The sequence below is a fragment of the Falco rusticolus genome, chromosome 20 (genome assembly GCF_015220075.1).
Source record: "Falco rusticolus isolate bFalRus1 chromosome 20, bFalRus1.pri, whole genome shotgun sequence".
In the NCBI taxonomy this organism is placed as follows: Eukaryota; Metazoa; Chordata; class Aves; order Falconiformes; family Falconidae; genus Falco; species Falco rusticolus.
This window is the reverse complement of record NC_051206.1, coordinates 4290217-4427791: the sequence shown is the minus strand read 5'-3', so window position 1 is coordinate 4427791 and position 137575 is coordinate 4290217. Positions and strand designations below refer to the sequence as shown.

Here is a 137575-nt window from a genome sequence, read left to right as displayed (position 1 = left end):
CATTACACTGATATTGACATTCAAGCCAAGCCTGTATCCAAAGTGCTCTTATTGAAATAAAAATATTGTGATTTAACCAGAAAAAAAAAACACATTAAGTGGTTTTCCTCGTAAGAACTTTGAGGTGAACTTTCACTTTCAAGTGAACTAAAAACCAGCATAAAGGAAACTGCAGATAAAAAACATATAAATAGTAGTTACATTCAGGTCTTCTTTCACTTTAAGTATTTTGGGGTTCTTACTTCAGAGTTCCCCTCCCATTAAACCAGCAGATTCCCACAACGACAAAAGTCTTTCCCCAGCCAACTCTGCTGCAGATTTTGCTGCTTGAAATCACTTCTCCATAGGCTGAAATGGCAAAACCCAGCAATAATCAAACATTTCTTTTCTCCTTTCAAGAACTGCTATAGACAGTGGGTCAATTAGGACTAGAAAAACAAAAGAGACAGGTAAAAATCAAAGTAACAAAGTCAAGCTTGGAGCTATATTAAAGCATAAAATAAAACTCAGATGTGACATACTTTTTTGACTAAATAACCTGCTCATCTGAGAACTCTTCCACATCTTTAGCTTGATCTTTCCTGTTCATATAGAGTAGGCTGCAAAGGTCAGGAAATATCAGATAGAGAAATGAGCTCTTACAATCTTTATATTCCCAGGACACAGGGGAAAGTAAGCATCTTTCCGCAGTCTTTGGCACAACAAGCTTTTCAATAGTCAGCTTAGACATTTGAGTAACTCTAAATCCCTGTTGCCTAGCCTTTGAGTTGCATAACCTTTGTATTGACAGTAGATTTTCAAGGTTGTTCTGAGGAGTTTTATTCCCTCTCCCCTCCACGCAAGCCTCCTGCATAGCTTTATTGCTAAAAGGTTGCCAATAGTACTCAGTTTTAGAAATTGAGACAGCAAAGCCTACTGCTTTTTTTCAGAATAAGAGCAGGGAGGAATTATTCTTTTCCTCAGAAGGAAGAAAATAAGAATTTTGAACAAGCCTCATCACTCAAACAGAGCCCCCTTGGCCTCATTTAGTACCCTGAGAACTCCAGGATTAAACATGCCCTGGAGCCACACTACACAGTACCTCAGCCATAACACAGAACATTCATAATCTCTATTTTAACAGTATCTAGATGCTGTATTTTTTAAGCAGGAACCAATTTTTAAGCCAGCAGAGATCCCTCAGTTCCCAAAGCCATTATTTTTGTCACTACTAGAACCATCCAGAAGTTTGAGCAGGAACAGAGCCAAGTGTTTCCAAACCACACCAACGCCCTTCTCCACCCAGAAGCTGCTTCTTGACCCTCTGTTGACCAGGCAAACCTCCAGCAACTGGCACCTTTTAAGTTGCACTAGAAGTAGCAGCTTTTCTGCTTTAACACTTCCTTCCCAACGCTTGAATTACTCCCCCTTTTTCAGGGTGCAGCTCTGAAACAGCACTGGAGATACCTATGGAGTTATTTGTCAGGGGCTGCAGGCCCAGAGCAGACCCCAGGCTCGTTGCTCGCCAAAATGCCATTTCTGTACTGGACAAAAGCTGTTCCTGCACAGTCCCAACACTATAGTAGCACCGTGTACCAGATATATCACCTAATTAAAAAAAAAAAAACAAAACTCACTTTGGCAGGCACAAATCTCCTCACAGAAGCTGCCCTCAGCAGCCAGCTCGCCTCACAGAATCAGCCCACCACAGCTCCCCTCACGCCCACGATGCTGTTACTTACCTGAGAGGCAGCACCTCCTCAGGCAGCTAGAACCAACACCAGAGCAGCATGCCATACCCCACTACTCTCACACAAAACGGTATTTTTTATTAGGTTTTTTTTTGTCCTTTCCTGTTCAAAATACCCGCCTTCCTCCACAGATGGGGCTGGGGAGAGCAGCCCCTCCTGGCACTGCCCTCAGCTGAGCACCAGCAGCTGCAGCCCAACACAGCCCACCTGGGCCAACAGAGCCCACGCAGCACCGCTACAAAAACCCTCCCAGAAAGGCCTTGCTTCTTTTTGAGGTAACTGCTGTTTCCTTCTCCTCAAAATGGTTGCTGTTTCCTTCTTACCTTGGCTGTACACAGTACTGTCACGGTGTTCACTGTTCCTCCTCGGCTATAGGTACCTGTAGCCTTGCTCACCTGAACAGTGGGTTCACTGCACCCTTTGTTTCCTTCTTATCTGATGTGTTTGGCTTTAAGCAATGTTTATTTTTGTTGGGGGTCTGTAGCTAGGTCGTGCTTTGCGTGAGGGTTTGGTTAAGCTGTGTGGGCAGAGGATATGCCTGGGCCGGTTCCCCTGAGGGGGGTAAGCACAGACCTTGGGCCCTGGGGTAATGCACAGGAGCTTGAAGAAGACTCTGAATTTTTGCCCTTTGTCATACTTAAGCCTGGCAATATATAGTCTAGATCTGGTTTTTAGTCCTTAGCTGACCCTAGCTGCTCCCATGTAGCAGGAGGAATCTGGGTGAGGAACAAAACTTGACAGTTTAGGCTCATTTCAGGCTGTGCTCTCTGGCTTCCCTCAGGTGCCGAGAGGCCACAGAGAAGGGAGGGGGAAATCCCTCTGGCTTTGAAAAGTGTTGTTTTCTTGCCCTTTGAGCCCTTGTAATGTATCATTTTATCTGATTTGCTGTTTTTATCATGCTGTAACCTGGCATGCTTCTCAGCATCGAAGAACATTGCTTTATTGTGACATTTTCAAATGAAAACTACATGGCAGTAATAGTTTTCCAAAGAGCGTTCATTTAGCTTGGCAACGTTTACGTCTGGCAGGGAGAAGAAGAAGGGAGGGGGGGGAAAAACCCCAACTCTACATAAAACTGGTGCTTTGAGCAAAACTCTATGATGATTATTTAGCAAACAAGCTCCTCTATTAGAATGGCAGAGAGGAAGATTGCATATCCAGACTAAATTACACTTTACAGGGAGATGGCACAGAATGGCTTTCTGCTGAGGTTATGCTTAAATTATAGCTGTTGCTAAAGCAAACAGCTCACAGTTTATATGTGAATTTGAATTATGCATCCAGCAGGCAGTATGTTTATGAAAAAAAAATGAAGTCAAGTCAATAGATTGCTAAATTGCAAGCACATTTGTAAAGGACAAAAATAACCATGGTAGTAGGGCATCAAAAATGAACCACAAACATGCATTATTCACTGTTGTCCAGCACTCTTAAGAGGAACAGTTTAGCTCTTGAACACCGCAGGCATCATTGCCAGTGATAAAAATGTAAGGTAACTAGGTAAGTTTCTGACTTTTGTGAGTGTTTAATGTTTCATTTGGGACCTCCAAGGCCTTAAGTTGCCCAGTGCTTTGGAGAAATATGTTCAAAAATGTATAAATTTTTGTGGTGGTTGGTTTAGGATATCTTCTGGAGGTGTTACTGTAGTAAAAAGACTTGATCGTTTGAATCAAGTCGTGTAAGTAACCAGTGTTTGGAGGTAGATGTGAACTTGTTACCTGTATTGCGTACTCTGGAGACGGTGTTTTTCAGAATGGGTTGGCCAATTTGAAAACATGGGTCCATGGAGTGCTGTGGGGCACCTCAGGCTCCTAATGCACATCTTGCTCTGTTACTAAAATGCTCTTTAGATTTCCAGCACTGAGAGCACATGCTCATCAATGCTTCATTAGGTTTGTGATGCTTAAGTGTTACAGTGGACATAAATGTAAACCTCAACAGTGTTATCTCTTTTATTTGAAACTGTTTGATTGTTTGCCAGTACTGTTTTTCTTGCTGTCTTTTAAAAAGCTGAGCTATTTTTTTCCTGTTCCTGGAAAACTTTTTTTTTTCCCCATTGTTTTTAATGCAAGTAGAGCATATGAAGTCTCTAACAGAGAGCAAAGTAGTATTGTTCTAGTTGTTTTATCATTACAAAGGGAGAGGTGTAAAAGGTAAGACAGGCTTTCTCTGCCTGGAGTGAAATTGTGCTGAATGGAGTCCTAGAAGAGACCATGGGTGTTCGTGTACTGCATATTTACTATGCGCTGTCTGATTGCTTTTAAGTGGAAGTACAATCCTTAAATTTGTGATCCAATAACTGTAATGGTAGGATTGCCAGGGCATTCTTCTTCTCAGCCTTGTTATTGGAACTGAAGTAAAAAGATAATGCAAGATTTGGTCAAGCATTTTCTCTGTCACATTTCAAACTGTTACTTAAAATGTACAAACATTCCTGATCAAAGGAGACTTTTTTCCTACTCCAACCATTTTATTCTTTTGTGATAACTCCCCTAATAGTACCTTTGACAGCTGATCATGTTTTCTGACTTGTGATCAAAACTGCCAGAGAACTCAGTCAGTTCCTCCCCTTGTCTTGCCCTTCCCCTTTCTTGTGCAATGCTGGCCCTGTGAAAGTCAAATCTAATGCTCCCACTAGAAGACACTGGCTATCACATAATTACTTATTTATGCTTTCATTTAATTAATGCTTTATTACTGCAGGAATAACCTGGGGGGAAGAGTTATTGAAATGTATAGGAAAACTGTAACCTGCAAACCAAAATGTGAAGCAATGGGAATATAACTGGTGTAGAAAGGAAGCAGTGACACATACTGCAAGGCTGCAGAGCTTCTCAATAGTTAAAAATGTGAGAAGGTGCATCTTGATGCTTTAAAATGCTCACTTTAAAGCCAGACTGTTTTTAAAGGACTTTAGAATGGGACATTAAGAATGGTTAAATAGATCTTCAGTCTTGCACATGAAGCTTTCAGTGTTAAAGCCTTGCAAGTAAAGGGAAGAAATGGAAAGCGGAGGCTGTCATATATTTTCTTCTTCTGAACTGTAACAAGGTAACTTGGAAGTCTCAGGGAGGCGTGTTAATATGATGCACTAGGTATTTTTTCTTTTCTGTAAGGACCAGCTTCATATAAAGTGTATAAGAGAGTGGAATTGCAGCTGTTCAGCAAATACATATGGAAAATTGAGGCAAATGCTCACAAATGGAGAACCAAGAACCAGAGGCAGGAGAAAGAAAATGGAAAATTGAAAGTATATGTAAAATGTAAATGGTATAATGGTAGCAACTGAAATGCATTAGGTATCTCAAGCATGTAGATGTGTAAGATACTTCCAAAAATACTAGAGTACTCATCATTAAAAAGTGATGAAGAGAAGCTAAATAAAAAAAGAAAAAGGGGGATGAGGGGGTGTGGATGAGTAATAGCTAATGCTGCTGTACCTGAAGGAAGCCTTTTTCCCTCCAGCTTAGACAGACATTATTTACAACCTTATGAAGCCAGAAGGTCTTCCTGATTTGTTGCAGTATGAATCCAAATGATATAAATTAAAATCCATGTAGCATCTCCTGGTAGCTGTGACATCTTGTGTGCTGAGAGGATCTGTTACCTGCCTTTCTAAAGAAAGAGGTAGGAATAAGAGGAGCTTGTATTCAGCTTCACTAAGGCTCCTCCAAAGAACTGGAGTGTGAGAACATTTGCCCACAAGCTGTACCAGAGTGATGTTTCGTGAGCTCTTACATCTTAATTGGCTTAGGATATAACAACAGAGAATAGGTCAGAGGGACAGAGCTATTTGTCAGACTTATTACTAACACTGGGCAGGTTTAGTGTGTAGTCCTCTTGGGGAGGAAACATGTTCTGTATTGAGTGTGGGAGAGAGCAAATAGATGGAGTTGGGCAGTAAATCTAGAGATAAATGACTCATGAAGATGGAAGCAGCCCATAACTTGTCCATGCATAACGGAGAAAGGTTGAGATAAATAAGGGGATATTTTTTCCAGGAAAAGAAGTAGAAACTGAGAGAAATAGGTGGAGGTGTAGGATAGCATCTCAGCAGGCTGTGACAAAAGGGTAGTTAGTGCAACTAAGCATTAACAATGACTAGAAGTAAAAATTAAACCTCTGGCATTTGCTGGTGTGCTGAGCTATAGACAGCTAAATGAGATACAAGAGTCTGTGTTTGGAGGTAAGCTTACATTCATGGAATACTTAGTTTGTGGAAATGGATCTTGGGCTGATATTCAGGAGGACTGGGTGTAGTTCCTGGTTTTCCCACAGATCTGGGTCAGCTGGGGAGAAACACAGAAGCACTGTATCCCTGGTTTCCCTACCTGCAAACAGATTTCTGTCCTTAGGCAGGTTTCCTGAAAGAACAAAAATTCAGCAGTCACGCTGCATGTATGTCTGTCACGATGCCTTCAAGATTGGGACTGTTCCTTACCACGTTACAACAGAGCGTCTAGAGCAATGGGGTCTGACTTCTTGGGGAGATACTAGTTCTTCATGAAACACAAGAAAATAAAGGTGGATTGGTCTCAGTGGGGAATAGGGTATAAACAGTATCTTACAATGAAAAGCACTTGGGATTGTGGCAGTAGTGTTTGTGAAGAATTAAATTCTCAGCTCCTTAATTTTTTTTGTTTTAGTTAAGAACTTGCCTGTCATTGCATTACCAGTGAAGAATTAACTCTAAGGTGCTTATTGTATAAGCAAATATGATGTTTCAAGGTGCAGTTGTGTTATGATTCATAATCTCTTGGTCCCAGATGTTGTGGAATAACTGATAGACTGTCATGAAACAAATATGCAGAGTGTATCGTACTGAACAAGCCATAAGCAAATATAGTCATCTTTTTATGTATACATGAATTGAAGTGCTATTGGAAACTGCCAAAAAAGGTTGCATTAAGATACAAATTTTAAATATTTTTTTCCAGAAAGGTCTCCTAGAGAACTTCCTTCAAAATGTTAAAAAATTAGTTTAGAGTAGTAATCAATCAGTTTTGAGGTACAGCACCAAACACATGAAGGCAAAAAACCTCTTTGGCCTTTGTAGATTCTACTAGAGTACAAACAATAAAAACCAGTAATCTAATTAATTTCTTTCCTTTCCTTTTTGAGATATAAATATATCAACATGAAGGGGGGGATGGGGGTTAGGAAAGACCTGTAATTGTTTTACAGAAGCTATTAAAATGTGCTATTAAAATAAGCTTAATGAATATATATTAATAACTGGTTAGGGCTGCTCTGACCTCCTGTCTTACAGGTCCCATTTATGTCTTGTTTGATGAAAGTTCTCCAAGACTGCAAAGCAAAAGGGCAAACTGATTTATGAACAAGACTTATTGTTGCACTGGCAGATTTGTATAATGAGAAATATATTAAATCTAATGAAGGGAAAGCGTGCCTTTCCAAGGCAGTAACTTTCCACCATGATGAAGTGATTCAATATCCCTCAGTGGATTAATTTAGACAATGCAGTAAGCATGCAGCCACTGTTGCAGCCTCTTGCACTAATGACAAACATTAAGCAATGTTGAGTATTTGTTTTCTGTGTTAAGTTGTGGCGATAGCTAGAAGAGGTTCACTAAGTGATGAGTTAACAAGTCCCCCAGTGGCAGTGTCCCTGATGATTGTGTTGGAAGAAGATGCATCAGAGCCTCTGTCACTTTATAGAGGAGAATGTCACGGCTTATTCCATTTGACAAGAATTGACTGTAGGCTGTATTTTTTCAGCCACCAGCCTCTGCAGATTAAAACAGTGCCTTCAGCCTGTTAGTCATGTGTTCATAGTCCTTAGTGTTTAGGTTTAGGGTGGGAGGGCAGGGTGAGAGCTGTGGCTGGCAGTACATTATGGTAAGAAATGTGCAAGAAGCAACATTGTGAACAGAATTCAGAGCCAGTGTTCTCAGAGTGGATGTTTCCTTATGCTGGAACAACTCCCCTAAGGCTGGAGACGCGTCACTTTCTAAACAGGAGTGTGTACAACCTTATCTCTGCATGCTCTATAAATCAGTGTAGCTCCATTACCCTCAGTTTAAATCTAGTGGTACATTGGCTTGAGGTCTGTACTGCCTAAGCTTGCCTGACTTAATCCAGAAGTCTGTGCCTGAAAACATAGCGCATGTAAAGGACCTGCTGCTCTAAATTGAGAAGATAGGTGGAAAGGATGAAGGTGCCTTAATGTATATGGCCAGCATCAAAAGTGCCTGTCTTCATTAAAGGCTTGGACTTCTCAGTATTGATGTTCTGGGTTGGTCAAGTACCTGGGACTGTGCCTAAACTAATGTTAGCTGCCTTTGTGCTGTAAGAAACGGCTATGCTCATTGGAGGTATGCCCTTAGTATTAAAAGCTTGAACTTGAAACCTTGATTGCCACCTCACGATGAGAGGACGAGCACCATTTAGGCAGCAGAGGTTGCAAGTATATCCCTGACTTCCTCTGCTTTGAAATACTGAAGAACAGATTTGTCAAGAGAAAAAAATGACAAGCAGGATACAGGGGAAAAAATTTCCCCTCTCACTCCACTAAAAATACTGATTAAACAAAGAAAAGCCTGGGAAAGATGGTGGAAGACAAGGCCAAAGAAGCCAAACATTGATAAACTTAATTAAATTTCTAATGAAAACAGAGGCAGCCTGTGGTGATTACTCTGTGTAACTGAGACTAATACGCCAATTAGGCTAATTCATCCCCTGGTGTTCTAAACACAGTTATATACTTAATCCATACTACTTCTCGCATGTCAACAATTGATTTCTTTCGTTTTGGAATCTCCTGGTTTGGACATGGAAAGCAACAGATACTTGTTCACTAGGGAGATGCTCTACAGGAGCAGATAATGTCCCACTGGCTGTATGTTGTCCTCTAGGGATTCTCTTTTCTTTCTTAATCTTTCACAGAACCCTAATCTGCACTGAACACTTAATGAGAGTAATTCAAGATATTACTAATTAGTGAATTCAGCAGTTGAAAAACATTATCTATGCTGGAACAAATGCACAGTGGATGGAGAAATTCCTTATGTCTTTGGCATGAGTGAAACCTCCTGCACGAGGCAAAGCTCAAAACATTTCTGTTGGTCTTACATTTTTGGTCTTGATGTTGCAAACCTGACCAAAGCATCGGGATCATACAAAGTGATTTCCGCCAGAACTGGATTAGTTTCTTCCTAATGTATGATAGAAAACAATGGAGGACTGAAATGATCTGACTCCTGCTTTATTTATATAATGGCTTTGCATAGCAGTTACTGAACCCCAACTGCTTAAAAAGACGCAGAGGTTCAGAACCACAAAGAACATGTTTGTGTGTTTTTGGCTATGTCAGGGTGCAGGCCTGTGTACTGGATTAATCCCTTTTTGTGATCTTGCAGAAGTTGTGTCTAAGCTTTTGACATCTCTGTACCCAGATAAATTCTGTTGCATATGGGAATTAGACAGTAGAAAGGTTGGAGACTGCCTGATGCCTGTTCTGTGTATCCTGGAAACAAATCCTGAGCAAAATGGAAGGAAGAACAAACATTTAGCAACTTCGGCTCAGTTGCCTGTCAATAATCTAAACTTAGATTAGCTAGTTAGATACAGTGGCTGTGCCAAATAAATACTATCTCTGGCAATTAGCAATACTTAAATTTGAAAATGAGCTAATATAATCAATTATGTTTTTTAATTTGCCAGACAGTATTTTACAGGGTTTAATTTTCTGCTACTACACCTTTCAAATTATCTTCAGGTGCTGTTTTGAATGTCATCATTGATGCATATTCTAATATTGTTAGCCCTGAATGTGCCCCCCCACACACACACACATACAGCCTCCTCCAACCACCCACAAAATATGTTGGTGATCCATGGGATAGAAGATGTATTGGCCCATAATAGGATCCAACCTTTTTGTCATCAAAACTTTTTGGTTTCTAGATCAATGGGTGTGGATCTGTTCTGCTGCTCTACGAAGCACGTGTCTGGCATGTTTTATTTTATCTCAACCTGCTGAAGGATAACACTATTTCAGGAGGTTTTACATGAGTAGATTAGAATTATTACCAGCAGGAGGATATGCAGTATGCAGATTGTGAATGGCATAAAGAGTGTGTGTATGCATGTGTGTGTTTCCTTCCCTCTCTCTGAATCAGATAAGCTGTGTGGAGCTGCCTTGGGTTTGCACAGAATTTGGAATCAAAAGTTTGAAGAGAAAGCTCAAATTAAGAAGCTGCTTTTCAGATAGGAATTGCGTACTCGGATAAACTATTGACCTGCTAGTCTAATATTTTATTCATAGCTGTGGCTAGTAATAGATGGTAAATGCTAGTCATAGCTTTCTCTGTGTTCCCCCAAGCAAATGCAGCATTCCTGGTAATTCAGCAGAAGGGAGGGATGGAGAATGGCTGAGTTTTAATGGTGATCCAGCTGGGGAGAGGTGTTGTGCATCCAGGCTCTGCATTTTTGGTTGCAGCTGATGAATCTTAATGGAGTAGGGAAATTCCAAGCTTGTATAGTACTGCTGATGTGCTCAGGGTTTAAGTGATCACTTGCTAGCGGGTATGAATTCTCTGCTAAGTAAGATCCAGGGGGGTGAAGGGGGCAGTTGTTCTCCAGCATAGAGTACAGGCTGTTTCTTAGGATGATCCCTATTTTGTCATCTGATGAAATTCCCTGCTCTTGCAGAGACAAAGGGCTTCTGCGCTTGATTTCTTACTCTTTCTTGTCTCCAGTGCAGCCTTCCTGGCACATTGTCATGCTGTCTGGTGTTCTGCAGTAGGTGTGTTTAGAGACAGGCAGGACTTGGGGTATGCCACCTACTCTGCAAACATCTCTTGAGAATAGATTATCTTTGAATTTATTGGAAAAAGTTGTTAAAGTTATGTTTCTCAGTTAGTGGAAAGGTGGTAAAGAAGCTGCCTCCCTGTCTAGAGGGACAGACCATGGCTCAGTGGTCTTATATCTATCATACACAGTATCCAGTTCCTCTTCTGTGTATTTCCTTACTAAGTTGCTAGTTGTCATGTTTGACATGACAAAACCATGTCACTGTCATGAAACAGGACAGTCTTTTATTCATTCCTATCCAGTTTGGGCTTGAGAAATACATAGCACTGTCTTTGGTGGTTCTTCTCTCACCAGAAGGCTTTGTTCGTGCCAGGCTTAGGCAGAAAAAATGCATTTAAATCAAAGCAGTCATAGAATGGGTTGGGTTGGAAGGGACCTTAAACATTAACTAGTTCCAGCCCCACTGCCACAGGCAGGGACACCTTTCACCAGCCCAGGTTGCTCCCAGCCCTGTCCAGCCTGGCCCTGGGCACTGCCAGGGATGGGGCAGCCTGTGCCAGCGCTTGACCACCCTCACAGTGCAGTAGTGCGAATATACCACAAATATACAGAATGTGTTTCATTTGTTATTTGCATTGAGTGCTATGCTTGCAAAAAAGCCATGGTTCAATAAAGGGCCAGTAGGCATTGCCAGCATTTGATTTGCTCCTCTTGAAAGGAAAACATGCTTTAAAGCAATGTGGTCAAGTTATGGCCATATATGTGAAGTCATATCATTGAGGAGCTTCTCCATTTCCTCTTTCAATCGGCTGTGCTCAGCAGGAGACCCAAGCGTAAATCCAGAGTCAACAGCAAACTTGCTCTGTGTTTCTGAGCTGCTTGTATTGCGAAGTGGTAGCAGCCGTGCCGAGCAATCTGTAGTTACTCAGGTCTGTCTAGTAGCATGCAAACCTTTCTTCAGAAACTTTTAAAACATACATAAATCCACAGCTATTCAGGTAGTCCCATCCCAACTTTGAGCTACTTCACAAGCAACTGCCGAATTCAGAAGCCCAGATTTGAATGTAAGAATAATTTTTGTCAATTTACAGAAATAATGTGATTTCCTAAAATATAGGAACTGGCAAGCCAAGCACAGAGAATTAAAATTGCCCAGGGGCTCAGATGCTCTGAAAGAATTCAGTAAAACTCCATCTAAAGTTAGAAAAAACCAGAACATAGCATCTATTTTTATTATGACATCCTTAAGGTCAAACCAGCAATGGGGAGGGGAAGAAATTAAAAGGTAGTTTCTCTGAAGACACTATTTTACAACACTTTTTGCTTGTAGCTTGTTAATTTTCACAGCAGAGTTGCCTTGCGATGTGAATTAAAGAAACAGATGAAAAAAAGTCTTGTGCCTCTAACTGTACCAAAGGCCCTGTGCATACTCCTGTGCCTTTGATGAGAAACATTAAACATTTTTAATTTAGCACATCAATTTGAAAATCTAATTTTTTTAATGCTTTGTAGCAGCAGACGCTTTTCACGGTGCTGTCACTACCATAGAAGAATTATGAGAAACTTGAACCGCGAAAAGTAAATTAGAAAAATCTCATTTCAGTTACTCTAAAAAGAGGGGAAATTAGATTTTGATTAAAATCACTCACACATACAATTTTAGGTAAACTAATTTAGCAAGACTGACTATGTAGGTTTTTTTGCTTGCCTCTGCGTGCTTTTAATAGCAGCTGCAATGGCCTTGTACTGGCATCTTCTCTAATGGCCACTAGGACAGGAAGAGCAGTTAAGTGTGGTCTTTTCCTTGACCAGTTGTAAGGCTACAGGGAAGAGCTACTTGCTTAATTTGTCAATGAAAAGTCAATGATTAAAGTACTTAGAATTTGTCATTGAAATGTGCTATATTGGATATTTTATTTTTCGTATCAATTTGCTTAATTAACTATAAGAACAATCACAGTTAATTTGAGCTGCTCGAAATTCTGGTAGCATTGGAAGTTTAACATTTTGACTTTATGGGCAAGGAAGTGATTTCCAGAAGGCATTCGTTCTATCAGCTTTTTTTCTAGTTCATGTTGATTCACAAATTCTTGGTGAATAGAGTATGATTCTTCTGAAATATTTGTCAGGTTAAGCTATTGACTGTATAATGACAGCATCTAATTTTTGACCTAACATTTTTATGAAAGGTGCTTATTGAGAGCTGTATTTGATTTTAAGTGCATTCTGCGTTTTTAGTTTTGATATAGGATATCAATTGTATAGCCTCATTTTACCTTCCCTTGTGCTGATAGTCATTAAAAGACAGGTTTACAGTGCAACTATTCACAATGTTTGTAAAAAGCTTTTATATTGTTGTTTTATAGTTTTTGTTCTATTTGTACTGTTCCCACACTACTTGGTGGTTAATCTTCATAAGTACTTTATAAAATAGATAATTGACTTATAAAAGGATGTGAGAGTAGAGAAAGGTATTAAAGCTCTGAATCTGTACCACAGATCTCTGCAACAGAGGATGAGAACACTGGAATCCCAAACCCTGTGCCTTTTGTAACTCTTCTATCATGTGTTTAAGGAACTGCCTGTCTGCTATTGCGGTTTCACATGCAAGAAAAGTTGAGACATGAATCCATCATTGGCCTTAGGTGTACAGTGTTTATGGAACATCTTTTAGTAATTTCAGCTCCATTTTTTGAGGTTGCAGACAGCCTGATGTGATAGTGTGACTATGCACTTCTGCATTTCAGGCTGGTAGAAGCAATAAATGTTCAACTGAAAAAACAAGATTCAGTATTTTACACTTGGCAGTAGTTTGCATTTGACAACAATTTTGTGTGCTGTCAGTAGTTTCCTAAGGTATTATCTTTATCACCTGAACAGGTCTTAGTGGGAGCAAAGTGATATGTTACACTGGACTATTGCACAGGGATTAATTGCACCCATGTAGTCATGTAGAGCATTCTACTTTCAGTGTTCTGTTTCCCTTAATCAGTAACCCAGATGGAATGATACAATATGTACTTTTTCCCTGGATGAGTGGATCAGCTAAGGTCAGCTGACTTTATCTCTTTTGCTTTGATTTAATTTGAATACCTTTATAGCAGAAAGGCCATGATCAAAGATGAAATGCATAAAGTGCTAAATGAATTGTTTGGTCCTATATGTATGAGCTGTTTGTATGTTAACTTCAGACCTGAAATTTGCAAGAATATACAAATGACATTTTTTTTTAATTTATTTTAAGGTCCTGAGGAGAGACATGTCCCTGAGGGGAATTTGAGATGAAATATCATGCCTCAGTGTGTGGGGAGCTGAACTACATACACCACTGCAAAGAGAGTGAAGTTGGAACAACTCACAGCGGTAAGATTGCATGCCCTCTGCATTGGCATGCACAATTACACCAAATAAAGCAGTGTCAGGACCAAGCAATACCATAAGGCATCACAGGAGGGAGAAGTGATTGATATGCTGAACAAAAAAATCATAAAGATGATGCAGGACAAGCTTTTCTACAAAAACATAACCTTAAAGATGACAAGGCCAATTGACTCTGTATCCCAAGATAGTTTCTGTCATCATCCTAAGCTTCTGATCTGTGCAGAAATATGAGAAATGTTAGTCTGTCTTTTTTAATCACTTGTATTAAATTGTGCTTTGTTCACTTATGTCTGAGGGAGCAGCACATTCTCCCTGCGGGTAAATTTTCAGCTGGTTCAGCTCTGCTTAGCACCAGGATCTTCAACAGAAGTACGTAATTTGTACCCATGGTGAACCTGCCCCATAAGTGTGATGCCCAAGACTTTTTATTGCTCTAGCTTTTGAACTCTAGATTGCCGGTGTTGTTTTTCCCCTCCTTCACAATATGCTTCTTTTTTATTAGCTTGTTCTAGCCTTTTTAGTATATGATTAAACTATTTGGTAGTTTTATTGCCAGATCCATAAAATAAGTAATTTACTAAGAACTTTAAAATCAGTTTTATTTCAATAATAACTATTTCCAGTGTAATGGTTCTGGTATAATTGTGAGTCAAGTGAGAAAACTGACCTCTCTGTATCAAGAATACCCTTGATACTTGAGCCAATTTTTGCTATGGCTAAGTGAATGACCTGAGCACATTGACAATGGCTGAAATGTTGATAGTTAAATAATTTCTTCAAGTTGGCTACACGGATCTGATCTCTCATTCTATTTTTCTGTGAAGGAAGATATGAACACCTTCTCAGACATTTGTGTGGCAAAAATCAAGTGCTTAGCTTTAAGCTGGTGTTCTAGTTGACCACATACATCCAGAGTTTGAATCTGTAATTACTGACAAGTACCTGTTAATATATATTGTTAAATTAGGGCCAAAAGTAGGAAGAGGCTTACATATCTCTTAAGTATTGTCTAGGTCCTCAAGACAGAGAAGGATGAAATTTCAACTAGCATGTAAGGCTTTGTACAGGTCTTCTGTGCTAGGAAAAAGATCACCTATCTGTATTGCGCTCTCAGATTTAACTGATGTTGTGTTCCCAATTTCCAGCCGTAACTGGGCATGAGATTCACTTGGTTGCCGAAGGGACCAGGTGATAACTGCAGAGTGGGCTGTACTGATCAAAAGAAAAGACAGCAAAGGTAGCTGGTGTTTTGTCTCTAATGAAAGCTAACTGGTGGACTGCTGAGCTGAACACTGGAGTTTCTTCCTGCTGTTAGGAGTGGGCTGGTAGCCAGTGCACACCTGCCCTTGTGACACCAAGGGTCACTTTCATTACAGCAGGAGGTCCCTGGTGCAGCCATAGGGGAAGAACACATGTCAAAAAGTTTGCAGGAGGAAATAAAAGTTGGAAGGTGCCTGTGCGTAAGCCAACAAAAGAGGTACCATCTAGACTGATGGGTAAATGATTGCTCTGTGTGGCCTTAAAGCTGCAATAGCTACTTGCTGATGCTGGAAAGAGAAAGCTGTGATTTAGTGTTAAGGCCGAAGTCTGGAGATCTGGCATCCTTAGTTCAGTATATTGCTGTTGCTTTTCTATATGTTCCCAGGGAGAAATCACCAAGTTCTAGCAAATACTGTGCACTGGAGAAGGTCAGAAGAATTATAGTTGTAATGTGGGAAATAACTTAAAGGGAATAACTAGTTTTCTATTTTTCCTATGGGAATTTTCTCTGGAAGAAAAATATTATTTCTCTTTTATACCTTTCATTTGTTTTTCATCTTTTATTTTTATAAATGAAAAAAGGGAAAGGACAGTTGACTCAGTGGAAAATATGAAGCTTTCTTTTTCTATAGACACTCTTCTGTAGAGGAAAAAGTGGGTGTCAACAAGTTAAAATGGGAGGGGATATTATTAAAAAATGCTTTGTTTTCCCAGAAAAAGTACTCCTAGTAGGTTTGCCAGGTTTTTTTTCAGTGTTTTGGTGACTTTGCTGTCTAAGTATAAAGTATCTTAAGCAAGTCATGTTTTCATATGGAAAAAATCCTGTGGTCTCTTGCCTGATGCATTGTCTCCTCTAGGCATTGGAAAACACTGGACGAAATGTTGCTTTAATTTTTGTTTACATTAAAATGATTTCTTAAGCTTCCTACATCTATAAGAGTATTTTTTCCAGAGCATGACTCTTACACCAGTGGTAAAGTCATGCATTGTGCTGCAGGGTGGGTTTGGGGCACAGCCCCGCTGCATGCCTGGCTCTGGAACTGTTCCAGTGCTTAGTTTGAAGCAAAGGTTGTGACTGTTCCCTCACTGCAGTGGAGCAGGCGCTGGTTGGGCAGTACCTTCTGATTGTGTGATGCAGGACACTGATGAAAGATTCTCCATCAGTTTTTTACACTGTCTCAGTAGTTTTCTTTCACTGGCATGTCCTGAGGATATAAATGATAAATTAATCTGAATACCATACACAGTGAGTCTTTCTCCCTAAGCAAATGTTGGCAGTTGGAGACCATCAGTGTCCCATTATTACATGAGGATGATCTGAGCTATCCATGGGTTTGCCAGGGCTGATATTTATTTCCTTCCGTGTGTGTGTGCTTGGCTAGCAGTGCATAGAAGCCAGTGCCCTTTTCTTTCTGCCCTGCAACCATTTTCCAGAGCAGTGAATCACACTCACATGGGGGTGCAGCCAAGCACATGTCTAGAAGTCATGTGTTTGGCAGCTCCTTTTTATGGAGACAGGAGCTTATTAATGCCAGTTGAATCCATGGTGATAGGAAGTGAATGTGGCAATGCTACCCATGGAAGCAGCAGAGCTGCTTACTGTTGCTGCATCCTGCTCACAGGTGCTTGAGAGTTCACTGGAAATCTAAGGAGAGACTCTACCTGCCTCCCAGCATCGCATTTAAATGTAGGTCCTAAACATGGAATAAGAAATTTAAGTAATTAGTGAAAAGAAAATTAAACTGCCAGATGTCTTTATTATATAGCTGACTGATAGGAGGTAATAGGCTTTAATAGTAGTCATTTATCTTAGCTTTGCTCCCACGTACACCTTCCTAAATCTGGAGTAAGTCTGCTTCATTCAATGAGATCCAGAAAGCATTAAAAGGAATTGGAGCCAGCGGTCTGTTGCCCTCTCAAGGAATGACCAGCACACCACATCTTTTTGCTGCACAGGAACATAAATGCAGCTTCTTGACATTGTAACTGCAAGCAGACTGTCTGCTCTCAGGGGACCTGAGGAAGGTATCGGTTCTGCTGTGTCCCTGCAGAGGAACAGAGGAATATTTCAATGATATAGTTGGGGAGCAAGGCACCAACACAGTGAATAAATCTGTGCAGCCAGATTCTAGTCACCCCACAGGGATGGGTTAGGTGTTGAACACAGCAAGGATGCCTTATGTACATGCATTGCCCAGTCTAAGTGAAAAGGTGGATTATAGTTTGTGCTTCACTATTGGGCAGAGAGTAGAAGAGCAAAGGTTTATAAAGCTAGGTAATACTGTGTCCCTCTCACTTCTTCCTTTCCTACTTGCCCATTCTCTGTTTCTAGTTGGACAGACTCCAAGGTAAGGAGGAATGTGTGTGTCGCTTAACATCTTTTCATGAGGATGTCATCTAGGCCACCTTCTTTTTCGGGTGGGGTTGCTGAAATATAGGTACAAAATGCCTGTTTGGCCAATCACTATCCTGCAGAAGATCATTCTCCTCAGATCAGATTGTTTTGTTTGATTCAAAATCAGAGTGTTTAAATGCCCTATACATGATTTTATATATATCCACATAAGAGACAGATATATGTATACTTTAATATCTGAGCCAAACCAGTCCAAGCTGAAATTTTGGTCCTAATTTAAATCAATATCAAAAGTGCTAATCGGTGAGTCAGATTTTTATCTGTCATCTTTTCAGTCTTTGAATTAAAATCTCTCCGGACTCTGATCGTTCTCTCCACTGGTCTCTTAACACCTATTTCTCTATTGCATAGTGAGGTTCCATCTCTGATCTCAGCTTGAGATGCTCCAAACCTGGCCACAGGTTCACTGGCACACAGGACTGGAAATGTTCTCTACAAATTCATTTCCTCCATAGTCTTGGGTTTGAAACATAATCAGCAAAAATTAATTTGCAACAATTTATAGCAATAGGTCAGTGGCAACTTTTTACCAGGAATAGACTAGCAGGAATCTGGAAATGATTGTACAGGAATATCCAGACAGGCTGTTTGATACCAAAACAAATATTTGAAAATGTATTGGATTACTATTAGCTGAATAGCAATTAGTCATTTTAGATTTAAGGTTTTTCATGACAGCTACCCATACGGCTATCAGCACTGCTAATCTAGCTATGAAATCCTTCAATTGTTATCTGGAGTTATAAACCATTGGTCTGTTATGGTCAACACTGATTTGGGCAGGCTGTGACTGAATCTGTTTCTGGACTCTTGTGTTCTTCCTCAGAGATAATGTTTGAAGTGTAACACAAGGAGTGGCAGCTGGATTCAGACACAGATGTGGGGGGCAGTGAGTCGGTGAAACTGCTGTGATTAGTGTGATAAGCAGCAATCACAGCACACCAGCTGCCTTGTCACTTCCAAGGTTTTTGCAAGATGGTGTAGCTTCTGCAAAGTCTCAGGCTAGGAAGGTCCCCAACATCTGTGTGCAGAGCTCAGACTTCTCCAGCAGGACCACTTCACCTGTGTGGAGCATTAGTTGTTCTACAGTGAGCCCTACAGTTACTGTCTGCCAACCAGAGATACTTACAGCTTCCCTTCTGTGAAGTGAATGCAGTCCAGAGCTTTATTAGCACTGATGGCATCCTGAGACCCCTTCTCAGTCCCAGGTGATCCATTTCTCCGCTGCTCTTGAACTCTAGGCTGACCTGTATGCTGACGCATCATTTCAGTGTAGAGGCAGATGCCATTTTCCCCTCACTGCCAGATTCTTATAATGTTCTAATGTGACCTGATGAAAGCGTCAGCAGAATGTGTTAAATGTCCATGTAATTGCAGGCCAGGGAAGGATGGTGGTTGAGAGCCTCAAGTCTTTCAGCACACTTAAAGATCTCTTTCCTACTGCAGCAGCTGGGGCAAGCAAAAATGGTGTTTGCATATATTTGATGTTTAACCTGAGACCCCTCATGGCTGCCACTTAGCGGGTGTGTGTTCACTGAGGGTCAGAAGGCTGCAGAGCAAATCAACTTACAACTTCTCTCCTTAGAGCAGTTCCTTGCACTGGGGCTCCTCAATCTGCTGTGAATGCCAGCTGGATAGATATAAACACAGGAGGTTTTTTGTGTATGGGAAAATGTATCAGGAGAGGAAGGGGGATGTGCAATCTTCCCTACAGGGACTGGCATAAATTATCTGTTGAAGAGCTAGACTGTGGCCATCACCATTACCTGAATTATAGGTCTTTAGTCTGAATGGCTTCAAAGCAAGCTATGTTTTTGTATAATATCCCTTCATCCTTTTATATTTGGAAGATGAAAGGGATGATTTCAAGCACTGGCGAGGAACTTAAGCAGGAACAGAACTTTCTGTTACTGTATAGACGGAGGATATATCTTAATTACAGTAGAAACTATGAGCACAACTACATAGAAATACTCATTTCTAATGGCTTCTGGGATATGCTTGAGAATACAATTTACTTGTGTGTTCTGACCAATTCAGGCCAAAAGCAGGACACATTGAGAAGGCCTGGGGTCCTAAATTTTTCAGCTCAGTTCTTGATCTGTTGGGCAAGTCTCAAGTCAAAGCTACTGAAAGCCAGCTAAAAACAATGGGTGAATTTGGGTTTTAATTTGTAATTATTAATGAAATTATTACTCTTGATTTTGCAGAAGAAAATACTAGTAACAATAGCAACAGATCTCCATTTGGGGAGCTTTCTGGTAGACCAGAAAGCAGCTTTTGTGAGGCATAACAACTGTGTATGATGCCAAGGAGAAATGAGAGCTAATAAAATGCAGAATATACATCACCCATTTACATTTATTGCACATTAAACCTCGGCACACACACAGAAGATAATGACAGATGCAAATTGAGAGCACTCAAACAGTGTGTATGTCGATGGGGAATGGGCACAGAGCCAAAGACCCACATTTTCAACAACCACGTTTTGAGGGAGGGTCAGGGAGGAACCAAGCTGCAATACAGGGTCTATTAGACTGTGGATTAACCTCACCAGGGAGGTATGCTAGCACCTTTCCTTCTGTTTTGCATCCAGATTCACCGTAATCTGTTATTTATTTGCAGAGGTGGGACTGAAGCCAAAGCCAAAATACCACCTTCACAAGCTTAGAGTTCTGATCCAGACAGCCTATGTTGGGCTTGTCTGGCTGCTGGTTTGCATTAGGGCAGCAGCTAGGGACCCCATCTGAGGTCGTTGTCCTCTTGTCCAAATGTATAAAAGGCAGTCCCTAGCTGGAAGAATTTGATATAAATAGACAGTTCAGACAAAAGTTAGCACCCCTTTCGCTCAGGTGGGGTGATACTGAACTTTGACAGACACGCACAGGATTCCAGATGGAGTATATGGTAGAGCTGGAACAGCCTTCTGATGTGCTGTCCTTATGCCAGTGTATTAATTACAAGACAGACTTTTTAATCTGCTCTAGGAAGGAGCTGGCTAGTTTGTTCTTTTTTTATTATTCTTTGTATTAAAGCTGTTTACTCTTTTTATAGATTGCTTTTCTTTAGTCAATCACCACAAGAGTCTGCACCTCTAATGCAGACACTCCCCTTTTAGATGAGAACAGCAGAGCAAGATGCAAGTTTCTGCACAGCTGGAGCATAGCTATAGTACTAGAGAAACATCTGGCTAGAACACGAAGCACTTAATATTACAAGCAAGTTGACAAGTCTCTATCAAAAGTCACCTGGACAATTACCTAGAGATCTGATCTTTGTTCAAGTATTTTCAAGGAACAATGCTGGCACTGAAGACTGAATATGTTTGTCTTCAGCCTTTGTCTCTCCCCCTCCTCCTGTGAGTGAATTGCTACAAGAACATTTTGCTGCTTCCTTTGCTTCTGCTGTGCCAAAGATAAACAGCCCGTCAGCGCAATGCTGAAAAGGAACAGAGAAAGGGGGCTGGAAGTAGTTTAATTACCAAGAGTACTTGTTTTGTGTACGGTGTGATTGCTTCCTATGATACAGTAACTTCTCTTTCCCTATGCAAGCGTGGTGTTTCTATTTATCAGGATGAAAATGAAGCAGCAAATTACAGAGGGAGAAGGAGCAACTGTATTGCTCTATTTGTAAGCAAAACTGGCAGTGTGTGTGAAAAGCATCAGTTCCTGTTGGAAGCCTATTACGGATTTTTTCGTTGCAGAATTCCAGCTGCTTTGGCCCTTCCTTGCATTTCCTGTTCTTAATTCGATTTTAAGATTGCCCAAGTTCTTCCACATTTGAAAGAGTTGGATATTATTCCCATTTTACGGAGGGGAAAACTAAGACACAGAGCAACTTTTATCTCTGAACATCGGTAGCTACTATTTTTAATACGGAAAATGTGTGGAAGCTGAAAAATCAGATATAGTGGATAGCAAAGCTGGCTCTGCTGTGGCCTGACTCCTTGCTTGCAGGGAGCTGCCTCAGTTGGGCCCAGAGCTGTTCAGGCCTTGATGTCAAGGGCTGTGTACCAGGACACCTGACTCAGTGCAGCAATTGTAACAGACTGGAAAGATGCAGTCTAGCCAGTGGGTTCATCTGCAGATTCATGTGCGGCATCAGGGTCTCTGATGGCAGTGGAGGGAAGGGTTCTGTTTACATTAGGTAACATTTCTTTAATCACCTTTTCTGTTTAATTTTCTGTGCTTTGTGCTGCCTGCTAGGGATCGTTAAGCAATACTCTAGTTATCGCTGCATATCACTTAGTGTGCTTTGCTCTAATAAGCTTTTGTAAATAAAACCCGGAGAGATGAAAAGGCCAATGCCTGATTACGAGCTACCAATTTTGTCTCATTAAGTTCTTATAAGGGGAAAAAAGTAAATAGAATCTTTATCAGTTTCATACACTTAAAGCGTTGAAGAGAGCTTTCCACATTCATTAAAGAGGATGCTGAGACTAGAGATGTGTTTCCAGGCGGTTTTGGCTTATGAAGCTGTTAAGGGATGTTTTACTGATGATCAGCTTTTACTTCAATCAAAAGATGAGAAGGTAAAGACGGAACCAAAGGAATCATAAAATATTTATATGCAGAGATTAGAAGGGGCCAGTACACAATGGTATGCCATTTTCACTCTTCAAATGCATACATTGGCAGTGTTATGGATACTAAAAGAGAATAGCTCTCCTGCTGGAGCTTTCTGCATTTCCATGTTGGTACCAGTTTACATAGGATTATCAACAAATGTGGAAAAATATTATACAGGAATCATACATAATTAGGTTAACCTCTCTGCTGATCAAAAGGAACTTACCTGCCATTTTGTATTTCTCTTCTGCATCTACAATTTAAAAAAAAACAAACACAAACTTTAATGTCATTTATCTGTTTCCGTCTTTCATCATCCATACTTTGAGTCTGTTAGCCATAAGTTTAAAGACAAATTACTATTGTGGTCATTTGTGACTATTTCAGTAAAAACACCCACAAAATTCATTAAGCAAAACTTAAACCCTACTTCAGCTCTTACTAGATAGATACCTTTACATGGAAAGCCTTTGTGTTGCAGGTATTTCCCTAAAATTTAGGGTGTTACCCCAAGGTCTGCAATTGGAAAATGTTAGCAAACTACAAGCAGGCCCTGGAATTTTTTTTGGCAATTTGAAATTTGGATTCTTTTCAAGAGCAAGGCTAGTAGCCTGCATGTGTATGTTTGCTTTGTTAGTTTTGCATTGTTATAGTCTTTTAATACACTGAATACATAAAAGCCCTCATTCTTCTCCATTTTCCATTATATAGTCCCCTTTTATCTTCTTGCATTTTCATACTTCATTTCCACTGTCCTTGTTTTCTTCCTTCATGACGACAAGCAATTCATTCATCAGACAAATTCATGAAATAGATGAGTAGACAGCTTAGTCAGCTAATGTCTTGTGGGTGTCAAGCACAAGTAGATGATCTAAAAATTATAATAGCATTTTCTTTTGGAGGAGATAGTTTGGAATGTTTTTTTTCGCTTGTCATGTTTCTCAGGTTCTGTTTAGTCTTTTTACCTAGTCTTCACAGCTTTGACCTCTTATAATTTCTGATGATTCCTCCTTTCATCCTGTTCAGGAACAAGAGCAATCTTCCCTGTGGGGTACAATGGCAAGGAGCTTAACCTTTGCACCTTCCTTTAAATACTGAACAGGAATCATTTATTAACATTAGTGGAATGAAACCTGCACTCCCTAAAACTGCTTGGCATTATTATATTGACATTCCTGACCTCTGTTGATATTTGAAGCCTGGCCATTTTTCTGGGGTGCTGTTCTCTGAAAAACACTCTGACGCACTGCATATGAAGTGATCTTTAGTCCTAGGCTGCTCAGGAGATGCAGAAGTCAGAGAGGCATTAAGTAACCATCTGGTTTGAAAATTGGGCAATTTGCTTAGTTGTGGTGGTGGTTGGGTTGTGTTTCCTGCATTTGGCGATTATGGCATCACAGCCCAACTGTCTGCCTGCTTCTTGCAGTACATGCTTTCGTTTTAACTGCAGCCTCTTCTCACTGTACCCACTTTTCTCCTCTTTGGGCTGTGCGGTACTATTTTTGTTCTTTTCATAGGCTTGGATGGTGCCAAGATGCGGTCTCAGCCACTGCGGACCATCTCAAGCCGTAGTCTCCAATGCACGAAGCTGCTGCTGCAGGAGCCTGGAAAAGGGGTTTTGCGAACAAATGCAGCTGTAGGTTCTTCTGTGACAGGTGGCTACTCGGGGTCTGAGAGCGGGCCTGGAGGGCCTGTCCTTCCAGCATGATTTCTGTTAAAACATCCCCAAGACTGCTGAACCAGGGACGCCACACACCAAATACCTCTGGCTAAAAGCGAGCTCAGCAGCAGCAGGAATACAGATGCACCAGACGTGTTAATGGCGAAGTCATACATGCAGGTGTCAGACTTAAATATGGCTTGTGAAGTTAAACAATACACAGTTTTAATCTACAGGCGGCTTGATTTAACGTTTTCTTTAATGAAAAAAGTGTATTTGCCGAAGTATACTGCCCTTAACAGTAAATGCAACAGCACCACCTTTGGGTCCTGGAAGAAAACGCGCATAGAGCCGCAGCTACTTTCCCCGTTTTCTGTGTAGCTGACTTATCTGCTGCATTGATGAAGATTTAATATGAATAGTAAAACTGGGGAGGGGGGGAGGGACTGCTGCAGTACTGAAGTAGCCTATCACAGGGTAGAAGCAATGGCAGGTCCTTAGCTATCGTATACATGATGTCTTGATGCTGATAGTCAGATGGTAAGAACAGAATTCAGGGACAAACTCAAGACTTTGTACGCAATACTAGGACCCAGAGTCAAGCTAGAGTGGATTTTCCCACCTCTAGTTCTTATTTTTCATCTGGCAATAATTCATGCTAACATTATGCATTTGACCAGAAGCATTTTAATTAGAACGCTTAGCTCTGAATAGCAAGCCAGGTATTTTTTTCCTCTGGAATGAAGGTTTTGAACCTTTCACTCTTGCTTATAGAATGTGAATGTCTGCCTGAGACTGCATCAGATGGGTGCACGTGGCTGTGCAAATGGGCAAGCATGCTTACATGGTGGTTGTGCTGATAAGCACGGCTGAGCGCATGCACTGAGTTTCTGTATATGCCTGTGTGTCCATGGGCAGTCAAATATCTGCGTAAGCAAGTGGTTGTATGAACATACATTCATGTTGCTTTCATACTGGTGTCGTGTGTGTTTGTATGTTCCCATTGATAAGACATGTCTTCTTGTGTTCATACGAATATATCTATGGATGGTGCCTGTGTGTGCACAGAGTTATTACGCTTACTTAAGAGTCTAATCCCTACTTAACTTTTGAGTTTGTGTGCATGTGGGATTGTTTGAACAAATACCAGTGAAGTTAAATTCCAGTAGAAGTAATTGGATACATTTTTTATTGTCAGTGCATTCAGAAAGTGAGGTTCCTGACCAGAAAAACTTTTCCCTGCTAAGAAACAAAAAAGCCTCAAACAACCAAGTAAATGAAGTAAAAATGCTGTCACTTTTATATGTGGAAACCGAAGTCTAAACCTTGTTAGCCCTTGCTCTTTCACATGGTCTAAGAGACTGGAAACTTGCTAATCACAAGGAGATAAACCAGAGAAGTGTTGCTAACAAGCCTTCAAACTGACAGCAGGATTTGGCAGGGTTGCTGTACTGTTGTGTTGAAGGTCTTTAAACTTTAGGGGTTTTTATCCTCTGACCCTGGAAAAAACTCCACCAGATATCCACACACACTGGCTGCACAGTTCTCACTCCTAATTAGACATACAAGTGTGCTGAGGAGCATCTGACATGGCTTGATGGACGATCCGCATAGTTTTCACATGTCTCTACTTTGCGCCTTTACAGAGCAGGAGAACAGCTTGCACTGTCTGTCCAAGATGGTCATCAGCCTCGCACCAAACTGTGGATGCCAGTCAAAAAGCTCCCCTGGGCTCCAGGAGGCTTTCCGCCAGACCTGGCCAAATCCTCTGCTTGTGTAGGTATTTGTGTGAGTGTAAATATGACCCCAACCTTGATCCTCTGTACTTAATGTTCGTAGGACCTGCAGAGATTAGCAAACCCACAAAAACCTCTTTGCATTTCATGCTCACATCCAGTCCTATGAATTGGTCCCTTTACGTTCAGGCTTGACAATCCTGGGAGTGCAGTCCTTCAGCACTATTATCCTTCAGTCTACTTAGCTTTCAGCAAGGTCATTTCCTCAGCTTTCTTATGTCCTTTGTCATTCCTTCTTCCTATACTTGCTTTGATGCAATTGATTTCATTGCTGTTTCTCAACTCCCGAAAGGGTTTTTCTCAGATCCTGCCAAACACGCTGCAGTCATGCACCTCTTAGCCATTTCTAGCTAGGCTCTTGTTAAGAACCCTTAATTGAAAAGGCTCCTAAGATGTTGCGCTGTATGCACGTCATTTGAAGTATCTGTATTTTTCCTCATAGTTCACTTGCATATAATGTTCAAAGGAATGAAATTAGTGAAATGGGATTTGGCCTGTTCTACCTCCTGCTTCTCATTCCCCCTCCCATCTCTGAAGCCCTGGTAAGAAAAGTGAGAATCTGCCCATCCACAGCCACAAAAGATCCGCTCCCAGGGGTGGAAAGCATAAACCTCAGATTTGTATTGGTTCATCTTGTGCCACTGCTGCTCCGTTCGCTTCCCATGGGTCCCGACACTGGACGACTGAGCACAGCGCTGATTCCAAAAGAACTTGTCTGATCTGCACTGTGGTCTCATCCACATGTCGTCAGTCCCCTCTGAGTGTCTTTCTGAGGCCTACAGAGTGCTTTTAACCACATGCAGCTCTTCTTGGAACAAGCTGCAAATGCAGAGCAGTGTTTGAGATCAGCCCCCTGAGATCACTCACTGCGTGTATCTTGTTCTCCTCATGAAGGTCTCTGGGGCCACAGGCTCTTAGGGGTTGGGGTAAGCGATGTGTTTTTACAGATGAGCGCAAAGCACCATGCAGATTTATAGCACTGCACAGATGTTTTTAAGTCCCTGTGAAAAATAATTGATAGCAGCATTGACACACAACCTGATCCTGTCAGGTGCCATGGCTTCCCTGGGGAATGCGATGCTGCCAACTTTCTCTGACCTTGGTGCTTGAGGTAGTGTTGTGCCCTTGGGGAGCCATCCAGGTGAGCAGGCCCTTCATTAGCAGTACTTTCAGATCATATCCATTAGAACCAATTATTGGCTGAATTATCAATAAAGGGCAGCTTGGTGACAGCAATGGGTGACCACATGAACTTACAAGCAGGCGTATCTTGAGAGTTCCCTCATAGGAAGGGGAAGGAGGAAGGAGCAAGCAATGTTGCTGCTTCCACAACATTTCCTTAGGGGAGAAAAGAAAGCAAATGAAGTGGAATAAAAGCTGCAAAATAGAACACCCCTGACGGTTTGCTACTGAATGTAGTTTTTCATTTAGAACCAAGAGGGTGGTTCATAACAGGAGCAGAGTGAGGGGTACACAAGAGTAGTGCCATCCCAGGGAGATTTCAAAGAATATCTTGAATTGAAGAATTTGTGTGATTAACTGGAATTACACAAAGATGCACAAACAACCTTGGCAAAATGGCATGAGCAAAAAGAAAAAAAAAATAATCCAGTGCTTCACACTGTCTGATGCTATTCTGTCTTTTGATGTTTGTTTTCTGCACAGTGCCAGCAATTTCTGTCATTTCTGGTGCATGTTGCCAAGTCTATTATTCGGGATGATGCCTGCTTTAAATATTTTTAGCAGCAGCGGATCTTTAATCATGGGGAAATTGTTCTCAGGAATGATTATTTCATGTGCATCCCAAAGCAAATCTGAAGGTCTAGTCCAGAAGCATTTGTGATCATCTTGTAGCCGAGGGACGAAGTAGGAAGGATGGGGCAAACTCAAAGGCCATTAAGGAGAAAGATGTTTCATTTGGATGAAACAACTGATCTCTGCCCTCTGCTGAATCTGTAGGGTGCTTTTGACTGGTAATGATAAATTCAATCTCTGACCAGAGACAGCAGTACACCTTCTGATATCTATAATGATGGAAATTAAGTATTTATCTGCAGCATGTTTGTGATGAGCTAAGTAAATCATAACTGTATAGAAAAGACTTTTTAGTGCTCCAGTATATCCATTGTTCTTTTTAAAAGAAGCAATGATTTTTGATGCTTGAGAGTTAGATACCCAGCTGGTGTATCTCTATATAATTCCATTTACTTCACCAAGGAAACAGCAAACTGGAAAGCAGAAATGTAAAGTCAAGCTTGTTTTTTTATTATTTCATTCCTAAGATCCTGGAATGAAACAGTCAGATTTTGAAAAGTCCTGTTAAGAATTTAAGAAATGTGGCTTTGGAGCTAAGTGAGACATTGACCTTGAATTTGTTCCCCCTGTGAGGTAAATCTCACTCAGGATACACTGGTATTTGAGTACAAAGCTTCCATGAATTTTACTGCCGCATTTCTGTGCGTGTGTGCTAAATACCTTTAACAATGTTACCTCAGTATCAGAGGCTTGAATGTTCAGATAAGCACATAAAATCTCAGATGATTATCTGAATCAATTTTGGAATGTAAAATTAATATGAAAACATCACAAGAGCACAGCCTTTCTAACAGCCTATCTACATGACTCCTATTGATTATTATTTGTATTAAGGAAGCACCTGTAGTTGTCTACTGAAATTAATGGCAGGCATTTTTCATACTTGTGCTTAACATAGCCAGGGCTTGCAAACTCAACAGTGTGCACACAGTATGCATTCATAGGGATTTCTGTGCTACTGCTGAACCAACAAAGACATTAGGAGCTTGTTTGTACAGGTAGACATAGAAAAACTAATGCAAACTAGTTTTCAGAATAATTAATTGCATGACCTTAAATTGTGGCGTAGGCAACCTCAGTCAAAACTAAAGGAAATGTAGTTCAGGTAGTGAGGATGTAGGACTGGGAAAGGCTGAGCTTCACAGCTTTCCGAGCTACCACCTGTCAGCTGCATTGCAGTAACTGACTGTGCACAAACTCTTACCCTGGCCCGATTGTAAAGCAAAATCCCAGGGAAGCTGGTGTTTTACTCTGCTGCCAGGATGGGCTAAGAGCGCACACAGGCAGTTCCTGTCTGATATGAAGTAAGTTATTAAGTCATGGTAACTTGATTGCTTTTGACAATACCCATTCTCTCTAGATGGAATTAAAGTTGCTTCAGTTATGAATGTGTGTGTCCCCATGAGGCCAAATGTGTTTTAACTAAATCATTCTAAATTCACATCAGTAGTTAATTAGGATCAACTTCCCTCAGTATCTCAGTATTGTAAAGGAAAAGTAGGACAGAACAAGGGGACACATTAACCAGCTCATTTATTAGCCAAGACTGTCTTCTCTGTCATTGCAACTAGGTGTTTTTCCACAGTATATTTTAGTATTTTGCTGTTGGTCCTTCTCTGAGCCTACTGATAGGAACAGAATATGAAATTAGGAAATAAAGAGAAAAAAACCCGTAGAGTAATTGGGCCCTTCCACACAAAGCTGTGGTTCAAGGTCTGGTCTGAGCCTCGGATAGACACAATAGCTGGTTCTTATTTTAGCCTGGTATCTATGGTCCACCTCTGGATTCTGATGCTTGCTGTCTAGGCTGTATCATTGAGCACAGCTGTATTTATGACTTTCCCAGAGCTGTCACCTCTGCAGAGCACTGCCTCTCAGCCCCAAGCTATTTGGCACTGGGATGCTGCCAGTCCCCTTATGCCTGGTGCGTGTGGAGCTCTCTCAGTAATGGTAATTTAGGCAACGTGTGATCCACTGCTATGACAATCCAGGGAGTAATCTCAGAGCTGCCCCTCTCTAACAGGAGCTAATCTTTCCCAGCTAGAACACCGTCTGCTCAGAGCTGGTGGTTTTACCTCAATAGAAAATTACAACAACTGACAGGACCACATTAGTTACAGTAAATTAGCTTTGGTAACACTCGTAGAGAAACAAGCATGCAAACAGTCTCTAAAGGAGTTTAGCTGCTGCTTGCTGACTAAATCAAGATGGGATGGTGTGTGGATTCCCATCCTTTAGTAGGGTAAGAAAGAGCCTTGCTTTAACTTGGGGCAGCAGCCTGCACTGCAGTGCTCAGGCTGAGCCAGTAAGAGGCGTTACTTGGAATGGAAATTTACAGTGCAATCAGTCTGGTAATTTTTGAAGAAAAGAAATTGAAAACCAGAAGAGTAATTCCTTGTCTCTTTTGCAGAAATATGTAGGAGTCGGTTCATTCTGAGTTATTACAGTGTGTGCCAGTCAAAAGCAGCGTGTGGAACAGGCTAAAATGAGGCATATTACATTTCTGTTACTGGTATTGTTGCGGTCTAGCATTCATTAACCAGTGCCTCAATGGCATAGACATACCTACCTCGGGAAATTAATAAGAGTGTGATTGAGACCATCTTCTGGGTAATGTGGGTTCCAATCAATTCTAAGTCAAAATTACATGTACCAGGGAGAGTTTAAACTTAAATCTTATAACCTGGGTGGTTCCAAACACATGCTTAGAAATAACATTTACAAAAGCGGATTCAGTTCATATAAGCATCTGGGGGCAAGGTCTGTCATTTTCCTTTGTCTTCATAGGATAGTTTTCTCATTAGACCTGTAGGCACTGCCGTAATAAATGCAATGGCGTAAGTACATGCAGAGCTGGAGTGTAGGGGCTGCCTAGGGTCAGCACTGAGGTGCAACAGAAGAGCTAGGAAGGAGAAGAAGAACTGGTGCATATTTGTTACTTAGCTCTGCAGAGAATCAGTATGTGAAATATTTGTACTATTGGGCCAAAACAAATATATTTCAAGCTGATGCTAAATGCAAAACAATCTCATACTGAAAATCTAAGGTGTTGTCTACACGTGTCAAAAGACATGACTAATGAAGTTGGCCCCAGGAGCATAATTCAGTACTCGTTAGCCTCCTTGCTTTCATGATTATACTAATCCAAAGAAGGAGATGAGGAGGAGATGGCTGAGGTAATCCTACAAGTGATCTTTAAAAAGAAAGTTTCTTTTAACCTCTTTCATAATTTTGGGCTGCAAAGCAGAAACCCAGGCATTAAATACAATGAACAATCCCAAAGCAAACCAGAAACAAATCAAAATGTTTCTTTTTTTAGTTCTTGCATCCTTTTTCCTTTCCTTAATGTAGCAGTTTCTCTGTGGCAGTGTAAATGCAAACAAATGAGAAGGGCCCCAAAAAGGGACTACATTGTTTACATATGAGTTTATACAATGCAGTCCGTGACTTGGCTGATCCCTTGGCACTCCAGTAACAGAGCCAGTTAAGTATGGTAATTATACAGTCCAATCAAGGGGTCAAGGACTGATCTGGCTGCTTTACCAGATGGGGCTGTGATATGTACGAAAGATTTTGTGGCCATCAGCTGATCATGGAAACTCAGATAACTCGCATCAGTTTTGCAGCAGGAAGAATTCGTGGGCCAGACAGTTCATGCTGCAGTTTGTGATGTGGCAAGGGGCCCTACTGCAGGAGAAACCTGGAGCTGGCAGATGTCCTGCAACCCTGTTGCAGAATCCAGCTTCCTTTGTTATGCTGCTGTTGCAAATCGGTGCTTTCACAGAAACCTGAGGTAGTCTGCTTCTGTGGGAGTGCCACATACCATTTGCTTTTTATTCTTTGTTTAAATCATTTTAGACTTCTAGTTAGGAAACAGGCCTATAAGACTTACAGCAACCAATCTCCCACCACCAAGAGCAGATAGCTATGTAAAATTTACTGAGCGAATACTTCTTGGATTGCAAGCTTTTAAGGATAGGCAGCAGATACTCAAAGTCTCCGAAGGGATTTATAATGTTGCTAGTTTTGGTGATTCTATCAGTACAAGTCTCTCAATATTTACTGTTTGTTCTTAAGGCTGCATTTGTTGCAGAGATGTGATTACATGTGAATCTCAGCATTATACGCTTGTTTCTTTATGAAAAGTAATGTTTCTAACTTTTGTAGATTTAAAGGAAAAATGGGAGATGTGCTTTGCCTATACCCTGGGGCAAATAGAAAGAAATCTAAGCTGAAACTTTAAAGATATTCCATAAATTTAATCAGACTTTTACTGTATTTTGAGCTCTGCCTTTGACACACAATAGCCTTAGATGAGCTGTATGCTGCCTCTGTATCTCAGTTTCCCTGTCTTGATCGTGCCTGAGGCAGATTGCTGTCTTGATAGTACTGTGACCACTGCAGCGGAAAAGTTTTCTGTTTGTTATTAAAAGTCACTCAGATGTAAATTCCAAATTCCTAATGCTTTATGTATGTTTTAAAATCTGTACTGGGGGAATATGATTCCGAATCTCCCAGACTTGCTGTTTACCTCTGAGCTGTGATGGGACAGGGATGCAGCAGTGCCGTTTCAGCCATTTCCTCTCCTGCCAGAGCCAGAACTGCGTGTGTGTGCAGAAGCCGTTTCAGATATGTGCTCCCTTCGTTCATATTTCTGCTGCCTTACAGCCAAAGCAGGTCCACCTCCCGGCTGCTACTACCCAGCCTAGTAGTGCACTAAGCCACAGATCTTCTTTTACCCTCTGGCAGTCTAACTATCTTCTCTAATGTAATTAAAATGATAATTATTCCCTGTCCAGAACATTTCTCTTACTTATAGTCTGTGGAAGTATTAAAGTTGATTAAACACATATGCTGCTGGTAGATAGCTCCTCCAATCACATATGGAGTGATAAAGGGTTAGGTAAGGGAGGGCAAAATATAATGCAATACTCTGCTAATGCAAAAGAAAGGGCAACCGAAAAAAGCAGAGTCTGTAACAGTGGGAAAGCCTGCATTGAACAAAAAGACCTCTTTGCATAAGGTAGGGCTAGGGCAGTAGGGAGAACAAGCTATAGAAGTTTTGAGAGAGCTGGGAGAGCATTTCTTACCTCTTTACCTGGTACAGGTCAAATCTCTGCACCGCCAAAACTGATCGTTCAGCCAGGAGACAACCCTAATACTCTGCTCTCACCAGGTATTTGTGCAATTACTTTGCTTGTCTTCAGTTTGTGTGAGGTGCTCGTGCTTAGTTTTGAGTGAAGTGCAAATGCAGAGAGGTGGCATACATAGGCGTATGCCAGATAGATCTGATCTGTCCATCTGTCCATATTTGTCTATGTATCCATATGCCTAGCCATGTATTTATTCCTATAATTATTTGCTTTTCCTTTACATATGTCTTCTCTCAATCTTAATAGAACAAATGGAATCAGAGAGGCAATATTATTAACAATTATTTCCTGGTGTGTTTTCCTGCACACTGAAATCAATTAAGCAAGGTCTGAGGTGTGTGGAGATATATGTATATAAAAATAAAAATACCACCTGAACCAATAGGTGGCTTAGGGCTGAGAGCAGTTGGTGTTGGCACCAAGGGGCCCTGATGCTATGATATTTTTCCCCTTAGGAGTACCTGCGTGGGCACTGGTACGGGAGCAATGCACCCATCTCAGGCGCTGCACTGTCCCAAGCACCCATATGCTATGAGTAAGCGACCGTGGAAACCCATGGCAGTTTGGGGCCTGAAAAACACTATGGAGGAAAGCTTGCAGGCTTTTATGGATAAAAAGAAATTCGGTTTCCAAGGCTTTCAAAGAATTTTAACTACTGTGAAAACTAATACAAAGCAAAGCTCATTCCCTGATTTCAGACTAGACACAAACTGCTGAAGGTGGCCATCTTCCTCACCACAAACAAGTGTATCTTTACCTTAAAAGTATTAGTAAGACTGCGAGGAGAAAGGGACAGAAATAGCACTTGCTTTCACAGTGTAATTGCCTATATTCCATCTGGGGAAGATGTGTACGTTTTCTAATTTGCAGAAGTCACAAGCTAAAAAGCTTTAAAATGTACTTCCCCCACCCTCCCCATTTTCCTCCCATGGAAAAAATGCTGAGGTAGACTTTTCTTTCTCTGTAAACAGGATGCATTTTATCATTGTGGTAGGTACACTGCAAACCATTACAAAGAAAAGAGAGTGGAAGTCAGAGGGGGAGAGAGAGAGAATGACAAAAGCTTCACAGATTGAATTTGCTCCCCTGTATACTGGAGAGAAAGAATAGGACCATGTTGGTATGGAATGAGGTCTTTGATCACATGAAAAAGTGGAGGAAGCTGCAGAGGTAGGGGCAATTTTTGAATAACTAAAAATTTTTTCTGGTGCATACTCTTTGCTGATTTTATTCCTTTCTAATCACTGTCTCTGACTATTCACTTTGCTGCTGCTGTCAGCAAAGTTTTGTGGAAGGAACCCAGGATCCTTTTCTTGCTTCTTCAGTGACAAAGGTGCGTTATTTGGGCTGCGTTATTTTGTAAGACTTTTTGTAATTTTGTAATTTCATAAGACTTATTTTTATAAGACTTCAGCTGCTGAAGGCAAAGGTTTACATTCACCCACTTTCTTGACACACACATTTTCTGCCTGCATAGCCTTCTGTTAACCTGGCTGTACCTCAGGTCTGTTCACTTTTTAATATACACCTGCGTGATACCCTAGTACAAGGGTTAGGTTCAGAGTCTATAGCTGCAGCTGTAAATAACAGAAATATCTGGCTCTTACTGCCAGAAAATATTCTACCATGAGGATTCCCTTTTGCAGGGCTTCTTTTCCCTTTATTTAGGTTATGCCTTGACCACACATCCATGCCACAGAAAAAGCCATAGAGGATTTTTCCCCTAAGGGAGGCCATGGCTATCCATGAGAAACTCAAATCTAAGGATCCAGCCTATAACTTATTTGTACATCCAAGATGTCCAAGCCTGGGATGTAGTTCATGTGATCCTACCTTTGAACCAGTTCTGTGTGCTCCTGCCCGCTCCAGTACTTTGCCCACTGGTGGTAGTGTCCCTCAATGCCTAAGACAGAGCCTTGCAGGGCATGTAGTATGGCTTTCTGACTCAGCCTTTGGATAAATTGAAAGCTCTTCATGACCATTTATCTTGCTCTGGTGCACGAATGGATGATGAGTAGACCCTGTTCTAGTTTGTCCTCTGCCCATCCATCATCCGCCCTGCCACCTGCTATCCTCTTAATGAAGGGAACAGAGACAGATGAGAGCTAGACAGACAAATGGACGAAGACTGACAAAGGGATGTGCTCCTGCGTTTCACTGCTCTCAGCACCATGTGAATAAGGGATACATGGAGCTAACTGAACTACTTCCCCGTGATGGAAACTGTTCCAATTGGATTTTTTCTGTATTTTATTCTCTTGGGGATTTGCAGATAACACAGTTAAGTTGGGAACAGCATCTGTGCAGACAGACACAGCTGTAGGTAAAGCAGAAATCATTAACTAAGAGAATATTGGTGGGAACAACTGCTTCCATAGAACACTACCGTACTTTTGTGATATAACCTGCTACAACATGGCGCACACAAAGGGAAAAGGTGATGTCTCTGCACAAGTAGGAGAACCCTTTGGCTTCCTGCCACACTAATGTTTTATGAGGAACCCAACACAAAGGTGATTGATATCTGGGCAAGACTGCAGTGGCCTTTGGGTGAGGCTTATATTCACAGAGTAAGATATCTACAGCATTAATTGTACTTGGGACTTTTATGGCAAGTAGAACTTAAAGCAGTTTGCAAAAGCAGGCACTCTCTAGTATGCTATCCCTTGTGCTGCGTTGGTATGTCACCCTGTGCCTGCCAGTCATGCAATGGAGATAATAAAAAATTTATCTCTGGCAACTTTCTCATTTATGATCTTAGGTTAACACTGCCTACAAGGAGGAACTCTACCCTTATATTTGACTGTTGTCAGAGAAACAGTGACGGAGTACTGGTTTCCTGACAGCCGCCTCTCTCCCAGAGAAACCACTACAGAGTTTCTTCTAAACCCAGAGAAGATTTGCTCCTATGCCAAGAGAACATATAAAAGGATGTGTAAGGGCACCATCTAGAGCCCCTGCTACAGTGGCATTAGCAAAGACATCCAACTGAAATGAATTGTAATGGAATTGCCATTTGTTTTAAGGAGGGAAAATGGAAATTCATTATCCTGCAGGAGGGTGAGGGGATACAAGCATATTCTTGCCCCAGATGCCAGTTTCAGCAAGCAGTGACACAAGCTGGGAGTAGAAGTTCCCAAACATTTACACGGATCCAGAAAGTTGCCTGGTTTGTCTCCATCCTGTAGTGACTGGCTTTCTTTTCTCCTAAGCTCATGCTCAGAGTTCCCTGCTAAAAACTACTGCTGCCCTCACCATTGCTAATGCATATTGACATCCTAGAGACTCTCCACCCTCGTTTAACTTGTCAGAAAATATTACTGTTGTAAGTACTGTTGATGCCATAAGTTATGTCTTATGTCACCTTTCGAGGGGTGAGAAAGGATGGAGGTGCAGTCTCTGAAGTTTCTTTGTTCAATGAGTTTTTGAACAAGGCAGAAGAAAATTGTTGGTGTCGTGTGTGTGTGTGTGTCCCCCCCCCCCCGCCTTTTTAAGCAAGTGTTTTGGTTACAGGAAACAAAATAATAGGTGCATAGCTTTTTGGTGTATACCCATTTCCTGGAAATACGTTGGATTTAAAAACCCTTGTTGCAACGTCACCAGGAGTTTTCATGCCCCTCCACATAACCTGAGGAGATACTGTGCCAGCTGCATGCAGGACTACCTTGTGTTTATCTTCCTGAGGTTAGTACCAAAAGGATATAGTAACTAGCATGGATGCTCAGGGATTTGAGAGAATGACCTGGTAAGAAGGCAGACGGCGTTACTGTGGTGCACATACAACTCAGCTGCAGAATACCAGTGCGCTGCTTCCCAGCAAACAGCCCATTGCCACTGGCAGTTTGCTCTGTGGCATGGATGTGTGGTCAAGGCATAACCTAAAAGCAGTAAAAATTTGTTGCAACCTGCTGAGCCACCTGCAGATTGCAAAGCGTGCCTGCTTACATAAAAACCCAGACCTGATGAGAAGCTACTGCATCCAAGTTGTACTGGGTCTATTACAGACAGGTAGCTGACTCCCCCGGTAGAAGCAAAACACCCGATTACCTCTGGCACGGTGTTTGGCATATTCGCAGAGCCCCAGGAAACAAAAGAAAGACAGAGGGATGCACGATCAATAATTAATTGCCATACTCAGTGTTTTACTGAGACATGATTACACTGTCCTAAAACTGCCTTTTCTTTTTCTCTTCTTGTTCAAGCTTTTTCAAGCTTTCTGTCCACCAAATCCTTTTTGGAGTGAGCATCATGGCCATGACTGTTTTCAGTCCTGACTGGGTACCAACGCTGTAATAAACACAAATATCTTCCAGGCCTCTGAGCACATCCAGTACAAAAGCCACATGAACACTAATTGTGTCCCTGTGTACTACTTCTGGATGCTGTACACAGGCAGCGATGAACTTACCAGCTTGTTTGGCACCATCCAGATGAAGCCAGTGTAGCGCCAGTTATGCCTCTGTACCTCCTTTGCCAGCAGATAATTAGACCAAGGTGTTCCTGGTAAACAATGTGATACTCACCTGATTTAGCAGGAGATACGAGTTATGTTCTTTGCAAGATTTGTGAACTTTTCAACCCACACAGATTCTCCCTCCACTTACATGAGGATAATGTCTGAACATCTCACCAGCATGAATGCTTTATGCTACTGATGCTGCCACCAGCTAAACAAGAATTATTCCCATTTTGTAGGAAGAACTGAATCACAGATGGATCAAATGACTGATCACAGGGAGTAGATGGTAGCACCAGGAAATGAATGTCATTCAGATGCCTATCAACTATTTTGATTAATCTCTCTGAATCTGGCTCTACACGTGGTTATTGGTGAGCTTTTAGGGGCTTTGCCTCAAAATCAAGAGAAGCTGGCAATTTTTCAGTGTTTCAGGGTAAAATCAGATGCCATTTGTCATTGGGTCCCTTTGTTTAATCACACAATAGGACTTTTTCAGCATTTAAGGACAGTAAATTCCTTTCACATTGTGTCCCACAAGCACAGAGGATAGAAAGAGGCAAATCTGCTATTGCCTTGAAGTGAATCTCTAGCCTACCCATCTTGCAGCACCAGAATATTTGAAGAGAACTGAAAGCTTGTTAAGATCAATGAAAACCAAGCACAGACAGGGGTAGGGAAGGCTGCAGTGATTTTAATATCATGTTATGAAGGAAAGAGAAAGGTGCCTTTCTGCTTCAGCTGGAGGCAGAATGGGAAAAGACAGCTCTCTCTCCTTCCCTAAACAAACCCATCTGCAACACTTCCAATTTGAATCCAAATAATATCTGAGGTTTGGGATTCAGCAGCAAACTAGCTTTGAGTCCTTAATCCCAGCGCCTGATGTTTGGGGGTGCTGGGATTTGGAGCTAATTAATTCAGCCACCTGTAATTTTTGTTCAGATGTGCTGTCTGCCTTTTCCTTAGATATATCATATGGTTTGGAAGGCAAACAACAGGCAATGCTGGCCTGAATCCTAATCCCCCTGTACTGCCCCCACCCCCACCCCCTTTTTTTAATCTTTCCCTTATTCTTTTTTTTTTTTACACTTTTTCCTGTTTCTTCTTCTTTTCTTCCATCTTTCTCCTGCTGCTCTCTCCGTCTTCTGGGTCCTTACTCAAAAGAAGCCCAGCCGAAAAAAAAAAATATCTGACATTCAGTAAGTGATTCGGCTCCGCATGAACGGAACGGTCTTGTTCCCTACAGGGCTGTCTCCAGAATGTTGCTCCCAGTGCCCATCCCAGTCTCCCTGGCTGGTTACATCTAAGCACAGAAGATTCAGTGCTGAGTGTTCCTGTTGGGAGCAAGGCTTCAGGTGATAAATATTGCAAGATCTAGAAAACCCAGAAGTCCTGTCCTGGTTTCTTCCCCTTGGCAGCAAAAGGATGGAAGAAGAACAAAAAGATAATTAGTTTGGAGTTTTCAGAAATGAAATGGAAAAGGTTAGTTCATTCCCTTCTAATGCCAAGTGAAAGCTTGGGCTTAAACTATCCAAGCTGCAAGGTTCTGCCGCCAGTGAATGTGTCTGCTTGCTTGTTCACAAAACACCCTCTGCTTTTTTGTTCCTGTAAAAATAATGCCTTGCAATAACTAAAGCTGGAGTCAGTTTTCCCACATCTGTAGAGCCTGGAGCTGTGATTTTTTATGACTGCTTTTCATATTACATTAGCGCCAAGTGAGCCTGGGAGCCTCATTCTACTGGGTGCTGCACACACAGGCAGCAGGGAGGCAGCTGCAGCCCGAGCAGCTTGCAGCCCGAGGCCTCCGGCCAGAAACGAGCTCTCTGCAGCAGTTCTGGGCATTCATGCAGAGGCTTAATGGCTTCAGTGGGAGCGCCATACTGAGGAAAGGTGTCTCTTCAGATCTTATGCAGGCCCGGAGGCTAACGGGTACATGAAAAAATGAAGAGGGATGGAAGATGGCAGAGCAACAGGAAGAAGGTAGTGTTGTTGTATTGCTTACCTTTACATCCAGCTTTTAGGTGCCTAATAGAGATGCACTAAACCAATCAACAGTTTTAAGGCTCACCTCATCCTCTGCCTGGCCAGTATGAGCAGGATTGTGAGTTTCTGAGCTAGTCTGTTTGTATTTCCAAATCCCCACCAGATTTACCTTGATTTTAGAAGGGAAAATGATCAGTCTTTGCAGGATTTCCTAGTTCAATCCTTGTTTTCCCAGGCTTTTAAGGATGGCTGGTAATAAAACTTCCCCTAAACCATGTTTGTCATTTCACTTTACATAAATCGGTAGCAAACTAGAGAAAATCCTACAACTGCAAGCCCTTTCACATGGTTTGGAGGTCTCTCTTGCAAATATGTCCTATTGCTCCTGCCTGATCTTAGGTGTGCCTGGTAGACTCAGGTGTATGAAAACCCTTCTTTGTCTCCTGCTACCTTAGCAAGCATCCGCTTATATTCTTGTCTCATGCAATTAGGCAGCAGAGCTGTAGTTTCTGGTGCTGGCAGCTGTTCATTAACATTGTCATCCATGCTTGGGTCTGTCTTGAGGACTCGGGTTGAAGCACTTTGATACTGGTATAGTCAGACTGCTAATGCATGCTACCACTGTTTCTCTTGCAGAAATCCTTCTTTTGAAGGTACAGAGAGGCCACCCAGGTTGTTTCGATTGAAGGTCAGGGGACATCTGCAAGTGGTAGCAACAAATAGGCCAAAAGGACCCTGGAGCTCACAGGCCATTGCTGTTTGAATGAGATAAAGTTATAACTATTTAACATTCCTGGGTGTGAAATTAGAATGATCACATAATCTCCTTAGTCTCTGACTACAGGTCCAGCATGGGAATATGAAACTTAATTGGTATTTTCTTATCAATACACTCAAGTTGAGGGATTAAGGATAAGACTTTTAATACAACCTGAATTTTTGGAAGATGCTTCTGATTTTAGTGTGATCAAAGACGCATCACTGGTGCAGAGGGAGCCTGAAGAGAACATGTGCAGGAACATGAACATCAGTTCTCAGGGTGCACATACTCCGTACACATGATCCTACCCGTGCTGTTCTTCACCCACACACCTAAGGTACAGGCTGTGCAAAATGTCTCAATCAGTAACACAGACAGGTAGGAAATGCAAATGCGTTGTTGGTTGGTCTCTAGGTAGTTTTTTAGGTATTTTTATTGGTATAACAGTGCTTTAAATGATGTTCCATAAAAAAGAGCTGTGACCATGTGAATATATACACAAAGGACTCCTGTTGATTGCTCTGGTTTTATTTGCTGTATAAAGTTAAGGGCATGGTTAAAAACTTTGCTGAACAGTGATGATAAGATGAATCCCCTTAATGCATGCCAAAAGATGCATTACAACCACACAGCGCATCTCCTCTGTTGTCTCCTAAATACAGCGTCGTGAGTTACCGTGTTAATGCAAAACTCTTGCTGCCCTAACAAATATAGAGTGGCAGGTATAATATACCATCAACCCAGTCCCAGAGCACCAGCTGCTGGCTTTGTCAGGGTGACCTGGAGCAACAACAGGATGTGTGAATTGGTGTATTTTCCTCCGATTAAGTGCAAGCTCAGGGCTCCTTGGAGTACATTAGTGTGCAGGAATGCCCTCTGTGTGAGACTGCCTGCCAGCACACATCCATGTCCGTCTTCATTTACAGTGAAAGGCAGAGGTTTGTACCTTCTGTGGTAGTAAATGGGCAAATAGGACTGCAATAACCAAATCTGCAGTTCTTTTCTGTTATGGGAGCTCTTCCTATTTGTTCCCTCCCTGTCAGCTCCAAGCTGCATTTCTCTCTTCATTATGTCAGCTATAACTATATATCTCAACCCTCCTTCCTGGCTCCCCCTTGTTCCCTAGAGCTTTTCTTGTGAAGTTCTTGTATTTCATTCTTTCTTAACTGCAGTGATGTCCTCTGCCTGACCATCAACCTTAGAAGTTGAATGGATATAAGGAAATACTGCTATATAGGGGGATATTTCCATCACCTTGCTCTCTAAAATGTCTGGGTTCAAAGCACGTCTCCATAGACTCATAGTTGCAAGACAAATTCCTCTCGTGAGCAATTCAGAGCCAGACCTAGCTTAGGAGCAGAAGCAGCTTGGAGTGAGGAGGAGCCGACCATATCAGTTTAATAATTATCCCTGTGTGAATGAGAACTTCTGTGCAGGCACCCCTGAGTGCAGAGATGATAAGACAATTGTATCGTAGCATATATACTCACTGGGCTGTGTCTTCTCTTTAAAACATTCAGTGTTGAAGGCAGTTTGAGACTGACAGAGCCATAGTCCAGATGGTGACCTAATCCAGCCTGTGAATTTCAGTGGGTCCTGCATTAGCATGAATTGGGCCTGATTTTCCTCTCACAGCACTGTATATCAGAAGTATTTACAGTTTTGTATTCCCACATTGTAACCAGCAGAAGAGCTGTACTTTATATTCTCGGCTTCAGTGGCTGAAAGGGTAGAAAGCGAAGAGGGTGTTTTATTCCTAGAACTCAAAGCATTTACCATTTTCTTCATTTTACAGATGGAGGTGGGGACACACGGAGGGGCATGACTGCATATTTTAAGGGTGTCATATATGAAGTCAGTAGTAATCTGGGAAGATTCTCATAAATCCCAAGACCAAGCAGTATTAGAGAGACCAGAGGAAACGCCTTGCAGAGAACTGCAAACACCTCCTTTCCATGGAGCCAGAATCCCATCAAACTCAGACAGCCACCAGTACTGTTCTTGGCACCATGGTGCCAAGTCTCCTGAAATTGCCATGCTGCTTAATCCTTCGTGCCTAGCATAACAAGATGCTTAATTAAATGTACCGTTTCCTCTTCCAAGTAACGTTTCAGGAGTAAATGGAACCCTTGGCCTCGATGAACAGGCCATTTTGTGTGTAGTTATTAGAGTCAGTTTGTGAAATGAGCTTGCTGTGCTGCAGAGATGGTTACGGCAATGCAGCTGTCAAAGACAGCGCTGGGATCGCAGAGGGCAGAGGTGAGGCCGCCCAGGGCAGCCTCCCTGCTCCGACAAGGTGCAGCCTGGAAAACCTCCAGTCCCGGGATGCAATAGTGTCCCAGTCCAGCCCCGGTCACTCCGGTTGGTGCCTGACAAAGCAGGACTTTGTTACTCATGAGACCAGTAACAGGACATGTCACATCACTGTGCAGGGCTGCGTGAGCCCACCCAGGCTGTGCTGTCATCAGCCTCCTTTAAATTAACTTTCCTTCTCTGTGTGGGATAGCATCAAACTCCTGAAATTAGGAGCCTGGTGATACCTGGCTCCTTGGGGGGTGATACCTGTTTTTAGAGGTGAAGTGTACAACTGGTGAAAACTAAACCTGTGTGGGAAAACAACACCACGTCTCTGCACGGTGCAGAGCTGTCAGGTTATGCCTACAGCTGTAAGCGTGCTTTGCCCACGCTCGGGGCCAGCTGGATGTGAGCCAGGCCTCAAGTGGAAACCGTACAGAGGTACTGGTGCAGTGCCAGCACCGGGCTAGTAAACTCTTCTGAGAGGCTGGGAATTTTACGCTGGGCTCAGCATCGCTCTAAAACTGGTCCACCTCGTTTGGACTGGAGCTGGCTCACACCTGCCTGTAGCTGACCCTGTAGATACTCCTTTAAATCCATCATTTGCATGCTAGTTCTCTGCATAACGATGCATCTCACCCAGCATAATTACTGTCCAACTCGGTCCTTAAGGTCAGAAGCTGGTTCCGAGGAGTTAAAAGTATATCCGGGAAACTCTGGGTGAGCTGGTACGCACAGGCTCAGGCGCTGTCTGGAATAGTTCAGTTCAGGAGGCTGCACTTAATTAAAACTGCAAAATGGAACAATTAGCTGAGACTTGAAGATTTCCTACAGCCTCAGCTGAGTGTAACGGGTGTTTTCTAATCTCTCTATTTATCTTATTGTTAATCTGTAGCTATCAATTAAAATAATTCTCCAAACTTTGATGGGTACATTTGGAAACTACTCAGATAACAACAGAATCATTTAACTTTTTGTTTGTGAAGCTTAATTTGCCTTTACTTTTTCCAGTGCTTGCCATTTTTAAAGGGAGTTTGTGCTTTGATCTCAGACCTGGTATGTTACGGAGGATGCAGCTGGGGTACCAATGCTGGCTAGGCTGGCAGAAAAGGCAGAAGTATAATTTATGGCAGTTTTCAGAAGCTGTAGTAACTGCCAGTCATGCTGATAGTTTTAGTCAGTTGTGGAAAACCATGCAGCAGAGTCTTGGGCCAGGAAAAAGCAGTTGAGGTATGGAGCCTTTGAAGTCTGAAAATTGATTTTCTTCAAAAGGAAAGAAGCTTCCTATCAGCTCACAGCTACAGTCATGGGCAGTGGTGGCTTTTTCCTGTAGTCACAGTTCAAATCCAGACTAAGAGTTAAAGAATAAATAGTGTGTAATGCTTAGTCAGTTACAAGGCATTACTTTAGGTCCATTTTCTGCTTGTCAGGCAGGGGGCATCTAATTGAATTGGCACTGGTGGGAAACTATATTGCCAGTTCAGGGTGTCACAAACTTCTGCTGATGCAAGGAAGCACAGCTCAGTAATTTTGCTAACATGTCACCCTGTCAGCGCATCCCAGGCCACCTTGCAGGGAGGCTCTCTGGGCCCGGGGAAGATTTAAGTCATGCCGTTCTGTCCTGGATCGCCCTGTTTGCCTTGTAACAGGGCTGGCAGTTCTGGTGCATGTGCATTTTGTTTTAATTCAATGTAGACACTGTTCTTTCAGGCCATTTCATGCAAATTGCTGGGCAGGCAGAAATAATCTGTATTGTCTGCTGGCCTCAGGCAGTGCTCAGAGCTGTAGCGCAGGGACAACAGCTCTCCCTCCCTGCCCCCTCTCAGTGGAGCCCTCCAGTTCCACCGTAGCATTTGATTCAATAATCATGAATATACTGTGGGAAGAGTTGACCTTTGCAGCGACCCTTCACGCACAAAGCTTGTGTTCTAGCTGAGAGCTGCATTTTTGTTTTTAGCATGAGTTTTAAGCACTCTAATTAAATCAGGGACCTGGTTTAATAATCCTAGTTGGCTCAGGCAGCTGAGACAATTCGTTCACAGTTGCTTTATTAATGCAGCAGTAATCTCCAGGTTGGGAGTTCACCTCTTTATTCATTCATCCAATTCTTTGGGAATGGGGAATGATTTTCAAAGCACCACATGCTCTGGCTGGGAAGGCCCAGCCTGCAGCCCAGTGCACAGAATTAAAGCACTTGCCCAAAGAGGGCAGAGAAGGATGGAGCAAGGAAACTGCACTGACAATTTTCCATCAGGCTTTCACATTTTGTATTTCCACATCACCCAGCATAGTTCGGGTCCATTAAGTCCTGAATCTAAGCTCCTGGGCACCCACTACAATTAATAAATCTATTGCCACCTGTCACCATGGTTTAGAGGCAAGCCTAGCAAAACACTGACCAGTTTTTGAGCTGAAAATCATATTGTTCTCTAAGTCGTAAGTATGTAGCTTGGACTACTGAGCTTCCTGTATGTGGCTTGGGTTAGAATTTATTCTAGTATCCTCCCTGTAAAACTGTATATTCATCCGATGTCTGACGCAGTTTGCACACACTAGGGTGTAAACCAGGAGCTGCTCAATTCAGATTGACAGCTACGCCACATAAAAATTGACATGAGCAAAAGGAGAATCAGTCCCCTGTGTATTTTCAAGGTGTAGAATGAAAAGCCTTTCAAAATGCTGCATAATATACAACATAGCAAGTATACAGGATGGTTTGATTTTTCTTGGTTCTCCAAAATATATAAGAGGATAGAGGTATAAAAAGAAAAAATATGCATTGCTCAATACATGGAAACTATATCATAGAGTGGTTCTAAGGCAGATATATTTTCTTAGATGACACTATTTTCTTAGTAAAATATCTGACATCTCAAGTGCTATAAATCATCATTGCTGTGTTGACACAAGTGAAGCTGCATTGATTTACACCAGCCAACGATCTGGCCTTTATTCATTATTGTGGCCTCAAATTAATCCCTCTGGAGAAAAACAGAGAAGTTTGGGAAGTTGGGCTAGTTTGTTGTGTATGTGTTTTCAGTCAAGACAACTTCCAGAAACTCAGATAAAGAAAAACATTCAAATGAGGCAAAGATGAGTAATTGACGATCACAACTGTGATTATAAGGTATAATTACAATTAGCTGCACAAGAGTGTTAATCATGAAAATAATTACATGTCAGCTGTTTCCAAAAGAAAAGAGAATGTAATTAAGTGGCTCAAATGGGTGACAAAAACATAGCACAGGAGTGACAGAGATGGTGTTGGCAGAAGGGGAACAGGAGTGTGCTTTGAGGCAAAGTCCACTGGATATTTGCTATTGCCTCTCAAGCCTTTCCAAAGAAAGAAAAGCAGGGAGTCAAGCTCATAGCTCTAATAATGGGCTGTTTAGGTTGATTGAGCCAATTTTAATGCCACTAGAAAGGGGGAGAAAAGGAATCTCAGCATTACAGCTACTGGATTTCTCATCTCTGTTAGGTTAGGGCTGTCTTTTATTTCTTCTGCAGTGGAATTAAGATCAGGCCAGTCCTCAAGCCACCTCTCCTCTACTAGATGCTACTACCAAATGAAGCTTCTTGTTTTGTCCCACAAAATCAGGCTTGAGGCAGCCATGCAATTGCCATACAGCAAGTCTTTTTTACTTTTCATGGGGTTGTTTTAGCTGGCTGTACTGGGAGCTTGCTTTTGGTCCTTTCCCTCTTTTTTGCTTAGACAGGCTACTTCTTGTTCTAACTGGTGTTGGGTGAATCAAATATTACAGCCTCCAGAGCAGGTCATTGTGCCACAGGATATCTGTCAGAAAACCCAACCGTCCATTCCCTTACACACACATCGTGAATTATAGAAAGCTCTCTTCAGGGAGTGAGGGTGGCAGGGTCCTGTAATTTATCTTGCATGAAATGAGCTTGTTTGAATGGACTGGAAAAGCCAAGCCATTAATTTAGAATAGCTTCTGGACTCTGCAGTGCAATTCCATTCTACATATCCACTACCATAAAAGTTATGAGATTTTAATACCCTTTCCTTTTTTTTTTTTTATTTTGTCCTCCTGCAGAGCCAGTGCTAGCTGCTTCAGTTGCATGCTTCTGAACGCTTCCTTCACCTCACCAGTCGCGTGTGAACAATTGAGTAAGTTTACTTAGTGTAAATCCTCTTCTTTAAACTCATTAAAGTGTGCCAAGCCTCTCCAAGAGTCATTTGACGAACTCCCCTGAGTAGCAAAGTAGTGTTTCTTATGATTATTATTGCTATTATTATTTTTCTCTCAGCTCCATCTGTAATGTAAACACTATTATGTTTTAATTATCTGTTTGAAAAGGAGATTTAAAAGTGAATCCCGCAGGAACCTGGCCAGCATACACAATAGAAACCCTCTCGAGAGTCACTCGGTAGGTGAAATCTCACATGGGAGGCACCAAAGATGCACTGGAAGGAACAGAGCTGAATGTCACGGCCATCCCATACCCACAGTCTTTTGTCCCATAGAAGTGGGACTGAAAGCTGATGGATCACTCCCCCCAAGAGGGTGTTTTTCCAGGTCTGTTCTCAGGTGTGTGTTAGGGGAAGGAAGGTGCTGACAAAAGGATGTTTCTCGACATTTGGTAAAGGGATTGTCACCCATTCAGCAGAGAAGGGACTCGGGAACTAAAGGAACATCATCGTAAAGACGAGGGAATGAAAATGTGTTGGTTGCCATGGTGCCTTGTCTCAGACAAGATGATAATAGCAAGTATGAGATCATGCAGACAGTGTACCTCTGCAGACCCCATACAGATCACCAGCTGGAGATCTGGTGTTCATGGCCAGCTTTTCAGATCCCTTTTTCCTCCCTTGCTCTTAAGCCAGCTCTGTCCTCTCCCCTGTTGTGCCCTACCTACAAAGGGAACTGGGAGTTGCTGCTCTTTGCTGGTTTTCCTCCCCTTTCTCATGCTTAGGACTGTGGTTTAGTGTGCAGGATCTGGCAGGAGGCACTTGGACTTACCCAAGTAAAGGAAATAGGAAGGATAAGTCATTAGGACAGGTGACCAAAGGGCGTGCAAATGTATTCATGAATTAAAAATGCTGCCAAAAGGAAAGGCACACCGAGGGAGTGAAGTCAGATCAAACCCAAGACAGGAATGAATTGTTGCAAAACCTGAAAAACATCTCTCACTTTTTAAGCTTGAAGTAAACTCAGCTTTGTGACCCCTTTTCACACCCCTTCATTGGTACGAATCTTTCTGCCAGTCCTCCTCCGCAATGTAATCACTCCACTGTTTAATGTTCTGCATTTTCCATTATCGCTAATCTCCTCAAATGAAAGGCAGGAACCCAGGCTGCTCCTCTGCCCGTGCCAGAGCCAATGTGCTAATTGCAGCCCTCCTGCCTGCCAGGACTGGGGGAGGTGGGTTCCCTCCCACACAGCAGTCTCCTCCTGACCACCCCCTGTGCTGACCACAGTGAAAGCACCTGTAGGGAGGACGGATAGCAATGCATAACAGTCTTCTGGACTGCAAAGCTCTTCTTCCCCTTCCCGTGCTCCAGAGAGGTCAGCAGCCCCCGAGAAGGTCCTGTAACATTATGACTTACGTGTGACCAGAACACCTTAAAACTAAAGGGTTCCCAGAAACTCGGAAGAGGCCCTCCTGCATCTGGCAAATCCACAAAGCTTTGAATTCCTCTGGGAGGAATGACACTGTGAAGATGTGAGATGAGAATATTAACACCCCCAAGGTTACCAAATAAAAAAAATTGATTTTTAATAACTCTAACCATCTCTTCAGCTTTCATTAGTCTCCTCTTTGGCTTTATAGTGCTGGGCATGAAGAATATGAGGATTTGAAGAATTAACTGAATTAATGAGGGCTGATTATTAATGTTCAGAGCTCAATAAAAAAGGGAGAGAGAGAAATAAAGCACAAAAAAATGAGCTGAAAATAAGGATAATCTTTCATTTCCCCCAAAATGAGGTACATTGAATTATTGCTATACTTAAAACTGAAGCACCAAAGGAATGGAAATAAATACCTCCCATTAGCTATTGGAGGACCTGTGAAATTTCCTGCAAGCAAATGTCCAAGTCAGGGGAAGAGGATGATAATGAGGAAACGGTATTGAAGACTGCCAGTGAGGCTTTGGGCAACTCCTTCTGGACCAGACTTTGAAAACCACTCAGCACTGTGGCCAGATCACCAGAGAACCCAGTGCCACTTCTGCCCCGCCCGCCGATTGTAGGGGATCCTGGAGTTGCGAGAACCTGGTCCATAATCACAATCTGTTTGGATGTTCAACTCCTCCAAAGGTTTTAGCATTCCATGTTGTAGAAGGCCTGCTCCTTTGCCACCTGTGAGTATCTGACCAGTAATTCATCTGCAATGAGAGTTGTACGGACAGAACTGTTAGTGCTCCGATGTGTTTAGGTTGCAAAATCTTCAAGAGGGGGATTGTTTCTGGAAGTCTGAACTCAGTCCAGGCCTACAGTCACAACTGTAGCACAGATATTGCTAACAGTAATCCCTGCCTTCCCTCTATCCCAAAGTCCTAACCAGCTTTGCCTTTACAAGCAAAGCAAAGCACTTAATTATCTGCATAGAAAGAAAGACAGAATTGACTGCCATTGCTCCTTCTCCATGGGTGGGATCGTCCAGGATTGTCAGGGCTAATGGTAATTGATGTTTCCTTTCACACCTGCTCTCTTTCCTGCTTTATTAAGCCTCTGCAAACACTGTGGTCTCTGGGGAAACAGTGGGAGTGGAGGAGGAAGCCTGTGGAAGAGAACAATTCCGGTTGTTCAGCACAGCGCTTTGCTAAATTGCATTCAGCCTCTTTTGCAGAGTAATAAAGTGTTGTCTGAAAGGCAGCATGGAGTTTTAATTTTCTCATTGTCAATGGATGCTGTAATCACGTAATTAACAAAGTGCGGGAGATAGTCATTTAAAGCAAGCCGAGAAAGCCAGGACATGAAGCAGATGCTTGGGGGAGTAGAACAACTTTTATTTGAGCTCTTCTAGACCTGGAGACCTTTTTAGTACTTGAAAGATGGAGGAATCGCATTTGGAAAACAGCAGTAGTTAAAAGGAGTGTGTGCTTCAGTCTGCTATTTTATCCCTGTACTAACTTAAAAATACAAGGGTTAAGCTTTCCCTGCATTGCCCCGATCTGAGAGTCTGGGGTACGCAGTGAGGGGTAGATCCTAACATCCAGCACTGGCTGCAGGGGACGCTGATCGCTATGGTCCTACAGCCTTAAATCTCGTGCTGTTTTTTCTCCTGCAACTTCAAGGTTTCTCCCTACCCCAGCAGTCTTCACCATCTCTATTTTTCACAGCCACTGCACTTCTACCAACGTTTATGACGGGTTGGACAGAGCCCTGACTGCTTTATATTACAATGACACCAGTGTTTCTTCTGCTGTGGTTTTGTGTTTTTTCTCAGAAGCAAGCAAAGGGCTTTTTGGACCAAATAGCAGCAGTGCCTCCCGCTCCTGACAGAGCTGTGAGGGTGTCGGGTTTGTCATGGCACCGGCACAGCCACAGCCACTACGTGTCATATCAGAGTAATCAACAATCTTTGGAGAGACAGCAGGCAGTGATGCGTAACCAGTAACTTCTCATACTCTCCGATTAGCAGTAGGCAGCTGATGACTTTTTCAAAGTAACTCTAATAACCCAGTGCCCAGACCGTAGGCACAAACGTGGCAGCTGCAGGCAGGCAGGTCCCGCTCGCGGCCCTGGAGCCGTCTGACAGAGGGCAATGGCTCCTGTGCCTCAGCCTTGGCCTGGGGGCAGAATTTCTAGAGCTGAAGTGAGTGCAGTGGTCTCTCCTCCGTCCCGCACCGACTCACCTCATGGCTTCGGCAAGTGCCAAGACCACTCGAATGTTTCACCGCAGAGCTGCCTGCCTGCCTGCCTGCTGCCTAAACACCCTTGGGCTGCCGCAGCGCCCGGTGCCTGCTCGGCTGTGTGGATGCCGAGCGTGGACCAGGTCTTGCAGCTGCTGAAGACGAGACCAATTCTGTCACTGCGTCTCTGCTCTGCAGTGCCCTTCCTCGGGTGGGCTGAGGGCTGGAGAGGATCAGCGCATGCTGTGCCCGGCAGCCTCCATAAAGCACCCTCTTCCTATCCTCCCTCTTTCTATTAATTTGTAGATATTTTAGGGTGAGGAAATGTAATCTGTCTGCACGGAAAACTTTCTTCCTCAGTGGCTGCTGACCAAAGAAAGAGACTGTCTGGAGGAAGCAGGGAGGTACTATTTTTTATGCAGGAAATGCCTCCCTAAGTCTGGGAACCCAGTAAACAATCACAGCAATGGAAGGATCCTGGAGATTTAGAGATGCAAGAGTGCTGACAGAGGCTAAGCTTGACCCATTTATCTCTCAGCCCCTCTCAGCATATTTAGCAGCAGCTAAGAAGCACCTCGCAAAATTGAAACCAGTGAATTTAAATGATAGCCTCTTCTGTTCTGGCTTTTTAATTTCACATCCCTTGGATACTCCCCTCCCCACTTTGAAATGCGGAGTCCTCTTTGTCTCCAGTGATATACTAGGTGTCCATCCCCACCTCCACACCGCTGAACTGGAAATTGTTTACAAAGTGGACATTACAGGTCTGCTGACTTTAATTAGGAGGAGATACCAGGTTACAGGTCGCAGGCAGGGAGTGCAGACTTTGGGAGGAAGTGTGGCTTGAGGGCTTGGTTTATGGACCAAAGTGAGCTCAAGGAAACATTGCAGATAATCAAAGGGCACAGTGTTCCTCCAGATGTTTGCTGCTGTGAAGCTCCTTTAACTATCAGACCCCTTTTAAAGTACTTGTTTGCTTTATACCTCATTAACTGCTAGAGAAATCACCCAACAGAGCTCATAATTTTGTGCTCCTGACCTGTGGATGCTCTGTACTTATATGGCTTTGAAGAAACTGTCAGGATTGTGGTAGTATTTATAGTATGACTGTGTTTACAGACCCCAGCTGAGAACAAGACCTCAGTATGAGGCCTCATACTGTGGAAAATGTGTGAGGTATGAGCTTACGGGCTTAAAAGCTGAAGGGGCAAACAGGATTGCATAGGAGGTCGGTTCTGGAGAGTGATCCGGGTTTGACACCTTGGTAACAGGGCAACACATTGGTGACTGTCCATAAGCATCAGAATAGAATTGAATGGAGCTGTGCAGAATTCCAGTATCTTATCAAGGCTTCAAGGTGTACCAGGATTTAATCATAGAATGGGTTGGGCTGGAAGGGACCTTAAACATCATCTAGTTCTAACCCCACTGCCACAGGCAGGGACCCCTCCCACCAGCCCAGGGTGCCCCCAGCCCCATCCAGCCGAGCCCTGGGCACTGCCAGGGATGGGGCACACACAGCTGCTCCGGACAGCCTGTGCCAGCGCCTCACCACTCTCATAGTGAAGAATTTCTTCGTTATACCTAATCTAAATCTACCTCTTTCAGTTTAAAGCCATTACCCCTTGTTCTAGCACTACATCCCTTGTAAAATTCCCTTTCCACCTTTTTGTAGGCCCCTGTAGGTACTGGGAGGCTGGTCTAAGGTCTCCCCAGAGCCTCCTCCAGGCTGAACAACCCCAGCTCTTGCAGCCTGTCCTCATAGCAGAGGTGCTCCAGCCCTCCCATCGTCTTCACGGCCCTCCTCTGGACTTGCTCCAACAGGTCCATGTCCTCCTTATGTTGGGGGCCCAGAGCTGAACACAGAACTGCAGGTGGGGTCTCACCAGAGCAGAGGGGGAGAATCCCCTCCCTCAACTGCTGGCCGCGCTTCTTTTGATGCAGCCCAGGATACAATTGGCTTTCTGGGCTGCAAGTGCACATTGCTGGATCATGTTGGGTTTCTCATCAGCCAGAGCCCCCAAGTCCTCCTCAGGGCTGCTGTCAGTGCATTCTCTGCCCAGCCTGTGTTTGTGCCTGGGACTGCATCCAGATTATATACAGGTTTGAGACAGAGACCGCTAATGGAACTGCCCCTACAGTTAGTGGAGGGAAGTAGTTGCAATTCTTGCATAAATCACCTCTAGCAGACGACGTTACTACCTACTTGATATTACACCCCTAAATAGTATGTGATGTGCATGCCTCACTGCTGTCTTGAACTTGGCCATCATAGTTGGTGGTTCACCTCTCAGTGCCGCATTTAGCGTTTTGGGTGTAGGGCCAGGATCCAGACAAAGACCTCCAACACCTCATTTTTACCCATAACATCACCACATCTCTGCAAAATTGATGCTAGATTTGTACACAAGCACAAATGCACTGGCTTGGTGGAGTGACTCCCAGTTTGCGGGGAGTAAATAAAAGGAACATTATGTCTGTGCATGCTGCATGCAGTCCCTGTTAAGATTTTTTTAAGGACTGTCACTGTCTGCAGTCGTCCTTCCAGATGGGGGAATAGGAGACCTTGCTGGTAGCTACAGTGCTAGCAGCAGTGCAGAGCTTGTCTCATCTGCAAGTCACTGCCTGCACAGCCCGCAGCCACCCACAACAGTAATTATTCACAGCTCTTTAAATTCCTTTTGTACTGCTCCACTGCAATTTTAAATCACTCCATCAGTTGTGACAGTTTATGAGAGCTGATGTGGCTCATCCTCTGGAACAGACAAGCGTGCATAGAAGCAATTATTCCATAAACTCCATTTTATTTTTCACCCAGTGTCTTCCCTGATCCTTAAGCCATTAAATATCAGCTGCTTTTCCTTTTTTTCTTTTGCGTTTCCCTTGAGCAACTCCTGTCAGGAGGGCTGGAGCCCAAGTTATTTTTTTCATAACACCCCAGTGTGTTCACAGCTCCACCACTTCCTGACAAATGACAGGCTCCATATTGTGCCAGGGAAAGGTAAATTGTTAAGTGCATTTACTTCTGTTAACGCACTAGTCGACACAGTGCAGTCTCCTGTTTGAGCTGCCAGGCATCTGTATGATTTTTAAGCAGCTGTCACTTGGGTACCTTGGAAGGAAGAACGGCACTCTGAAAATTCAGAGATGCGGGGAAAGGTGTTTGCTTATGTAGCTCCTGTAAAATGATGAGCCCTATTAATTAATCACTCCTTTTTCGGAATAGGTGTCGGAATCAGACAAGAGCCAATCAGTAAACATGGGAGCAGGAGTATGGTTCAGGAGCAGTGCTGGAGGCAGCAGCAGGAAAACAGGACGAGGTGGAGAAGGAGCTGTGCTGGGATGATGGGATCACCCCCGCTGGGTGCGTTAGATTGCAGGATAAGCTGTCCCAGAGCTGAGCAAGGCCTTACAGGGGAGCTGTACCGACTCTCCTTAGCTTACCCGCAGCAATGTGTAACAGGAATAGCCCTACTGCAAGTTAACAGGCTATCCCAATGTAAAAATCACTGAAGCCTAGAATTGTAAAATTAATTTAGGTGCCTAACAGGCATTGAAATCAACGGCAGTTAGATGCTGAAAATCCTTTAAAAATAACAGATCTTACTGAAAGCCAGTGAAGTCAGCGGAAGGATTCCTGCTGATTGCAACAGATACTCATCTAAGATGGAAATGTAAGACAGAATCAGAGAACGGTTTGATGTGGCCCTGTTGGTTTCTCTAATGTTACCCTACAGGTGGTCCCAGTCTCATGGCACGTCTGCACGAGCCAGGGCTCTTCTTCAAACAAAGGGGCATGTTCAGATGTAAAACTTGAGCAATAAATTGTTTCCAAATGCACAGCTAGGTCAAGGGAAAGAGTCAGCAATCCCTAGGCAGTTTTACGATCTAATTTAATTTCTCAAGTGTATCAGTCTGTGGTTCATATAGCTCCTGACATATGTACTTGGCTAAAACCTAGGAATAGGAATATGTGCTTGGCAGAATAACTCTGGACGCGACAGGAATATAGACTTTTATCAGCAGAATGAAATCATCAACCCTTTATTGGTTTGAATTGCTCACCTTCTCTCCTACGGAGTCAGATCTCCAGCTGATATCTATCAGCTAAGGACCTTCCTCATGGCACCATTATCAGCAGAGAGTAAAAAATCTCTGTGCATTAATTGTCTAGGAGGAAGCATTTGCATCTGTGTGCACACTTGAATTTTGCCTGTAGGTGTGTCAGTTTTGTCTCCATTTAAAAAAGTCGCTGTATCAGCACAGCCAAAAGCAGAATTTGTGCCAGCAGCGTGGTTTGGAGCAGCAAACCAGACCAAGGTGTAAACATGGCCAGGGCTTTCTGTTCTCACATTCGTTTACAAAACTGTCCAAGGCGAGCCTGCATTTTGTTTGATATCCTCACTGCATTCAGAAACAGAGAGAATTATTTCAGGCTTTGTGTTGAGGGCTATTGTCCTCTTCTACTCCAGAAAACAGCTGTAATAGGCCACCCAAGTATCTGAGGAGAGGAATTAAGCTGCAAGGTGGCTGTTGAGGTCATGTAACACCATGAAAGCTGTAATTTCCCTGGGATTTATTTCCTACAGACAACTTGTGGTCTATGTGCAGTGAAAGCTAATTTAAACAAGAAGGATGAGTCTTACCAACACACCTTGATTGGCAATTGTGATAAATTCCTGCAATTACTATTAACTTCACATAAGGTTTTTGTTTGTTAAAGACGTTGCTGAAATGACAGCCCAGCAATGGAATAAAACAGGTGAAAGGGGAAGTTGCATGAAATGTTTGTCTTTGCAGAGTTCCCTGAGTAGATCTACAATGAACAGGAGTCTTCCTTCTCTCTCCTACCAGCATCTCACTTCTCATAGTCAGATAATGCACAGTGAAGTTGTTTTGTTCTGTTTTCTGGTGAGGTAGTTTCCAACACGGTCATTTATTATTCAGTCCTTGTACTAGAACATGGAGCAATGTGTGCTTGAATCACATGGGTTTTAGTCATAGGAATAAAATATTTACAAATGTGAACTATTTCACAAGTCTCTATGGTCTCTACCAAGCATTGAGAAATTATGAGTGTCTTCCAGAAATATTTTGATCTCTTTTTAAAAAGTTACAAGTTTAACGATGCTATAATACATGTGGCAGCTTCATCTTCTAATTTCTGATTCTGCAAGTTGCTCTTGCTTCACGTTTTCAAGCTTTTGTCATTCTCTGTCTCCTTTTTTAAGAAAAATGGAAATTGTGATGTTCTTGCCATGATTCAACTGCTAAAATTGTAAGAAAAAATCAGAGCTGAGACCCACAATAAAATAACAAAACCAGACAATGTTACTTTACGCACACACACACGCAGAAATTTATCAGGAGGTTTGCAGAGCCCTCATCTCTAAGGAATCTTTCCAGATCTGTTTGAAAGTTGCTCCTGCCTCAAAGCTTCCAGGACAAGAAGAACAAGGGGAAATGAAAACTGCAGATGGACTCTGTGTTAAATCAGCAGTGGCTAAAAGGAGTCCTGGGCTCTGATGCATTGTCTTCAGTGGGATTAAGAAGGAGCCCCAAAAGGAGAGAGCTCCAGAGCTGGTTTGCTTCCATTAAGGAACAGAAGTATGAGACCAGGTCACTCAAGAGCTCGTGTTGGATACCGAGCTCTTTTAACAAGTAGATCACACATCCGCTAAATTCATTATTCCCTTCCCTGCTCTTTGGAGACAGCCCCAGAGCCCACGCTGTTTTGTAACCTCACAGATTAGGAAACAGGCCTGAAGAGCTGCAAAGAATGCCAGTCTGCATGACCAAACCCAAAGAGGTCAGATATTTTTCCTCTGAAAAAAAAATGACACGTTTACATCTGCTGTTTGTTTCCTAAAGAAAAACAGTTCATAAACGACAGACAAGACAGAGGCCTCACCTTCTATGTGAAACGCTCAAAAGCAAGCAGGAATCGTGCTGGCCACACATAAACCTGCCTGTCTGCATTGTAAATGTTCATACCTTAAATTTGGCCAATTGTGTGGGTGTGGAAAGCTCAGCCAGAAGTCGTGTTTCTTGCAGCGAGGAAGTGAGTGAACACAAAGCAACAGAAAGGGAAAAGAACAGCAGGTGAAATGAGTGCCTTGTAGGAGTTCGCCACTCATTACTGCAATGATGATTTGACTCATGCACTTTTGGTTTTGGGCTTTTTTCCTCCTTGGAGACAGAACACTTAATGATAAAATACCACCTTTGTTAAAGCAGAACTAATATTTAACAGCCGCAAAGCAACCAGTTCACACTGGAATCAGCTTCTTCAGCAGAGAAGGAAGGAAGAAATGTCAAGGGCACAGCAGGTGCTGCCGTCTCCTCCCACCCTGCTTGCATCTGTGTTTAAAGTGGGTTTATAGATTGCTCATGTGCAGGTCCATAGGCAAACTGCAGATCCAGCACTACACACGTGGCTGGATCTGTGATGTGCAACTCTGTGAACACGCTTGGCTGCCTGTAAGATATGGTGTTACCTCTGTCTTCACCTAGCAGAGCTGGAGCTGGAGCAGATGTGCCCCCATCACCCTCCGTATACGTAAGTGCCACCAGATACATGTAGTAACACAGACACACGCTACTACACACAGCAGCATGCCACTACACAAACTCACACATGACTGCAGCCACCTCGGGAGCGGCTCACAGCCACAGAGAGGTCTGACCTTTCCTTCCCATCCCGAAGAAGCTGAGAGCTGTGAACAGCTAAAACCGCACCAGCTGCAGTCTGTCCGGCCTCTCCAAGGCCTTGTGAAAGAAGCTGACAGAGACCACTCACAGGTGAACTTCTTCGTGGGGAACGAACCCCGAGATCCCGGCTTAGCCCTGTGTACCAGCTGCAGCCCCTGGGATATTTGCACTGCAGGAGGACAGAACAAGCTGCGTGCACACACAGCAGATTGCTGAGCCAACAGCGGAAAGGAAAATGCAAGCGCTTCCTGCAGAAATATGTGACAAGACACTTGAAAGATTTCAAGCGGAAAAGTCACTGTAGTTTTGTGTTCTGTAAGAACTTTGTGGGCAGAGAAAGAGTGAACTTCTGGACATTTCTGAATCAGCTCTTCCAGCGACTGCTGAGACTGTGCTGGAGAGCTTAGCACACGAATTTCACAGACTGAGCCTTCCTCGTGACTGGGTTACTATTCTCAGTGTGGTTCTGCATTCAACTTTAAGACCTTTCTGCTGAAAAGGAGAGGGAAACTCCCTTTATCTCCTGAAATCTATGTTTGAAGGCCCAGTTGTCTCCATTAGATTCTCACTGGGTTTAGTGGGAATCTGGCACACACAAGGGAAGCACCGACAAAGGAAGAGACAGGCTGTGTTCCTTACCCCACCTTTCAGAAAGTCATCTTGACTATGTCTTGCCAAGATGAGACTCTATTTTCAGTAGGGAAGCTGCCGAGCCCACCAGAACGCCTCAGAACTAACCCCACAGAAAGCTCAGATACACACATCTGTTGCGGTGCAAGAGTAAGTGGGAAACTGAGTCCTGCATCTGCGATGGGGAAAGACAGATCTCAAAAGATTAGTTTCTTCACCTATAGTTTGCCATTATTTCTTGTTAACTGCACCGCGTGAGCTCAGCCCCTTTCCACTTCTTTCTTAACCACCTCCTCGCAAACACAGCCCTACGATTCCCAGCAGAGTGACTTTATAGATATGCTGTTTAGTGAATGGCAGAATTTGGCCTGTCTTGTTGCTGACATGATAATTTCCTATCATTCCCACCATTCCTAGGTAATTACAATAGCTCTGTATTATTGTAAGACATACATTATTGGCTTAATTCTCCTCCTCCTCTGGAATTCCAGGAGTATGTAGACATATTTCAGATATATTCTGCATTCTAGCCAAAGCTTGGCAAGTGCAATATGTGTATCACACCAGTTACAACTATAGCATGAGTAATTTGGGGGAGGAGGGAGGTGAGCGAGCAGAAAAAGAGCTTCTCCAAATCCTTCAGCTCTTCACTTGGACACTGTGAATGAGATATTTAAATACGTTGCTGTGGAAACAATCAAAGAGGGGGTCTTTGTGTGTGTGTGAGTGTGTGTGTTTTAGTAATCCCAAAGGGGGTATTTAATTGGAATCAACCACAGCTTTTTAACTGTGTTTTAAATTGGAGAGAAATAAAAAGAAGAAGCTGCCAGAAAAGGAACATTAAATAAAAGGGGGAGAAAAAAAAAAAAGCCCACATGAAACAAGATGGGGGGAGAAAGGGAAATCAAAAGAATAAATTTACTGTAACCGGCAAAGGATTCATTAGGGTTACAACAAAGCTCAGTTCAATTTCCCTCCTATTGACATTAACGAGTTTGAGGTAGGTCCAGCCTGAAAGGCAGCGAGAACGTATTTCTCCCCCTTTTCCGCCTGGTCCCAGGGAACCGAGCAGCTGTCTGTAAATTGCTCCACACAGGGGAATGAGGTTTCTTTCCTTTCCTCCTTGCATTTTTCTTTGTCCAACTGCACCCGCATTGAGCAGTGCCCTAGGAGCTTGCCTCGCCGCTTTCCGCTCATTGCAGCATCTCTGCTCCCTCCTGGACTCTCTGACTGGGACAAGCCATTTTATTCCTGATAAACCTGAGCTGTTATTTATTACTGTCCTGCAGCTTGAATACATTGAGCTTACCAGGGTTATTTTTGGTCCCAGCAACAGCCCCTCTAGGCTCGTAATTAACTGTTATTGTTGTTAATGTTAGCATGGAAGTTGCTATTTAAGCTAGAGGACACTGTTAGTATAAGAGCAACTTCACTGTGGGTAAACTTACAATGGAAATTAGAGAGACTCCTACACATTGGAAGGACTGATCCTGGACTAAGGGCAGTGGGAGAGGAAGTCTGACAGTTTTGAGAGAAAATTTGGTAGGGTATGAATGAGATTGTATCTCAAAGAGCTGAACTTCACGGTCCAGAAAGTCTTTTCCAATGTCTTGCTCCTATGTTTTACACTTTTTGTATTAAAATGAGACGTCAAAGGGTCTGAATTACAATGCAGTGTGTATTCAGTCACATACACACAGAGTAGGAGCCAGTTCCCGGCGCTCGTGTAAAAAGACAAGATTACATTTGAGATTAATTCTGCATGGACAGAGGCGCCAGTGTGTGCACATTAAGGAAGGGGCATTGATCCCAGATGCCAGGATCAGGCTCTGACGTTCTGCTGCAGAGAGAGCCAGCACAAAATTAGCACACAAGATAGACAGTAGCTGGGAAGAGTCCAGAGACACAGCAAAAGGAAGGGACGTATTCAAGGTCCAGTTTTAGTGTTATTTTTAGATACAGCACATTTTCACCATTCTCTGGAGAGGAAATGGGAGAACGCTGCTTGGTCCTGCTGCCTTTCTAAAGGACTTGGAGCTCAGGTGACAGAAGTAGGCTTTTTTTCATTATTAATAATCACCTATTGGACTCATAAATGCGGTTTTTAGAAACTGGGACTGTCCAGGGAGGTGAAGAAATCAAAGCCTGAGCAGGACAAAGCTAATTCAGCCTCAGCCTTGTGTAACCTTGCAGACTGGCTTTGTTGTCCTGAGAGATCGTGTGGAGAGGCCGTGAGCGTGAAGGAAGCGCTCTGCGCTTGGTGCTGTCCCAAGGCACACAGAAAAGAAGAGCAGTCTGTCAGGGATCAGCCTCAGAGACCCTGGCGCACCGTCAGAAGCAGCATGAGGTAAACCTCATGGACCAGAAATTAGGACACACTGAGCTCTCATCAGCTGGAATCATTATGTTTTGGCAATATTGTCCCTTCCCACTTGGCCATGCCTTGACTGGCTCTTCCAGTTTTCAACCGTGACAGCTCCAAGCCCTAGCTCAAGCGCAGAAACCTCTGCTTGCTTCTTCCTCCTTTTCACCATAAACCAAACTCCTCCTGCCAGCCTTTCCCCCTCACCCCCCGCCCCCACTTTGCAACTGGCACCTTCCTTGAAGAAGAACAGCAAGAAAGAAGATGTATAGCTGTAATAGATTTTTCCCCACTGGAGTGTACATTAAATTTAAGGCTTTGCTCTGGACACTGAATGGTTGGTCATTAACGCACCTCGAACCAGCAGCATAAAACAATCCTCATAAGTGCTACCATGAAAAATGGTGGCAGAGATCAGAAGTGATCAGAATGCAGACGGGAGCTGCAGCTCTTGGCGTAAAAATGATTAATGAAAAATCCCCAGCATCCTTTCTTCTCTTTGCAAGGGAGGAAGCAAGCAAGCTTGACAAGAACAACGGCTCCTCATGTGAGGAGGATAATAGCAGGAATGATATGTCTCCAGGAGATTCCCAAGGCCTTGTGCGCACATAATAAATTGCCCTTGTCACTTTTGGGAAACTTATGAAGAAAGATCGCCAAAGCCAGCAGAAGCAGTGAGGGAAAAGAACAAAAGATTCAACCCAAAAGAGCCCAGCCTTGCCTGGGAGACGCACCAGCTCTGCTCACCCCTTGCCTCTGTTTGCTCAACAAAGTGATTTTGAAGTGAACAGAAGGAGTTGGGTCCCCAGGCTCGTAAAGTATCTGTCAGCATATGATGGCAGTAAAGCCAAAAAAGGGACTGCATGATGCAGAGCTGCAGCTCTTAAACCCTGTGTTAGAGAAGAGGATGCCACTGGCACGCTGGCCTGTGCTGCCACAGCAGGTGCTTGCAGTCAGGTGTCCGGGTGACTGACAAGGATGTCATGGTAGGTAAGGGCTTTGGCTTAGGAGAGCTTACTTTTTTTCCTGAATTGAGTCAATTTTCTTACACAAATGGTGCAAGTCGGCTAATCTCTTCCTGCCTCAGCTCTCTACCTGTAAAACAGACATGTTTCCTTTCTATTCTCCTTTGGCTACTTATGTGCAAATTCTTTGAAGCAGGCACTGTCTGCCCCCGTGCATGTGTATCTCATAGCTCGGGGATGTGATCCTGCAAATACCAGAGCTGGTTGTCATACAAATACAGCCCAGCCTTTTGATACTGCTCCGGTTCTCCTTCAGCCATGCAGTGCCACACCGGCCGAGATTTGCCCCGGTGAGTTTGTGTAAGCCCGCTGGTGAGGCGAGGTGAGGAGGGATTCGGAGAAAGGGATCACACTGGGAAATCTGCTTTAATTTCCTGCTCTGCCTCAAGCTTCCATGTGACATTGTATATCAGTGAAAGCAAGAAACGTGAAGATAGATGGACTTTGCAATGCTTGGCTGGTACTGCCCAAAGCGCACAGGGGCCATCTAACAGAGTGCAATCAACACCGCTATTTGTGCATATGCAGGAAAGGCAATTAACAGAGATGGGGTCCTTCAGGCAGTGACTCAAGAGTGAGATAGTTTCCCTTTGTGAGTCGCCTGGTAAGACTTAGGACCTTGCAAAAGATCTTTGTGGGTTTTTCCTTTAGTGTCTCTGTGTCCCACTTTCTGCATTTTAATGATGGGTATGGCAGCACTTGCTGTTACGCTTCTCTCCCATGGGCATTCATTTGAACACCGGCTGCAGGTGGCTCATCCTCCCTTGCTAAAGCGCTGTCAACCTCAGCTGTGAGAATATTTCCATGAATGCCTGCCAGGTGCATGCAGAAGATAAAGGTAGGTCCTGCACTGATGGCCGCTCTTTGGATTTCTGCCATAGCTCCAGGACTGGCTGTGAAAGGAGGACTGGACGGTGGAAAACGTACCCCTTGGCAGAACAGGGATGACCGTGATCAAACAGATGCCACTAATTCTGCATTTGCTATTGCGCTGAGAAGAGGGAGGAACGGCTTTTGCTCGAGCACTGGCTCTCCCAGGTCTGTGTGGGGAGATAACAGCCCATTGAGACCAGGTTAGCACTGTTGTGGCTGAGAAACAAGTTGTGGAGTTGGAGGAAGAGCTTCATTCCACCTGCTACCTCTGGGCAGCATAAGTCAGCCAAGAGCCACTGCACAGCAGAGACTCCCCTCTCCAGGACGGCCTCACCTGGACACGCTTGTTTACCTGCTGTCATTGCCTGTTAGTCCAAGTGCTTTCTGCAAGGCAGGCTCTGGCCCCCCAGGCTCAGCCAAGTGCCTTCCTCTGTGTAGCGCTGGAATAATAGCGGCCAGTAGCAGGGTCATTTATTTGGCCTTTCATCCTTCAGCGTGATGGATGAGGAGACTGATAAATAGCTGCCTCTATGAGAAGGTCTATTTTTGGTCCTTGTTCTCTTATGTGGCTGTATGAATGGTCTTCCTGCTCACCGGCTTCGTGAACAGCTGTTACCGACCTCTGGATCTTCGAATGCTGTGCTCAGGGTTAACGCTGGCCCTTATGGTGAGGGCTGGGGATTTTCTGCTCCCTTACTGTAAATAAAAGCAAGTTTCTTTCCTGCTTACAGTCAGATCTCTCCCATGGGGCAGCGTCTCTATGGAAGCCACACCGACGCCCCTGGGGCCGCATCAAATCTTCATGGATTTCACAGCCTGTTAAGTGTCCGATCCCTTGGCATTTCCCAGCTCCGAAGGCCCTCGGTTCCCGAGTGACTGAGAGCTGCCGAAGCTTCCGAGTCAAGTCATCACAGCTGCATATCCCTCAGGAGAAGGGCAGAGGGGGAACAGGGAAACATGCTCATCAGTTACAGAAGAGTTAGAAAGAGGAAAGCTGTGGCGTTGGAGGTGTGCAGGAGGCTCAGGTTCAGGGCTGGTTTTGCTTCAGCTCCCTGCATGACTTTGCAGCAGTCACTGTGCAGAAGTGTATGCTTTAATTTTCTCTCCTGTTTCTAAGCATATTTTCTATTATTTTCTGTCTTGTCTATGCAAGACAGAACTCAGGATAGATTTAGATACCTGCATTCTGTGACTGTACATTTCCTAGTGCCATGGGACACTGATTTCATTTGGATTTCTAATTTATTTCACAATACTGTGGAATAATCAGAATTATTAAAGCCAAAATGTTCTTTGCTGCCTGTTTCTATTAGGCAAAGCAGCTCAGACTGTCAGGTCTTTGGGGAGGAAGGAGAAGGTTTGTTTTTTACCACCTCCCAATCTTTTGTCCTTCATGACCTTTACTTCTTTTGCTAAAATTATCATTCGTGCAAAAAAGAGAGGTGGAAAATTGGTCCCTCTTCCCATTGCACCAAACATTCCTGCAGAGGAAAGGTTATTCTTTTCATAGCCGTGCTATAGGGCATACCAGACGATAGGATCTGCCCTTTCTGAGGCTAAATCATCAGCTCTAATATGTTTTCCTTCTTACATTATTACTATCCTCTCCTTGGAACATGAGTACTTTCCATGTTGACTGTAACATTACTGTCTCTGCTAGCAGCAGATGGAAAGCCAAGCTGGAGGTACAAGTCATGTTACCATTAAGAGCCAGCAGCGAAATGCAATGGTTTCTAATGTAACCCTTCAAGTTGTTGACAGAGCTGTTTCTCAAAATAATACTAATAATAAAAAAAAAAAAAAAGAGAGAGAAAAAAACCAATAACCCTGAGGCACAGCTAAGTGTGCTGGTAAAATCCTGTCTTTAAGATGTTGAGAGTTTTACAACTGGCTTTGATGGAACTGGGAATTTTTAGCTTTTTATTGGAATAAATCAATCAATCAAGTGAGAGCTTTCCTGGGGATAAGCAAGAACAAACTCCCATACTATGAAATCAAGCAGCCAAATTTTCAAAAGGAGGGCTATTCCTGACAATCTAATTTGAAGTATCAGTTTGGGGTCTAATCAGCTGCAGCAAATCAGACCCACATAAACCTGACTGCCTGCAATGAAAATCAGAATTTCTGTCTACTGGGGAGAGCCAATGTGCCTGCATTTGTCCTAAGAAAATGAACTAGTTAAGAAATGGCAAAACATTTTGTTGCAGTTAGTTAACTTAAATTGTTCATTCTGGGTTGACCCAGTGCAATTTTTCCCCCCTGCTGACATTTTTCATTTCATAATGAGCTGAATATCCTATGCAGATATGAAGTTCACATGTGGATTCTGGTCTCATTTGGGCTGGTTTCACGCTGGTGCTGAGACACGGACTTCAGGGGTGTCCTGCTTGTTAACTTGGATAAGCAACGCAAAGGTTGTAGCTGCATCGTTCTCATACAGCCAAGGCAGGAGGGTGGTTAAGGGTTCCTGCTGGAGATCCGGGCGGCTTTGTTTGAAGTGGGCACTAGAGGCACATCTCCTTGCCACTGCGTGGAGGGCAGCTGGCCATCGGGGCTAGGGAGTGCTGGAGGGGCTGAGTGTGAGTGGAGCCGTGCCACTCTCCTGGATCCTTGGGTATTGGAGTTTGCGTCCCTCAACTGTTGGCTTGCCGAGGCCTCTACAAGCTTTCTAGAGCGTCATTGCTGGGATTGTTCTTTCCCAGTTTAGCGATCCTTCCCTTCCTCACTTCCCAATCCCGTCCAGCCAGCTGCTGTTCGAGAGCAAGCCCTGAACTCAGAAGGAAAGAGAGGAGCTGATTTTGATTCATTTCACTTGCAAATTTAGTGCCTTGCCATTGTTACATCTTTAGAAGCCCTATAGCCAGTATAGGATTTTAAAAGCTTTCTGTATTAGCCGTGTTTCCCTTACCCCATGCCCCGCTCCCCCACCCGCCGAGCCTTCTCATTCCCTATTCAAGGAGCCTGGGTGAGCCTTTGTGCTCCGCACGCCCAGCAGTCACCATTGCGTCTCCGTTCATCAACAAAGAGAAACCTTATCTTCTGATGGACACATACAGCACATTCTGTGTGACATTTAAATCTCCCTTTGTAGCCAACTCAGATATTTTTGCTGTTAAAAGAAGACCATACAGCCGGGTGATTTCATTACTGCAAATGTTATTACAGTGAAAGCCTGTTTAAGACATAATGTCACTGAAGGGAAAATAGGATCTAGCAGCAAGTGTGGCCTGATGGAGGGTGCTGGGATTCATCACAGGCTGAAAGAAACCTCTCAAACATCAGACCTGCTAATGGAGCAGCTTTTTTCTGCATCAAATCAAACCAACCACTTCCTCAAAGCCCTAAGGCTAGGAATTAGAAAGAAGATTGAAATGAATTAGGTGCCCAACTCTCACTGACTTTATATTTGAGCTCCTAAGCTGTTCTTGCTGCTTCAGAAATTGTAGCCGGGCTGCTGCAGTTCTTAGTACCACAGACACAGTGAATAGAAATGCCTTGTGTTAACAGCAGCCACAGGCCTGAAAAAGACAGTGCTGCTGCGTGTCCACGTTCATAATGACTAGCTCTTGGTCCAAGAACACTCGAGAAGAGACATAATCACAGACAAGTCCCAGCCTCCCTGAATGAAGTCAGTGTGAATTTCCTAGGGACTTGGCCCCAATTTCCACCCTGACGTAAATATAATTCCTTTTTACTCCCAAGCAGATTTCCCTAAGGATTTTGGATTTGCAAGAGCAAAACTTGAGCTTCTAGAGTCAGAGGTGTCATGCAGACTGATCAGCACTCCGTGCTGGGAGCGTGCAGCTTTGCACACATGGATTTGAGCTGCACTGTGCAGATACGTTGGCGTGTCACTGAGCCGTCCAGACAGACATGTGCCATGCTCCCAACCCTCTGCCTTTGAGGTACTGGTTTCTAGCGTTGATTGGCTCTATTTTGAAGATCGCTTTGCTATGCAAGACAGATATGACCTTTCATCTTAGCCTTCAAAAAGTGTAGCTCAAACTCCTTGCTAATGGGGATCGTGAATGTCTCGGCTGTGCTCCTTTCTGGGGGGATGCGGGTAGTTCTCTTCCATTTGACGTCTTTCCGAGCGTTGAAACACAATGAGTATCAGGTCAACAGCAAACCTCCCACCAGCTTCAAGAAGGCTTGGACTGTGCCCCAGCCTGCTCTGCTAACAAGATGTGACAAGCTGAAGGGAACAGTTAAACAGAAAGCATTAGGATTTCACAGCGTATTTTGCCAGCAACTTACTGTTTTTCAGCTGGGTTTTTTTTCTTTGATTTTTTTTTTCTTCCTTCTTGTGCTGTACCAACTCAAATCTATCCCAGGCTGCTTCTGACATTAACAAGACAGTGGATGACAGGCAAAATGCGTCCACGAGCAATTCAGAGTCTCCCCGCTAAGTAATCATAAACACTGCAAGTTTGCAACAAAACAAGCAGCTGTCTTTCTCCCTCTGGACAAGGGCTGCTTCCTCGCAAATTGAGGCTCTGCAGGTTTTACAGCTGTCGGACAATGAGTCTGGTGCCTGTTATTTCCTCCTCCTCTTTTTTCCTTTTTCTTTCTTTTAATGGAAAATATCTCAGCATTGCCAGAACTCAAGTGGCCCCCTCCAGCACCGAATCAATACAGCCAGGTGACGAGGCTTTAACTTTCTGGCTGACGCTACTAGAATGGGCACAGAGGGTTTGTGTTACTTGCACATCCTCTCTTCCAAGGGTTTATTACCTTCGATCACATTTCTTACAGGGAAGCAGATATTTATTTGGGGGCTGGGAAATGATTCAACAGCACACAAGTTCTGTCACAGAGGTGCTGAGGGTGAATAGGCTGGGGAGGGTGGGCTGGATGTGGGGAGAGTCCCCAGCAGGGTGGTCACCTTGAGCTTTGCAATTTCTTTCCAGACTGCTACAGTATGTAAGGAGCCCCAAAAGAAATCTTTATCCCTGACGTAAAGGTAGGCAAGTAGAGAGTGAAGATTACTCTTTATTACTTCATTACTTTGATAGAGAATTGATCCTACCCTGGACTGACTGGCCACATGACCTTAGCCTTTTCAGATAAATTTTCGGTGATATTTTCCGAGGCAGCCTGCAGTGGACGCCGCCTCTACAATGCCTCCTTCATGGTGCAGTCAGAGAAAAGCCTGTGCCACGGTGTGGGTGGTGGATTTACCTCCCACGGCTGGTAGTTATTGCCCCCTCAGCCGAGCGCCCAATCCCTCCTGGGCCGTTTCAGTGCCAAGCAAACCCCATTTGTTCCAACCCTCTTAACTACGTGGCTGTAATGCTGCTCTGCCGTCCTGCACTACCCTTCTCAACAACAACACCTTCTTACCCTGTTAACTTACAGTAGGCTTAATTCTACCTTGTAACGCTGCAGCTGTCTGTGCCCTTTGCACTCCCTCCGCCTGCCACCCTCCTTTGCAGTGGGTCCATCAAATAACACGTCGGATGAAGTACGTACATTCTTTCTGCTTATGGCTGAGTATAATAGTCTGGCTCCTGTGCCTTCCAGGTGGCTTTTGGACATGCAGCATTTAGTGCGTGGAGTTATCGATCTCTGATATTTAAAACAGAGCTGTGAAGACCGTGGTGAATTTGCATGCATGGGGAGTCTAAAGCCAGGAAATAGCAGCTCTGAAACTCTCTCACCCCTGCCCTTTACTTCCCCGTGTTGGGTTTTCCATGTCTGACGATGCGCATGGTGGTGATTTATGTATAACCAGAGCAGCCTCCAGTGGTTGGATCTGTGAACTTTTCCAAGCAGCCCTTTATCGTAGCTCGCTTGTGGGTTTTGCAGACCCCAACCCTGATTCCTCCCTGCTCCAAGCTCAACCTTGGAGGAGGGGGGAGAGCTGGGAGCAGCGGGTGCCCCGCTTGCTCTGCTGGGAGCTGATTTTGGCTTTAATTGAGCTGAAAACAGCTGCTCTACCCTCACTGCTGCGGGCCTGCTGTGCACAGCAGTTTTTGACAATAGCTGGGATGTAGGGATATCATAGCTGCCAGCATCCCACCCCTGTGGTAACAGCAGCCCCCCCGCCCCCCCCCAGCAGACAAGTGTGCCAGTCAGGGGATACAGGAAATCTCGGCCAGTGCTGTCCTTAAACCACCCAGCCCTACAGGGACTCTGCAGTGGTGCCCGTGCCTGCGGGAAGCCAGACCCATCTCTCTGTGTCTCCGCAGCCGTGCTCCCGCACAATCTTTATCTGCCAAGGACCAGATGATCCTTCTCAGCTAGTGAGCATCATGGAGCAATAAAGCTTGCAGGGAAGTGAGGTTGCAGGACGCCTTTGTGTCCCGTCCTGCAGCTGGATGCTTCCCAGAGGGAACAGCTTTTGAGAGAATCGCTGCCAGGAGGAAGAGAGAGTTTGGGGGTTTGTCTTTTAAATTCTCTCCTTGTGCCTTGGTGATTAATTCTCAGAGCGGTTTTTGCTTCTCAGGGCTCTTCCAGGGCAAAACAGGTGAGAGACAGGGCTCTGACCTGGGGGTGATTAGAAGGAGCTGGGGAAACTGAGCAAGATGTATGTGAAAGTCACAACAAAGCCCGCACGGTGTTTGTGCCCATGCTGAGCCTGCAGACCACTTCCAGTGCTCTGAGTGGCCTCTTGTCTTCAAGGACAGGAGCTTCAGAAACAATGTACTGAGCTGATAAATCCTGCCGGGGAGCAAGGAGCAACTCGGTCTCTGCTACAGCCCTGACGTTTATGGAAAACAAGGAGAGGAGGTGAGGCAAAGAGGTCTGGTTTGTGTCTAAGAAACTTCCCTTATAAAAAGATAGATTGCTGACACTTTCCCTTGATGCAGCTGCCCAGGCATTTCAAGGCATCTGAGATTTCATTATCTAAGAAGCAGTCACTGGCTTTGTTGGGGACTTCTGGCTGCTTTACAAAGCAATTCCAGTATTATTATTGGAATAAAAACATAACAACTACTAATCCTCTGTTTAAATGACCAGTAAGTTCCCTGCAGGCAGTGCTCTGCCAAAACATTTATCCACCTAATTTTATTTCATGTCGTTTTTTCAAATTCAGATTTAACCTTTTGTGATGGGGGTTGTAGGCACTTCTGTTTAGAAGCACATTTTACAGACTACTGGGAATGCGATTCCTTGGTGCAGGGAGGGACATGGCTTCTGCTTGTGCACAATAAAGGTGTCTCGTAGAGCTGTGAAAATGCAAATTTCCTTTTAGGTCACTTCAACCCCTGCTTTCCTGGAGGAGCGCTGCCGGGCAAAAGTGAAGAGCTCAACCTTTCTGCAGGTAAGTGGAATCAACCCCCTTATTCAGGGCACAGGACAGGCTCTTCCCAGGCTGGCAGCATGACACAGCAGTGAAGTACCGCTAGCGCAGTGAGGACAGCAAAGCCAGCCCGCACCCAGAACCTCCTGGGGTCTGTCCCTCACTGTCACCTCTGTGCCCCTGGCAGTCTGGGCATGGAGGAACTGATGCGGACCATAAAGGAAGGGGATAAATCAGGTTCCTGGGTGCTGCTTCTCATGTGTTGCACAGAAGCCACTTCCCCTTGCTGCCTGCTGCCCCGAGCAGACGCAGCATTCCCTGGGGGCAGGAGCCTTTGGAGGCCATCCAGGAGAGGTGGAGGCTGCTCCTGGCCACCCTGCCGGGCTGTACCTAGTAGCTCTGCCTCTCTGCCTGCAACTGGTGGCAGTGTAGCTACCTGACATGTCACACCTGCTGTCCCAGCGTGGCTGGTGGACATGGAGCCAGTCAGCCCTGGGTGCAGGCAGCCTGGGGGTGTTTGCCCAGCAGAGCTGATTGCTAAGGAGCGTTTGGGATGGATGGAGCTGGAGCCCCTGTTTCATGAGGATCAGGTGAGTGTAGCTGGCAGGAGGGCTTATGGGGACCCCTGGATCTGCAGCTCTGAGAACTCTGAGTCTTGCATGGGGGTCTCTCCTGGGACTTAGCACCAGCTGAATATTTCTGCAGGCGCAAAGGAACCGGAACACAAAAAGTCCATCGTCCCGGATACCCAGCTCCTACAGCGGCCAGCAGTTACTGCCTGGGGAAAGCAGTTAAGAGCCGGCTATATCCCAAATACCTTCCTGAGCATGTCTTCCAGATTCTGGGGCTTTATCAACACCCAAGGCTGAAGCTGTATCCAGAACTTCATGGGGTAAGGCTGAAAAATCTGAAATCCAGGTGTGTCCAAAGTCTTTTTGAAGCCACCTACACTGTTAGCCTCCAGCACAGCCCCAGACAACCCTATCACTTAGTTATACGCGATGGGGGGAAAACCCAGGCCCGCAGTGTACTGAAAGGCGCGTTCTGCTTGGAGGCTGCACTCCTGGGACCTTGCTGTCTGTGATGGATGCTGAAAAAGCCCAGCTAAGCCTCACTGCATGCACATACTCAAGTGTAGGTGGGACAGGATGGGTGTCTGGTGATGCTGAATTTATCCCTGAAGCTTCTGAGATTGTATCGTGGGATAAACACAAGTTCAGCTGAAAACAAAACGGGAAATATTCCTGGGGTTTAATCAAATAGGAGTGGGGGAGGGAGCACCGTAAATCTTAGGATGTGTCATTTGGCCTGGAACAGCAAGTTTCAGCTCTTCCTCAGGTTGTTTTTCCAACCACACTCCTACTTTCTGGTTTGAGTCGAACTTTTAAATTGAAAGCCAGCACTTCAAAGGGAAAAGGAGAATATTCTTCCTGGAAAATGTTTAACTGAAATATTGCAGCACTTCTGAAATGAAGGCTATCATTTAGAAAATGTCAAAACAAAAAGCTTCAGTCTTTGAGTTTCCTCTTTTTTTTTTCTTTTTTCACCCCCAGAAAAAAGTATTCCCTGACTTTGACATAAATTTGTAAGTAGTTTATCATCTCACTACATACGTCCTCCCCCCTGGCTTATTTTCTTAGCAAATGAAGAAAATGTCACCAAGCCCTGGCTCTGCCAAAGGGACCCTAGCAAGGGGGGAGGACAAGGTCAACTGTAAAAAAATTATGAAGAAGCATCCCCTGGAGACGGTTACAGATTTATGATATGGGTAATCATGTCATCAGCAGCACTTTATCAGCATTTTCTTCTCTCCTTCTCTGCACGCCTGTGGCATTTGGTGTTCTGGAGGAGGAGTGAGAGAAAAGCTGGCAGGAGAATTTTGATATGTTATTGTTGCTGTTGTTTTTATCTGCGTAGTAATGGGCACTTATGTGTATGGCTGTGCATGCTTGCATGTGATCTCTGCATTTGTGCCTGTCTCCCTCATTCCTCCTTTATCCATCCATGCACAGCATGATATAAACAAACCTGCCTCTGGACATGTCATGGCTTAAAATAGATGTTCATACATCAGCCTTTCTACAGCAGCGGCGGCAGCAGCAGGAAGACATGGCCGACTGGATCTGACTACAACACTCGCTTTGAGCCGAGAAATCACAGCCCTTACAAAGGTAGAGTAACGGGGTGGGCGTCTCCTTCCTCCTGTGTGTCTGTCTGTCTGTCTGCAGAGTGTGCAGGGCTGAGCAGCCCGCGCTCGTTCAGCGATGCCTCTTCAGAGCTTGCTCTGTGCATCCAGGCAGGCTCCGGCTGTTTCTCCCCTCCCTCCGAGCATGGCACGACTGGCAGAGGGGCTCCAGAGGCAGCCATGAGCGTGCTTGGGCAAGCGGGGTACAAGCCTTGGGGCTTGGCTTCCGAAAGGGGGGGCACAGCCAATGCCTGTGAGGGTTTTGGGTGCCAGGAGTGCTTTGGGGTCTATTCTGAGCTCTTGGATGTGGGGCAGTTTCTCTTCCCCTGAAGCACTTCAGGGGTGCTGGCCTGGTGGTGTGTTGGGGGTGGGATGCTGGAAGCCAGCTTTGGGCCTGAGGTTTCTGGAGCTGCATCCCAGGATAGGTGTGGATTGTGATTTTCCCAGCCAGCTGTAGCAATGAGAGGGTCTGCTATTTGGCTAGTTACAGCCTTATACTGATGATTCAGTTGCTTTTTTCAGACCCTTCTGCTGTTTGCTTCTTAACGCTGCCCGGGGCTGGTGGCATGTGGCTGTGCTGCAGCCAAGGTCACACAAGGTTTAAGGGCCCCGGCACATGGCCATGCCGAGTGCCTTTCCCAGGTGGGGTCTGCCAAGTCTGGATTCCCAGTGTGACGGAGTCCTAAATTCATCGGGGCAGGGGAGGTATGTCAGGGCGAGAGCGGGCCCGTACCCCGTGCTGGGGGAGCGTGGGGTGCTGGGTGCCAGGGACGAGCAGCGCGAGCAGGGATGACCTGTCCTGTGCAGTGCCCCAGGACACCAGGCAGGGTCTGAACTGCCACCCTGGAACACGGAGCAGGGATGGAGACATCCGTGAGTCTCTCTGGGCTCCTGCTGAGCTCCCCCATGCCCTTGCAATGTTTTCCTCCTCTGCCCATTGCCAAGAAATGGCTGGAAGCTTCTTGCTTCTGCACCGTTGGCCGCTGGCCCGCACCTTAGGCGAGATGTCAAGGCGGACAGGCGGGCTCTGACCCAGCCTGGCCAGCCCGAGGTCGCTGCGTTTCCTCCCCCGGGCCCCAGAGACAAGCGGCCAGCGCTGAGCTGCTGCGGGGGGGCTGTGGTGGGATGCTCTCCGCACACCTTCCAGCACAGCTCAGGGCAGCGGCAGTGATGGTGGGAAAGAGAATCCTGTTCTCATGTTGGGGGTGCCGGTCTGTCACTGGGGCAGCAGCAAACAAGCAAAAAAAAGCAGCTGTGCTGAACATCTGGCTGCGGGGACTGCTGACTGCTCCACGTGGGTAAGGCTGTCCAGGGAGGTTTCTTGCAGATGTGTGACAAGTATCGGTGTGATCTAAAGGTTTGAGAGCAGAGATATGTCCTAGAGGATCTGCTCAGTAAAATGAGCTTTCTCATCCCCTGAAATTAACTCTTCCCACCCCAAACCAGTCCCGAATGTTCAAACGCAGCAGCAGGACTGCTGTATTTGGAGGGGTTAATCCTGCCTCTCTCTCCCTGCAAGTTTTTGTGCCTGGTCCATAGGAGTCTGGGTCCTGGCCAGACTCTGTGCGGTGCCATATGGAATCCTCCACCTGTTTGGGGGCTTTTCCTCCCCAGCCCTGGTGGCTTGCCCAGACCTGGCCGCCTTTCGTTGCTTCTGATCGCAGGTTGGCAGCATCAGTTCTCGAGCTGGCATTGTCCCGCTGGCAGGCAAAGCCCCAGAGCCAGCTCGGAAGGAAGGTGGTCCTGTGTAGAACATCTCCTGCCAATGTGGCCTCGACCCAAAGTCATGGGGCTGGAGCAAAACCTCTGTCTGTGGAGAGTCAGCAATCTGGCTGCCTTTCTGGCTTCCCTCTCCAGCCCTGGCATCATCAACTTCTCCCCAGCGGTATTGCTTCTTGGAAGGGAGTGCAGGTGATGCTCTGTCTCACACTGGGAACCACTGGGTAGCTGACTTGACACAGCCCTCTCACCTGGAAGGTGAGAACTGGCTGCTTTGGGCCAGTATTTCTGCAAAAGGGGTGGAGTGAGAGGTCCCCAGTTCTTCTAATGGCATCTCCACTGCTTCCATGACAGGACCGTGGGTGGCAGCAGCAGCAGAAGTGACCTCCAGGCCACTCTCCGGCCTTCACGAACCCACAGGTATGCCTTGTGGGTCTCGGCAGCCCCAATGGCTTTCCTGTCCAGGTTCTCCAGGAATGGCACCAGGTCACCAAGCCGTGGCTCACGGGAAGAGCGCAACAACCACCCCATCCTCAGCGTCTTTGAGCTTGAAAGGTTGCTGTACACGGGAAAGACAGCCTGTAATCATGCTGATGAGGTCTGGCCGGGACTCTACCTGGGCGATCAGTATGTATTGGAAGGGGGCAGGAACTGGGGGGTTCAGGGGTATTTTTGTGAAATGGGGAAATCTGGGAGGGAGAGGCTGGGAAATGTGGGGGAGAGGAGGACATGGTGGTTGTGATACGAAGGAGGAGGAAGGTCATAAGCACGGCGGTGTGGAGCGTTCAGAGCATTGCTGTGGTGCGGCAGGCGGAGGTGGAGTGCCCGTGGAGTCGGGGACTGTGAGACTGACTTAAAGTTCAGGAATATTACCAGTCTGGCACTCTTCCTTTGCACCCAGCTTTCTCAAATGTAACTGTTTGGCTCTGTTCTTATCCTCCATCCCTTACACTGTCCTTGGAAACTTTAACTAAGCTTGTGCACCTCCGCACTGTTTCTTATTCTCTGCAGAGATATAGCAGCCAACCGGCGCGAGCTGGCTCACCTGCGCATCACCCACATCCTCAACGCTTCGCACAGCAAGTGGAGGGGGGGTGCCGAGTACTATGAGGGCACGGGCATCCGCTACCTGGGCATCGAGGCCCATGACTCGCCTTCCTTCGACATGAGCCCCTACTTTTATCCTGCAGCTGACTTCATCCACCAAGCGCTGAACGAAGGTTGGTGGTAAAGATTTCTGGGAGAGAAGTGGGGAGCTGGGATGGGAAGAAACTGCCTCGGGGAGATGGGAAGCTGGACTGGCATCCTATTGCTAAGCATCCTAGAAAACAGAAGTATTTCTAGCCTGGCATGGTGTCTCCAAAGAGGGAGCAGGCTAGGTGAGAGCACTGCCCCCCCAGTGCTGGTCCTATTTGGTCTGTTTGGGGAGATCACGATACACTGGAACCCTTTGCCAGGAGGGGGACCCCAGTGCAGCGCAGCCCTGCTGTAACAGAGGCCCTGCACCCGAGCCCGGAGGCTGCGCGGCTGAGCCACCATGGGCTCCAGGATGCACCATGGCAAATCTCTGGGTCCTCGCTCCTTTGGGATATTTGGTCTGCTGTGACACAGCCCCTGTGTTTCACCCCCAGGAAGGATCCTTGTGCACTGTGCTGTCGGGGTGAGCAGGTCGGCCACCTTGGTCCTCGCCTACCTCATGATCCGCCACCACATGCCCCTTGTAGAAGCCATAAAGACCGTCAAGGACCACCGCGGTATCATCCCCAACCGGGGTTTCTTGCGCCAGCTGGTCGCCCTGGACAATGCCCTGAGGCTGAAGAGGAGCGCGTGAAGGAGGACAAGAGGAGCTGTGTGGTGGGAGCATCGTGTGTGCGGTGCTCACTTGACCCTGATGCCCGCTGAGTGGCAGAGAGGGGGCTTTCCTCCCGGCGCAGACGCTTGGCAGCTAATGGGTCACACGCAGCTAGCCCCTGGGCCTCCCCCTCAGCTAAGGGGGTCCCAGACATGCGAGCTATTCCTAGTGGTAAAGCATAGGCCCTCAACCTGCAGTCTGGCCACCTAGGTGGGCCTAACGTATAGCCTCCTTCCCAGCCTCTACTCGCTCCGAGATGCCTCCGGAGGGACTCAGCCCCATGTTACAGGTTACTCTACCCCTGTTGGCTCCGGGAAGCCTTCAAGGCTTCATTCTCCCGCGTGGTGGATGCATTTGCCTAGCCAGTCCTGTCCCACCTTCCCAGGAGACTGAAGCTCTGCGTGTCCCTTGTCTTGTTTCCCATTCATTTTTGGTCTGTGTAGCCATGTGAAATCGGTCTGGTGTGTGAGCTCGGGCGAACAGGCCTTTTGTCGTAGTGTTTGGATGTCCTCCATGCCTAGTGTTAACCTGTACGAATAAAGACAGCGCTAAGGAAAAAGCCTGGCCGCTCCATGTGTGCTTTGGGACAGCCTTTACGTGTTCGGGCTGGGATCTGTCTCCAGAGGCGGTGGGAGAGCGACACCCCAGGTGCGCCGGGCTGAGATGGACCTGAGCCCTCCCAGTCTCTCAGCCCAGGAGCTGGATCTGTCAGACCCCGCTGGTGGCCAGTGCCTGTGCCGGACCTCCCTGCCGCGTTTCTTTTCCAGCACTGGGGACAGAAAGGGGGGCTCCCGGTGAAAAGCAGGGCTGGGCTGGTGGTCACCAGGGTTGCCATCCATCACAAGGTGGCGATGTCGGTCTCCCAAAGGCAAGCAGGCACCAGGCTAGCTAGCCACCCAGGCGTGCCGGAGGGCCGGCTGTCCGCTGGGAGCAGCACCCCTGCGGCTTGCAGAGGGGATGGGCGAGCCGAGCCCCAGGAGGGTGGCCAGGACCAGGAGCCATTGTCCATGGTGGCACCAGCCACATGGGTGCTGGGTGGCCCCGCGGGTGCTGGGCCGCCTCTGCACGCTGCCAGCGCCCATTGTCTGCCTGCTCTTATTATAGCCCCATTCTTCCTCCGCTTCCTGAGAGCACGTGAAGCAGCGCTCGGCTGCAGCTGTATGTTGTGCCGAGACCTCGTAAACACGTTGTGAGAGGGGCCCGATGGCCATGCAGGGTGAGCTGCTGGGCTTGGGGCGCGCCAAGGCCCGTGCTGGAGCACCCCGTCACTGCTGCCTGGTGGCCCGCGCCATCCTGCTCCGCGGAACGGCTGCCTGTAGCTCAGGTGCAATAGGGAGAGCAAACTCATTTGCAGCAGCTGTGCACTCAGTGTGTGTTGCCCAGCTCCTGGGCGGGGGTCTCTGTCTTACAGGCCCCTGAGGTGCCACGGGGGTGCTCAGGGCACAGCATCATCCCAGAAAGGCGCTGGCAGACAGAACAGATCGACGGACGGCAGCGGGGCTAAGGTTACGCCGAGCAAGGGCTGCAGACACCGAGGCAAGGAGGAACTGGTGTTGGGCAATGCACAGGGGCTGGTCGTGCTCTGCAGCGACGCTGGGTGCTGCCGGCACTGTCGGGTGTGCCAGAAGGTTTGGTGGTGAGGATTGCAGCTTGACAAGGGCCTGGGGGGTGTGAAATGCCTCCTGTCGGATTTTGCAATTCTGCTTTGTGCTCCTTGCTGCTGCGCAGCTCCCTTTCTGCAGCCTGCTGCCAGTCGGCCCCTGAATGCAGAGCGTGGCCGTTGTTTGACAAAGCTGGGATCAGGGAGGCTCTGAGCACGCGGGGGGGGTTGTGTTTGGAGGATCAGCAAACTAATCCAGTGAGCAAAATCACTGACGGAGCCAGCGGTGTGCCGTACCTCACTGTGTGCCTGCAGCGGTCAGGCACGTGTGTTGGGAGATCAAAGCATGGTGTGGGAACGTTCCCTGGTTTCAGGAGGGCTGGCAGCACAGCCCCAGCCACTGGCAGCAGAAACCTGCCCAATCCTTGGAGCTGTTGCTGGCGAGGACATGTGGAGCCCACGATGCTGTCATCCCTGACATGGGGCATGCGGGGGCACGGGGAGCCATTTTGCAGCACCACGCTGCCCTCGTGGTCACTGGTCACCTGCAGGGTCCACAGCTTGGGTGGAGATGGTGACCGTGTCCCAAACCATCCCTGCACAAGGTGGCTCGGTGCCTCCTGGGAGGCTCCCCCAGAGGGCTGGTGCGTCCACAGGGACGGGCTGGGCTCCCGCCAGGCGGCCCGTGCGGCCCGTCATCCAAACCTGGGCCAGGGCAGAGCGGTTCTGCCGGGCCATGGGGCTGCGCTGGAGCACGGCCCATTGCCTGCGTGCGTTTCACGGGCACACGCATGGCAGGAGGGTGCCTCGCGGGTGCACGCACCCCTGGGGGTGCGGGCGGCAGGACTGAGGATCACGAAAATGTGCAGGGTTGGAAGCTAGGTGGAATGATAGAACAGTTTGGGTTGGCAGGGACCTCATTTAGAGGCCGTCTGGTCCAACCCCCCGCAGCGAGCTGGGACATCTTGGACTCCATCAGGTTGTCAGAGCCCCATCCAACCTGACCTGGAACGTTTCCAGGGATGGGGCATCGACCACCCCCATGGGCAACCTGCGCCCGTGTCCCGCCGCCCCCCGCGCACAGAATTTCTTCTGTCGCCTCTAAACCACCCGTGTGCGACCCTCCCAGCCGGGACATGCCCCCCCCTCCCGGGCCGGCCCGAGGTGCCGGGCGCTGCGCCCGCCGCGGGGGCGGCCCCGGGGGCGGCTGCGGGGGGGCCGGGGCGGGGTTTGCGGGCAGGCCGCTCCCGGCCGCCCGGCCCAGCCCAGCCCGGCCCAGCCCCGCTCCCGGCCATGGCCCCGCGCCCTGCACGGCGGAGCCGGCCCGGCCCCGCGGAGCGGCTCCCGGATGCCCCCCTTCCAGTGGTGCAACGGTGAGCGCGGGCGGGGGGCGGCCGGGGGCTGCGGGGGGGCTGGGGGGGGCGATGGGGGGTCCCGCTCCCCTCCCTCTGCCCGGGGCGGGGGGCGCTGCGGGGCCGTGGGGCGGGGGGAGCGGGCGCTCCCGCCGCCCCGTGCGGCTCGGGGGGGGTCTCGCCTCCCGGGTGGTCCCTGCTCGCCCCACCCCGGTCCCCGCTCCCAGCGGTGCGGGGCGCGTCGGGGTCCCCGGCCCCTGGCCCCCACCCGGGGGCTGCCGGCGCGGGGCTGAGCCGGGGAAGCGCTTCTGCTGCCAGAGCAGCCAGCCCTGCTCAGTGCCCAGCAATAAAGCCGAGGGCCGAATGGCTTTGCCATGCTCTCGCGTCGGCTGCTGATTGCAATGAAAAACAAACCCCCAAAACCCCCCAACCCTCTTTCATGTGTCCGCAGAAGTGGAATAAACTTATTTTTAAGGACCCCAGACGAGGCCCTGGCTCCTCACTCTCGTGTTCGCTGTAGGAAACTCTCAGGAACGTGGAACTGAGTTTGCACATGTTGAGGGGGTTTTGGTTTAAATGAGAAGTGGTTTATTTTTATGGCTAAGTAGTTGAGAAGCTGCGCTGGGAATTCCACCATCAAAGCCCTGCCTGAGCAACAAAGGCTGGGTTATTTTAATTTATGAAAGGGTTACAGCCTTTGAAGCTAAATATAATGCAACCAGTGGCTTCCTCCGCTGTAACACATACCTTGTGTGCTCTTGTGCAGCTTGGGGGATAAGGAGCTGCCGGTCCCGCAGGCGGTTAGCCCTGGCCATGTGGTGAGGGTATGGGTTTCCATTAAACGGGGTGCAAGGAAAAGCTCCGCAGCAGAAAATGCAAACTTGGCTGTGCTGAAGAAACATCCTAAATAAGAGGGACTTGGCTTGTAGAGGCTCTGAGCAGCCGCAGCGCTCGCCAGCTTCCCAAGGCACGGGCTTTGGGAAACACGGAGAACAGAGCCCACCCTTGTTCCAAGGCCGAGGCGTGGGTTTGGGAGACCAGCCGTGGGCATCTGACTTGTACTTTTTGGCTTTAAGCCCCAAGCTCACAAATATTTAAAATCAGCAGAGTCCAGCAAAATTGCCTGTCTGTGCGCCGCTAAGGACCTGTGCAGGACTGAGGCCGTCGATGTAAGTAAGTCTGAGACCCAGTAAGGAAATCACATTTTCAACCTAAGTAGGTGTATTCAGAATGTCTCAGTAGACGGTGTATACTGTGCTGCCTTGGCGTTTCGGCTCCTCTTCTGCATCACGGTTTTTCCTCCTGTTGCTGCGCAGTGGCTCGGGGGATTCTGCAGCCACGGGGCACGAGCCAGGTAACTGGGGGGAGCCAGGGAGCCCCCACAGAGAGCTGCTTGGCTTTGGGGCAGCTGTTGCAGGAAGCCTATTCCAGCATCACAGCAAAAATTATATGGAAGCTGCGTTCAGTTTTCTGATGCAAAGCCCACAGCTTTTGTGTGGGAGTAGAAAGAATGGTTTTATTTAATGACCTGCTGAGTTTTCCATTTGTTTTATTGAACAAGAATTGGGGTGAGGGAGAAGCTCTGCTCAGCAAAAATCCCGTGCCTGCACAGTGCGGGCTGAAACTTGTGTCTGTCCTGACTTGAAATACTGCAAAATACTGCAAACTGTTGTGTCCGGAGGGGCAGACCACGCGGCATCGCTGGAGCACGAGGGGCTGCGCTCACAGAGGTGTCAGCCGGTTGTTAGCGGGGTTGTGACGGTTGAAGTCGTGTTGCGGGGTTTGGCATGGGGGGAGGGAGCAGGGCTGGGGTCACCCTGTCAGCCACCGCAACTGGAGGCGCTGCACAGCCTCCCCGCAGCTTGCAGCAGGGGTACTGAGGCCAGCTCAGCGCTTAAATCTGCCAGCGAGCTGTGCGTGCGGGGAGGAGGAGGAGGAGCTGCAACCCACAGCGTCAACAGGTCAAACTGCGTCTTTGCCGCTTCTGCTTACAAAGGGGAGGTTTCACAGTCCGCATGAAGAACGCTTTGCTGGCAAAATGAACCCCCTTTCCGAGCATCCTTCTGGTAGTGAGAGTCCAGAAAGGCAGCGTGGTCTGTGGGCACTTTCCCAGCTCTCTAGTGATCCCTCTTTTCTCGTTTTTCAACTAAATAACTGTTGCAGCACACTGCCTTCAGCGATTCCGGTTTCAGGTACAAAACTGGTAGATTTAAGCTGGGAAATGGGTTATTTTGGTTTGGGTTTGGTGCCCATCAGATCTTCATTTCGTGTTGGTTAAACCCAGATTTGATCCATTTCCCTTGAACTAAAAATACGAATGCCTTTGTCGAGCGAAGGGGGTTGCGCTAATCAAAACCATCGCTCAGCCAATGCACCCACCATGTTGATGAGCGCTGGTGGGGAGGAGTGGGAGGGGAAGGGGCTGGCTGGGGTGGGGAGGACCTTGCTTTTGGGGGAGGCTGGGCTCAGGAGCTGCACTGCCTGGCTGAGACCCACGGCTCGAGGGCTTGCCCTGGCAGGACCTTCTTATCTCAGCTGAGCCGATGGCTGCTCCCTGGCCAGCAAAGGGCGCTTCCCCGGAGCCACACTCACTTTTCGGCACCGCAGCCTGGAGCTCATGAATTCTTGAAAGCCTGTTTGACAGGAATGACCCTTGCTAAGCTGGTGAGTCTAAAATTAGCCTTGCCAGCTGTGTTGTGGCTGGCAGGGACATAGACTGGCTCCTCTCTGCTTCGTCTGGTACAGGGCTGCAAGTTACAGCATCTCTTCTTCCACCTGTTTTTTCCCTGCTGCTGGTTTGACTGCCTGTCTCTCCGCACCCATGTGGCCTTTACACTCAGGTGTTGCCACCTGTGGGGAACTGGGGTGTCTAACAAGGAGCAGTGCTCAGTAAGCACCTTGCGGGGTCAGGGAATATGATTTCTGCCCCATGGGATGGGGTGCAGCTGGGCAGAGCGTGGGGACCGTAGGGACAACTCCACGCAGAGGAGTGATGTCTGGGTGTGATGTTCAGGAGTTCGTACGCTGGGGTTTGAGCCCCTTAAGATGAGCGCAGAAGGATTTGCTGGGGAGGTTAACATGGGATTGGCAGGGTTTGTCTCCCTTGGGGCTCTCCTTCCCAGCCCATCTCCTGGAAAACCTCTGGGATGCACATCCCAGCCTTTCCCTGCTCTCTGCAGAGCTGGTTCTCCTCCTGCTACCCTCAGACAAGGGCTTTTCCATCTTGTCAGGGGTGGTCCACGTCATCCCAGGCTGGCTGGCAATGAGCTGCAGGATACACAGAGCAAATGCTCGCTGTGGGGGGCAGCAGCCCTTCGGGCCCCTCTCCCCTCACCTCTCATGGGGCTGTAGCTCAGGTTTGGGCTGTTTCTGTCACCGCAGCTCTGGTGGCACAGAGGGGAATGGCTGGTGCTTTTCAGCAGATTCTTGGAATAGCTCTCAGTTTGAAATACACGTAGGCAGCGTTATTGTTTCTCTTGTGACCCGTTATTGTTACCACAACTCGCCGCGTGTTGTTTGGCCAGCATTGAATGAGGCTTCGTCCGTCCCATCAACAGCTGCTCTGCAGCCTGTGTCCCACCACCCTGTGCCCCAGCATTACATCATTTAGTTGCTTGGTGGTTTTTTTCAGAGCCAATATACTTGTTGGTGGATTTTCTTTGGAGCATTTCTCAATCATTTCCAGCAGGGAAATGGAAAAAAAAAACCCCAAACGTTTCCTATTGTCTTTTCCTGCACCTGGTGGTCTCAAAAGCAGAAGGCTGGGAGAAGAGGACAAAGAAATCCTCCCTTTCTTGCTCCGTAGATGAGGTGACTGATGAATTGTCTCCGGTGATTACATGAGGCAAAGATCAGCAAGTGTCTCAGCCCTCTGCAGCAGGAAAATCCCGTTTCCCGTGGTCCAGACTCTCGCCTAGTGCCTGCTCCAGCTACCAGCAGCAAACCGAGTGCTTCTCTGGCCACGGTGGCTTTGGCCATTGCATCAATGTGGCACATACACTCAAAGCGCACCGCAAAGCAGTGGATAGTCGGGAACTGAGCGTCCCAGGGCAGGATGTCACCCCAGGAGCGCTGCCTGCCCACCCTGCCTGGGCTCCCCTTGCTGCCCAGCTGTCCCAGGCCTCTCCAGCAGCTGTAACGGAGCCCGTGCTGGTGCCGTCTCTGCCCGTCGCAGCAGGGAGGAATCCAGACAGACCGAACCTGGGTTCTCACTGCTTGTGCTGAGGTTTCTGCAGCCTGCTCTCTTCCTGTCTCTGGTCTCTGTGGTGGAGAGCAAATTTCATCCTCTCATGAGAAACAGGCAGAGGATTTTAGTGGGCTCTAATTAAACCCAGAAGTGTTTCTGTAGGAGCTTTTTGATGAGATTGCGCAGCGTGGGAACAGGGGGTGCTGAGCGGAAGGGGTGGGGGGAGATGCTCCGTGGAGCACAGATGGGGCTTGGGGGTTGCTCTCCTTTAAAGTCCTGTCTGAGTGAGATCTGATGAGAAATCAAAGCTCTGGCTCTTGGGGGGTCAGCATGATTTTGAGACATAAAAAGTGGTGCTTATTTAGTGCCGGAGCCTGACTTTGCATCAGCTCCCAGCAGAGGCAGTGTCAGTGGGTCTGGTATTCCCGTGCTTTCTCCCTCACTCAGATGGGGACCCTTCTGGGGTGGCCACGCTGTCACCGGCTCTGCGTGACATCCTCCTCTGCGTTTCCCCTGTGGTGCCAGACTCACAGCGAGTGGCCCAGGCAGCGCCGCGTGGCTGGTGTGTGCTGGCGCCCGTGGTTTTATTCAGAAAGGGGTTTCAGTCAGTGTGGTGCTGAATGTGCTCCTGGCACCAGGCTGCAGGGCCCCGGCAGTTCTCAGAGCACCGAGGATGAACCAGCCACTTGCTCTTTCTGGCTCCCACAGAGCAATGACAGATGCCAACTGTTCTTGTTTTTCAAGATCTTTTTTTGCTCTGTCCTTCCCTAAATCCCCTTCCAGCCTCCATGTAGTTCTCTGGAGATGAAAGCATGGGGCCTTCTTTTCTCCCAGATGCCTGCATTCTGCCTGGGGTACGTTTGTGCTGCTGGAGAAGGGTTCGTGACTGTAGAAATGCAGTGATGTCTGCTGTCTGTGCCGCACTGAGTGGCTCTACGGGGCTGCTGCTCTTCCTGGGGAGATCTCCAACTCACAGGCCACGAGACGATGTCTTGGCATTGGTTTCTGCCCGCTCTGCGGACTCCGGAGGGGACAGAGTCAGCCCAGCTCTTTCTGCTCGCACAGCACACCTGCTTCACCTCTTTTTCCCCTTTTCCATCCTAAACGCTGACTTTTCTCTTCCCCCCAAAGGGTGCTCCTGCAGTCTGGGGCTGATTTACACCAGTAAACCCTGCGCGATGCCTCCCATCACGTTCCAGGACCTGCCACTGAACATCTACATGGTCATTTTTGGCACCGGCATCTTTGTCTTCGTGCTCAGTCTCATCTTCTGCTGCTACTTCATCAGGTGAGCTGGGGGGCTGTGGTGGTGGGTCGGTGTCCCCGGGGCATCCCCAGCCCTTCCCAGCACCCTGTTCTTTTGTCCCGTAAGATGGGAGCCACTCGCTGTAAGGATCTGCCCTGAGGAGCGGGGCCGGCCACCCGCCGTGCTCAGGCCAGGCGCAGTCGTGGTCCCCGCAGTCCCCTGCGGCCCCAGCAGGGCAGGAAATGCAGGAAGGGGCTCTTGTTTTTCAGGGGACCACGCAGAGGGATGCATTGTGTCGGGCAGGGAAGGAGTGGTGCTGCATGGGAGAGGATGTGTCTTTACATTACAGTCCCTGTTCAGGGAGGGCTATTTTTAAATCCAAAGCCGAGGCAGCAGCTGGTGTTTCTGCAGGGCCCAGGGTGGCTCAGTCCTTCCCTGCGGGATGTCCTGGCTCCAGCAATGTCCTGTGCATCTCTCAGTGATTTTTGGGACTGTGGAAGCCGGTCTCTGTGCCTCAGCTGGAGGAGAAGCTCTGCTACAAGCGTCCGCTTGTCCTTGGGTCTTGCTGGGTTTCTCTGCCAGACGGTTTTCCCCAGCGCCCTCGCCCCAGCCAAGGTCACAGCAGGGCTGGGAGCTGCCGGTGGGCAAGCGCTGGAAATACATCGTTTCCTGCACCGCAAATGACTTCCTAAGGCAAACAATCGGGCATGCTGGCTGCCGGCCCTTATCGCTCCCTGCTGCCGATTCCTGCTGGTGCTGGGGGCAGCACGGGACGCCCAGGGCTGCGGGAGCAGCTTTGCCCAGGGCATGGCTTCAGGCTGGTCCTGCTCGTGGCCATGCTGCTCCTGCAGCACAAGCTGCTCTGCTTATCCCCAAATCCCACTTGGGAAGGTGCGTTTGTTGCCATGATTCCAAGTGCCACCTGATATTTTTGGCAGTGCTGTTCAGACATGACCCTTGAGGATGCTGTAAAACTCATGGTGCCTTTTTCTCCCCCTCTCCAGCAAACTGCGGCACCAGGCTCAGAGCGAGCGGTTTGGGTACAAGGAGGTAAAGTCAATGGTTATTTTCTGCACATACCCGCGGTGATTCAGGGCCAAGCGGGACGTGGGTGCAGGCAGGTGGGGATGCCGCGGAGACCGATGCTGCTCATCCCAGCTGGGTGCATTCAAAAGCGGTGTGATGGCACACGCTGCGCCTGGGCTCGAGCTGCCCGGCTCGGTTCAGCTCCTGTGGGGCTTCAGGCAAAAATTCCTCCTGGTTTTAAATCCTCTGCCTCCTTTTCTCCTTCAGGTGGTTTTGAAAGGTGATGCCCGGAGGCTGAACGTGCATGGGGTGAGCAGTACCTCGTCTGGGTTGGGATGGAATTGGAGCTAATGAGGATGATGCTCTGGGGCATGTCCCCTCTGCTGCATGGGGTTGAAGGCAGCTCACAAGCAGAGCAAGGCCGGGATGGGGATGTGCTGGCACTACACAGCTGGGGAGCAACAGTGCTGGGCTGGGAATTGGGAGGGAAACCCCCTCCCCGGGGGCGGTTTGGGAACCAGACTCAACTCCCGGCTGGAAATACCCGGGAAGAGGCACCACAGCAGCGGGATTTCCCCAGCCACAGCATTTCTAGTGGGAGCAGTGCCACGCGTGGGCATCATGCTGGGTCCCATGTGTTCGCACCCCCCTTTCACCCTCCCTCTTGCCTCCTACAGCAGACCTGCGCCGTCTGCCTGGAAGATTTTAAGGTGAAGGAGGAGCTGGGGGTGCTGCCGTGCCAGCACGCCTTCCACAGAAAGTGAGTACGGCCGCGGCAGCCAGTGGAGGGGTGCCGGGAGGGGAGATTTCGGGTGGGGGTTTGCATCCTCCCATGTTTCTGCCCTGCAGGTGCCTGGTCAAGTGGCTGGAGGTGCGCTGTGTTTGCCCCATGTGCAACAAGCCCATGGCGGGTCCGGCACAGCCCCGCGCTGGCATCGGCACCCTCCTGGACGAGCTGGTGTGAGCAGCCCTGCTCCTTGCTGGCCAAATTCTGCGGGACCATGGCTCCCACGCGTGGCATCGCCCAGCCCTGCGCATCCCAGGGGTCCCACAGGTCATCCCGAAGGATCTGGGATTTCCAAGTTGGGATTTTTAACTTGCAGGTCATTGCTTTGTTGTTGGGGTTTTTTTGCAGGGGCAGGGGTGGGGAGGGAGGGTGTTTGGTTTTTATATGTCACCACAGTTGTGCTCCATGTGGAGCCATGACCCCCTGGGTGGGCTGCTGGGGGGCTGCCCCCCACTCCCATTCCCCCGCTACTCCAGGGGGCGTTTTTGTACCTGGTCCCTTCTGGACTCTTGGCTCCCCGCACCACGGCAGCGGGATGTAGTTTTGTGTAAAATGGTGAATAAATGGATCGTTTCTCAGCTGGTCTGAGGCGTGTGCACTTGCGGGGCTGCGGTAAGGAGCCACTGCGGCGCAGGGAGCTGGGGGCGGCCAGGCCCCCCCTCCACAGTCTGGGGAGTTACCAAAAAGGCCTGAAATAGCCCCAAAACAGGCCCTGCTGCTCCCCAGGGAGTTACCAAAAAGACCCCAAATAGACCCATAATGGGCCCCACTGCACCCTGGGGGGACAGACACCTTGGGGAGCATTACCAAAAAGGCCTGAAATAGCCCCAAAACAGGCCTTACTGCACTCCAAGGAACAAACGCTGTGGGGATTTACCAAAAAGCTGTGAAATAGGCCGGGGTATTAACAATAAGGTGTGAACTAGCGCCAAAATGGGCCCCACTGCAGCCCGGGAATTACTGGAAAAGTGTAAAAGCCCCAAAACGGGCCCGTCCGCAGACGCCGGAGATAGCGGAAAAGGTGTGAAATAGCCCCAAAAAGCCCCGCCGCAGCTCAGGGAAAGTAGCGCACAGGCCTGAAACAGCCCCAAAATGGCCGCTGCTGGGGGCAGGCGCGTTCCCGAACTGGCGCCAAACCACCCTGCAACAGAACCCGCCGGGACCGAAAGTACCCGAAGCGCCTCGGGAGCCGCGCCAGCCCGCTGCTCCGCCCTCCCCGCGATGCCAGGTCTACCCGGGCGGCCACACCCCGCGGACCCCACCGGCGCTCAGAAGGGACTGTGCCACGTCGTAACGCAGGGCGCACACGTCACGCAGCCGCGTGCCGCTCCCATTCATCATTCGCTATGAACCGGAAGGATCGACCCAAATTTGTCCCCGGCCCTGACCCCACTGCCGCGCCACTGCCCCTCAGCCCAGGGCGAGGGACCCCCGCCCGATGGCCCCGCGACTGCGCGTCCCCCTGCCCCAATCGTCCTCGGGCTTACGGTCCCTTTACTGCCCTTCTGGGGCCGCACAGCCGCGCTTCCCCGCACTTCGGGGCTTCATTATTCATGCTAATGTATTCATATGTTGCCACGCCTCCCCCGGCCACCACCTTTACGGCAAGGATGGGATTTTGCGACCAGACTGCCGCAGTTTGCGGCGCCTGTTGGGTAAGGCAGTAGCTCTGTGCTCGGACGGGCCTGGCGCCGTGCTGGGGGTTTCTCTCCCCGCAGAGCGCTGCTGCCCACCGGCAGTACGGGGGAGTGTGTTTAAAGGGGCTTTAAAAGCGAGGGAGAAGGTGCTTTGGCGTGGGTCGGGCTATGGAGCTCAGCGGCTTGCTGCGAGCCCTGAGGCTGGAGGGGCCGCGGGATGGGGCGCAGCCGCCCCCCGCTGTTCCGCCGGCCGAGCAGGTCCTGCTCCAGATCGGGCTGCTCTGCTCCGAGGGGCCCGGCGGGGCCCACAGGGCCAGCGTGGTCAGAGACCTGGGGGCGCTTGTCGAGGCTGCCGACTGCCAGTGGCTGCTGGCAGGTGTGAGCCCTGCCACGCTGGGCGAGCTGGTGGCTGCGCTCAGTGGCTACGCAGCACCCCCAAAGCAGGAGCAGGAGGCTGCAGATCTCCCCAGTAAGGACAGCGCGTACACAGCTGCGGCTGAGAGAGCGGCAGACGTGGGCGCAGTGTTTGTACACCTCCTTGTGAAGCTGGAAGCTGCCAAGACCCAGGAGGCTCTGGGTGTCCCCATGGTGGGCCCAATCCTACGCCGTGTGGTGGGACCCATCTACATCTTTGCTGCAACACATGTCGTGGAGAGGCCCTGGACAAATGTGAGGTCTCGGTCAGCAGCACAGAAGCTGCTGGTGTTGCTGGTTCAAGCCGCAGGCTGCGAGTCGGTGGCAGAATTCCTTCGGGGAAAGAATGAAGATGAGGAAGGAAGATTTGCAGCAGTGATGGGGCTCCTGAAACAGGAGTTGACCAAGTAAGTAGAAAGAGGAGGGCAGTGATGTGTTTGGCTGGTCTCTGTGTAGGAAATATTGGAAGCTTTTGCGAAACTCTTGAACTCTGCCCCATATTTATCATCGAGTGTCTTGTCATGCCCAAGAGCTTCACAAATACCCACTAGTGGAAGGTGTTTGGGGGCAGAATTGGTCAGCTCTTACTGTCAGCTGAGAGGCACAAATGCTTAGGAAATGAGCATTTGTTAGTTCTAGTGTTCACTAAGTTTGTTTGTATTTCCAGAGACACTTGGAAGTGTAACCCTGCCACAAAGTTTGTGTTCTCCTGGACATTGCCTCATGTCACCCGGCCCTGGCTTAGCCGTTACCTGGAGTGTGTCCTCCCACCGTCACTGCTCATCTCAGACGACTACCGGGAGGAGAATAAAATCCTTGGTGTGCGCTGCCTGCATCATATCATTCTTAACGTGGTGAGGATTTGAGAAATTAGATCCCTTTCTAGGTGCTGGACACCTGTTAAGGTTCCTGACTTCTTTTCCTGGTTCTGCTGTTTACCTAGCAATTCTACTCCATCCCCCATACCGTCCCTGTCTGTTTAAGTATGGGTAATTCTTACATCTGTTAACACAGCCAAAAGGTGGCAAAACAATTTGTTAGCTCAGCTGATTCACATATTGGCCTGATGGCCAGTTTTCAGGGCAGGGTATTAAAAGTAATGCCAATGGAACTGCAAAACAGCAGCTGAGGAGGTGGAAGAAAGTGGCTGCTCCTGTGCATGGCAGGGTTTAACCTGCAGTTATTACAGTATGGTACCTGCTCCCACTTGCTTGTAAGCAGTGCTCCTGAGGTGCAGTATGTGTGAGGGTTTGTGAAGGCCCTTCTCTTTTATTGGGTTAAGCAGGTGCTGAATGTGATGCGCAGGACTAATGTTCTGTTCTGTGTTGTTGCAGCCAGGTGCCGATCTGTGCCAGTTCAACAGGGCTCAGGTTGTGTACCATGCCCTTTACAACCACCTCTACTCACGAGAGGCCCCTCTCATCCAGGTAGGACAGTAGAAATTTGTTTGAATCTGCCTTGTGTATTGTGTATCAGCCCTGTGAGGGATAACCAGCTTAAGGCATTGGGAGGCAGAACCTGTTTCCTGACAGGCAGTCCAGTCAGGCTGTTAGGAACCGATGCCTGTGGCCAAGAGACAAAGTAACTCAGTGGATTTCAGGAAAATACCCAAGTAGAGGGCAAACCTCTTGCCTCCTGTCCCCTCCCAAGTGGCAGCCTTGCTGAAGAGGGCCAGTAACAGGTAGTAGAAATAGTTGGGTCTGTTGGGTGAACTGCAGCAGCTGTGGGTGGTCAGTGGGTCTGGAAGTTACTGGGTCTGGAAGTGTTTTGTAGAGAACATATGCAGGATTGTACAGATGTACTGTCTCTCACCGAACCAGGCAGTACTGCTGTGCCTGCTGGATTTGCTGCCAATCCTGGAGAGAGCCCAGCGGCAGCAGAAGCAGGCCAGACCGACCGCGCTCTATGATGAGGTGCTGCAGCTGGTTCTGACCCACATGGAGGCAGAGCATCGCCTTGCGCTGCGGCGGGTGTATGCCAGGGCCCTGCCTGCCTTTGTGCGGAGGTGAGAGCGGTAACCGCAGACCTACAGGGACTTGCTCTGGCCTTGGTAGGTATCTCCCTTTTCAGTGTGTGTTTCTTTGTGTTGGCAGACTTGGCATCCTGATAGCACGGCACCTGAAGAGGCTGGAGCGAGTTATCTTGGGGTATCTGGAAGTCTGTGATGGCCCTGAGGAAGAAGCCCGACTGGGAATACTGGAGACATTGCAGTGCACCATTGAGCACGCTTGGCCCAGGTACCTGTCTGGGGGTGAAAGCCACTGGAGAACGCATATCCTGAATGCTACCGCTCTTTCAGAGCCAATGTCGCCGTTGCTTGAGGAAAAGGCCCCAATATATTAAGGAAGAATCTGTCACAGGGAGGAATTGCTGGCATTACTGCCTGGCTAAAAAAACTGGCCCAAAAAATAAGCTGGGGCCTCATTTTGAGATGATTTCTGCCTGTTCAAGAAGCATCAGCTTGGCTAAAAACTACATCTGTGCTCTCTGCCTGGTGGCTCAGAGTGCTGTGAATTAGGCTGCCCGAAGACAGGCAGCCCCAATACACCACCCCAGGGTTCCCCCTGCGTTCAGGGCCTGTGTCTTCCCTCTGGTGGGTGTGCTGAATGAGGCAGCTTCTTCAGCCCCAGCGCTGAAGCAGTTACTCAGCTGGCTACAACCCTGCTCCACATGTAAATAGCAACTAGCAGCTCCTGCCTGAAGTGTCTGGGAACTGCTAAGCAAGGCTGTGCTTTCCCCTGGCTTGTGAAAAGGACTTACAGTAAGGTGCAGCTGCTGCTTCCCTTTGCAGAATGCCATGCAGACTGCCTGTGCTCCTCAAAGCCCTGCTGAAGATGATCTGGGACGTACACACTGACCAGAGTTCAACACCAGAGCCAGTAAAGGCTGCCTTGCTCCAAGGGGCCACTGAATGCCTCATCCTGCTGGATCGCTGCTCTGAAGGGCAAGTGAAGGTGAGCCAGGGACCCAGCACTGCTTCATCTCTGACCCTTTCCCCCTTAAAGGAGCAGAATGGTGCATGCAAGAGCCCACTTGTTTCCTCGATCCAACGGTATTTTCAAAGCATCAGTTCCCACCCACCTCAACATTAGCTCTTGATGCGTCGACAGCCGTCTATGTATGCTTTGTGTAATTCTCTTTGAACAGATAGCTGGGGGAGGGTTGATAACACCATAAACCTGAGCGTGCCAAGGCACTGGAAACTGATGCTTTTCTTGTTTCAGGTTCTGCTGGCAGGTGTCTACAGCAGCTGTGAGGAGAACCGCGTACGGGAATGCATCAGAAAAGTGCAAGAGAACACATGAGGCGTGGCTGATCAATGCACAGCCTGCTTTTTGTACAGTAAATTATTTTTATTTATTTAGTTACTGTCTTTCTCATCCCACTCCTGTTAGCCCTGTACCTCCCCCAAACAAGATACACTTGTGTGCTTGCCTAGCTGCATGTGGGCTTCTCCAGCTTCAGAACAAAGCAGCAGCACCCTGCAGACCAGGTTCCTTCCCGGAGCACAGCCCAAGCTGAGCCTTGGGTGACTGTAGAAAAGGTGAGGAGTCTTCTTGCTTAAAACTGCACTTCATGCAGGAGTTGTACAAACCTGCTGTAGTTCCCTGGGATAGGGACAGAAACCCTTCTCTTAAAGAAAATTATGAGTCTAGACTATGAAAAAAGGAGTAATATATTGAGGGTCCTGCACAGAGTGGCAAAAGCTGGAAGGAGTTCTCATGGCAGATCTGGAATCCTGTCATTCAGTACAAAATGTGGGTTCAGGAAGGAGTCAGGCTGCTTTTGTTTTAGTGGCTGGCTCTGTTTCTTCTTCGTATTCTATTTCAATATAGGGACGTTTTCTTCTGGCTGGTCCTTTCAGGGGGGTTTTCCCTTTAGATTTGGAGTGAGAGGCTTTCTTCTCTACTTCCTGCTCCTCTTCACTACTTGTGTCCAACTTATCCATGTCCTGAGGGAGAAAGGAGTGATGTCAAAGCACGGTGTGTAACTAAACCTCTTTCTGCAAAATTACCTCATATACCAGATTCTGGGTTATAATTCCTGGCTCCCAGTTGTCTAGTCAGAGGAGCTGGGCCGTAGTGGATACAGTGCAGTCTGACTGTATCCGTGTGTACCACAAATCTGATTTTGCTGGCTCTTAGCCCATCACCAGAGACAGCGAGAGGCTAGAGGTCACTTTCAAACAGCCTAACAGTTTATATCTGGTGCTTCACCTACCTCAAAGTCACTGAGGTCACTGTCATCTGCTTCCACAAACTCTCTTTTATCCATGTCCTGCAAGAAATAAGTCAAAAGCTAGTACGTGCACACTGAGCACAATGCAATGTTGTGACTTGCAACAGCAGAGCAATCAAGGCCACCGCTTGCACACACATGCTTTTTCAGAGTTCACCTCTCCTAGTCTCTTCCCACCCTGCCGTTCACGCTACAGTGCCCAGCCTGTAGGTGAATCAGAGGTGCTGCCCCAGGTCAGGGAAGGATGAACTGTGGTGCTGTGGCTGAAAGCATTACCTCGTCATCATCTTCTTCCTTCTCTGCATCGGACTCGCTCTCGCTTTCTGCATCTTGCTGTTGTAGAGCTTTGTCAAAGGCGTGAATGGGGAAGTTGTAAATATCTCCATACTGAAAAGGAAAATGTGGATTTTCTGTAAATCACAGGAGGAGGGCAGCCGTTGGCAGTAGGGTCGCCTGAAGCCTGTGGCTTGCACAGAGGCAGTTTCAAACTAGTGTAAACCTGGGGTTCAGCACCTTCCCTAATTCTGAAGTATGCAACCCGTACAGAAAACAAGGGGTTCTGCGTTGTGGGGAAACGAGTCCTCCAGCCCATTATAAATTCACCCAAGAAGCAGGGGGGCAGTCATCCCCTACCCCTCCTATGTGGCTGGTGCTTCTCTTTCATACCAAGGCTCCATCCCTCCCTGGAGAACCAGGACAGAGGGCAGCAGGAGCAGTTTTACTGCTGTGCTTGGAAGGCAGTGATCCTTACGGTATCCTGTTTCAGTCTTTCCAGTAGTTCCTTCTCAATGGCGTTATCCAGCTGAGCAGCAATCAGGGCTTTCTCCTGATGGAGCAAAGAGGAGCTGTATCAGGTGTTTGAAAGACAAGTGGAACAGAAGCGATAGACAGGAGATCACATGAAAGAGTGGCATTACCTCTCTTCTCTTCTCTCGCCTTTCAATCTTTCTGCGTAAAGGAACAAGTTTCCTCCTGCAGGTAACAACAAGCGCTAGTTAGCAACTCCGTCAGCCTCTTGTGTAGCTGATGAGCAAATGCTCATTCAGGGCAACAGCCAGCAGTTATATCATTAGAACTGTGGCTACAACTAGTTTACGTGCTTTTTATATACTTGGGACTAGACTGCAGTTAAATCCCTCTTAAGCCAGGTTCATTTACAAGCCTGCCAGAACCTCAGGAAAACAGCTAAATGCGCTAACGCTCTGCACAGGGCCGGTGGCAGCGGCTCAATAAGCCAAACTGTGGCTGCTCTTAGTGTCACTCACTGTCGCTTGAGCGTCAGCTTCCGGATGCGGATGAGGTACTGCGTGATCTTAGTAAATCGCTGCTTGCATTTGTGTCGGATGAAGCGGGGCCAGTAGATGAGGTTCTCGTCTATCTCTTCCAGTGCTTTCTCATAGTTCTTGCTTAGCAGGACCTGGGGTGGCGGAAAGGGAAAAGGTTGAGCTACAGTGCAGCAACAAAGCAGGGATGTATCTGCTCTTGGGAGGAGTCCCATCGCTCACTGCCCTCTGCTGCACTCGGCCAGCAGCCTGCCCTCATTAACTCACCCGCTCCCAGAGTCGACGAGGAAAAGCTGCCCGCTCTATCGTCTTCATGTACAGGTAACAGCGACCTGGAGAAAAGCAAAACATGATCCCAGGAGAGAGACTGAGCATGTCGCTGACAGCAGGAGAGTGCTTGGAGCTGGAGTGCTCTCTGGCAGGCGGTATTTACCCCCTGCCCACCCAAGGGGTTGTTCATTGCTGCTGCTGGACCCCCACCTTTCTCCTCCCTGATGGTCGCATACTGGCTGTTCGCCAGTGGGCAGGAGGAACGGTTGCACAGACCGGTCAGGTTGTACTCATTGCGGCAAAAGTTCTGGGTCTTTGTCCTGGAAAGGAGAGAGGTGAGGTGGAAGGGGATGGGCGGGAGCACCCCACTGCATGCCCTGCTCCTTGCAGCCACCACCCCATCCTCTGGTGGTGGTGGTGGCACAGGGGTGAGGGGAACACACTGGGGCCCCAGGGACACCCAGCTTTGTCCCTGCTGACACACACACACCCCCCAGTGGGGGGAGCACAACCCTATCCCCTCAAAAACTCACGTTATCTTGTAGGAGCAGAACTGCCTGTTCCCCAGCGTGTCCCAGACAACCTGCGAGGACAAACAGCGGGTGACACACGCTGCCACCCCTCACCCAGCACCCTGTGCACCCCCGGGGAGGATTTAACGGTGGGGGGGGGGGGCATGGGGGTTGACACACGACCCCACAAAGACTGCTGCCCCCTCCCTGCAGCCCGGGCAGAGGCACAGGGACAGCACAGCTGCTGCTGCCACGATGCTGGTCGCAGCCCCCTGGCCCGGGCACGGGACCCCCGACAGCGGCCTGGGGATGGGACACCGACTCCCTCCTACTCCCGGCCCGGGAACAGGATACCCCGACCCCCCCAGCCCAGGGATAGGACCCGCAATCCCCCTGTAACACCAGCCTGAGACACCCGACCACCTCCCCTCCAACCCCGGCGCGGGGACGGGACACCCTGACACCCCCCCTTCCAGCCGCGGCCCGGGACCCCCGACCCCCTCCAACCCCGGCGCGGGGACGGGACGCTCCGACCCCTCATTCCAGCCGCGGCCCGGGAATGGGACACTCTGACCCGCGCCACCCGGCCCGGGACCCCCGACCCCCCCAGCCGGGGCTGGGACCCCCGGCCACGTGGTGGGTGCGATGAGGCGGGCGCTGATTGGCTGCGGGGCGGCGGGAACGGGTGAACCGGCGGACTCACGTCGTCCGAGTGCATGGTGCTGTCGCCGGGCCGGAAGAGCGGGTCTCCGCCAGCTCTCGCGAGAGCGGCGGGGAAGGGCGGGGCCACGCTGTCATAGCGACGCCGCGGCGGTTTCCGGGCAGGGCCGCAGCGCCGTCCGCGGCGGGGGGCGGGGCGGGCGCGCCGGTGGCGCCGGAGCCCGAGGGGATGCGCAGCCGCGGGACGGGCCCTGTGCAGCGCGTTGTCAGCAGGAAGCCCCCTCCCCCCTCCGGGGCCTGGTCGGGGCCAGTCGTGCTTGAGGGGGCGGGGGGGGCCCGGCCTCAGGCCCGTCTGCCCTGTCGTTCCTCCTCCCCGCTCCCGGCAGAGATGGGGGCCGCCTCGCGACGCGGGGTCTGCCAGCGCCCCGCGCTGCCGTTTCCCGCTGCAGAGCCGTGAGGGAAACGTTTATCGGTGACCTGGGCCCGAGGGCGCAAAACTTCACAACTACAGCCCCCATGACTGGTGTCCCCCCGCCGCAGAGCCAGCAAGGCCTGTGCATATCACACTGCTAACGCCTTGAGAATTCAATGCTTTTTCTTTTTTCAGCAGGGCGAGTAAAAAAAAGAGGTGGTTTGATGCAGGGATTACGACCTAATGACTCAGAACAGAGAAACTCCAGTGCTCATGGCACCGCCGCTAAATTGATGAATTAAAAAGCCAGAGCTGCCAAGGCCGAAGGCAGGAGGGTGGCCTGTTGCAGCGGGGCTGGGGGGGCTTGGGGGGGGGGGGGCTGGGGGAGTCTGGGGGGGGCTGGCTGGCTGGGGGGGGCTGGCTGGTGGGAAGCCCACCTGGCAGAATCAGAGGGAGCGAGTTTCCAGAGCAACACACAGAGATCAGACAGGATTAAATATTTAACTGGGAGGTGCGCTGTGGAGGTGTCGATAGAACCCCAAATGGAACGGCGTACTTTTTTGCTTTCCGTCACAGAAAGCAAACATGTTTTTCCTTTTATTCTTGGCAAAGCAGGGGAACAGGTGGAAGATAAAAATAACCGGTTTTTTGAGAGCAAGCTTAGCGTTAGTCATTTCCAGTCAGCCTAAGAAATATAATTTCATCTTCTATGTGCAAAGCAAGGGGCAATGGGCCCGCTGTGGATGTGGGATTGCCTGACAATAGCCATTTATGACCTTTGATAATGAGTCATAAGGTACCAAATCTTGATGAATTGTTATTATCCTCCTGTTTCCCTGCTGGCAAGTGCATCTGCATTGTGCCGCTCAGGCTCCCGAGCAGTGATTCATCTGTTCTTTCTGGCAAGTGAAATGGCTGTGCATTATACAACTGCTCATTCAAGACAGAAATGAGTTTTATATAAACTGCCAACAGTGGAACCAGAGAAGCTGTAAGTTTGAGGTTTCACTGGAAAAAATGAGATCACGGGAATTTCTCTGATACTTATAAAATTAATTTGGTACCTCTATTACTTCACTCTCTCTTACTTAATTGTAACTTTACAGACCATTATGCTCAATAATTATTGTTAACAGTGCAGCTGCTCTCTTTCTAAACTTGTGGCTGGGAAATTGCAAAGGGGCGATTAAATCTATTGTACTTCTCATTGTGATGGGTTAGGATCACAAATACAGCCCGTTACCTCATCTCAGCTGAGAGGAAGGGATTTTAAAAAATGCTGTATTACTCACTTGTAATCACAGGCGATCTAACTAGCTTTGTTGGCTGAGTCTATGTTTAAGAGTCTGAAACTGCTTTCAGCCTTATTTCGACCTGAATTTCTTAGAGTTCTTCAAATAAATGGATTTAATAGCTGTTGGTAAGGACACACAGGCAGCTATAAGTAGCACATAAACAGCGCAACACATAAAATTATACTGAGATGGCAATAAACAATTTTTTTTAACTGTCTTCAGCAGAGCGTGGAACACATTAGCAGCACAGTGACATCTTTATTGACGGACTGGCAGTGACACAGATGGATAGTGCTTTGTTGTTACAGAAAGGTTTCATGCTGGCAATTATAGTAGAATTCTGGAGAAAGAAATCTCCCAAAACTGATAGCATTGATTTAATTTTCGGCTTTTTTTCCAGTGCTTTTTTTTTCAAGAACATTAAGTGCTTTAAAGTTATTAACGAATGCCACTGGACTCATGTGGGAGAGATGTTGATATTATCCCTTACTGCATGGGTGGGCTGTGCCTGGGATGATACTGGTCTGTGGGACAGGCTGGTACGATTCTCCTCATCTTTGTAACTTATTTTTACAGGTGAGATGTGGTGAGTTTGGGCAACTTGCCTAGAAGTCCCACAGCAAACGAGTGGCTTAACTAATGGATAGAACCTCCAGATCCTGGCTCTCTGCTCCCTGCTGTGGATTGCATGGCCGAGGGAACAGGTCAACGAGACAGCCTGTGTCCATCCTGTGTCCGCAAGTCTTGGGGGAGGCTCAGTTATTCTTGGGTGCTAATACATCCACGTTCTGTAAATATAATAGTAGCTTCAAAACAGGGTGTGCATCCTTGTACTTGCTATTCCGCATTTTCTGCCTCCACATCGCTGTCATCTGTGAGAGGGAAGTCGCGCAGGGTTTTCTGAGTGGTGTAGTTTTTGGGTTGCATGGGGCATTCCTGGCTTAGGATTGCCTGGGTAAAGGAGAGAAGAAGTCATGCTTTAGTAAAAACGGTGATTAATTTGAACAGTTATCGGGAGTATTAGCACTTCAGAGAAAGCCAAAGTAGCCAAGAACTTTCACCCAGGGAATACAAGCTGTGAGTTAAGGGGAGGATCGTAGCTCTAAATGTTTCTGGTTTTATTGTCTTGAGTTTTTCGGCCCTTTTCTGAGGGCAGAGTAGAGCCCAAAAGGGAAGGCACAAACCCTGGCAAGTTTATTATCTCCCCCAAAATCTCTGGATTATCAATCCCCTATACTTTAAGGGAATAAAGACTACTTAAACTCACAATCTTCTCCTCTTTAGCGGGAGGGTTGCGCAGGTACCAACAGAGAGGAGCATAAGTGATATTGATAACTCCAATGATGACCATCAGCCAGGGAAACCCAATAGCTCGTACAATTGCACCGCCCGTGGATGGACCTGCAAATTTAAAAGTTAAAGAAGGCTAAGATAAGAGAGAACAAAAGGTGCCTTTCCAGTTTGGAGGGGATCTGTGAATCTACGGTGACTGGGTTGCAGACTCCCTGCCAGTTGCTTGCAGTGGACGCTGGGTGGAGGAAAGGGAGTGATAAACTTATGGAGATACACACTGAGTACATCATCCCATGAGTTCTTCCATACCAATAGCAAAGCCCATGCAGAAGGCGACATCAGCTATGGCATAGACATTGCCGTAGACGGAGGTGTGGCGAAGATCCACAAGGTAACCCATGATGGGCATCATTGAGGAGTCCACCATTCCTGCCGAGAGCAAGAAGGACCCGATCAGTCCTTGCCTTGTCTGAGGGCGGTGGCGAGAGCTGCGTTTGAGCTGTGCTGCAGACCCTGACCACCAACAGCTTACCTATGGCAAAGCCAAGCCCACCGTTTGGGCCAATCAGCCCATAAATATTTTTGGCCAGAGGTACCTTTGAGAGGAGAGAGAGAAGATTTGTGAGTGAGGCCAGAAGAGCTGGATGAGGTGTGAAGGTGTAATATAGCTGTGAATGAAACGCGCGTGCAACCACTGAACTGGCTGTCATCTGCTGTCTGCCAGGCACGTAACCCCATCGCCGTACTGTCGCCCACTGCCCCTGCTGATTCTTCTACAGAAAGGTCTCAGAATTGTCTTGCGCTACTTACACAAAGGAGACTAATCCCCACCACAGCCATGCCAATCAGGGAGCACAACCACCTGCAACAAGGCCGCAGTTAGGAGAGGGCAGATGTCCTCAGTGTGCACAACACCACGAGTGTCATTCATGCTGAAAGCACAGGACTGGGCTGGGTTGCACTGAAATCTCTTACATTCCACTTACCGGCCCATTTTGTTAGCCAGAATCCCAAACAGGTTGGTGCCGATGAGGTAGGATATGCTGGCAGGGAGAAATGCCATCCCTGAGAGAGAAGGGGAGAGAAAGAATAAAAAAAATAAAAAAATAAAAAAAAAAAGATTGTGTAATCCCTGAGCAAATATAGGGGATTTGCAAAAATGTTCACTAACTGCCTCTCTCGTTTGGAGAATATCACGAGCCAGGCAAGACAAGGTAACGTCCCGCGCCCACTCTGTGGGTGCCCAGCTGTGCACTGGTTGTTTCTCTGTGTCCCCCACTGCCATTGCTCCATGTCACGGCTGCGCTGGCTGCCCCGCTGCTCCGTGCCCTGTAGAAGCGGGGGGGGGGGGGGGGGGGGGCAGGGGTCCCTCTGTGAAAACAGAGGGAAGCGTGGAAAATGTTTGCTTTTGATGCAGGGAGACACGCAGTGGTGCAGTGATTCACCCACAAGATCTGTGAGACAGAAGCTAAATGCAGAACATTTTTGTCCCCACTTCAATGAGCTCGTCCTTCTTTCCCGTCATAGTTTCTTCCTCTTCCACCTTTCTACCCTTGCCTTCTGCTTTTCATTTACTAAATAAAGAGGGGTAAAATAACTGTTTAAGTCAAAGGCCGTGGGGGTCATTATGTAGACAAAATTAAATATTTGCACTGCTTGTTGATTTACCAGTTGTTTATTTTTAATATGCTCTCCCACTGACTATAAATAAAACTGATCAGCTCCATTTCAATAAGACAACTTCCTTATTGGAACACGCCTATGGTTAATTTTCTTTCCTCTCACTAACAACTACAGAACATGGTTAATCCTGCAGATGTAGTCCAAGTTGTTTTGTTGGGTTTTTTTTTTCAGTGGGCAAACTGAAGCATACAAATAAAGAAGCCCCTTACGTTCATAACGGCTTGTGAGACAGGTGGCTTGTGGTTGGACTGTGTCTAAATCCAAATCACTCTCAAATCTCAGGTACCTGAAAACCTAGTGTATATTTGGGATTTTCTTTGATATCTGCTGACCTCTGGGTACTGCTAAGTCACCTCAAAGCTTCCCCTTGAGTTCAGTGGTGACGGGGACAGCCTGGAGAGCTTTTCTCAGCCTGTGACATTTGTGGTTACCAGGCAGCTATGCTGTCCCTTCTCCTCACTGCCAGAATCCTTGGGATGCTGCTTTACCCTTGTCCATCCTTGCTCAATCGCTTGCTCCTGAGAAGCATCGTAGGCTCTTATCGGGATGGATGCTCCTGCCTGACCAGAGGATAACTCGATTAGGAGCTCTCAGCCCCCCTGCTCCTGGGCTGCAATTCAATTTGGGATCTGAGTGTAGCCTGGGGCACCCCTCGGGTCATTCCACAGCCAGTTGGGGTTTATAACGATTCGTTTTTATTTTTGTAGCAAACACAGACAATGTTATCTCCACATCACATTTTCTAGGCAGCTGGTAATTAGCACGTATCATCCTGTCCTGCCTGGGACTCTGTAAATGGCCTTGTTTTACTCAGAGCTGCCTCTGCAAAACCCATCTGGCTGCCACGATTTCAGCCCAGCACGATACCATTATCTGCCCTGCAGAAGACGGGATTCGACAGGCTTCCTGTGCACGAAACAGCCTTTCTTCCACTGTTACTGCTCTTGTGGGGAGCCTGATTCTATACAATTTTTTCAGTAATAGAGAAAAGCACATTGTATAGCTACCACTAAGGACATTTCCAGCTGAAATTGGAGCAACACGCAGCCTGGGATCACTTGCTCTATGCGGGTGAGGGCATATGTTTTCTTCTTTTCTAGAATGATCTAAGAGATTATTCAATCCACCTTGCAGGGCCGAAGCAGGACCGGTTCTAGCTAAACTGTGTCAAGCAGCTGTTTGGGAGTAGAGGCTGCAAAGCACACCACCTACCTAGCTGCCATTTCGGGGAGCACATGGTTTGCATCATCCAGATGGGCAAGGTGGGCTCCAGCATGGCCACCCCCATGTTGGAGAAGCAGAGGGCACCTGACAGGGAGAGAGGGGAGAAATGCTCCTGTTTAGCCACCTTTTGCTGCAGTTTCAAGCAGGCATGAGTGAATCTCTTCAATCAGCAGACGCAGTTTGCACAAAGAGGAGCACGGTGCGTGCTGACGTCCGCCCTTACCTGCAGCCACCAGGATGTAGGGGTCTCGCAGCAGGGTGAACACTGGCGTGCCTTTGGTGCTCTGCGGGATGGCAAAGGGGGGTTATGTGGCTGAGAGCCACGGGTGCCTTCGCACCCATCCTGGGCTGGGTGCCTGCACAGCCCTCCTCCTCGGGGAACACCTGCCTGCTTCATTCACGCTGCCTGGCGCCGGCTCACGTGCGCGCAGGCATCTGTACTCACCTCGGGGGAGACCTTGGAGGGCTGCAGTATGCAGAGCTGCAAAGCTGGGAAGAAAAACCTGACATTAGCTTACTCCTGGCAACAGCATCACTTCGATCTGCATTTCCCTCTGGCTTTTCCTTCAGCCTGACCCCTTTCATCAGCAGAACCCCCGGGCAAGCAGAAACTGTCTGGGGACATTGTTCAAGCGGGCAGGGGCAGAGGGGGCTCCCTCCTGTGAGAGGGAGCAGCCAAACTCCCTGGAGTGAGCTGCGTTAGAATTGTTTTGTCAAGCCACGAAGCAGTCAAATGTGCAAGTGCTCTCCGTCAGGCTGCCAGCTGCCTGCTGGGGAGCCACAGCTAGAGCATGACAGAAATTAGATCTGGAAAAGAACAGGATTAAAAAAGAAAGTTTCATATGGATGGGACCTGCGTTTCATTTTCCAAAAGCTCTTACACGCTTCATTAAAGATATCTTGCATTACATCTAGGCAAAGATGGTAACTGTGACTATAATTTAATTAGCTTAATACTTCCCACTAAAAATGCACGTTTCTGCTGTCTATAACTTTGCGGTTACGCTCTGAAGGCTCTCGTGGCCTGCATCTGTAATGCAGCGATCAGAGAAAGAACAAGGATCACCATTTATGCTGGCAAAGCCTAATTCCTTCATGGCTGGTGAAGAGGCTGCAGACAAGTGTGCCTTTCACAAAGAATTCGCAGTTCAAAGAGCTTTACTGAATGTGCTATTCAAGCCATTAAAGCAATCAGGGGGTTTATTAAGTAATGAGGCACTAATTCTTACTCTATTGCTATGCCAGTCATCTGGTGGTAGAAAACATATGATTTAGCAATAACAGAATAACCGGTGCTGATCATATCACCCATGTTGTATTAATGTGCTTCTTCCCTCACACAAGCCCTGCGCGATTCTCCCCGAAATGTCCACGTTTATATCTTTTTACATGTTTTTTTGTTGTGGGTTTGGTTTTTTGGGGGGGGGTTTGTTTTGCTTTTTTTTTTGTATGATTAAACCGTTTAGCTTCTCACCTCCATCCAAGAGGGCGAGGAATGCCAGGACCAGGAAGGGAGATGCTTTCCCCACGAATTCGTACATCACGCTCCCAAAAGGGGCCCCGACTGCAAGGGAAGGGCTGCGTCACACAGCAGCAGTGCCACCGTCCCCAGCGCCCGGGCAGCAGCGCTTGGCTCCTGCCGGCGGGGTTTCCTCTGAATCCCCCGGCGGGTGTTTGGTGGAGGTGGTGGGAAGGTGTCAGGTCCCGTGGGCAGTGGCTGCGGAGGGTGAGCAGAAGGAGGGAGGAGGACAGGTGGCCGTGCCATGGGATGCTGCCGGGGAAGGGGTGCAGCCCGGCAGGTGGAAGCCATAGGTGGTGGCCAGCAAAGCTCTGGAGATGCTGTTGCTGTAAACTCCGTTGGGAGGAAGGTTTCCTTACTCAGCACACCCAAGGCCAAGCCTCCAAGAGCGATCCCCATTGCGTTGCCCCTCTCGAAGTCATCTGTGTACACGCTGGCCAGCATGCCCAAGCCTGGGAGCAGAGAGAAAGCAGAAGCCACATGAGGCTGGCTGGTACCATGGTGGTGGTGGCCCTCTCTGAAAGCAGCCTGGGCTTTTGGGGGGATTTATCTGCTTGCCGCTGGGCTGTGTGGGTGCGCTGTCTGTGCCAGCCCAGCAGGCATGGCGAGGAGGACTTTGAAGGCCCTTGGTGTGTCTGTGCTGCTCATCATTCCTGAGACAGTAATTGAACCCGGAGAAGGGGAGCTGACGTAGGGACTGAGGTGTAGTGAAAACACTTACCTGCAACTGATGAGAACGATGATCCAACGCCTTGGAGGGCTCGGGCGATGAACAACAAGGTGTAGGTGCCCGAGAAAGCAAACACTGTGGAGGAAGGGGAGAGACAGCATCAGGCAGAACCATGGACTGAGCGTTAAAACCCTGCAGAGGGTTAGAGCAGCCTCAGCTTGCACCAGTTTGGGTGCTGGAGGGGCAGAGGGCCACTCGTACTTTCTTGTCACCAGTTTCTGAGACCGGTTGCTCTGCTCTCACTCCTTTCTCCTGCATGGGGACAGCAGTGCAGGCACAGACCAAAGGATTTTCTCCTGTGACACTGTGCATGAAGGGCAGATGGAAGGGAAATACTCACTGACTGTGGAAAGGAACATGATGATGAATCCAATGAACATGGGGATGTGGTATCCTATCCTGGAAAGGGAACAAAGAGGCACCGTCTCAGGGAGGGTTCTTCATTTCAGCTTGAGATCTGGTCTTGCTGCCCAGTCTTAACACACACGTCTCTGTGGGGCTGGTAAGCATCTCCTGAATGTGTGGATGCGCCCAAGGAAGCATCCAGTGTCTAAGTGCCCCCAGATAACACTGTAAAGCCCACCCAGGGACATGGCTCTGTTTTACCAACTCATCTGCCCACCCAGACCACGCGGAGATGAGCCCAGCACAGCTCACACAGGTCTGCTAGAGACAAAGGCAAAGAAAAACTCTGGGGCAGAAAATCTGAAAACAACATTATATCCGCAGTGAGGTGGGAGTCTTCATTTGTTTGGTGGTTATTGGTATTAAATAGCATGTCTGCACCTGAGGAGAGCATTAGTGAAGCTTATGTTGTAATATGAACACGCAAGCCATTTGTAAGCTTTTAGAAAAGGTAAGATTTATGCTGATTTTGGTGCATATATTCTCCCGCTTGCTGTTCTCCCCCCGGTTCCTGTCACTCCGTGGTTGCAGTGGTCGCACATGCAGCCCAGCCCTTTGCTGCTCAGCTGATGGCAATCGCCTTTGCAGGCAGGAGCTGCCTGTCCCCGCAGGGCTCCATCCCGGCATGAACCCAGGTCTCTGACCTACCTGTTGGTCAGAAGGCCCACGGATGGGTTGACCACCAGCTGTACGAGAGCCTTGGAGGCAAACAGCAGCCCCACACGGACATTTTCCTTGGCGAGGAACTCCTCGCCTTCCAGGCAGCTGCTCGGCAGCGGTGGGCTGCTGGTGGGGGGCTGTGGCGGGCGGCTGCTCTCTGTCCCATTCACCAGCTCCACGGCGCTGGTGGAGCCCGAGACAGTCACCGTGGTGTTGTCAAAATAGAACATGGAGGAGAAGAGAGAAGCCTTTGAGGCTGGAGGAGCCGGCTCAGTCTGGGCTGAGTCGACAGAGCTGTTGCTGCCTTCATATTCTGTTGTATAAAGGAAGGTGGGGACAATCGGTACTGGAAAAAAAAAAAAAAAACCAAAAACCCAGGGAAGGGATTAATTAGTAATTTTACTCCATTTTCTGGCTCAGCACACAGCTGAACTGAGTGGTGCTGGCCAGGTGTCGGTGTCCTGGAAGCTCCCAGCACCCAGCCCTCCCCACAGCTTTCCCTGCCGGCACTGACTGGAGAGCGACCGAGGAGCCAACACGCCGAGGTGGCACCCAAAGCACAGCAAGAACCCCACGCCGTACCCACGACTGTCAGCAGCATGTTGTCGAGCAGCAGCGCGACGAACACCACCACCAGCACCAGCCTCCGCGACACCCTGCCCGCTGCCAGCCAGCGCCAGGGCACACCTTCGGCAGCCGGGGGCATGGCTGGGAGCCTGGAGCTCAGCCTGGGTCCTGCTGGCTCCTGGTCCTCAGGGCTGATGGTCTCCTGTCACCTTTAAAGAAAAGGCTCTGGGTTACAACCTCCCGCAGCTCATGGCTTCTCCCTTGAGAACACAAATCTTGAGGTCACTTGGCACCTGTGTCCTCCAAGAGCTGGGTGCTGTTCCCCAGGAGCTGGGACCACCAGCTTTGCTATCAAAGACCATGGTTTTATCGAGCTTGCATTTAAAGTTGCAGATGGAGTACGCTCTAACCCGTTTCCACTCTCCTGAGACATCTTGTACCTGCTTCAAGGCATCGTTTAAGTCTTCTTCCAAAGACTGAAAGCACGGATCAAGCCGGTAGCTTATCTATGGTAATCTCTACATCTTTTATTCCGTGTTTGTTCTTTGGAGATTAAATTCAGTCTCAAAGGAAATTCATTTACCATGCATGTCTTTTCATTTGACCTAATTGAAATGTCATGGCAAGAATCAGGACTTAAAAGCCTAACATACGTCATGTAAGATCAGGGCTTCAGAGGAGCTGAGAGAAGATTGCTTGCTTGGTCACACTGAAAATATCAATCAGAAATTTGCACTAAACCAACCAAACAATTAGCTAATTACGTTCTTACAGCTCTTAGGCACTTCAGAGTCTAAGTGGCAAAATGAATGGAGCTGAGTCCAAACGGTCACCCTTCCCAATAATCTTGTGGTTTCCTGAAATCCCAGGCAATGATATGTATCAATTTTTAATTAAAAAAACCCAAATTCAAACCCTCTATCATCTATCTTCAAACCCTCTATCATCAAATATGAATGCCACACAGGTCACTAAGTTGGGAAGCAGGGATGGTTTCTCACTGTACCTCCAAGTGCTAGTAAATACCAAATAATAGAATTAATGCGAGAGAAGATATATATATATATAAAAAGTACAAGAGAGAGAGAGAAAGGGTAAGGAAGCATAGACAATAAAGACATGTAGACTAATGTAGCCCTCACGTCTCAAGCCACAAACCCTGTCCCCTTCTCAAAGCAAACCTGTTGTGTGGAGCAGAGGAAACCAAACTCTTACCCTGGAGCCCATTTTGGTGCGAGGAGCCGGCTGCTGCTGCAGGAGGTAGTGTGGTCTGCAGCTGCTGCTCCCGGAGGATTTATGATTACCTTTTATCAGAAGAGGATATGAGTGTCCCTCTTCCATGGAGATTTAATTGGAACCTCAAACAAGTTTCATTCAGCCCTGCAGCTCCTTCTGCGTCAGAGCAGGACGGTGGGGTGGGCTGAGGGGGACTGGGAGGAGAGAGGCAGGAGTGTTTATCTGCAGCAGAGACACCTGCTTTCCAGGCTTTCATCAATGCTTATCTGTCTCTTAAGAGTCACCTTAACTCTTGCCTGGATCTGAGCACACCGAACACACTGCCCAGGGACTGCACAGCCCTCCCTTCTGTGGGGGTTGTGGGGGGCAGAGAACGGATTCATCACTGGGGGCCAAGGCTGGCATCGTTAAATGGCCCTGAGAAATGCATTTGTAAATAGTCTAGGTCTTGGGCTGGTCTCCAGTGACTGATGGCCGTTCTCTTGCTGCCCAACGCTGCTTGTCCTTTGTACAGCTGCTCTTGTTGCAACCACGGCTCCGTGTTACACATCCTGGAGTAAAACCAGGCAAATCTCACCACCAAGACCCGCAGCACGCCAGGGATTTTTGGCTAACTGCAGAACTCAGGGAGCACAATTTGATGAAAGAGGGATATCACACGAGTTGCTCTTCCCTGCTCCCTCTGCACATGTTTGCACATCACCACAGGCTGTACGTGTGTGTTTAATGGGTCAAGCCTGTGAATGTTGGCAGTGGGTGCGGGTCCGTGGGCTGGGTGCGTGAGTGTCGCTGCTGCCGTGTGCAGCGGGCATCAGCCAGCAAGTGGGGAAGGGCTTGCTGGGTGGGTGGGAGAGGCTCCTGCAGGATACACAGCCGAAAAGGCAGCAGCTGGGGGGTTTGCTAAAGGGTCTGTGTGGAGGCTTTGCAGGGACACCTGCATCGCTTTGCAGCCTGCAAAGGGAGGGAAAGGAGCTGCACATCCAACAGTCCCGCAGCAGGCAGTACCAGAGTTGCTGCTTCACCTGTGGGATGTGGTACAAGGAGCTGCCTCCAAAGCATCCCTTCCCAGGCAGGTTTTTCCTTGATGTGCTGAATGTTTTTAGCATTAGAGGGCAAATAAACTGAAAGAGAGATCTTCCTCAAAAGGAAAAGAGAAATACTTAGGCCACTGCATCTCATGCTGTGGGCTGGTCCATAGGATGCTGAGAAGCTGCCTTTGCCTAGTGCGCAACGTAGATCAGCTTTTCAGGATTTCCAAAACTATGTGTGACGATAAGCGTTCATAGTGGATGTAAATACTTTTAAGGCCAGAATGCACTGATCTGACCTCTGATTTCTGAGAGGTGTGAGGGAACCTCACCTCTCCCCTGGGTATCAACAGGTTGTGGTCCCTCCACAGCTGAGTTCTGCCTTTGCCTCCTTCCTGCAGAAGGATGCTGGTGGTGGGGTGCCTGTCCACAGCCTTTCCCTACACCATTATGCTGTCTGCTTTGTCTCAAGGAGATATTTCTTGGCTTAACAAGGCCGGTTTCTCCTAAGTAAAGCTGGGTGGGAAATCATAGCCGTGCATGGGTGAGCAATGCAGGCATGAATGGCAATGGCATGTCATTTACAGTGTGATCTCTTTTCTTTCATCATTCCTGTTTTCTTAAAGTTTTGACACTTGGCTCTGTGATTTCTTTTTAAAAGCAAAACTGATACCATCGTACATTCAGGATACAGAGATTTACTGCGGAGAAAGAAAATGCATCCTAAACATATTCACCTTTTCTCTGCTGGCATGTGGATCTGCCACTGAGGCCATTTATCTGGCTTCTGCATGGCCGAAAACTATTGCCAGTAACGTGAGATGAGTACATCCTCCCGAGGAATTCCCTGGGTGTGCGTTAGAGCAGAAGTTGAAGCCTTTAAATATATTTCATGAGCTGAGAGTGGAAAGTCTAGGCCTGGAAATGACTTTCTGAATAGCTGCAAAGCAGACAGGATGAGCAGTGCAGCACCACCATCTACTGAGGGAGCTCAGAAGTGCTCAGCTGTTCGTGGGCTCTGGATAGAAAATGATTCAGCTTCTTTCGGTGAGGAGGGGCACGCGGAGACAGTTATTGTTGTTATTGTTATCTTTTTTTCTTTTTTTTTTTTTTTTTTGCAGGCCCTGAGGTCAGGACACATGTTGTTTGGCAGCCCTAAGCCGCTGCAGGGGATTGCAGTGTCATGTCACTTGTTTTGCAGAGATGATGGGAAGCTTACTCAGATGTGCTCTGGAGGCATTTCCATGTGTCTGTCGGATTTTTCCAGGCAGTTCTCTTGGAGACGTGTTTTTTTTTTAACCATTATAAATGTTTGCCATGAATTTTTCTTTCAATAACCCTACCAAGGGAAAAAAAATATGACTACAATTTTCTTCCTGGCCAGACTGAGATAGTAAAATATGGTGAATGTTTCTTATGTAATAAAAAGTATAAAAGAATTTATGGGCTGTCTCGGGGCCCGGAGTAGGATGTGGGTCTGAAAAATCACTGCTAGTGGACCTCACACCGGCTCTGCCTGCTGACCGCGGTGCCGGGGGCTTCAGCCGGCAGCAGGCTGGAACAGCGAGGTCTGGGTGCCGCTGGCACCCCAAGGTGCGCTGGAGCACCCCTGGCAGCAGGGGCTGCCCCTCCGCTATGGGCCACTTGCTGTCCCTTCTCCTGAGCAATTGTTTGAGGGTTTTTTTTTTCCAACGGGCTCATCCAGTCCTTGGTACCTTGTTGCTCTACAAACAAGCACGGCATTGCCGGTATCTCATTGAAAACATGTTCCCCCAAGGTATTTCCAGTTGTAATGGAGAAGGCGGTATAATATTGGTTTGTAACACCAAACAGTTCTCTCTCACTGCTAGGTGGGGAGGAGAACAAGCAGCCACTATTAAAATTTATCCTGTATGAAGAGATGCACAGCCCGTGAGGAAACAGAAGGCTGACAGACTAATGGTTTCCTGGAAAAAGGTGTTTACAAACAACCTGCTATCTTTTTTAATTAAAAAAAGTGGCCAGCACCTGGTGGCTCTCCCGTGTCTTCCCAGCCACTCACCCCTGCTGGCTTCCTTGTCTTTCTTTCTCTCTTTCCTTCTTTCCTACCTTCTTTCTTTTTTCTCTTTCTTCCTGTTCCCTTTTTCTTCCTTGTCCTTTTTCTCGTTTCTATTTTCTTTTTATCTTCCCTTTTTTATTCTTTTTCCTTTTGCCATTCCCATTCCCTTTTCCTTTTTTCCTTTTCTTTTTCGTTTTCTCTTTTGCTTTCCCTTTCCCTTTTGCTTTCTAATTCTCTTTTTCTTTCTCTCTTTTTCTCTTGCCTTTTCCCTGTTCTCTTTCCTTCTCCCTTTCCCATTCCCTTTTCCTTTTTTCTTTTTCCTTTTCCCCTTTCCCTTTTTTCCTTTCGCTTTTGCTTTCCAATTCTCTTTTTCTTTCTCCTTTCTTTTTTTATTTTTTTTCTCTTTTTCTCTTGACTTTTCCCTGTTCCCTTTCCTGTTCCCTTTTCCTTTTGCTTTCCCTTTCCCTTTCGCTTTTGCTTTCACTTTCCAATTATCTTTTTCTTTTTTCTCTTTTTCTTTTTCTCTTTTTTCTTTCTCTTTTCCCTGTTTCCTTTTCCTTTTCCGTTTTGCTTTCCCTTTCCCTTTTGCTTTTGCTTTCCAATTATCTTTTTCTTTTTTCTCTTTTTCTTTTTCTCTTTCTTCTTTCTCTTTTCCCTGTTTCCTGTTCCTTTTCTGTTTTGCTTTCCCTTTTGCTTTTGCTTTCCAATTATCTTTTTCTTTTTTCTCTTTTTCTTTTTCTCTTTCTTCTTTCTCTTTGCCCTGTTTCCTTTTCCGTTTTGCTTTCCCTTTTGCTTTTGCTTTCCAATTATCTTTTTCTTTTTTCTCTTTTTCTTTTTCTCTTTTTTCTTTCTCTTTGCCCTGTTTCCTTTTCCCTTTTGCTTTTGCTTTCCAATTATCTTTTTCTTTTTTCTCTTTTTCTTTTTCTCCTTTTCCTTTTCCCTTTCTCTTTTCCTCTTTTTCTCTCGTTCCCTCTCCCCCTCCCCGCCCCCGCCCCCCAGCACCAGGGCCAGCTCCCCGCTCCCCGCGGGCGGGGCGCGCGCGGCGCCGCTATATCTGCGCGTGCGCGGCGGGGCGGGGCGGGGCGAGTGTCGGGGAAGATGGCGGCGGTGCGGGCGGTGCGCGGGCTGGTGAACGGCGCCGGGCCCGGCGGGCCGCGGGAGCAGGTGGCGGCCCTCACCCGCGACTACCTCTCCCAGCCGCGCCTCAGTGAGTGCGGGGGGCGGTGGGGCCTGGCGGGGGGCCTTGGCCCGGGGCCTGGCGGGGGGCGATGGGCGGTGGGGCCTGGCGGGGGGCGGTGGGGCCTGGCGGGGGGCCTTGGCCCGGGGCCTGGCGGGGGGCGGTGGGGCCTGGGCCTGGCGGGGGGCGGCACGACAGGGGCTGCACCCCGGGGCACGACGGCTCTGTGGGCGCCTGTGGGCTGCGGGGGGGGGGGCAGGTTCTGTTCCCTTACAGCGAGGCTGGGCCGTCTGCTGAAAAAGGGGAAATGCAGGAGCCTCAGCACACCCCCTGACCGTGCTGTGGCGGGGGGGCAGCGTTGTCTGGGGGGGGGTCTGGCCTTTTTTTGGTGTAGGCAGTAATTACGCAGGTGGCTGTACCTGTGTGCGTACCCATGGGGCGAGGGGGGGGCAGGGGCTTCTTTGGAACGGCTGCCTGGCTTGTGGGCCACATCCATCATCACAGCCTCAGCCCCCCAAGCCTCCTGCCCCAGAGTGGAGCGGAGGCTCCAGCCCAGCGTGGAGCCAAGGTGCCTTCCTGCTCCGCTCGCATGTTTCCGTGTCAGTTTTGTTTTTTCCCCAAACTGCCACCACTTGCAAGCTGGGTACAGAAAACATTCCGGTTGTTTCTGATTTGTCATTGAACTGGTGGTTGATCTTAATGGGGACACGAGTTCTGGGCTGGTGAGCTGCTTTCAAGGGGAAATGGTGCTGGACGATGTCAAGGAAATGTTTTCTTGTGGCCGAGGCAAGCTGGCATAAGCCGTTTCACATGGATTGAGGAAGAAGTGCTCATGAGACAGTCATGAGATGGAACGCGCAAGAAAATGTTTTCCATTTCTTGCGGACAGTGGGCTGCAAACTCTTGCAGTCCAAGCAGAGCCTTTTTGTAGTGTGAGGTCCATGTAATTCTCCTGGCTGAGGTGAAAGGAGCAGACCAGCTTGTGCTTTTCGTGAAGACTAGTTCAGGGACACGTGTCCTGTCTCAGGGGGTTTTGCAGGATTTTGACAAGAGTAAAACTGTCAAATAGGAGAAATAAGTGTTCTGGCCTTAGACTGCTTTATACACCCAGTGACCCTCAAACCTTATCTAATGCAGTTTTGGTTATTGCCGATTAAGAGATTACATTGCAACAGTTCAAACCATTTAAGTGTAAATACTGTGTTGGTGACAGTCTAAACAACACGTAAGTGTGCCAGAGCTGGGCAGTCTGAAGTGGCTAAGCCAGGTGATTCCCCGTGGCCTGGTGCTGGTGGAATTTGTGATCTGTCCTAGTACCACGAGTGCCTGTTTCCTCTGCCTTGCAGTGTGACCAAGAAGAGGTGCTGGTGTCTCGCTTGTTCCGCAAATGGCTCCACTTGCTCATTTTTCCTTCCCGGGAATAAGTGACTAACAGTCACTCACTTGGTCACGGCTCCGTGTGACCCTGATAAAGCTTTAACTCAATTTGACTTTTATCTGTGGATCAAGTGATGCTGGGCTCTAGCTGGGATACTGGTGTGTTCTCAGAGCAATGCAGGAGGACTGTTTACTAAATTTTTCACAGCTTTTCCATTGGATTGCCAGCCGAGGGATGAATTCTGGGCGCGCAGTACCTCAGACAGTTGTATGTAATGCTAATACTTGAGCTGCTGATGTTTAAGACATGAGTGTTCTGATGAGCTGGCTAGCTGTGGCCTTCTATCAGGTGTTGATCCTTAAGTTAAACCAGGATAACCCCAGAGTAGGAGCAGTTTGGCTAAGGTGGAATTCAACCTTTTACGGTGTAGTGCATTGACTTTTTCTCAGAAGACAGGAATGGTGTTATAAAAGGTTGTCTCTTAGTGTGTCGAAAGACACAGCTCACTGTAGAACCTCTGCTGATCAGCTTCTGAGTGCAAGACCTGCTTGCTTTGCTAAGTACAGGCTTTCATTCACATGGGCTGTTTCAGTGTCATGGAGCAGGATGCTTCTGTGGTTAAAAAGAAAAAAAACTGGGAGCTGAGTATTGATATTAAGGTCTCCTTACCAATTTGTTAGACATAAATTTCAGTGGCACTTTCTTTATCACGAGCTACAGATGTTATCCCTGCAACTGTGTAATTTTCTTCACTTAAAAATGTCAACTCTACATCATATTGGTGTTTCTGGTGGTGATCAACTTGTCCCTGGATGTAGACTTAAAGTGAATTTCTGTGACAGACAAGAAAATGGCAGTATCATATCTTGACGCTACCTCGGGTGCTTTGCAAGTAGCAGCAAAAAATGCTGGTAGTGGAATTTTTACCTAACCCTTCCTGTAGAGTTTAGGATAAACATCGAAGCCATGCAGAGCTGGGTCCAAAATCTGCAAACCTGAGGCTGGTGATAGGAATGAAACTTTGAAAACTTTATGTAGGATGTTCCTGATGTTCTGAGGAAGCACCTGACTTGTGGCTTGCTTTCTTTCAGCTTATAAAACTGTATCAGGTGTGAACGGCCCCCTGGTTATTCTGGATCAAGTTAAGGTAAAGATTCAGATTCTTAATACAGCTTTTTGAGGGAGGGTTTACATGAAAAGCTGTGACAAGTTAAATCCAGACTGCTATGTTGGGTTCTTTGAGCAATTTTAATGCAAGATATGTTTCTGACTTGAGATAAATGAGAATATGCAAGTTCCTGTAAAGCCAAGAAGAGTTGTCCAGGTCCTGGAAGAAAGGGAGAGTTGTTGAAACTGTTGGGAGAAAGAATGGAAACAGTGTTTCAGTTTCACCAAAATCCCCAGAATGTTTTCTAAACATGAATGTGGAAACATACCAATTGGCTTTGTTGTTGACCTTTTTGTTACCAGAGCATAAGTGCTTTGTGAAAGGAAACTGTAAACAGTTCTGGCTTGTTCTCAAATTACTGGTAAGCTGCTGTTGAAGGCAGGGGACTGATGCTGCATCATGGATTTCCATTAGTATTTCAGGACTACTAGGGCTATTAGAATGGCTTCTGCCAGGTCTGTCCACAGCCTGCAACACTGAGCAAACGTTGTATGGCCCCTGTAAAAATAGCTTTATTCTGATAAATTTTAATTACTTTGGAATGAGGGTTTTTTTGGTGATAAAATTATTCTTAAAAATAATTGAGTAGTTGCTAAGCTCAAGCTTGCTTGAAACAGTGAATTTGTTTCGTGACTGATCTGGATTTTAATACTTTCCACGATCTTTCTTGCTCATCCGCAGTTTCCTAGGTATGCAGAGATTGTCCACTTGACTCTTCCCGATGGCACAAGAAGAAGCGGGCAGGTTCTGGAAGTTAGTGGCTCCAAAGCTGTGGTTCAGGTATGACTAGGGACAGGAGTGTCTCTTGGTGCAACAGAAAAATATTTTTATTAGCCAGCATGTGTCTGAGCCATGTCAAATCCATCTTGCGATACGTTCTTCTGGTACTGTAAATTAAAAAAATCACCTACTTATTCCAGGTGCAAGTGGCATGAATAATTTTAGAAGATTGAAAACTGGAATACAGTGACACATTTTATTTGCATCCCCCCCCATTGATTTCTTTGCTTCTGGATTAAAGGAATCTTTCTGTAATTGTTTAGTATCAGATTAAAGATCACCTTCTATGCTATGTGGATGCAGGTATTTCTTCTAAGCAGCTGTTTCTTGCTAATATTCATTCTTATCTGAAGAACTTTACCCTGTTGGCAAAGGGAAATGCTTGAGATCAAAGGAATGGCACTGGGTTTGTTGGTTGCTGCTGATACACTTCATGAATTTAATTTAAAGTAGGTTGTTATGTGCTGTTTTGTACTAGCAAGCTGCTCTTGAAATCCTTTGCTTGCAGAGAACTGCCTTGCTTTTCTGCCCTTTGGCTGATCAAGTTCTCAAGCTGTGAAGCAGCATTCTAGTGTTTTTTTGTAAAGCACAATACCTATTCCTTTTTCCTGTCTTGTGGTGTTTTTTTTTCCTTCTGCTATATTTACAGGTATTTGAAGGAACTTCAGGTATTGATGCTAAGAAAACATCTTGTGAGTTTACCGGGGATATTCTTCGAACCCCTGTGTCTGAGGATATGCTTGGTAAGTCCTTGCATATTGCTTTGAAGAATGAACAGACTTACCACATGCAAACTTATTTTCACAGTAATCTACATTTTGATTTTATTCCTGTTTCTTGTAGGCAGAGTGTTTAATGGATCAGGCAAACCTATAGACAGAGGCCCCATTGTTTTAGCTGAAGATTTCCTTGACATAATGGGTATGTTCTTAATCCATTTCTGGTATGAAGTTAAGCAAATCTGGTGTTTCTGGTTTCTGAATGTTACGATAGATCTGGTTTTGAACATAGGATCTAGCTGTTGGGGGGCATTTAATCTTCTTTTTAAGTATGTGTGTGGCATCAAACTCAGATTTACACAGGTGCAGGAAGATGGGTAGCAGAAAATAACTGTTTTCTGTAATGCTTGGAAGCTGTTCTTTGAAGTGTTTGTAGACTATCTTAATTATACAGCCTCCAAAGATAAAAAGCTAATAACCTGGCAGGCTTTTCTGGAAAGCATTCTTACCACTTATGTGACTACGGAATGCCAGAGTCCTGGGTTCTGCAAAAGGCTCAGGCTTCACCAGGCACATCTAAAGATTTGTAGGGCTAACGGTGGGGTTTGTGCTTTTTGACATGAGCCCTAGGTCAGTGCTCAGAGTCACTGGTGGTTTGATCAAGCTTCAAACATGTACATGGAATAATGTGTTCTCTTGAAAAAAAAATACAACAGGTCAGCCAATCAATCCCCAGTGTCGTATCTATCCAGAAGAAATGATTCAGACTGGCATTTCTGCTATAGATGGCATGAACAGTATTGCCAGGGGGCAGAAAATCCCCATATTCTCAGCTGCTGGCTTACCCCATAATGAGGTGAGTACTCAAGGCTGCTCTCTACACTGTTAGTGGCTTGTGTTTCACTGGGGTTAAAAAGTAAACAAAGTTAAGTTCTGGTCTGTATAATAGCATCAAGTACACAGACTGTATTTTCCATTTTTTTCTCTTTAGATTGCAGCTCAGATATGTCGCCAAGCTGGCTTGGTGAAGAAATCCAAAGATGTGATGGACTACAGTGAAGAAAACTTTGCCATTGTGTTTGCTGCTATGGGTGTAAGTCAATATCATTGAAGGAAAATGGTGCTTGAGTAATAAATAAGACTACGCTGAGAGTAGTTGTAGTATTCTGTCTTAAATATGTAACTAAACAGTGCTAAATTCTTGGCTGAATGGCTGAAAATGCCAAATGACCAGAAGTATTGTGACAAAGTGTGTCTGATCAGGATAGAGTATCTTGAATTCTAGGCTGGAGATTTAAGTTAATTTTTAGAAGTAACTCATTCTGTTGGGAATGTAGGGGAGTCTGCATGATAAGGCAACCTTTGCTTTTGGATTATTATTGAGATGTTTAGACCTTGACATGATGCAAAATGTAGTGTTGTGAAGCCTGGTCTGGAACTGAAGCCTTAATATTGTGACTTAGGTGAACATGGAAACTGCTCGGTTCTTCAAATCAGACTTTGAGGAAAACGGGTCCATGGATAATGTGTGTCTGTTCCTGAACCTGGCCAATGATCCAACGTAAGTAGTTACACCGTGTTGGCTGGGAAAAGCTGAGAAGAACGAGTAAATTGGAAGATGAAGCCTTAGTGGTGTCCTGCCAGATGTTACTTACGCCAGCATATTGCAGCAGAGTTGGATATGAAATGCTGGTACTCCACTTGGTGCATGTAGCAGATTTTCAGAGGGTTTAAAAGTGTCTGTAACTTAAACTGTTACCTTGCAGCCTTAAAGCACTTGTCATAAATAGTGCCATACTGTTCTATTTCAGCATTGAACGTATTATCACACCTCGTCTGGCTCTAACAACAGCAGAGTTCTTGGCATATCAGTGTGAGAAGCATGTGTTGGTCATTCTGACTGATATGAGCTCCTATGCTGAAGCTCTGCGAGAGGTATGCATTTATTAACTCTCACCCTGGGTGTTGGCAGAGAGTTTGTAGTATAAAGTGAGAATGTGAACTTCTGCTCAAGCTGTTATGATTAGTATTTGTTACACTGGTCTTAAATAGCCAGCGAGGCTTTTAGTTGTTGTTTGATTGTCTAGGACTATGTCCAGCAGTCGAACAGCTATTGCTTCTGTGATAGACTTACTTCCCTGGTGGCATTCAGCAGTTGGGTATTATAGTTTGGGATTTGCCTTGTTGTTTTGTCCCACGTGTTGCGGTGACATGCTTCTCTTAGCAGGGGTTTTTTATTTTTGGTATTGCCCACAGGAAGAGGTATTGTTAAGTTGCTAGTGTAGCTTAATTAGGGGAGACAGCAGGTCTGTACGAGTGATCTGACTTGTTGGAAACATTTTTCTGGATTGCCTCAGGTTTCAGCAGCTAGAGAGGAAGTGCCTGGCCGTCGTGGTTTCCCAGGTTACATGTACACTGACTTGGCTACTATATATGAGCGCGCTGGGCGTGTGGAAGGCAGAAATGGTTCCATTACTCAGATTCCTATTCTTACCATGCCCAACGATGGTGAGTTATTTTCAAGTGTTTTTAATAAAGAGCACTTCAAAGGACTCCTTTGGAGCAACCTGCTTTATTTTGGACACAGCAAGATAGGATGTCCTGTGGCTGTTAGGTTTCCATTTGAATATTGCAGTTCTTAGCTGCCTTCTCTGTATTGCTAATAGAAATGCTTTGCCCGTTTCAGACTGCTGCACTCCTCTCTGGCCCTCTGTCAGGAGTGCTTACAGCTGTAATCCTTGCATAAGTGTGCTTGGTGACATACGGGGGTTACTAACTGATGACATATTACTTCAGGAGTCAAAAAGCTGCTGTGTCAGTGCTAGGTTGGATATAAAAGGTCTGAGAACTGTCAAACCATTTCCCCGCTTCTCCCCACAGACATTACTCATCCTATCCCTGACTTGACTGGATACATCACTGAGGGACAAATCTATGTGGATAGGCAGCTGCATAACAGACAGGTGTGTACTGCACTGGTTAGAACATTTAAAATTACTCTGTACTACTTGAAGTAAGTATTAATGCTGAAATTCTTGGATGTCTTCCCTTCAGGTTTACCCGCCTATTAATGTCTTGCCCTCCTTGTCTCGACTGATGAAGTCAGCGATTGGGGAGGGTATGACCAGGAAGGATCATGCAGATGTGTCCAACCAGCTGGTATGTAAAAACCTCTTCCAAGAAGCAGAGGCATATTTCAAATACACCTTTTGTTAAAGGGCCTGTAAAGGGCATGCCAGACAGTTGCAATCCAGAACACTCCCTGAAGCTGCTTTAAAGCATTGACTGAGTGTTTTGTGAGACCCTTTGCTTGAGTTTGAGCAGAAATGGTTACTTGGATGATCAGGGTGAAAGCACTGCTGTTCCTATCCCTTCTAGTATGCCTGCTATGCTATCGGAAAGGACGTACAGGCTATGAAGGCTGTAGTTGGTGAGGAAGCTCTTACCTCAGATGATCTTCTTTATCTGGAGTTTCTGCAGAAGTTTGAGAAGAACTTCATTGCTCAGGGTAGGTGTTTCAGGAGCACCGCAGTGCGCATTAACACCTGGAAGGTCTTGTTCTCAGATCCATCTGGTGATGAGGCACTCAGTTTGTGGTTGCTTTCTGCAGGTCCTTATGAAAATCGTACTGTTTATGAGACCTTGGACATTGGCTGGCAGCTTTTGCGAATCTTCCCCAAGGAGATGCTGAAGAGAATTCCTCAGACAACGCTGGCTGAGTTCTATCCTCGAGATTCGACTGCAAAACACTAGCCACAGCTTCATCTCTAACTCCTTGCTCTGTGAAATGCTGTTTGTTTTCTTTTTTTCATGTGTTGGTGTTTACTTGTCGCCCTTACAATTAAGACCAAGAATAGGTGACACTTGTGCCAGTGTTCCAATGTAAAAACTGGTAGCAGTGTAAAATATCCCTTCTTCCAAAGCCTGGATCTTCAGGGAAATGTTTAGGCCAGCTCTTATAAATGTGCAATAGCTATCACAAAGCTTATTCTTGGTGGTTTTTTTTCTTTGAACTGGACCTATGGTAGACATTTCGAGAGAATGTCTGAGGCTTACCAGAAATTGCAAATCTTTACTTTCAAGCCAGGAGCACGTGGGTTAGAAAACATCAAAGAGCAAATGTGACTTCCTTTGTCCAAAGCATCTGCTTGATCTGGTTGTACGCAGTTGCTGCACTGCTGGCGGAACAGATGGCACTCTGCTGTCCTGCTGTTGTGCCTGAAGACCAGGCTAATATGTGGAAAGCGTGGCGTATGACAATGTACCACTCTGAAAAATGCAAGTCACTGGTTTTTAACTGTGGCTTAAGATTGTTAAAGGTATGCATGAAGTGAAAAGCACCTAGCATGCCTATTGGTGCTCTCCGCTAGCAAAGGGTCTCTTTGGAGGCTGCAGGCCAGAGCGTTGCTACCTGAAGGTAGTATGATAAGGCTTAGTTGCTAATGCAGAGGTTTTAAATTGAAGTTTGCCGAATAAGCTTCCTAATTACCTTTTTCTTTTTTTTTTTCCCCTTTGAATTCTGGAAATGGCAGAGACAAAACAATAGCTAAAGCATTCCGAGATTAGTAGTTTCCCAGTGGGCAAAACTATTGGTAGTTCAAGGCTTTGTGCTGCTACTGAAGGAGATTGAGATGTAAAAAAAAAAAAAAAACCAAAACCCAAAACAAAACAAAAACCCCCAAATCAACCTTTTATACCTGACACAGTTGTGCTGGTGGGAGCTTTTAAATATTGCAATTGGAGAAAGCAACTTAATGTGTGAATGGATATTTTGAATTCTGTTACAAAGCATGCTCTAGGTGGCATTGGGTCCTGAGTCATGTTTGAAACTGTTGTGGTTTGCACTCTAGGCACAGATAGATGAGGCTCCAAGCCCAGTGCTGGCAGGCTTTCTTGCTTTTTTCCAGGCTTAATGTACTCTGAGCTCTGGTCTAGCTAACCAAAGCATGTTGCACCTCTCTGGACACCTTCAGCGCTTGTCTAGGAAGGTGCTAACATGACGTGAATGATAGATTCTAATTCCAGCTTTCCCTGGCGTCTCCTAGTGCAGTTCTCTCTATAGTTTGTTCAGTGTTCTCTGTAACTTGGATGCAATAGCAACTTCATTCCAGTGCATTCCACCCTAAAGCTATGTCAAGTCTATTTTTCTTGAGGTAGGGATGGGAGGTCGGAAGTGTTGGCATGAGAATACCTTAATGTAAAGAATATCTAAATAAATATGGAAAGTGTTGAACAAAATGGAAGCTTTTGTGATTCTGTGCGTGAAAACAACTTTAGGACCCCCAGCGGCTCAAGGACATCCTAGCCACTGCTGGAAAACCTGTTTACCTGAATGAAACTACTTCATAATGTGCTGAAAACACTTCACTTCCATTTCTGTGTGCAGCAAGGTTCCACTTGAGCCACCCCCACCTTATTATCACTAGAGCTGGCTGATTCTGATGATCAGGATTTGGCCTTTAGCTTCAAGACTAGACCTTTTTTCACTCACTGGAGGAGTGGGTGGGTGGTGCAGTCACGGGCAAAGGCTTTGCAGGAATGTGTTGGGGGTAGTTTGCACTGGAGGAGGCTAGGAAACCTTAAAAGGCTTTCTGAAAATGAGCTTAGGCATCTGATAGGTTTAAATTTTCTGTGTGAGCAGTACTACTAAAAGGGTGAGGGGGGCCTCGGTGGGTTTAGTCAGCCTGGGGCACGACTCTGCCTGAACTCCTGGTGTCTGTCCCTCTCCATGAATTAGCTGTTAGAGGCTGCCTGGCTTTGGGGGTGCAGCGTGGCTGGGGGGGGTGTGAGAGGCAGTGGTGTGAAACGGGGAGAGCCAGGGTTCTTCCGGAGGTACTGCAGAGAGCAGCAGCGAACCAAACGCACCTCCCTCTGCTGAACAACCTGCACAGTGAAACCAGTCAGTTAATGAGGGAGGAAAGCACCTTTCTGCTGATGTTGTGGTTCATCTTTGAAGAGCTCTGCCCTCATGTGCTGAGCTGCACCAACACCCTCCCTGTAAACAGTTTGTTTGACCGATAAAAGCCTGAGGCTGTCTCAGGTCTTCTCCTATTAAATGTTGTACTATGCTATAATTCAAGCTGTTTCTTGTACAGCAGTACAAGTCCTTGAGGTAGTAAAGACATTAGCTCATTTTTTTAAGAAACTCATTTAAGTGTCCAAGCCGGTTGCTGCAGTATGTTTCTCACCAGGAGAGACACTTAAGTTACAAATCCCATATCCTCAGTATTAATAATAGCTATGATTGTCCCACAGAGCTTGAAAGGCTGTTCACTTTGTGTGGTGGAGGAAGAGGAAGGAGGATCTAGTATGCCAAAAACATGTCTGATGGCTTGAAAAAAGTTGGGACAGGTGCTTTTGATTTTTTTTCTACCTTTTTTACCCCCTCAGTTACAGTCCTTTTATCCTGAGGGGGGGGCTGTGCTTAGGGCAGGGGAATAACTCCATGAGCAGATGGCAGCTGTCAGCACTCAGTAATGCAGGTTTTGAAAACATGAGTAAGAGGAGAAGTTCCAGAGTCCAGTGAATTCCTGAAATCCTTCAGCAGGTGACAGGTTTTGGGGACAAAGGTTGAACAAGCATTCCTGAGGGTGTGTGAGCGCTGCGAGCCAGCGAGGCAGCTGCCTGCCACCAGATACCTGCGATGTCTGCATATGGATAACATGGCTCCTGAAGCGTGCATATGTTACAGAGCAAAGCGAAAGGAATTCTGCAATTAGAAGAATATTCATGGAAATTAAGCTCTTCTAATTTGCAGCTGATGGGAGCAAAGGGAAAAGAATGAGATTGATTCCGTGGCTCGATGCAGGCTGGTGAGCAGCTCCCACGCACCGGCAATCCATCAGTGATAGTCTGGCTCATCCGGGCCAGGCAAAGGTTTGGGATGAATATAAATAGCGAGGGTGGCTTTGTGCCGGGGATAAAATAGCTGTTGTCTGCAGCACGTGGGGGCTGCGTGCTCTGCCTGCGCTGCGTGAGGCCAGCCGGGCTGCAGCGAGCACGGTCCTGGATGGAGCGCAGCAGCCACGCAGCGGCACTGCGTGCCCGGCCAGGGGCAAGCGAAGGGATGGAGCAAGCTGCTGCTTGTCAGTTCCCCGGTCAGGCGTGTTGCTTCCAGAAGGACAGGGCCATTTCAGGTCCTGTATCACCTGGAAATAACTTTTTTTTTTTTTTTCCAATTCAATATTTAGACAGAAGTGCAAGAACTGCTTCAGAAATGATCAGACCTGCTGGAAGCAGCGGCCCGTGCACAGACACTTCTTAGCTTGCTTGGATGCCATGGATTGCAAGTGCGCTGAGCTTTTTAGCAGTGCTCGCGGAGACCAGGGGTAGGGGCTGGCTCTGGTTCACTTGGCTTTGTAAGGTCAGGGGAGGAGGTCGTGCTTGTGGGCACAAAACCAGCGTGCTGAGGCTCTTCAGCTTTTATCTAGGGGACTTAATTCAGGCTTGCTTGCTGTTTAAACCCCTAGGACCGCTGGTTTAATGAGGCACGTATGTCCGGCAGAGATTTGGTGCCAACATCCAGCTCTGACCTGTCCCCTCTGCTCCCTGGACTTGTGCACAGGAGCGGCTGGGCTGCAGCGGCTGCGCTGCCCGTGCCACGCTGCTCCTCGCTCACAGTGGCTCCCGCCAGCACGCCTGAGCCTGAGCTCCTCCGGCTCCGGAGGCTCGAAGCGGGGCAGAAACCTCTGTGTTCCTCCTGGCTGCTGGAGGAAACTCATGTGCCACCCCAGGCAGAGCATCGCCACCCCCCTGCCCGCAGGCAGGTCCCTGGGTTACAGCAGACCCTGTGCTACAGACAGGGAGCCAACAGCCCGAGCTGGCGCAGGGCTCTGCAGGAGAGGAATGACACAAACAGCTTTAGTTCCCATCAGCCGGAGGCCTCAGGAGCAGGCTGGGGCTTGCAGCACAGCTATTCCAGCACTGAGCTGGGAACGTAGCCCTTTGCCGGGAAGAGCGGTGGGAAGGCGATGGGCACCCGTGGCCAGCAGGAAGGGGTGCCCCTCTGCGTGGCGTCGGGCCGGGCTGCGCCGTGAGCCCTCCCTGGGCTCTGTGTCCCTGCCCGGCCAGGAGCCAGCAGCTCCGAACACGGCGCTTGGCCGGGTGTTAAACAAACAGCCCAATATTTCACGGCGTAGAGACAGCAGGTACCATGCTAAATGGGACGTGCTGATCTCCCAGCTGCTGCCTTAGCGCATTTACACGCTGTTTTTTCTTTTTTCTTCTTTTTTTTTTTTTTTTTTTTTTGTAATGACTAATGAGGACTGCCTGGGGGTCTTATCCCCCTTTGCCAACTGATGTCAGCCAGTCGGGTCCCTCGGAGAAGCACACGCCAGCTGTCGGCTCATTTAGGAGGGGAGGAGAGCAAACATTGGACACGTTTCCCCCACCCTGCCCCTTGGGTTTTCGGTTGGGACTGGCAGATGTAAGGCAGGGGAGCAGGCTGGTGGGGAGAGCCGCTGCAGGTTATTTGCACATCAAAAGCAGCTTTGCCTCCGACCCTCTATCACCCTGTGAGCATGAGGTGGCTCGATTTAATTGCTCTTTCAAAGGCAGCCCTGGTCTTGTCTCTGCTGAGATTTTAGGTCTGACTTTGCCCCCCATAGCCAGAAACTGGTGCAGTGGCACCAGGGTGTTAAAAGAAGATGCAAATCAGCTTTTCTCTGTCTTTAAGCTTATTTGCATCCGCTGATTAGTTCAGCAACTGATTCGAACTCCTTCTGTTTGAGGACGGTTGGTGCTCGGGCAGCTGGAGCAGAGCTACCCAGAGCATAGGCGAAGGGGGAACCCCAGTGACTGTGGGGGAGATGCACGAGCGGGTGCTGTGTCTCCCCTTTTGCCCCCAACACCTGAGCTAACCGTGCCCCTCGTGCTCTGACGCTTCCTCAGCTCGGGAGCCCTGGCACGCACCGATGCCATCCCATTCATGTTTAACCTCCACAGGGCAAGCACTGGGCATCAGAGGGAACGGCTTTGCCCCAATATTATCAGGGCTTTCTGCTCCTTCCCGAATGTGCCTGCTCTTGGGCGTGAAGCAGTGGGGTTGCAGCAGGGATCGGGCTGTCCTCTGCTGCTCAGCTTTCCTTGTGAGCAAGGGAGCCGTGCTTCTGTCCGTGCATCAGCCCTACGAGGGCCAGGCAGTGCCCACTATCCTGATTTCTGCTGCTGCCTGAGGCAGAGGATGCTCTGAGCCCTCGCTGTGGGAAAGACACAGCTTTTTCTCATCAGTAGCTTCATTAGGGTTTTGGTGGAGAAGGGGTGGGACCCTCACCTGATTTAATGGAAGAAGCAGCCCAGGGTCCCCAGGTCTGGGGATTTGGCTTCCCAGTGTATTGCTAAGAAGCTATTCTTATGGCATATGTGCCCTTGGGGATGCTGCGCTTGCTCCTGGACCTGCCCTGACTCCTGCTGCTGTTCAGCCCTGGTAAATCTCTGCTCTGCTGCACTGCATCATTTGCAGTTTGGTTGCAACCTTTGTGGGACAGGGATATCTGCTGGGGTAATGTGGGATAGCTCAGGGGTCTCTCCTTGCTGCTCTCTTGGCCCAGATACATGGACAAGCCTGGGAAGGGCTCGGCCAAGCCGGCAGCACCCAGCAGCCAGGGCAGGCGATGGTCAGAGGTGATGTGTAACAGAAGGTGCTGCTCAGGAGAGAGAGAGAGAGCCCTCGCACGTGGTTTTCTATCTCCTTCCTCCTCAGCAGTTTTCAAAGGCTCTAAAAATAAACTTCCCTCATGCCTCGGGCAGCGTGAGCGAAGCCAAGGTTTCCCTGGAAAGCGTCAGTGGGAGCTGGGTGCTGGGGCCAGGTGCCCTTTCGGGGGGCACGGAGCAGCTCATGAGTGGCTCAGGGTCCCCACCTTGCTCTGGAGGGGTGAGTGTCCCCTGGAAGCAGCCAGAGGAGTCAGGACAAATGGCAGTGTTTTCTACAATTTGAGTGCTTCCCGCTATTTTCTGTCTCCCCAACCTCCCCCTTTACCTCCCCCTGTGCTGTTTAGACCTGTGAAACCACCAGATCCGTGCAAGGCAAATCGGCTCTGAGCTGATTTGGAGGAAAACAGCTTCAATAGTCAAAACATGTCCTTGGTTTCATTAAGGCATTTGTGCTGTATCTCTCCCTCTGGAGCTGTGTTCTCTGGCTCCCCTTGGGAGATGGACCAGCCCACGCCGGTGGGGCCGCTGGGGCTGGGGGCTTTGGGCTGCGCAGGGTCTGGATGAAAATCAGTTTCACCTTCAGAGCAGGAGGGCGAAGGCTGCGGGGTGTGAGCTGGGAGCTGGGCCAGGCGGATTATCTCCTCTTCTCCCATATCCCTGTGTTTGCCGGAGGCAAGTTGCTGCTTTTCCATGCATGGGTTATCCCAGCTGCACGGCGGAGATAACGCCGCTCACCCATGCGGCAAAGCGCTCGCGGGGCTGGAAACAAACAGGGCCAGGTGGAAGGATGTCCCCAAAGGGGACCTTGGAGTGTTGTGATAAATGATTTGTGGCTTGAGGGGGGTGTGTGTGATGTGCCCCGGAGAGGGGCATGGCAAAGCACCATCCTGCATTGCTGCTGGCTGGTGGTGAAAACCCTCCAAACGCTGCCAAGCCAGGCACTCAGAGAGGCTAAATAAGTTTTAAAAAATTTATTTATAAATAAAACCATAAAATTACCAGTAGTTTACATCAGTCACCAGAAATAACATCCAAAAAAACCTGCAGAAAAATAATTATATGTACAGGCTGAGGCCGGCCAGCCGCAGAGCGGGCAGGGCGGCCGTGGCTCACACCGGCAGCGACACACCTGCGATGCGGACGGTCACACACAGCGTTGTGCAAAGGCAGCACATCGATGCCTCCGGGCAATCACATCATACAGCGCTGGCTGGCGAGGACACGCGGCTGGGGCAACAGGGACCTGGGACGGGGCCACCGAGGCCAGCGGGAGCGGGAACAAGGCTGGGCATTGCCAGGACAGGGGCTGCGGGATGGGGCAGCCGGGAGAGCTCGGCACTCCTCGGCACCCGTGTGTTTGGCACTGGAAAGCTCCTGGTCACTGCGCTCTGGCTCCGATGCGGGACACGGAAGGGCTGCAGAGCCCTTGGTGCAGGGCTATGGCTTGGATGATGCAGAAAATCCCGTCCGGCCCCACGAGCCAGAGCGGAGCTGGGTGCCGTCCTTCATCCCTCATCTTTCAGCTCTCCAAAGCATCCTTCAGCAGGTCTGGGCAAAGGCTGGCTGACCCAGCGTGGCCCCGACCCACAGCCGCGGGGCTGGAACCGGGATTCGAGGCTGGCTTTTTTCCAGCAGACCATGGCTATGGATCGGCTGGTGCTATGTGCGTGTGCCAGGACGGGCCAGGGTGCCCTGGGGGGGGCTCGGGGGCAGGTGCGGAAGGCACAGACTGGTTTCTGTGAGTCGCCCTTACAGGCTGGCTGGAGCAGGGTGAGGGATGCTGAATTTTGCTGCTTGCGCACAGCTTTGAGCCCTTGGCCAAATTTGCGGCATGGGATTGTGCAAGACCCCCCGCCCGCAGCCCTGGGATGGAGCCTCCTGGGCTGGTGCCCACCTCGCTAGTGGGTAAACAAACATATTGCGGTAAAAATACCATTGCACTAGCACAAAGTGGTCCCGGCTGGAGACCTCCACCCTGGCAAGCTGGATGCTGGCTGACTCCCTCTTGGCCATGCTGAGCTGTGGCAGGACGGGAGAGTCACTGCTGGCGATGCGCAGTGGAGCCTGGCTATCTGCTTGCTGGTGGCAGGAGAAAATTTTAAGAGCTGGAGTAGAAAACAAAATGGAAGTGGTTGGCTGATTGGGTTTTTTTAACCAGCTCCTGTTGATGGGATCCCGTGGGTGTAAGGGCACAAGTGGAGATAAGGCAGCCGGGGTTCCCAGGAGGGATGGTCACAGCGAGCAAGTGAGAGCACATGGGGTCATGGGGCAAACACAACCGATTTCCACCCCCTGATTCCTTGGGTCAGACTGTGGCTTGGGAATTTCTGTTCCTTTTTAAATCCAGTTGCCCATCTGGCAGCTGGAGGAAAGGGACACTGGGTCCTTGTCCATCAGAGTGGGAATGCTGGGTTTGCTGTGGCTGTGCAGGTCCAGGGAGGAGGGATGTTCAGGTGCGGCCACGGCCAAGGGACAGGATGGGTGCTGGGTGCGCTGTGCCCGTCAGTGAAAGGTGATTTTGGTGGGGGTGTTGGCTGTAACAAGGTGAAGGGTGCGTGTGTGTGTGGGTAGGGTCCTTCCTGAGGCACTGCAGCAGCCGAGGGACGGGAGAAGTGGATGTGCAGCCTGCGCCGGCGGCAGCTCCTCGGTCCTGTGGCACCCAGGGTTTGGCACTGACCGGAGGAAGGTTCAGGAGGTGTGAGAGCAGCGGCGCTTCCTCCAGCCTGTGGGAAGGGACCGGCTGGAAACGTGCCAAGGCTGATTCCTCTCAAAGAAGGTGGGAAGGGCTGTGGCGTCCCTCTCCCCAGAGCTGTGCTGTCATGGGACCCCCCCCCCGAGCATGGAGCAGAGCATCCCCTGGGAGTTTTGCATCATCTCGTTACCCGACGGGAGATTATTTGCTGAAGTCCTGTTCCCTGACCACCCCCGTCGCTGGCTTCTCAGTCCTACAAGGGGGCAGAAGGGGGGCGAGGGGGAACTGCTGGCACGTCACCATTGGCACTAGTTGCTTGTTCACCTCTGTAACACGACAGGTGGCGGAGGGCACCGCCGCAGTGCGATGCAGGGAGGGGAGAAGGGCTGGCGAGCTGGCCAGGCCACCAGCTCCGCTAATAAATACATGGCTCATCTGAACTGTACAAGGCGTGGGGCAAGCTGCAGGGCAGCGCTTCTACCTGGGAGAGACTGCCACCCCTAAGCTGCAAGGAGGATTAGGCAGACCTGGCTCAGATCTCAGTGGCGATGATGTCCTCGTAGGGGACATCGGCACCGGGTATGTCCAGCTCGATGGGCTCCTTGCCATCTTCCCCTGCAGCGAGCTGCTGGAGCATCTTCTCCAGATTCTGGTTCCTCTTGTACATGTGCAGGTAGCTCTGCTGCAGCTGCTTCTGGTAGTGAATCACCTTCTCCTTCTCCTCCTTCCATGTCTGCCGCTCGTGCTGGAAGCCGGAGGTCATCTGCTCATTGTTGTCCCGCTCAGCCTTCAGCTCTGCCCTCAGCCTCTCCACCTCTCCCTGCAGTGCTTGAGCATCGTCCACCACAGCGCAGGGCCTGGCCACCTCCCGGGCTTCGCTCAGCTGCTCCTTGAGGATGGCGAGCTCCGTCCGCAGGTCCACGATCTCCTGCTCTAGCAGATTCACCTTCTCCCTCAGCAGCTCGGACTCGTTCTTCTTGCGCTGGAGCTCATTCTCACACACCTCCAGCTCCATGGCTTTGGTGCGCAGGGAGCCCTCCAGGTCCTGGGTCTTCATCTCCAGCCCTTCCATCTTCACCCTCACCTCCTTCAGCTGAGCCTTCAGGCTGAGGATCTCAGTGGTCTTGGTGTTGAGCTCTGTCTGGGACTCCTTCAGCTGCTGCTTCAGGAGGGAGATCTCCCCCGACTTCTGGCACACCTGTGGGGAGGGATGCAGCACCCCAGTTAGGGCTGTACCTTGGAGATGGGCAGCACCCACAGTACCCCATGCAAGCCACGCTGGGCTCAGCTGGGGTTCAGCATGTGGAGACCCCAGCCACAAAATCCCACCCGGGGAGATGCCCAGCACGGAGAGCCATGCCTGGGCCCTCCAGGGGGCTGGAGGGGACCTCACTCCCTCCATGCATCAACACCCTGGCTGACATGGAGGGCTGCTGGTGACCAGCTGTGAGGATTTAAGGAGCCGACACCCTCAGCGGAGGTGTGGAAATGGGGTGTCAAGGAAGTGCTCAAGTCTCAATACCCCGTCCAACATGTTTGCCGAAACCACCGCTGATGGCTCACGCGGTCAGTTAAACTTGCTGAGCTTGTTTTGCAAGCAGACACCCAACTGCACCCCACAAAATTGCATGTAAATCCCAGTGGAGCATCCCGCTGGAGCCTGGAGCGTGGCTGGTACAGCTGCTGGGGGCTCGGCATCCAGCTGCACCCGGGGGGACCCTGCGGCCGCAAGGCCGGTGGGGCTTGCGGAGAGCCTGGCAGGGCGGCTGGCAAGCGCAAATAAACCAGAGACACCGGACGCGATATGAGCAATCCTCGCGTGCGAGGGAGCGAAGCTGAGCACTGCGCTCCTCCAGGCTTGCTGGGCAGTAGCTACGCTTCTCCCTGCGTGCAGCGAGCGGTATCGGTGGGTGTTATTCCGGCGGGCCTGAATTTTCAGCAGTTTAACAGCCTTTGTTCAGCGCTACCCAATCAGTGGGAAAATTAAGCCTAAGCAGAGAGTGGAAGGTTTTACTGCTCTCTAATAAATGGCCATGGCAAGTCCAAGCAGTTCCTATTTACTCGCAGGAAGGTGGCTTTACTGCTCCTTTGGGGCAGGCAGTCTGAAAAACCCTCTGCTGGAGGTTGGAAACGCAAAGTTATTTTAATGACTGGGGTTTTTTTTATGCAGTAGTTGTTTCCTTATATGATGTGAAGTGCTGAGGGGTTAAGAGGGGCAGTGAGTCAATTATAACTTGCAGAGCCTCCACGTGACAGACTAGGGCTCTCCTTGGCTTTAATATCTATCTCCTAAGCCTGGGCTTAGTGTGTGCACCACCTGCTCTGCTCAGCCCCTCCGTAGTGCTGCTGGATGAGGGCACAGAAGTGGAGCAGAGCTGTGTGGCTTATTGCTGGTGCTGGAGCCATCGCCTTCCACCCACATTCTTTGCTTTTGCAATTGGCAGCCCGAGATGCTGCTCGGTGCTCCCGTGCCACTTACCTCCCACTGGGTCTCCTCCAGCGCCGGGGCGAAGCTGGTCTTCTCTTTCTCGTAGGACCTCAGCTTGGTCTCCAGAAGGTTTTGCTCCTTCATGAGGTTCTCCAGCTCCTCCCGGAGCTGCTGCTTCTCCTGCTGCAGCTGAAACACCTGGAGGTGAAGGACCTGCTGCGTCCGCTGGGTTTTCTGCGAGGTTTGCTTGAGCTTGCTGTTGCATTTCTGCTTGAGACCCTCGAGCTCTTCCTTGCAGCGCCGCTGCTTCTCTTCGTATGCCTGGCAGGAGCTGACTTCTTTCTCCTCAAAGCTTGACTGAAGCTCCTGCAACTCTCCCTCCCTCTCTAGCAGCTTCTGCTCCAGCTCCTGGATGGTGGACTCATCCGTGGAGATGGGCGAACGGATGCAAGTGGTCTTCTCGGCGGCATGGTGGTGGGGGGCTTTGCCAGGGTTGAGGATCTTGTTGCCCCCATCAGAGAAGGACATGGCCTTGAGGCTCATCATGTTGCTATCCTGGATGATGGCACACTGCAAGATGTTGTGGGCTGAGCCCCCGAAGCGGCTGATGGGTCCCATGGGCGTGACGAGGGGGTCGAGCTGGTAGCTGCTGCTGGTGCTATGGGTGGGGAGGCTGGACATGGAGTTCCTGCCGGAGTCGGACAGCCCCCCCGAGCACAGCACCGGCTTCAGCTCCTGCTCCTTGGCTTTGTCTGGGGCGTGCAGCTGCTGGGAGAGGTGTCCCCCATTCTCAGGGGAGGAGTGGAGGATGGCGCCGGAGCGGGGCAGCACTGGCTTGAAGGCGGTGGGTCGTGCAGCTGGCTTCTCCGCACCCTGGGGAGAAGAGAGAGCCTGTCAGCACAGACTGACCCCGCGTCGTCTGTTCTCCCCCATCCCTTCTTCCCCCAAGGACAAGACCCCCACGGTGGGAATGGCTCGGGTCTCCATCAAGGGCCAAAAGCTCGGGAGGGGTTGCTGGTGGCTAAAACTGCCTCTGGTGGGAGGCTAACAGCATGTTTGGGAATGAGAGGACAGAACGTATTGCTGATCCAAGTTCCCAAAAGCAGAGGGTGGCAGAGTGCCCCCAGCACCTCCCTCCTGCCCCTCTCCTCCCACCTCCTTGGAGCAAACTATGCTCTCAGAGCCTTCTCTTACACGAGGACAACCCCACGGTGGGACCTGCACCCACTTTGAGGGCAGATGCTGTCCAGTGGGACCCCCCCCACACTTCTGGGGCCACCGCCTCCCCTACTAACCACCTCCAGCTGGCTAGGAAATGGCATCAGTTTCTGCGGCGTGGGCGTCCCGAAGTCCATGCTGCTCGTCCCAGCTTGGCTGCCCAGCTCCCCGCTGGCAAGCGCGGTATAGTCTGCTCGGTGGGAGCCGTGAGATTTCTGGCTGACCTTGATGTAAAAGAAGTCCTCATTCTTGCTGCTTTTGGAGCTGGACTTGTGGCTGGAGTCCTGGGAGAAGCCAAAGCGGAGCAGCCCGTCTGAGTACCTGTTGAGCTTTTTCAGGTGGGATGACTTGCGGAGCTTGTACTGGGAGGCTCGGCAGTGCTTGCTGTGGAAGCTGTGGCCGGAGATGAGGCTACTGACGCTGCCCATGCTGCTCCCGGGCTGGGGGCATGCAGTGGGGTGAGCGGAGCCCAGCTGAGCCGTGTGCCGAGGGGTCCGGGCAGCAGGTAGAGACAGCTGCTGCTGCAATCATAGCAAAGACCTTGCTGCGCCTGGGAGCTGCGAGCCTGGGGGAGGCAAAGAGAGCAGGGTGAGGAAAAGCAGTTTGGGAGGCGGGCGCGATGCTGCGCCCATAGCCTGGGCATCGGCAGGAGCGGGGCGGTTTCTGATGGTGTGAGTGGGTAAATGCACGCCTTGCACACATGTTTGGGTACAAGCTGTTATCGGCATGTGAAAGGCTTTGTGCAAAGGGCGCGTGCGTGCCTCAGTGTGCGTGTTTCCCCCTGTGTGTTGGGCTGGGGGAGTGTGTGCAGGCGAGCTGGTCGTTCCTCGGGTGTGCAAAGGGAGAGGGATGCTTGCTGGGGCTGGTACCCTGCGGCCAGCCCAGGGCTGCTCTTCCTCATCCCTCCGCAGAAGCCCAGAGTGAAGGAGAGCAGCAGATGAGGAAGATGGGGAAGAGCAGGGCTTTCCCCTGTGCCTGGGGATGGCTCCAGGAGCCTCCCACGAACTGCTTGCATCCTCCAGGCTGGCTGGCACCCTCCGTGGCACAGCTCCCAGCTGGCTGGGTGCATCCCACCCTGCACCCGGGGACTCGTGGGGAGCTGCTGGGTATGGTGCAGCCGGATGAGGCCTTAGGAGACACAGGAGTCTTTAAAAATAAAGAGAGGAAGAAAAGACATTTGTAGTGATTTTTAGGTGCCTAACAGGCACTGATTTCAACAAGCATCTGTGCCTCCTGCTTATTCCACGCTGGATGGATCCCATCTCCTGACAGCTGCGTTCGACTCTGTGAGCTGCAGTCACAACCTTTTCTGCATCAGCCTGTCGCTCCCTGATTTCTCGACAATTTTCTGTGCTCCTCTTAACCTACCTGAAAAGGGATGCTGTGAGGCTTAATTATGCTTAATGTCTGTGCAGCACTTAAGGAGACGAGAGGCATTATGTGTGTGCAAAGTATTGTGATTACGGTTCAGAGGTATGCGGGGCTCTGCATTAATTCACTTTGCTATGGGGGAAAAATGTAAAATAAAATCCCAGCTCCTGGTGGCCTTTGCGATGCTTGGCTCCCAGTGCCAGGGCTATAATGGAGATGCATCTTCCATCTAGATCATTAAAGGGTGAGGCGGGGAGAAGAGGGAAGAGCTGCTCGTAGGCACAAGTTAGTGTGTAATCAAAATGAGCTAAATCCTATTTGCAGAGGGTGATGAAAGAAGAAGCGTTTCTGCTCTCCGCTGCATGCAGAACAGCCCAACGCGCCCGCTCTCCAGTGGGTCTTCTCCACTGGTGCCCCATGCCAGTCTTCCATCGCCTGAGCAGACATCCTGGGGGGTAAAATGCCCCCTGGCAGTAGGAGGGGGGTGCAGGCATGGCGTGCCAGGGCATCCTCGCTGCCTCATCCTCAAAGTCTAGAGAGTTGCTCCTATGTTTTTCCCATTCTTCATTACGTTCTGCCTCACGCCTGGTCCGGTGCAGGCTCCTCTGCATCCTGAACAGGGTAACACAAACCTGTGCTCATCCCTCAGCTTTATTTGTTTTCTTTTTCTCTGCGCCCTGAGGACCCAGATTGATTAAGTGTCAGAGAAAAGTCCCAGAAAGACAGAATATCCGCTTTAATCCCTAAATCCATTTTTAGGAGATTAAGAGAAGTAAGTAAGAACCAAGATCTGAACTGCTGCCTGGATGCTGATATGCTAAAAGCGATCGATGGCTTTGGCTTCATTCATTTTTATAGGGTAAGAGGCATAATGTGCATGGAGGGGGACGCGTCGCTGCGGGGAACGGGATAACTGGCGCAGGAGGCTGCTCTGCCTGCGAGTCCCTGACACCACACTTGAGTGTCTGTGCCTGCAGAGGAGGAAAGGCAGTGTCACAGCTGCCAGCTATGGCAACAGCATCCCAGAGACAGCGCTCAATGTGTGCGAGCGCGCGGGAAGGGGGAAGCAGCCGCTATATGTAAACATATATATATATATATATGTAAACACCTATGGCAGAGGTGTCAGGGATGTTTGATTCCTTAAAGCACAGAGTGTTGCATGAGGCTGGTGCTCCAGGGTTGCTAGGCTCACTGTCCCTGTGGCCAGATCACCCATCCTCTTGGACAGATGCGCCCTTAGTTTTTTGGGTGCCTGCAGAAGACAAGAGAAACGTGGGGAGGGAGACCTGGGACTTTCCAGCCTCTTGGCAGGAGGTGTTTCAATCAATCCCAGCCCTCCTACACATGCCTGAGAGGGCTGGGCACGTCTTTTTCTTCTTCTTCCCTCTTTCCATTTAGAAGTGAACACTTTGAAAGCTGTGGAGGAGTTGGCATTCGCGCACGATGTGAGCAGAAAGAGAAAGGCTCTGGAGACAGCACAGCTGGGAGCACACAGGGCGAGCGGAGGGCGCAGGCTTCTGCCCCAGCACCTCCAAAAGGGGGGACCAGACTTGTCCCCCTCCCTCGTTCAGCCTCTGTGGCACATGCATCTTTCCCTGCATCAAATCTAGTGACCGTGTGATTACAGGGAGCCAGATCAGTTTGCTGAGCCAAACAAAAACTAGTCACTATGTACATGCATATATATTTAGACGCATGTATATATGTATATTTTAAGGGGGTTTGCATGCTTGGCAACAGCCACAATTCAGTTAGGTTGGGCATATTGCAAAGTGTAAAAGGGGGTTGGGAAGAGAAAAAAAAACAAACGTGAGGGTGCTGGGTCTGAAAATGCCCCAGCAACGGTGGATGCCCCAGCCTGTAGGGCTGCGGGGGGCGGCTGTTGGAGGTGGGGGGCATGCCTGGGTGAGCGGGGGTGCGTGGCACCCCGGCTGTAGGCACGAGTGGGGAGCTCATGCTGCAGTGGGGCAGCCTGCAGGGGCATGAAGGTGTATTGGGGCCGGACCTGTGCGTGCCTGTGGGGTGCACGCTGTCTGCTGTGGGTCCGTGCGTGGCTGCCAGCGCGTGATGGCAATGCCACCCTACCAGATGCCCATCCTACCAGATGCCACCTGCCAGATGCCCATCCTACCAGATGCCACCTGTCAGATGCCACCTACCAGCCCGGCTCTGCCCCTGAAGCCAAACCCTGCAGCCCCCCACCCGCTCAGCTCCTGGCCTCGCCTGGCTCTCGTGCTAAATGTGATTACTTTGGAACGTGGTTTGCCCTGTCACTCACCAATTAACGAGGACAGAAAGCCAGAAAAGACACAAGCCTTTCCCTCTCGCTCTGCTGCCTCCAGCAAATGAGCCCTTCAAAGCTCTTTTGTCGGCGCCGTGGTGGGGAGGGGGCCGGGGCGACAGCACGAGGCTTGTGTTGGTGGGACCCCCGAGGTGATGCTGTGCCCAGGGGCAGTGCCTGGGCTCCACGACCCTTCACGGGGCTGCCAACAAAACCCGCTGAGGCGGAGTGGTGAGCCAGGAGGTGCGGGGGTCTGGCGGTGGGCGCCTATGGGACAGACACCCAGTAAACACCCGGAGAGCGTGGTCTAAACCCCCGGGATCAGGGGCTGAGTGCCCAGATGCACCCACTCCTATTTTTGCAGAAATAGAGGGGAAAAAATGAATAGCATCTCGCATTCACTGCAGTCGTGCCTGCCCCACAGTTGCACATGGGAGAACTCTCCCCATCGCCTCCTTTCTGAATGGGCTGCAGGAATTTAATCTTATCCCCTTACAGCAGTTTCTTTGAAGCCTTTTCCTCTCCCCTGCAGAGTTTTCACAGGCAGTAGCTTTCTCTCTGCCTTCCTCAGACAGGCCACCTTCGTAAGAGCCTTCATTTCCTTCCAGGCTTCGCAGTGCTATTCCCTCCCTGCTGATCCTGTTCCTCTCCCCTCGGAATGTGAAAGCTTCCTTCTCCCCTGCACTCTCTCGCCTACTCTTTTTCCCTCTTGGATTATTATTCATCATTTCTGTGCAGATGCACCCACGCATTTGGGTGTTTGTTGGGAGATGCACAGATAATACAGAAGCAGCAGCAGCTGCCAAGAGCCTGGATCCAGGAGCAGCCTCCTTCCACTTTCCCTCGATCGATGCCAGTTGATGTGCCCCTCTTTTACTCAGTGATTTGGGTCTTTGAGACACATGGAATGTGGCCCCCAGGGGAAAAATGTGGGCATTTCCATGGTAAAAAGCCATGCATGTGCTACAGGGACTTAAGTTTTAATGAAGAGAACGGTTTAATCCAAAACTTGGAACACAGCGATCTCATTGAGCTGGATTTGGGATCTGCAACCACAACCAGGTTCTGGCTTCAGGACCCTGAACACCGAGGAAGCCCAGGCTGATGAGACGGACCCGCGTGGGGCTGCGCGAGCATCTGCCTGTCCCTGCTCAGGCTTCCCAGCTCAGCCCGCTCTCCCCGTGCCCAGCTGGAGCCAGGCTCTCCACAACCTGCTCATTTTGGTCTCCAAAGAAATGGCAGCAATAGGGCTTGGAGAGCCCCATCGGTGGAGCCGACCTTGCCCCCACCCTGTAATCTTCACCCTAATCGCGCTAATGGGGATGAATTCAAACACCGCCCAGGCAGACGCCATCCTTGTGGTGTTCAATTGTGGCTCGGTGCCGGCGAAGGGCCCCATTACAAGGCTTTCATTCACTCTAATTCATTGTCCCCCGCTCATTCATTGACATTCATTGGGATCATTCTGATCGGAGGCAGGGAGTGAATTGAGTCCAGGACTCACAAAGCGCGCACCATGTGTTCTGCCCTGATTTGCCATTAGTGAAGGGGGACACTCCAGATGAAGAATAACCAGCCTCAATTACATGTTACATCCACTCTAATAGCCCAGGAGTCCATCACACTTAATGTTATTTCAATGAACACTAAGAGAATTCACACCCACTGGCTGGTGCTTGTTAGAGGAGCCGGCGGTGGCTTTGGCAGGGAGCTGGGTGGGCTTCGTGCCAGCACAGCAGTAGTAGACTGGTGCCGTCTCTCTGCCAGTGTCCCCTGGCAGCTGGGCTCTTACGTTGCGACCAGTGATCCTGCTGCAGGCCCTGGTGGTGAAGGTGCAATTGCTCAACGGGGGGAAAAGCCACAAAAGGCAATCCGCATTCGTTTCGAAGCCCATGGGCAGGGCCGAGCACTTTGCACCCAGCTCCTGCGGGAGGGCAGCACAGGTCAAGGTCACTTATGCCACCCTTTCTCCTGCCAGCCCTGCTGGAAAAGCCAGAAATCAAAGCTGAATTCAGCGTCAGCTTTGGAAAGAGCTTGAAGGAGCTGTGTAAACCTCTCTTCCGTCCATCAAGCAATTAAGGCGCCAATCCTGACTGGGGGTGAGTCAACAAGTGGCTTTAGTGGGAGACCAGGGCAAAATCATCCATGTGATGATGCAGGCAGCATTGAGGCAAGTGGCTTGAGTTATGTTTGGGAAAGCCAGCACTAGAATAAGAGGAATTTCTCAAATTAACAATGAATCATATTGGCAGAACATGCTTTAGAGGATACCAGCTCGACACCTGCTGTGCTGTGCCTACTTCCATACTGTCTGGTCCCTCTGTGGGGAGACGGCACTGTTCCCCTGTGTGGGAGCCCTGGCTGAGCAGGGAGAGGCTTCTGTCCCTGCCTGGGGACGATTGCTCAACCCACAGAAAATTGGTATAAGTCAGCAAAGTCCCATGACTTTCAACGTCTGCGTTTCTGCACAGTCTCGTGCTTTCTCTCCAGCAAATGCTTACTGGACAGTTAGCTTGTGCACAAACTAATAGCACCAGCAAATATGTGGGCTAGAAAAAGTGATATATTATTCTCCCTGTCTCCCTGGCCTGAGAGGGACTTAGAAGTGAGCCAAACCTTGTTTATCTTCGTATTAGCCAGCAGCCCTTTATTCCCAGGAAAAGCTGGTGTTTGCCCTGGCAGCCTGGGGGAAGTAACAGCCCACAGGGAATTCAGGAGCTGAGCAAAGTGACCTGTCGGGAGGGGGCTGGGCTGAGGCTCAGAAGGTCACCGAATGATGCAGTGATGGGGGACAAAACATCACCTACTTAACCTGCTCCCACCTGCCAGCCTGGCCGGCGATGGGATGGTGTCATTATAAGAAGGCTGTGCCGGGGAGGTGATGCTCCCTGGGCAGCCCACGAGCATCGCTCATGCCGTCCTGGGCTGTTTGCAGAGCCAGCCTGCGTTTCTGTGCGCAGGGTGACGAGATTCCTGGTGTTGAAATGCTCCGGTTCTCCCCCGCACAGCTGCAGTTTTTACTAAATAGCTTCATACGCAAGCAAATCCGAAAAGCGTTACCAGGAGCTGGGCTTGAGACAGTCCTGGCCCCCCTCCTACTGTCCCTGTGCCCTGTCTGACCTGGGGAGGGGCTGTCCCACGAGAATCTGGTCTCGCATGATGCCCTACCCTTGCTGGATGCACACACAGCAACAGCAGGGCATTGTGGGAATATCCCGGCACTGCTCTGGCAGCCTGATCCTCCATCTTATTACGCCCTGGGCTTGGTCTGTAGCTCTTCTTCGTGCCTCTGATACCCCACCTTTCTGCAAGTAACCCTCATCCTACCCGTGACGGGACCCCCAGCCCCACCCAGGCCAGAGCCCAAACGCTTTCTCACTCTGTTTTAGGTTAAATGCAACTCCAGGACCCTCCAGCTTCCAACCTTCACTCACCCACATGTGAAGAAAGCCCACCTGTGCCCTCCCGAAACCCCCAGCCCCCCTCACAGCTCTTCCCCACTCCCGCCAGCGGCCTTGCGCCGTACGGATTTCGGAGCCCATCGGTGATTCAGCAGCGGGCACAGCACCCACACAAGTCACATCAGTCATGCTCCCGGTACGAAGGAAATGCTCGTATGAGACATAGCTAAATATTCTTGGGGTGGAAAGATCTTTTCATCTTACTTAATTCCACACAGCATCTGGCTGTTTCCCACTAACGAGCAACTAATACTGCAATTAAAGCCCTGCTAATTGGAAACTCAGAAATGCTCGGGTCTTTGCTTTTGTCTTTCACAGGTTTGCAGGCTGGCTGGGGCTGCGGCGGGCACACCGGAGTGGTGATGCCAGCACCAGGAACTGCGACCTCCAGACTGGCAAATTCACTTCCCTGCTGCAACAGGCACCATGGCTCTGCGGGAAACAGCCGGCTCAGCGCCGAGACCCTGCCGTGCCACGGTACCCAGGCCACCAGCACCCACCCGGTCCCCACCGGCTGCTCACAGGACCCCTCTGTAAACGGGACAGACCTCGGGGAGGGGTCTGTGCAGCTGGGGGATGCTGCTGGGGAGAGGGGCTCCTGTTCCCAGGGAGGACCTTGCAGCAGGTACCATGCACAGTGGCCCGTCCCCACGAGGCTGGCAGGTGCAGAACTGCTCCGTCCCTGGGAGGAGGGTGAAGGGGCCCTCGCATCCCCACCGCGGGTTAGTTATTTTGGGAACCGTCTGGAGCTGGCAGCTGGTGCTGGGGTGGGTGACAGCTGAGCATGGCTTTCACTTGGGATCCGCGAGGCCCCTTCTCACGCATCTATTTCCGACCCTGTAAAACACAATCTGCCAGGGTGTGAGCTTGGGGGGGCACCCAAAAAAGCTGCTTGCAAGGGACCGGCTTGTGCTAGGCAGCTCAGGGTCCCCGTGCACCTTGGAGGTGCCTCCAAGCGTGGTTAGGAAGTTGCAGAGATGCTGTCCTTTAACTCCTGCCTGCGCAGCACCGACTCAGTGAGGTCTGTGCCTGGTGCTAACTGCCATAGCCCCTGTCAGCAGCCCGACCGGTGAGGTTTGGTGTCCTACACGTCTCCCACGCGCTTTCTCTGGGGTCTAATTGACGGAAAGTGTTTGCCTGTCCAGCTAAAAATAGCAAGAACTTCATGTAACTTGAGATGAGCCCTAAATACTTTTCCTCCCAGCTTTCCGCTTCCACAGGCTTTGCACGTGTCTTCCTCTGTTCCCCTAATTATGGATTAGAGAGTAATGAGAGACAGTGAGCCCATTTCCCCCAAGGTCTGACAGGATGGTAGTACCAAGGGCTCCTTCTACATGCCAATCCCTCACCAATCACCAGGAAATACCTGGACTAAGGCTTGTTCTGCTGCAAAATTCCCCCAAGAATATACAGGGGAAAAGCATCTTCTTCGTGTACAGGGAAAATTTAGAAGTGGAGCTGCAGGCTGCCATG

At 48.4% G+C, this 137575-nt stretch overlaps 7 protein-coding genes, 1 long non-coding RNA gene and 1 other non-coding gene across 27 annotated transcripts; 5 read left to right on the top strand and 4 right to left on the bottom strand.

Annotated features, from left to right (window-relative positions):
* The first annotated feature begins 33582 nt into the window (after nucleotides 1–33582).
* DUSP26 (dual specificity phosphatase 26) lies at nucleotides 33583–75034 on the top strand. Of its 14 annotated transcripts, none has more exons than XM_037371467.1 (11): nucleotides 33583–33727; nucleotides 46107–46180; nucleotides 65177–65376; nucleotides 68101–68203; nucleotides 68670–68738; nucleotides 69423–69609; nucleotides 70730–70888; nucleotides 72760–72879; nucleotides 72976–73248; nucleotides 73633–73841; nucleotides 74253–75034. In XM_037371467.1, exons 9-11 carry the CDS (start codon nucleotides 73070–73072, stop codon nucleotides 74450–74452), a joined length of 588 nt encoding a protein of 195 aa, XP_037227364.1. In that variant the 5' UTR covers nucleotides 33583–33727; nucleotides 46107–46180; nucleotides 65177–65376; nucleotides 68101–68203; nucleotides 68670–68738; nucleotides 69423–69609; nucleotides 70730–70888; nucleotides 72760–72879; nucleotides 72976–73069; the 3' UTR covers nucleotides 74453–75034. The 14 variants fall into 14 exon arrangements, with proteins under 14 accessions (XP_037227364.1, XP_037227366.1, XP_037227363.1 ...); XM_037371469.1 differs by lacking the exon at nucleotides 72760–72879 and adding an exon at nucleotides 70271–70302 and having other exon boundaries at nucleotides 70792–70888; XM_037371466.1 differs by lacking the exon at nucleotides 72760–72879 and adding an exon at nucleotides 70271–70302.
* A 2318-nt stretch (nucleotides 75035–77352) lies between these two features.
* RNF122 (ring finger protein 122) lies at nucleotides 77353–85248 on the top strand. Of its 3 annotated transcripts, none has more exons than XM_037371473.1 (6): nucleotides 77353–77446; nucleotides 82743–82899; nucleotides 83862–83907; nucleotides 84151–84192; nucleotides 84564–84643; nucleotides 84733–85248. In XM_037371473.1, the coding sequence occupies exons 1-6, from the start codon at nucleotides 77422–77424 to the stop codon at nucleotides 84845–84847; spliced, it is 465 nt and encodes a 154-aa protein (XP_037227370.1). In that variant the 5' UTR covers nucleotides 77353–77421; the 3' UTR covers nucleotides 84848–85248. The 3 variants fall into 3 exon arrangements, with proteins under 3 accessions (XP_037227370.1, XP_037227369.1, XP_037227371.1); XM_037371472.1 differs by having other exon boundaries at nucleotides 84561–84643; XM_037371474.1 differs by lacking the exon at nucleotides 84151–84192 and having other exon boundaries at nucleotides 84561–84643.
* Nucleotides 85249–85936: 688 nt separating this feature from the next.
* On the bottom strand, nucleotides 85937–86031 carry LOC119140480. The gene has a single exon (XR_005101624.1). It is a non-coding gene; the product is annotated as a small nucleolar RNA U13 (small nucleolar RNA).
* Nucleotides 86032–86283: 252 nt separating this feature from the next.
* On the top strand, nucleotides 86284–90085 carry TTI2 (TELO2 interacting protein 2). The gene is made up of 7 exons (XM_037371454.1): nucleotides 86284–87128; nucleotides 87389–87575; nucleotides 88056–88148; nucleotides 88542–88726; nucleotides 88815–88958; nucleotides 89513–89675; nucleotides 89946–90085. The coding sequence occupies exons 1-7, from the start codon at nucleotides 86476–86478 to the stop codon at nucleotides 90024–90026; spliced, it is 1506 nt and encodes a 501-aa protein (XP_037227351.1). The 5' UTR covers nucleotides 86284–86475; the 3' UTR covers nucleotides 90027–90085.
* A 293-nt stretch (nucleotides 90086–90378) lies between these two features.
* Nucleotides 90379–93822, bottom strand: MAK16 (MAK16 homolog). The gene is made up of 10 exons (XM_037371455.1): nucleotides 93729–93822; nucleotides 93047–93096; nucleotides 92724–92833; nucleotides 92511–92575; nucleotides 92226–92377; nucleotides 91878–91932; nucleotides 91712–91786; nucleotides 91237–91347; nucleotides 90943–90999; nucleotides 90379–90673 (listed from the first exon to the last, which is right to left on the bottom strand). The coding sequence occupies exons 1-10, from the start codon at nucleotides 93741–93743 to the stop codon at nucleotides 90497–90499; spliced, it is 867 nt and encodes a 288-aa protein (XP_037227352.1). The 5' UTR covers nucleotides 93744–93822; the 3' UTR covers nucleotides 90379–90496.
* Nucleotides 93823–96091: 2269 nt separating this feature from the next.
* Nucleotides 96092–104825, bottom strand: SLC18A1 (solute carrier family 18 member A1). Of its 4 annotated transcripts, XM_037371568.1 has the most exons (16): nucleotides 104689–104820; nucleotides 103489–103682; nucleotides 102895–103252; nucleotides 102182–102240; nucleotides 101833–101916; nucleotides 101471–101563; nucleotides 101067–101156; nucleotides 100038–100081; nucleotides 99816–99876; nucleotides 99581–99676; nucleotides 97672–97750; nucleotides 97496–97547; nucleotides 97218–97281; nucleotides 96995–97114; nucleotides 96660–96793; nucleotides 96230–96343 (listed from the first exon to the last, which is right to left on the bottom strand). In XM_037371568.1, exons 2-16 carry the CDS (start codon nucleotides 103610–103612, stop codon nucleotides 96230–96232), a joined length of 1572 nt encoding a protein of 523 aa, XP_037227465.1. In that variant the 5' UTR covers nucleotides 103613–103682; nucleotides 104689–104820. The 4 variants fall into 4 exon arrangements, 3 of the variants coding, with proteins under 3 accessions (XP_037227466.1, XP_037227465.1, XP_037227467.1); XM_037371569.1 differs by lacking the exon at nucleotides 104689–104820 and having other exon boundaries at nucleotides 96092–96343; nucleotides 103489–103612; XM_037371570.1 differs by lacking the exon at nucleotides 96230–96343 and having other exon boundaries at nucleotides 96682–96793; nucleotides 96964–97114; nucleotides 104689–104824.
* A 4030-nt stretch (nucleotides 104826–108855) lies between these two features.
* ATP6V1B2 (ATPase H+ transporting V1 subunit B2) lies at nucleotides 108856–117686 on the top strand. Its single transcript, XM_037371571.1, has 14 exons — nucleotides 108856–108982; nucleotides 111422–111477; nucleotides 112180–112278; nucleotides 112928–113021; nucleotides 113122–113199; nucleotides 113714–113853; nucleotides 113989–114090; nucleotides 114461–114558; nucleotides 114809–114932; nucleotides 115355–115505; nucleotides 115878–115960; nucleotides 116052–116156; nucleotides 116376–116505; nucleotides 116608–117686. The coding sequence occupies exons 1-14, from the start codon at nucleotides 108874–108876 to the stop codon at nucleotides 116748–116750; spliced, it is 1512 nt and encodes a 503-aa protein (XP_037227468.1). The 5' UTR covers nucleotides 108856–108873; the 3' UTR covers nucleotides 116751–117686.
* A 1918-nt stretch (nucleotides 117687–119604) lies between these two features.
* LOC119140416 lies at nucleotides 119605–137317 on the top strand. The gene is made up of 3 exons (XR_005101616.1): nucleotides 119605–119809; nucleotides 136031–136238; nucleotides 136421–137317. It is a non-coding gene; the product is annotated as an uncharacterized LOC119140416 (long non-coding RNA).
* On the bottom strand, nucleotides 123605–136031 carry LZTS1 (leucine zipper tumor suppressor 1). Its single transcript, XM_037371753.1, has 3 exons — nucleotides 129064–136031; nucleotides 127820–128641; nucleotides 123605–126538 (listed from the first exon to the last, which is right to left on the bottom strand). The coding sequence occupies exons 1-3, from the start codon at nucleotides 129412–129414 to the stop codon at nucleotides 125873–125875; spliced, it is 1839 nt and encodes a 612-aa protein (XP_037227650.1). The 5' UTR covers nucleotides 129415–136031; the 3' UTR covers nucleotides 123605–125872.
* Nucleotides 137318–137575: the final 258 nt, after the last annotated feature.

What these genes read in the sequence shown, in the direction of transcription:
- MAK16 (XM_037371455.1), bottom strand. An exon ending in TTCTGCTCCTACAAGATAAC is followed by an intron (nt 92,834 to 93,046) that starts GTGAGTTTTTGA and finishes TCTCCTTTCCAG; the next exon opens with GACAAAGACCCAGAACTTTT. An exon ending in GTGACCTCAGTGACTTTGAG is followed by an intron (nt 90,674 to 90,942) that starts GTAGGTGAAGCA and finishes TTTCTCCCTCAG; the next exon opens with GACATGGATAAGTTGGACAC.
- DUSP26 (XM_037371465.1), top strand. Translation starts at nt 73,070, where the DNA reads ATGGCTTTCCTGTCCAGGTTCTCCAGGAATGGCACCAGGTCACCAAGC. An exon ending in GGACTCTACCTGGGCGATCA is followed by an intron (nt 73,249 to 73,632) that starts GTATGTATTGGA and finishes TATTCTCTGCAG; the next exon opens with AGATATAGCAGCCAACCGGC. An exon ending in CCACCAAGCGCTGAACGAAG is followed by an intron (nt 73,842 to 74,252) that starts GTTGGTGGTAAA and finishes TTTCACCCCCAG; the next exon opens with GAAGGATCCTTGTGCACTGT.
- LZTS1 (XM_037371753.1), bottom strand. Translation starts at nt 129,414, where the DNA reads ATGGGCAGCGTCAGTAGCCTCATCTCCGGCCACAGCTTCCACAGCAAG. An exon ending in TTCCTAGCCAGCTGGAGGTG is followed by an intron (nt 128,642 to 129,063) that starts GTTAGTAGGGGA and finishes TCTTCTCCCCAG; the next exon opens with GGTGCGGAGAAGCCAGCTGC. An exon ending in TGGAGGAGACCCAGTGGGAG is followed by an intron (nt 126,539 to 127,819) that starts GTAAGTGGCACG and finishes CCCTCCCCACAG; the next exon opens with GTGTGCCAGAAGTCGGGGGA.
- ATP6V1B2 (XM_037371571.1), top strand. Translation starts at nt 108,874, where the DNA reads ATGGCGGCGGTGCGGGCGGTGCGCGGGCTGGTGAACGGCGCCGGGCCC. An exon ending in TTGTGTTTGCTGCTATGGGT is followed by an intron (nt 114,091 to 114,460) that starts GTAAGTCAATAT and finishes ATTGTGACTTAG; the next exon opens with GTGAACATGGAAACTGCTCG. An exon ending in CAGATGTGTCCAACCAGCTG is followed by an intron (nt 116,157 to 116,375) that starts GTATGTAAAAAC and finishes TATCCCTTCTAG; the next exon opens with TATGCCTGCTATGCTATCGG.
- SLC18A1 (XM_037371568.1), bottom strand. Translation starts at nt 103,612, where the DNA reads ATGCCCCCGGCTGCCGAAGGTGTGCCCTGGCGCTGGCTGGCAGCGGGC. An exon ending in CTTGGCCTTGGGTGTGCTGA is followed by an intron (nt 101,157 to 101,470) that starts GTAAGGAAACCT and finishes CTTCCCTTGCAG; the next exon opens with TCGGGGCCCCTTTTGGGAGC. An exon ending in CTACATCCTGGTGGCTGCAG is followed by an intron (nt 99,677 to 99,815) that starts GTAAGGGCGGAC and finishes TCTCCCTGTCAG; the next exon opens with GTGCCCTCTGCTTCTCCAAC.
- RNF122 (XM_037371472.1), top strand. Translation starts at nt 77,422, where the DNA reads ATGCCCCCCTTCCAGTGGTGCAACG. An exon ending in TTCTGCTGCTACTTCATCAG is followed by an intron (nt 82,900 to 83,861) that starts GTGAGCTGGGGG and finishes CCCCCTCTCCAG; the next exon opens with CAAACTGCGGCACCAGGCTC. An exon ending in AGCGGTTTGGGTACAAGGAG is followed by an intron (nt 83,908 to 84,150) that starts GTAAAGTCAATG and finishes TTTCTCCTTCAG; the next exon opens with GTGGTTTTGAAAGGTGATGC.
- TTI2 (XM_037371454.1), top strand. Translation starts at nt 86,476, where the DNA reads ATGGAGCTCAGCGGCTTGCTGCGAGCCCTGAGGCTGGAGGGGCCGCGG. An exon ending in GAGAGGCCCCTCTCATCCAG is followed by an intron (nt 88,149 to 88,541) that starts GTAGGACAGTAG and finishes TCACCGAACCAG; the next exon opens with GCAGTACTGCTGTGCCTGCT. An exon ending in ATTGAGCACGCTTGGCCCAG is followed by an intron (nt 88,959 to 89,512) that starts GTACCTGTCTGG and finishes TTCCCTTTGCAG; the next exon opens with AATGCCATGCAGACTGCCTG.